The 121,896-nt window shown below is 45.3% G+C and overlaps 1 protein-coding gene across 3 annotated transcripts; it reads left to right on the plus strand.

Moving 5' to 3' along the window:
- The first annotated feature begins 68,694 nt into the window (after positions 1–68,694).
- Positions 68,695–114,233, plus strand: Sptlc1 (serine palmitoyltransferase long chain base subunit 1). 3 transcript variants are annotated; one of them, XR_012910358.1, is made up of 16 exons: positions 68,695–68,802; positions 71,831–71,938; positions 72,751–72,845; positions 77,932–78,025; positions 78,558–78,630; positions 92,323–92,455; positions 97,773–97,902; positions 100,857–100,946; positions 102,992–103,099; positions 104,030–104,125; positions 104,841–104,937; positions 106,293–106,347; positions 107,791–107,908; positions 111,301–111,374; positions 112,962–113,947; positions 113,987–114,233. XR_012910358.1 is itself a non-coding variant. In XM_075969617.1 (15 exons), exons 1-15 carry the CDS (start codon positions 68,746–68,748, stop codon positions 113,053–113,055), a joined length of 1,422 nt encoding a protein of 473 aa, XP_075825732.1. In that variant the 5' UTR covers positions 68,695–68,745; the 3' UTR covers positions 113,056–114,233. The 3 variants fall into 3 exon arrangements, 2 of the variants coding, with proteins under 2 accessions (XP_075825732.1, XP_075825733.1); XM_075969617.1 differs by having other exon boundaries at positions 112,962–114,233; XM_075969618.1 differs by lacking the exon at positions 113,987–114,233 and having other exon boundaries at positions 112,994–113,308.
- Positions 114,234–121,896: the final 7,663 nt, after the last annotated feature.

The raw sequence follows: 121,896 nt of genomic DNA on the forward strand, positions 1-121,896 counted from the left end.
GTTGAGCGCTCCCCAAGGGGCAGGCTCTGATACTCAAGAGACTTACATTCATCTTCTCCTTTCAGGGAATGGGGCTTACGTCGGGTGTTAGTTTTGCCCGAGGTGATCAAGACAAGCAACAGGGGTGAAACCTTGCCACCCATCCCAGCTAAGGCGGCTGGAGGAAAACATGAGACAATAGCGCCTCCCAGAGGCCAGAGATTTGCCTCCTCCTCCCTTCCTCGTGGTAGTGCGCTGACCAGGCACTTCTTCAGTCCTCAGGTGCCTGTCTGTGGCCTGCTGTTTGTGAAGCAAGAACGCTTGGACTCATTTTCAAGATGAGTCCCAGGGAGCCCCAGGCACGAACTGATCAGGGGAGAGCTAGCCACAGACGGAAGCCCTGGGTCCCCTGCCTAATGTTCTAGGACACCTAGCTGCCGTCCATTCCCCTCCAGCCCCTATTCTGTTAACTCACAGAAATCATGGTCCTCTCTCTCCCTCTCCCTACCCCTGTCACTCCACAAAAGTACACTTCCGACTAGGAATTGCACATAGAGGTGGCACAGCGCTACCCAAATCACACAACAGGTGTGAGCTCAGAGCCCAGAAATCCGGTCAGCTCAAGTCCAGCCCAGCCCAGCCCAGCTATTTGCATGCCATTATCCTCCCGCTGAGAATCTTCTTTAAAAAGGCCCGGCATCCTGTCTCTTTTTTTACATGGCTTACCATTCCCAGGGAGGTGATAATTATATATCTACACAAGGCAAAGGCGGTCTATCAAAAGGGAGACTTGACTTTCTTTATTCCACCTCTCCCCCTTTTGTTTGAAGTTGGTTGGTAGCTAAGTAGCTGAGGATGACCCTGAACTCGTGATCCTCCTGCCTTTAGCTGCACCGACAGTTTCCAGCTTCAATATGCTTACCATAATTCCTTATGTGCATCTACATGTACAAAATAAGTCTTGGTGTCTAATGTTCTACATTCATGTGAAATGTTGCCTTTTAAGAGAGTGAGATAGCAGAGCTGGGGGGGGGGGGGCAGGTGTGAGAAGTTAAGTCTTAGCTGGCTTGAGTTATATTTGGTTCGGTTATTTGTTCAGTTGTTTCTCTCTTTCTTTTCCAAGTATACAGGTTCCTCAAAGGGGTTTCTGTATTGCTGGGCGTGCCATTTAAAAAAAGAAAGAGAGAAAGAAAGAAAGAAAGAAAGAAAGAAAGAAAGAAAGAAAGGACAAAGAAAGCTATTTGAGCAAAGCTTTGCCTGTTTTTATTTCAATCCTGAAATTACTCCTGACTTTGTAAGGAAATTCTGTCTGACTGCACAGCGTCTCCCGAGTCCCCTCTCAGAAAATGGCCTGAAAGGTGGTGCTGATGGACGAGGCTGTTGTGGAGGTTGAATTGGTCATTTAGAGCAAGTCCAAAGGCTGCAGCATATCAGCGGGTTAGCCCCACTGGGCTTTGTGGTGGGCGTCTCTTTGTTCAGTTAGCAGTGAGAGCAGAGCGGAGCCCAAAAGACAATGTAGGAAATCCCAGGGGTGAGTACAGGGAAGATGACCTTGGACTTGAGAAGTCCAGGAAAGCTACTATGTCCAGTTAATGGATGTGGGCTGGGGGCAGGGCCATCCCCTGCCCTCTGCCCCATCCCGTTAGTTAGGGTGTGCAGGCCCAGCCTTTGAGAGTTGGCACCCAGCTCTAAATAATCCCTAGTTTAGGGTATTAATGCCTTTCGCGACAACCAGAAAGCTCAGCCCACTCTGATGAAAATGTAAACCTGTTCTTTTGATTTTTTGGTCCCCTAGGCAATAAGCAACAACGGGTACCCAAGAAATCAGGCCCTAGAAGGAAAGATTTCATTGGAGAGAAGGCAGGATATTTCTAAAGCTTGGGGCAGATAAAAACTGAGTCAGGCCTAAGATGTTTCTTTTCTCAGGGTCAACAATGCCCAAATTTTCTCCATACATGATCCCTGCCTGCATCTGGGTCAAGAAAGTACAGTCCTTAGGTTTTTAGAAGAAAATTAAACTGGTAAGTCTTTGGGATCCAAAATGACTGTAATGTCTGGCTACCTGCCAGCCATCTATGTGTGTGCTGGACGTTGAATCCAGGACCACCATGCTCTTGCTAGCCTCTGCCTGCTACGGTGCTCCTGCTCCGCAGACCAGCCACAGAGACGGTGACAGTATATGAGCGTTGCTTTTCATAAGTCAGCTCCAAGTCAAGAATCCTTTATTCTGGATCTTAGCATACACCAGTGGTCCTGACCCTCCAGTGCCCTAAGACTGTCCTGAGATTCTCTAATGAAGAGAATTGAATTCACTACAACTAAGAATGAAAATGTGCATTGTTCATCCTTTCTGATAGTAACTGACTTAAAGTACTTAGCTGGCCTAAATCAGCAAAACTTCATTTTCACCCACATAACCATTATCAGCCCCATTTCACAGATATGGAAAGTGAGTCGTCCCCCCCCCCCAGAAGGCTGTGGTGTTTGGCCATGATCTCACAGCTGAGTGGCAGATGAAGAACAGAGTCCAGAGGAACAAGCTCGTTAGATAACTGATGTCATTCATTCTCTCTCTCTCTCTCTCTCTCTCTCTCTCTCTCTCTCTGTGTGTGTGTGTGTGTGTGTGTGTGTGTGTGTGTGTATGTGTGTGTGTATGCAGGTATCTGAGGAGGCCAGAAGAGGGTGTTGGATCTCCTGGAGTTACAGGTGATCGTGAGTTTAAAATACAGAACCAAATGAAGCCCTCCTAAAGTAGAAAGTTGTTTAGGCAGATGCAGAGAGCCTTGCTAGAGGTGTTTTAAGAGTGTGAGCCAGCCAGTGCATGCTCACCTTCAGGACACAAGAGTGGAGTTCCTATGCTGCTGGCCAACCTGAGCAAGCTTGGGAAGAAAAGAGTATCTACAGAAATCATTCTCTTTTGCCTCTTCCTTTCACTTCCTCCTCCTTCTCCTTGTGTTTTGCTTTGTTTTGGTTTTTCCCCCCAGATTCTCAGCATACTATGCAGGCTGGCCTTAAATCTCTGGGTTCGAGCCATCTTCCTGAGTGTCTACCTGTTGAATCTATTGAGCTTGTGAGTACCCCTTTAGTGTTTTCTCGCTGTCATGTGGGACTGACTGTCTGTTTCTCTAGCTCTCAGTGGGAGGTTCGAAGGTATGAAGCAGGCTTTCTTCCCACTTGGCCTCTGTGAGACTGGTCATGGGGCTCAGAAGTAAATTTCTACTCTTGCAGAAATTAGAAGTCAAAGGCACAATTCCTATATACTAAACTATGTTTAACTAGGGAGCCACAGGACTGTGTCTTTTGAGGACATGATGACACAGGTCACAGGGTAAAAATCTCGAGGACAGTAAACCTTGTGATTGTTACTTCCCCTCTAGGTCATGGTAAAAACCTCAGGTCTCCAACATCACATCCAAGTTAGTAACTCATGGATTCTGCATGTCGCCTCCAAAGACCAGCAGTCTCCTAGCCCTTATCAGAGCCCAGATTTCAAACCCCTGGGGCAGAATGAGGTCTCCTGTTTCTAAGCCTTCATCACTTTCAAAACTATATAACAGGCCATTTGCTGGGAGGTTATGAAACATGATCATAAATTAAAACTAAGTAACTCACGTAAAATAAGTGGACAAAGAACACTCTGTCAGGCCGAGGGCTCTGGTTTGAATGCCTTTGCTCATTTATTTGGGTCCGTAAGAGTTTTCAGAAGCCAGCTAACTCCACGGGCTGTAAATCGAAGGCAAGTGTGTGCTCTGTTCCTGCAAAGCTTTGTCCAAGAGCTGTCTCAGAGCTGATGGCAAGAAGTGCCACTCAGGTCCCCTTACGGTTTGCAGAGTTCTGTCACCTGTGTTATTCATGCCAGGACAGGACTGCATAGAAGTGAGGGGGCCCAAGGCATCCAGAAGAGTGCACACTGTAAGCTGCTCAGAGGATTCTAGCATGCATCGTGTTGGGGGTTCAGCATTTGGGAAGCTGAGACAACAGGATTGCTGTGAGTTTGAGACTAGCCTGGGCCACACAGTGAGTTCCAGGCCAGCCAGGGCTATAGAACAAGTCTCAAATAAAATGTTAACAGCAAGCTTATTTTTTAAAAGAAGTTTGGAGCCCAGCCACCATAGCTGGTGGAAGATGAGTTGATGTAATAATATTCTTTTAGCTGTTTGCACTTAGTTCGGTAGATGGTAGGTAGTAAGTGGTTGCTATTTGTGCTAGAGTGACCTCACACACACCCATTGACCCACATACTCCCTGGACAACTCAGGCTGACTAGACAAGATCAGAGAGGTGTGTTCGTTCTACTATGTTCCAACTAAGGGGAGTCCTAGAGAAATGTGGCAGCCACCACCCACCACTGTAGATCCCAGTTCCTTCCCTTATGAGCCGTCCAGCATTTCTTTCTCCCCGCTCCCTTTCCTTTCTCCCACCTTCCCCTTTCCTTTCCCTCCCTTCCTTCCTTCCTTTCTCCTTCTTCCCTCCCTTCTTTTCTCCCCTCCCTTCCTTCATCCCTTCCCTTCCTCCCCCTCCCTTCCTTTCTCCCTTCCTTCTTCATCTCTTTCAACTGTCATAAAATATAGGTATCAGAAAACTTAGCATTTGCCCCCGTTCTAAAATGTACATTTCCGTGACAGTAGGTGTATTTACATTGTTGTATGCCTTCACCACTGTCATCTCTAGAACCAATTTATTTCTTTATTTGGGGCTAGGGCCTCATGCATGCCTGGCCAAGCATGCAAGTGCTCTACCTCTGAGGGATATCTTCAGCCCCCAAGCTTTTTGTTTTTGTTTTTTAATCTTCCAAACTCTGTATCCAGTAAACAAAAGCTATTACTTCACTGCAGCTCTGATATTCATTGTTTGCTGTTTCAGTGAATTGATTATTTTAGAGACATCACATAAACAGAGCCATGCAACATCTGACCTTCAGTGTCTGGCTTATTTTAATTAACATCACGTATCCACAGTTCATCCATGTGATAGATAGTGTCTAAATTTCCTTCCTTTTCATGGCTGCACGATATTTCATTGCATATACAGAGACATGAAAGTCTATTCCATGTTCAAAGTTATGTCCTAGGGTTCTGAACATGAGTTTTAACACTCACCATACAATGAGAGCCTTCTCTCAATCAAGCATCATGAATATTATTTACCAAATATTACCTTATTGTACTCTCAAAACAGCCCCCAGAGATAAATGCTGCTATCATCCACATGGGTGGATGAAGAAATCAAGTGTGCATGCACGTGTGTGTATGTGCATGTTTGTGTGTAATGATACACTATTCACAAAATGATACAGCTTGAAATTTTAATGCAGTAGGAAAAAAAATCCAAGTTTCTCAGTATTTTTCAATTCCTTGCATCTTGCTCTTTGAAACTCAGTAAATCAGCATTCCCAGGAAGGAGTTTCCAGTATTTTCAACATTTGCCTAGCAGCTTGCATGCTGTAGAATCTGAATAGCTAAGATTCTTGGTTGACAGCTACAATGTACTAAGTGTAGTAGTACTCACAAAGAGCTAAGGCCAACAAGAATAGTCGGTAAACCATCTACTTCAGGTCCAGATCTCCCAGTGAGGTGACAGCTTCTCACGGAGTCACATGTGGGCACAAAGAGCTGAAGCCAACAAGAATAGTCGGTGAACCATCTACTTCAAGTCCAGATCTCCCAGTGAGGTGACAGCCTCTCACGGAGTCACATGTGGGCACAAAGAGCTAAGGCCAACAAGAATAGTCGGTAAACCATCTACTTCAGGTCCAGATCTCCCAGGGAGGTGACAGCTTCTCACGGAGTCACATGTGGGCACAAAGAGCTAAGGCCAACAAGAATAGTCGGTAAACCATCTACTTCAAGTCCAGATCTCCCAGGGAGGTGACAGCTTCTCACGGAGTCACATGTGGGCACAAAGAGCTGAAGCCAACAAGAATAGTCGGTAAACCATCTACTTCAGGTCCAGATCTCCCAGGGAGGTGACAGCCTCTCACGGAGTCACCTGTGGACACAGCCCACTTGAAGACTGACTTACTCTGCATTGAAGATGAGCTATTCTCAGAGAGCAGTCTACATACTTACGCAAACTGGACTACATATGTGCACTGTTAGCAAGTATGCTGCATATGTGTGCTCTTTATTAAGTACGTCATCATTTCGCTTTACTCTGCCCTTTCTCGTGCTCCTTTCTAAATGATATACTGTGTCCACACAATGGCACTCAGCTTCCGTGGCTGCTCTGAGACTGCAGTCAAATGAGACGCCGCAAATGCTTCATGATGCCTGCCTGGCTTGCAGGGAAAGCCCCCGCCACATGGGGAGTTTTGTGCCTGCTAGGACTCCGGGATGCATCCTTGGACATATCTCGGGAACAGACTTGCAAAGCTCTCAAGTGGGCAGGATTGGGGCCTGATGGAGCATGATTACCACCCGGGACTGTGCTGAAGACCAGGAACTAAGCTTGGTCTCTTCTCTGCTTCCTGTTGGGATAGCATGGGAGACAAAATGAGGAACGTCAGGGTGAAGGCACGTGACTGGGCCACACCACCAGTCGCCTCATTTTGCCCAGACCAGCTGAGGAAAGAGGTAATGTTCTAGCAATTCTCTAGTAAAGGTCAACATTTTACATTGTCCTTCCTTCAATCTACCACAGATCTGGGCATATGTTGCATTTATAGAACAAAATATCGTGATATATTTTTAAATAGATGTTTATTTCTCACATTTCTGGAAGTGTGGGATCCAGGCTCTGGTTTGTTTTGGGAGAGAGGTCACTGCCTGCTTCCAAGAGGCTCCTTGTTGCTGCATCTATTAGTGCAGTGTGTGTCCTCGCATGGCAGAAGGGATGGGAAGGCGAAGGGGCTGGACTCCCTCTCTCAAGTCCCTTTACTAAGGTGCTAATCTCATCCATGACGGTAGAGCCTTAAGGCCTAATCACTGTCAAAAGGCTCCACCTTCTAATCCTGTTGTACGGGGATTAAGTTTCAACACGAATCTTGGATAAGACACAGACATTCAAACCGTAGCCAGCCCCAAATAAACATGGCATGAGTTAAGAGTCTCCAGTCTCTCCCTCTCGTCCCTCAGTGTCTGTCTTCAATCCCTTCTTTTGGCCTATGACATGGTGTCTGATGACAGTCTGAAAGGGTGGAAGTGAGCGTGTGCCAGCGGGAATCATAGAAACAGAAATGCTTGTGTTAGGAATCTCGGAGCCCAAAGCCTTTACAAGCTCTGAGAGACAACGAGTGCTCCCATCCCAAAGACTTCCACTCTGTGCCGTGGCTTCAAGAATCTGTCTCATGAAAGCCGCTTCCAACAAGCATTTAAAATCATCCATCCAAAAGATAACTAAATCGTGGCCATTCATCCCTCTGAAGCCATCACACCGCAATGAAAACATGTATTTAGCTGGGGAAACGCTGGCCCTCACTCTCCCTGGCCTCTGCTCCTTTTCTTCTCTCTCCCATTGAGGCCTCAAAATGTTATGATTCATTTCAGCCCTGCACAGCACGGCAGTGAATTGCAGACTCCAGAGTTCCAAACCCGAGGGGTCCCGGGTGAGATCAGCTCCCTCCCCCCCAGCCCATCCTTGGCATTCTGTCTGCAGCCAGCTCTGTTTGTTCTTTGACTCTTTTGATCATTGCTTATAACAGTAGCCAAGCAGAGGAAATTAAGCTTTTGTATTTTGAGCTAATCCATGACCCTGGATAATTTGTAAGAGACATCTATGTGCAGTTAAAAATAAGCCTCCAACTGCTTGGGGGGAATGACAGAATGTCAGCGCTGAATGGGGGATGTCAGAGCATGTGGCATCCTTTGGGAAAATCTGTTTAGTTCAACTCTCCCGGCTTTAATAGAGAAACTGAGGCCCAGATAGGGGAAGGGATCTGCTTACAGCCATATCTGGAGTCTGTGACTATATAAAGCTTTAAGTGCAGGATTTTTCTCTGTGCGAGGATGAGGAAATGTCTATGGGCACCTGGACTCTGCAGTACTGTCGGGGGGGATGTTCCACCTGTCGCACTGAATCCGCCAGTTAAGTGCCATGGTGTGATTTTCTCTTCCCATGATAGAGCACTTCAGAGTCTAACAGAGGGATGGAGGATTTGAGCTCTGAGATCCAAATGTGTGTCTTTGATGTGTCTTGATCGCCTGGTGTACTGGAGGCTGTCCCAGGGCCATTGCAAGCCCTGGGAGACTTAACTTGATAAGGCTCTCTTGATGCCGTTTCGGTCCCCACGACACGGGCACTGTCTTATGTTTTCTGTTTGAGAACAAGTGGAAAGTGCTGTGCATATAAATGCCAGTACCTGTACTTTTCCTCGTAGCTTTCTGTACCAGGTTGAACTCTTCCCCACTCAAGACACCAAACAATGAAGTTCAGAGCCACTGTGATGTGAAAAGAGACCCAGCCAAGGAAACCCATGCCGTCATAGGAACTGTCACTGGCAGATTGGAAATTTCCTCACCAGCAAAATGAGGGCAGAATTCCCTTTCTCTCAGCTACCTAGAAATATCCCACACTTTTTTTTGTCAAAAAACTCTCCCCTCCCCCAGCCATGTGAATGATGAAAAAAAGAAAAGCCAAGAGGAAATGGGGAGGAAAACACACAGTTTGTCATCTTTGCATCTAAAAGCAAAGTGTGTGCAGGAAACACCTTCCCGCTGATGAGGACACTGGCTGGTGAAGCAAGCACTGTTCCCAGGGGAATGGCATGGAGGCCCTTTGCTACCAGTGTCCACGGTTTGCAGGGAGTTGAGGGATGGAGTTGCTCTGAGATGGGGCGTCTCTGCCATGCCTCCTGGGCAGATCTCACTCACCAAAACCCAAGCATAAATTTTCAGCACAGCAAACGAGCCGCTTCCCCCAAAATACAGGAGTTGGCAGTTTTCTGCGGGAAACAACATAGTTCACAAAAGAAGTGAGTGTAATATTAGAGTGACATAGGGCAAGAGTGGGGAAGAAGAGGCAAGGAACAATGAAGGCTACAGTTTCTGTTAACACAGAGCAGATACAGGAAAATGTTGCATCTGCTCACACACTTCATGAGGGTGAGAAACCCTGAGGACTATTTGGGGGAAGAGGTTTGCTGCTCGTGGAAGGCCATGCACTCAGCAGTGTGTGTATAACTCGGAAACTACAATGCTGTGGTTACTTGGGACAATTTTTCAAAATTAAAATACTTATAGTTTTGTAGGGGAAGAAACGAATGTGCGTTAACTGTATTAGAAAGTCACCCATGGACGAAGGGTAGAAAATTGGCTGATGGGAGTGTCTGTTGACTGATGGGCTCTGTCCCACCCTTCCTTTGTTTCTATAAAGGGCAAAACTGAGAGTCACAGGGAACGTGTACTTGTGTTTTCTGAGAAGAGTGTTGCCACCTCAGCCAGACAACTCCCATGTTCACCTCAGACTGTAGAGACTGAAAGAAAAGGGTCTCCCCCAGCTGCGGCTATGGCCATTGTTCCTGCACAGGCTCCTTAGGCTCTCGGGTTTCTTACAGTTATTCCCAGGGCTGCTGGTCCTACCCTACTTCTAGGGCTCTGAAATCTCTTTCATGATCATCTTTATATGCCAAGAAAATATTGTTTCTCCTGAATTGTTTGAATCCTGGGGATGAAACTTGGGTCATCATTCTTAGCAGTAAGAGCCTAAATTTTAATTTTTTAATATTCTGTTTCTGCAATAGAATTTAAAAACTGGAACAAAATGGAAGATTCTTCATGGACAAATGGATAGTTTCAGTATTCAATTTTCAAGGTTTTTCTCAGTGTCAAAGACAAAACGTTGGTTGAAATCCCAAACATGGCCAGCCCCTGGACTCTCAGCCCCTGGACACTCAGCCCCCTGGACACCCGGTCCCCGAGCCCTGCATGGAATTTCCGTTGTCTCCTTTCTGTATAAAACACTAACCACCGCAGGAGTCTCAGGGCACTTCCTGGGTGTCAGTGGTCTGTCCCGTGTCCTCATGATAAATTTGAGTGTTTTTGTGTCTGAAGTTGTTCTGAGTAGGGACCAGCTTTCTGGGCCTCCTCACTGGGCTCAGGCCATTCTTGGCCTCACTCTTTAAAAGTAGGAAATTGAGTTTGAAGGTGCTGAAGGAAGATGAACATGAAGTGGAATGATTCAGAAGAGTTCAAATTCAAAGAAAAGCTTCATTCCCACAATTCAGACCAGATGAAGCCCCACACCTCACACTCTTAAGACCCATCCCTGGGGCCCTAGAAACCAGTGTTCCTGGCATTTGCTTTTTGAGGCTTTTCTTTTCTTAATCCCTTCATGCTCACGGCTACTTTTGAGCAGGTTCCTTGACCACTGAATCTTTATTAAAGTTTAGCTGGCTCAGGAGGCCACTGTTCCCTAGGACACGGTAGCGCCCCTCAGCTAAGCTCGTGTTCTCGTGGGGTATTACCATGAAGAAAAGGCTAGAGCTTTTACAATGAAGATAAAAACATTGAGGGCTGGAGAGACGGCTCAGCAGTTAAGAACACTTGCTGTTCTTGTACAGGACCCGGGTGCAATTCCTTGCACCCACGTGACAGCTCACAACCAGCTGTAACCCCAGTTCCAGGGGATCCATCTCTTTCTTCTGGCCTCAGTAGGCACTGTGCACACACTGTAGGCAAAAACTCATACATGAAATGAAAGCAAATCATCTTTTCAAAGATCTCCGACAACAGTGAACTTTAAGACTTCTCCTCCACGAGGCTCCCTTTTCTCTAGTGCATTAAGTGGACGCTGGTGTCAACTGTGACACCTCAAGCCATCTGAGCATGCTGGATGACACTGGCTAACTCCCTGCCCTCACTTCCTTACCCGGTGATAGTAGGGCTGCTGTGAGCCTTTGTTAGACACACACAAAGCATATGGCACACACCAAGCATTCATTCAACTCCATTTTTTGGGGTGGTTTTTTTTTGGTTTTTTGTTTGTTTGTTTGTTTTTTTGAGACAGGTCTTTTCTGTTTAGCCCTGGTCTATCCTGGAACTCACTCTGTAGACCAGGCTGGCCTTGAACTCACAGAGATCTACCTACCTTTGCCTTTTGAATGCTGGAATTAAAGGCATGAACCACCAGTTCCCAGCACCTTTATTATTTTAATGTATTTTTAAAAATTATTAGACAGGTGGTGGATCACCCCTGTTATCTAATAGGATGAGTGCGGTGGTTTCACCCCTGTTACCTAACAGGCTGGGTCTGATGGATCACCCCTGTTACTTAACAGGCCGGATGTGGTGGATCACACCTGTTACCTAATGACTCAAGGCCGAGGTAGGAAGATTGTGAGTTCCGGTCCTGCTGGACTACAAAGTCAGACCCTGTCTCAAATGAAGAAATAAACAAACCATTAGCAGAAATACTTTTTGTTGGGCTTCATAAGGCCCGGGCAGGAGGCCCAGCAAAACTTCCTGAGCCTAGCTCAAGTTTGGAGACCTTTCTTTGGCCATGACCTCCGTATATGAGTGACTTAGAACAGCCTGACCTAAACCCGCCTCTTCCCATTCACTTCCGTATATGAGTGACTTAGAACAGCCTGACCTAAACCCGCCTCTTCCCATTCACTTCCATATATGAGTGACTTAGAACAGCCTGACCTAAACCTGCCTCTGCCACCGCTAATGTGACAGAATATTATTGTCCCTTTTTCTTTACTCCACCTCAACCCATCCCAAGATTCTCACCTCCCATCTCAGCCTATATAAGCTCCTGCTTAATGCAATAAAACGAGACCCTGCTTCGGCAGACTCCCGACTCAGTGTATGTGTTTCTCCCCGTTGGCCAGGGGGAGGTCTGGGTTGTGGACCTCACCATCCTGCTTGGCCCCAGGGGAAGTCCAGCAGGTCCTGCTCTGCCCCTGCCCTTTCTGCCAGAGAACCTGGCACTTTTAATGTTGAACATGGTGAATATTCTAAAGTATTTTTTCAAGTAATATTCACAAAGATTGTTTCTTTTGTTCTCTATGAAGTACAAAACGAAGACTGTGAGTCCTTTGTGTATTTAAAATTGATAGACAATGTGTCTTGGAAAAGTTATATAATTAGATATGTGAGTACATACACGTGTGCATGTGACTGTGTGTGTGCCCATGTGTGTGTGTGCCCATGTGTGTGTTTGCCCATGTGTGTGTGTACCCATGTGTATGTACCCATGTGTATGTACCCATGTGTGTGTGCCCATGTGTGTGTGTGCCCATGTGTGTGCCCATGTGTGTGTGCCCATGTGTGTGTGCCCATGTGTGTGTGCCCATGTGTGTGCCCATGTGTGTGTGTGTGCCCATGTGTGTGTGCCCATGTGTGTGTGTGCCCATGTGTGTGTTTGCCCATGTGTGTGTGTACCCATGTGTATGTACCCATGTGTGTGTGCCCATGTGTGTGTGCCCATGTGTGTGTGCCCATGTGTGTGTGCCCATGTGTGTGTGTGCCCATGTGTGTGTGCCCATGTGTGTGTGCCCATGTGTGTGCCCATGTGTGTGTGTGTGCCCATGTGTGTGCCCGTGTGTGTGTGCCCATGTGTGTGCCCATGTGTGTGTGTACCCATGTGTGTTTGCCCATGTGTGTGTGCCCATGTGTGTGTGCCCATGTGTGTGCCCATGTGTGTGTGCCCATGTGTGTGTGCCCATGTGTGTGTGCCCATGTGTGTGCCCGTGTGTGTGTGCCCATGTGTGTGTGCCCATGTGTGTGCCCGTGTGTGTGTGCCCATGTGTGTGCCCATGTGTGTGTGCCCATGTGTGTGCCCATGTGTGTGTGTGCCCATGTGTGTGTTTGCCCATGTGTGTGTGCCCATGTGTATGTGCCCATGTGTGTGTGCCCATGTGTGTGTGCCCATGTGTGTGTGCCCATGTGTGTGTGCCCGTGTGTGTGTGCCCATGTGTGTGTGTGCCCATGTGTGTGTGCCCATGTGTGTGTGCCCATGTGTGTGTGCCCATGTGTGTTTGCCCATGTGTGTGTGTGTACCCATGTGTGTGTGTGCCCATGTGTGTGTGCCCATGTGTGTATGCCCATGTGTGTGTGTGCCCATGTGTGTGTGCCCATGTGTGTGTGCCCATGTGTGTGTTTGCCCATATGTGTGTTTGCCCATGTGTGTGTGTGTACCCATGTGTGTGTGTGCCCATGTGTGTGCCCATGTGTGTGTGCCCATGTGTGTGTGTGTGTGTAACTTCTTTACCAGAAGAACTCTTAGTAACAAATCTGAAAGGAATAAAAAAGAAAAACAGGAAGGAGAAGGTATGGGACTTGAGCATAGTGTGGGCCTCCGGGATGATCACGCTGTCCCCTGCCACCCTGGGGCAGAATAGATGACACTGTGCACCTCACTGTGTCTTTGCCATCTCAGGTCTGTCAGTGAGAGTTTGCAGCTCCCCACTATAGGAACACAGGCATGACTTGGTGTGTTTCTGCCCATCCTTTAAGGATTCTAAGTCTGGGGCACGGGGTACACACCCCAAATCTGAATTTTTCATGAGCTTTTTGGGAGTGCTAATTGCAGGTGGATTTTCATACAGAGCTTGCTCCTAAAAATCCCACTAGTTTCATCTCAGGATCTCAAACCAGGCAATAAAAATGGACCACAGATCTCGATGTCAGAATTGAAACTCCTGGAAGAAAGGGTGGGGATGCACGGAGGCTCCAGGCTCAGGTAGGGATTCTCTGAATGGTACTCTGGTCACCCAGGAAATAAACCGTAATGAACAAGTGGGACTTCATGAAATCCAAAAGCTTCTATATGAAAGGAAACAGTCAATCAACTGGAAAATCCACCCATAGAATAGGAAAAAAATCTTCGCCAGGTTCACATCTGACAGTGGATTAGTATCTATGATGTACAAGGAAGTAAAAAACTAAACACAAGAAAACAAGCAACCCAATTAAAAGTGGGTTATGGGATTGAACAGAACTGCAAGTTGCAAAGAAGCATGTTTGCTGCGCTTACCATCCTTGCCATCAGGGAGATGTGGATTAAAACGGCTGTGCAGTTTTCGCTTACTCTAGTCAGAATGCCAGCACGCACTGTTGGGGGGAATGCAAGCCGGGGTGGCCACTAGAAGCAGATCTACCGTATGACATGGCTATGCTATTCCCGGGCATATCCATTCTACACACAGTAGCTAGGATGAGTAAATAGCTCACATGTCTATCCACTAAAGAATGGATAATGAAAGTGTAGTACAATGGAATATTATTCAGCTCTAAAGAAAAATGAAATTTGTAGGTAAATGGACAGAGTTGGAAATTAGACTGAGATAAACCAGAACCAGAAAGACAGATGTCGTCTGTTCTTACTCAAGTGTGGATCTTTGTATCAAGTCTTTAGATTTGTGTGTTGAATTTGGAATACCTATAGAATCCAGGCAACTCAAAAGCGACAGCTGGGAAGTGAGAGAAAAAAGATCTTAAGGCGGAGGGGGGGGGGGGGGACACTAGTAGAACACAGGTGACATGAAGGGGGAAAGGAGGAATAGTGGAGAGGGAGGCTTAGGTGAGGGATGGGTAAGGAATGTGGGGGGAGGGTTGGGAGATGGGTGAGGAACACTAAGAGTGTTTGAAAAAGTCATATGAAAGCCTACTATTTTACAAGCTATATAAGTGTGTGTGCACGTGTGCGCGCGTGTGCATGTGCGTGTGTTTAATTGGACTTACCCTACACGGAACATTATGCACATCCCAGAAGCCCCTAGGTTGCCTGACCAATAGAAACAGGCAGAAGGGAAAATGGAAGTGGCGTCCGATGAGCTGGCCATGTGGAGAGTCCACGTCCTCTCCAGGGTGATTCAGTGGCGTTGGTTGTCTCCTTGTCTAAGTGGGACTCTGAAATGCATCCTAGCTCCCCACTAACCGCAGCGCTCACTGCTCACGAAGGCTGCCAGTGAAACTGCGCCTCAGCTACCTCACCGCTGAGCTGCCGACCTTTCAGGTTGTAAACCTCCTACCACCAAGGATGTGGCTGATAGACGCGATCAACACAGGATCCTCTGCTTTCCCCATTGGATTCACGCACACGGGATTCACCTGCACAAGCGTTCAAGCTCGCCTGTCGTGTTGCAGGACACCAGGGCAGGTCCCAGGGGCCACTCCCATCCACGTCAACGTGGTGTGCCCTAGGCTGCCGGCCGGGTGTGCTTGTAAGCTTATTAGGACCCTTCATACTGAGCTGCGGGAGACACAGACGATCACCAGGGGGCCACACTGAGGCAGTTCTCTCTCTCCCCAGCAAGGTTCATCCCAGTCATTCTCATTCACTGCTCCCCTGGGAAGCTCAAGTTCCCTAGAACAGAGTGAAGTTTTAATCACCTTAAAGCCCGGGACTCTGAACTCTGTGCTCAGGAAACACAAGCTTTTTTTTTTAACCCTGAAAGCGGGGTGGGGGTAGGGTAGGTTGGGGGGGGGGATGAGGAGTGCGCCGGACTGGCCCCTGCCTAGCCCTGGATCTTCCCTGTGATGGCTGTACAAGTGAAGTGTGTGGCCTTCACCTCTTTAGACAGTCAGTCCCTGTTATCTAGTGCTCGCTGATTTTCACAAACAAATTCCGTAACTAGACCTTTGGTTCACTAAGAACAATCTAGTTGTGCACAGTGTATTTTTTTTCTCAACAGTTGAAACTCACAGATCAATAGCTCCTTTTTGCACATTAAAATTTTGTTTTTAAAAGGACGTAAATGCTTGAAAATGATGATTCAAGAAAATAAAAATTAAAAAAAAAAACACATGCATAGAGGATGTTTGTATGATTTGAATACCTCCTGATTCCTGATTCAGTGTGACTTGTTTCCACACTGACTGTTCGGCTGCTTAAGGCACATGATTAGAACCTTCAGATAGCGAATCTCATGAATATTCAGCTCGAGTCCTTTTGTGCAATTGATGTTTAGGTGTTTTTCTATCCAAGGCAGGTCTTGAACTTGCAGCCTTGCCTCTTCCATTGGCGTGCAAGGACCCTACAGGCATGTACTGCCTCATCCAGTTGTCTCAGCATTTGTTACATTTCCCACGGGGTACATACACGTCATCTTGACAGGGAAAAAACAATACAACCCATGGCTGACAGGAGTAAAATGCAGGCTTGGTTCTGCAGGGTTAGCCTGGGATGGGATCTGAGAACCAGACCCAAGGGGAGGGGAAGATTTTGTCCTCTCTAGCAGAGTTAGGTAGCGGTTGGATAAGACTCCCCAAGTCTACTGACTCTAATGGAGCATCATTCTCCTTTTCTTCCTCCTCTTCCTCTTCCTCCTTCTCCTTCTCTTCCCCCCCCCCACCACTATTTCAATATCCAAATAGTTAATAACCCTGGAAATTGATATATAGGATTCTTTTTCTGCCTTTACAGATGAACAAGGATAAAGGAATGTGACCAAGCATCACATAAAAGTTAGATGCCCTTGAGTTAGAAGAACAGCTGTTGCCCTGGGCAACTGATGAACGCAGAAACATTGTGAAAATTTCCCTGTGATGTGCACATATGGGCACCTCCTGTTTACATAGGGGTTTATGGTCACAGGAGTCATTTTGATTGACAGTATCTGGCTCTTTTGGTTTACCCTTAAGAGAGTCACATAAAATCCATCCAGTTGGCAAACAGCTGTGAGCAGCAGGCTTGACAGTCCCGTTATATCTGTTAATTTTCCTCCTTAGAGCTGTCTGGAATTCCCCTTAGATGATGGTTATGATCACACCTGGGTAATCATCCACTGCTGATATTTTGTGGGCGTCGGGATTATCTAAGACACCTTGCTAGGTGTAGCTGGGGTGGCTTCTAAGAATGACACCCGATTTCAAAATGAAAAGCAAAAAACAGAGCTGGGGATATTGCTCAGTGGTAGACCATTTGCCTATTATGCATAGGGCAGCCCCTCCTATCAGACCCATGCTCCCACACCCCACATATCTCCCTACATCCCATACCCCTGTCCCCCCCCACACACACCCACGCATACCAGGACAAAAAAAAAACCAACAAAACAAATCAAAACAAAAAACATCACTCATGCTATGAAACAATCTTTTCATATAATATGAATATGTATTACTCTCATTGGTCAATAAAAAGCTAATTTGGCAATAGCTAAGGGCAGGATTTTTAGGGCAAAGGAATGTGGGAAGAAGAAGGGCAAAGTCTCTGAGGTCTGGATGAGATGCAGAGAGAAGCAAGATGAACATGCCAGGTTGAAAAAAGGTACCACCATATGGCAGAAGGTCGATGAGAAATATGGGTCAGTTTAAGTTATAAGAGATAGTTAGCAACAAGCATAAGCTATTGGCCAAGCTTTTATAATTGGTTGTGTAGTTACTTGGAAGCAACTGGTGGGACAGAGATGATTGGGTTCTAATGAAAACTTCCACCTACAAATGGCAGACAACACGAGGTCCGAATTATCAGGGCATGAGAAAGTTAAAAATCAATCAATCAATCAAACAAACAAAAACTAACCCAGCAAATTAAGTAAGACCATCTGCCTCAGTGCAGGCACTGGCATCCCAGAGCTGACTAAGTTCAGCAAGAATCCTTCTCCCTGCAAATGAACCATGAATTCCTGTTGAAACACTCAGGTTACTAAGCTGGGTATGGAGGCTGAGACAGGAGGATCATGGATTTGAGGCCAGTCTGGGATATGTAGAGAAACCATGTTGTCAAAAATATTCAATTTACCCAAGTCAATAAAGAAAACATGTGTTCATACTTGGATAGACTGCATTTTGTAACAGTTTATGGATCATGACATGGATTTCAATCTGTTCTGAATTTTTAGATTTATCTCACAAAGTATCCTGTCAGGTGACCTCCTAAGAGGTTCACAAGCAGGGATGTGAACTTGCAGAATACGTCCATTTGTTCAATGAAAAGCTTTTCAAAGGAGGCATTAGCATGTGTTGACTTTTCTCAGTTGTCAAGTTGACTACATCTGAAATTAACTTAAACCCAAACAGCTGGATATACCTGTGAGAATTTTTTCTTAATTAAATCATTCAAAATAGGAAGACCCACTTATAGTCCAGATCTTTTGAAGTGGGGAGATATACCTTTAATTCAGATTTATCGAGGTGGCAAGATCCACGTTTAAACCAGGCTACACCTTCTAGCCTGTATAAAGGACATGGAAGAAGGAAACTTGCTCTCTTTGCCTGCTTGCTTTTGTGCTCACTGGCAAATCCATTCCTTCACTGGCATTAGAACCTACTTCCTCAAAATTCCAGTGAATATTGAAGATCAGCTGAGACTTCCAGCCTCAGGGACTGAACAACTATTGGGTTCTTGTACCTTCTATCGGGCTACAGTGACCACAACTGTTGATGTTAGCTCAATTTGTGAAATAACCAGGCTAGCTAAAAGATAAAACAATTATTTTTTATTTATTATAAGGGGCAAACTCACGAAACAGAAACGAGAAGTCCAAGCTCAGCTGTGCTGTGAGGGAAACACACAGAGAGAGCACACCTAGGCTCGTGCCATTTTTCTCTGGGTCCCAAAAGGCCACACCCTAACTTGGTCCCACCTCTTAAAGATAATTGGTTGACAAAGATTCCCCATCACACAACCTGTAAGCCATTCTAATAAATCACACACACACACACATGCACGCACGCATGCACACACACACCACACACACACATTTCCTTTTTATCATTTATGTTTCTCTACAGAACCCTGACTACATCAAGCCCAGAAACAAAATAAAACATATTTACCTTTTTGGCTAAGCCATTCCTTTCAGTCAAAATAAGTTAGTTTGATTAACAAGATATCAACACTGTGTTTAAAACATGAATACACTGTGACCTTCAGTGAACTGATGTTGTGTTTAGCCCTGTTGTATCCAGCATCCTTTAGTGACCTTCCTATGCTCCTGCATGCCTGTGGAACATGTATACATAAACTCATGCAGTCAAATGTACATACCCACAACTAAGGCACATTTAAAAGAAAATTTTAAGCCATTGGTGTTGCTTACTCTCCTTTAATCTCAGCACTCGGGAGGCAGAGGCAGAAGGTTCTCTATGCACTTGAAGCCAGCCTGGTCTACGCAATAAGTTCCAGGCCAATCAGGGCTATGTCGTGAGACCGTGCCTCAATAAAGCCAAACCCAAACACATGGGGCATAAGAGCCACCGCTAGAAGCAGGCCCGGAGAAAACAGGTAGAGTGACTGCATTCCATGTAAGCAAAGCAATGTAAGAAATCATTTGTTTTAGCATGCATGCTTCTAGAGGAAATAACTGAAAGGCATGCAATGCTGGAATCAGAAAATCATGCACCTATTAGGATTTACCAAGTTAAAAATGCTTAAATATAAGCTAAAAATGAACATTAATACTCTGTATTTATCTAAATATCGAATACTTCTGCATAAAATAGACACTTGGAATTCATCTCAATATATGAACTGTCTATCTGACATGTGTACATGCATATAGTGACATTACTTAATATCATGTTTGATAATTATCATGAGTAAATCTCACGGCATTTATATCTAGCTCTGCTAATGCTTTTGAGTTGGCATTTCAGTCCACTCTCTTTCAACACTAACACTAACACAACCGAAATGAACGGCTTTTGCAGTCCTGAATAACAGAGAAAAGCACTGTGAAAATAACACATTTAGATAAGATACTTGGAACCAGGCACAAAGGTTCCCACCTGTAATTCCAGCACTTAGGAGACTGAAGCAGGAGGCTTCCCGAGAGTTCAAAGCTAGTGTAGTCTGCACAGTAAGTTTCTGGCCAGCTTGGGATTTAAATGTTTATATTTTTAATTTTAAAGGCATTTGCTCCTTCTCAGTACTAAGAGTTAAAGTAAACTTGACAAGTCTTGCTGCCTTGGCCACTACTCATTAAAAACCACTGTGTCCATGGCAGGGTTCTGTTTGATACCAATTGATAAAACAGGGCTCTGAAAGCAATCGGGAGCAAGGACAGGCATCGTAAATGCCAATCAATGCAGTGGGCAAACCTGCATGATCTCTTCCCTCGACTGAGCTCTCCAAACGGCCATAGTTTCCTGGCTGTTCACACTGCAAGATGAGCAGTGAGGAGGGAAAGGAAAGACTGGGGGAACCCTCAGTGTTTGTAAGATACATTTGCATAAAGCAACTAGGGTGAGTGATTCTAAATAGAATCTCTGCTAGCCCTTTTCCGGGACTGAGCCAGACCTCCTCAGAAGTTGCCCTGGTTGAAAGGAGCTGACTATCTCTCAGGACCGGTCCTCTTGGGGGACAGCCAACGTGCAGTGATGTAATAATAGCAGGACGCAATGTCTGGACCTCTTCTGCCTGGCTTAGACGTTCCTGGCAAGGCTTCCTCTCCCGGGTAGCCTTGGCCATCACAGCTCAGCACGATCCTCTGTGTTCCCTCGTGACTCACTCAAGCTTCCTGGGTCACCTCCCATAGTTATCCCCACTACGCCACCTAGTGGGAGGTCAGCTTGCTACATAGATGCAGAATAAAAATTACAAGGCATTTCTTACGTGGAGTATTTAATGTTCATATACAAACATAAAAATGTTAGAGCAATTTAAAATGATATTGCTTTTATTCCGAAGACATAAGAATCATGCAAAATGCAAAGTAATGGGAAACAAAGACAAAATAACAGAAAATATTACTTTATATATTATGTTTTATAAAGTTGCTTTATTTATATAATTTACAGAAGAACTTTTTTCTATTTTTTGTCCCTGTAATTTTCAATCATTTAAAATTTATATAATTTTATCGACTTTCTTTATATTATTTTATGACTATTTGACTTTCAAAATCAAACAAAATTTTATGAGGATTTTACAAAACCCATGAGTTAAATGTTTGGTTAATTTCTCTTTGTCCTTTCATCTCCAAACTATGATGTGCTTTTGTAGTTTAAAAAAAATTATTAGTGCGTGCGTGCATGCTGTGTTTACGGGGTGAAGTAAGGGTCAGAAGGCAGCTTTGTGGAGCCCTTTCCTTTCACCCTTGTGTGGGTTTCAAGCATGGAGCTCAGACCTTCAGACTTGAGTCTTTACTTGCTAAGGCACATGTGGCTGACTTCATGTCTTACTGTCCCCCGACACGATTCACAACAAGGCAAGGTGGCTAGTGGGTGCTGTGCTGTTCTTGACACCACCACAGCCTGACTTTGAGGGCTTTGGGTGGGGTTTCCACTCGCTTCTCTCAGCACAGGGCAGGGAAGACATGAAGGGACTCCATTCACCTGCCGAGAACCAGACACCAAGTAGAATGGTCCCAGCGCGCCCTCTTCTGGGCTCTAAGGGCAGTAACAAGACCTGCTATTTAGCTTCAGATCTGGGTGTGACGTTTTCACTTCCACGTTGTTTTTGCTTGCTGAAGGTGTCACCGTAGGGTTTGGTTCCTGTTTTGTTGTTTGAGCCAAGGTCTTCCCATGTTGTGTAGCCACTTCGTGACCTGTGCAGTCCCGCAGCAGCGGTTGCCTTGGTAACCAATTCACAGCCACGGAAACGGAAGAAGCAAAGTAACACAGCAGTAGCCAGGCCTATGGAGCTGAGGGCACCGATGTTCTCCAGGAGGGGTAGAGACGGCCACAGGACCCTTGTCTGGAATTCTGGCCATTACTGGCTCCTACCTCTCAGCTGCATGTAGTCTTGGGGGTTACAGAATATAGGGAAAGTGGAAAGTTACTGAGGATGGCAGTCCAGTCAGGTAGCATATGTGTGTCCCCACACCAGTGCTGGGGTGGGAACGTCCAATGATCGGTGGGTGAGTCACCTCTCACCTGTGCTTCTATAACTGCCCCCCACCCCAAAACTCACAGGGTCACCAAGATAGGCTTAGGTAGGATAATTTCTTTGCTCTGTTAGTGCCCTGTCTGGGGAGAGCAGATATTTCTTCATTTCTCCCCAGGAAAAGTTACTCCAAAGGTATGTACCCTGGGTTAGCCCCAATTCATAAACCTCCTGTCTCAACCTGCTGAATACTGGGACTGCAGAAGGTGTCACTACTCCTGGCTCCTTTAGTCTTTGTTTCTTTTTACTTTTTAGAAAAATGATGGATTTGTCCCAGCCTAAGAGTCAAGTGCACTGTTTGGATTCTTGATTGAAATTGTTCTGTGGGAATTGGCTGGGTGTCCACAGCCACGCAGGCAGAGTCTGCATTCACACAGTTGTTAGGACTAAAGGGCCCTGACTGGCATTCTCGAACTCTGCCGCTAAATCCCGATATACCATCAAACAGGAAGCACAGAGTGAAGAAACATCACCTCCTTCTGAGACACTCTAAACCTGTCATCACCCATCTTCAGGACACAGTTTCTCACAGGAGCCTTTCCATGCAGATCAATACAGTTCTGCAAAAAGATCCAGGCAGTCGGGGACATCTGGGCATCTGTCAGACGTTCCAATACAGTGTCCACCACTAGAGTAGGATGTATTGGGGACCTCTGAGTGCCAGCCTCAGTGTCCCCTCGGGGTCCAGAAGAAGACTCACAGCAAGTGCAGGACCTCGATCTGAGGGCGAAAGAATTCTCCACTACATACTTTTCTGCATCAGTTTCTTTATTCCACCCTCCTGCTAAGCTTTCCACTACACACACACACACACACACACGCACACACACATGCGCGCACGCACGTGCACACACACATGCACGCGAACACACACGCACGTGCACACACACATGCACGCAAACACACACACACGTGCACACACACACACACAGACACACAGGCAATTCTCAGAGCTTGAATCTTCTCAAGGTCAAAAGGCTGATAAGAGCCAACCTGGACACAGTCAGCATCTTTATGGCCCTGGGGAAGTGTGCCCAAGCAGCACCTAGGAGGCTTCTAAATTTTAAAAAGGGGGAGAAGGGGAATTCATATGGTAAACTGCATTCTTCAGTGTGGTTAGTTGAAAGAAAAGTTTGTAATCAAAAAATGTAGGAAAGGGGAGGGAACAGAGCAGCTCTGAGCTCTCTGGGCACTCCCTCTAGCACCTGCAGAAGCTGGGAACAGTGCTTATGGTGGCCTTGGCAACCAATGGAAGCTGCTGTGGTGTTTGATTTACATTAGCATTTTCGTCAGCGCAGCTAGCTAAAGGGGACTTTTCAGATCTGAAAATTATATCTATCACTCCATGTGGTTAGGACAGGGGGATTTATAGTAATATATTACAAAATTCATAATTTAACAAAATCCAGCCACCTAAGCCAACCGGTGCTTGACCTCCATGCAGTCCATATGAAAGGGGTTTAATAGCGGGCGGGGGGGGGGGGGGGGGAGAAAGGGGGAGGGGAGACTGGGGGGGCGTGGAAGTTAACTGAGGTTAGCACTTTTCCTAAGTCAGCTGTAGGAGAATTTAGGGCACCAGTCTCTTTATCGGGAAGGACTAAGACTCAAGCAAGCTGGGACGTGCCACCCCTATCTAGGAGGTCCGGAAAGTGAGCCATAGGAAAGACTCCTCTCCTGACCATATGTCCTGCCAAGAAGAAGATAATTGCAGGGAATTGGCTACTGAGTTTGTCTCAGGGAACGAAGCATAGATTAGACTATGGGAACCAAGGTTACTGACTGCCGGCTGAGTTTCCCACTGGAGGTCCCACAGAGTGGTGGTGGATGACTCCATACACCAGTACATGGGGAAAAGCTGTGCCCACTTGTTCATACTCTGCAGAATCTTGCAGCAACGGAGAGTTCTCATGGCTTCACAAGAGAATCAGGAATCAGTCCATACGCAAAAGGTGGCGGACTTCCGGACTGGGTTCGCCGCTATCAGTATGCGCATGTGCATTCTGGTGGGTCAGCCTTCTGCCTTATCAGCTGCAATCGCGTGGCATGATTCCTGCGGACTGCAGCAATGATGAATGGTTCGAAAGTCTAAAAATGATTTAAAAGTTATAGCCATCAGCCACAATTGCATCGTCCATATTTACCGTGAGAGTTTTCCCTCCTACTTTTTCTAATTTTCTCAGCAACCATGGTCTGACTCACAAGACTCATGGGTCCCTGCGGATGAGAGCCGTGGTACAGAAGCCTCTGGGAGTCTTAAACTGGTTAGATCCCACACTTACTTAGTTGGTATCATCATTTCTAAACTAGTGGGAGTTTGAGATGGTGATATTTGAGTAGCCACCAGACCAAGATAGTCAATGTGATGATCACTGAAATCTAGGCACACAGTGGGACTCATACTGCAGACCAGCAGCGTCGTTCTGGTCCCACGAACCAAATCAACTCCCCAAGATGATAGGAGGACACGAGAAGACTAAACTCTATTTTTAAAAAGATTTATTTTATTTTAAAATTGTGTCTGTGTGTGCATGTGTCTGTGTAGAAGCACGTGCACATGCGTAGAGGTGCCTATGGAGGTCAGAAGAGACCATCAGCTTCCCTGGAGCTAAAGTTTAGGTAGTTATGAACAGCCTGATGCGGGTGAGTACTGGGAACTAAACTTGGGTCTCTGTAACAACAGTAAGCACCCGGAGCCGTTTCTCCAGCTGCCAAGAGTTATTTCTGATAGCTTGTCTATTCCAACGAGTTATTCTTCCTGCGCACCGAACATGACTGTATCCTTGCCAGAACACAGCTAGACAGGTGTGCTATTCCTAACTCCTGGCAGATTTATTCATCTCACACACTCAGAGGTTTATATTCAGTCATCCGCAGTGCAAGAGGAGACTTCCAAGCTGTAAAGGTGTCTTCCAGATCCCCAGATCCAACCGGCACAGGACACTGAGATAGACAGGCCCTTTTAAAATCAAAGGTCGCCTGTGTAACATCTGTGTTGGAACTTTCCGAAAGCCTGAAATAAATTCACAAAATCTGTGTTTTCAAAGTGTTCTCTCGAGGCTGGAGAGGTGGCTCAGCAGTTACGAGCAATGACTGCTCTTCCAGGAGGACCTGGGTCTAATTCTCAGCACCCACATGGGAGCTCACAACTGTCTGTAACGTCGGTTTCAAGGGACCTGACACTGTCACACAGACATGTATGCAGTTAGAACACCAATGTACATAAAATTATGTACATTGTACCGGCTTGACGTCTCTGAAAAGAACTGGTATTGATCCTTACTTCCCTGCCTTCTGTCGCATTGCCTGGAACACGAGGTCCCGCCAACCTCATATCTGTGTTATGCTTCATCCATGGGGCACTGAAAGGGGAGAGTTACAAGGTCCTAACTGTCCAAGGAAGGAGGAGAAGGAGGCGACTGAGACCACAGCCTGGCTAGCTGGAAAGGCTCCAGGCAGCATTGTTGTCGGGCGCTGGGGCGAGGACGGACACAAACTCCTGCCACCCTTTGTAGGCAGCTTTGGAATTCACAAACTGACAGCTCAGCTCCCGGCTTTGCTGCCCTAGGAGAGAGTCACCTCGAGTTCTGAGCAGTGAACCCACTCAGCAGCACCTGAGACTCTTTCACTAGGAGCCTGCTGGCTCCCAACCCAAGAACTTCCAGTCTGAGGTTGGCCTGATACAGGCTGAGCCTGCCTTGCTTTGACTTCCTGAGGGTCCCCGACATATAAAGAAAGCTGTGGTCCACAGCATGAAGCACCCACACATCTTAAAAACGGGCAGCCTCTGCCTGCATTCCCAAAACAGATTTCTCAGTGTGATTTCCTCTGAGCCCCACCACACCTGAGTCGGCGGCAAGAAGAGGTGACTGCAAGTCGCTGGCTCTCTACCTGGCAGGGCAGTGCTCGGGTCGTGGGAGGAGGCTGTGGTCTGACAAACCTAATGGCTGATTTAGAAAGATCTCAGTTACTTATAGTTCCTTAGCAGAGACCCGCCACGACTACAGATAAATCCAAAACAGCTTCGGGAGTCAATTTGTGGATTTAAAATACTGCCCCAGTATGCTTGGGTTCTGTTCAGATTTCCTATTCTAAAGTCAATTGCCACTTACTCTATAGAGTCCCACGAAATGCTCAATTTCTATACCCAAATTCCTACACTAGTCCCCAAAGAAGTCCAGTAATATTTACAATTTTCCTATTCATATATCTGCCCTTATGCATTAGTCAAATTTTGTGACCGCCATTTAGTTATGTTAGAATGTTAGAAAATCAAGGATGTGTGTTTATGTACAGCTACATACAAAGTAGATGTCAAACTAATTATATTGACTATGTGATTATGTAATGGTAATAAATTCCATTGTTTATCTCATCCCTCATTTAATACTGTATCAAGCATCATCAAGCCCTTGTAAATCATACAATTATGCTCTGTCAATTAGAGCAATAGTTTTCAATCATGGCTTTGGTCATCTTTTACTGGAGAAGTGTTGCCTCCACGGACAGCAGAGACAGTCTCTTAGGCCAATAACTCAGGTTGCAGCTTCAAACAGCTTTTTATGCTTCATGTATCTCAGTGATCTCCCGGAAACTGAACTGAAGACAGAAGTACTCTATTTGCCCTAGAACTGGCTGATCATGAATGTGGTGTAGTGATGTCTGTCCCCCATGCCTTTTGTGAGAGACATGTCACCAATACTTGGGGAGCCCCTGAAGGAGAGAGTCAGGGACAGCACAGAAGACCAACAACCAGGGCAGGTAAGTCTTGAGGCAGGCCAGTGAGGTTAGGCAAACTCATACTGTCGTGGCAACCCTGAGAATCAGTCTGGCCTGAGTGAATCCCCATTCGGGGTTTAGCAAGCCTGCCTGAGGGCGATGCGGAGCTGGGGTTCTCCAGCACCCTCACTTGTAATATCTACTTGACAACTGACATTACATCTCATCCAAGGGGTAAGCCTTAGGAGAACAGAGTTGGGACCTGTGATTGGAAACTCAGAGGACAATAAGGTATTCTAGTGAGCTGAGTGCTGCCTGCCTCCAGGTGGCAGAATCCACTTATCTCTTTCATGTCCTAGAGGCTGTCTTCACTTGGGGCTTTAATGCTCCTGGGCACCAGAGTCCTAGCCAAAGCTAGGGTTCAGCAAGAGCAAGCTAGCCCTGTTCTTTCTTGAACACAAATATTCTTGGTTGGGGAATTCTGTTCACTTGCTGCCTGGAAGAGAATGACCAGGAGAAACAGCTGAGACAATGGGTTGCCTTTCATAACCGGAGGACTGCCGCATATGCTTCTATGAAATCCCACTTGCTTCTTCACTCCACCTTCTGGATTTGGAGTAAAATATAAGAATGCAAACTGGACTGGACATTGACATCTTTCAGGTTCCATACCGACTTTGGCCCACTGGTCACATCTCCTCTCGTCCACTCTCATTGATATCAGAGAGCTTATTCCAAAAAGATTCCCACAACACAAGCCAATGCTTGACACCGGATGTTAATCTAATCACCTAAAGAGGTGCTGCACTTTTACTCACGGCCATGGTGAAATGGGCCAAGCACGGGTCAAGAATCAGGTCACATCTACAAACAACTCCTGCATCTCAGACTCAGGGACCATTGAAGAAGGGGGTGCAGAGAAACTGTAAGAGCCAGAGGACCTCCCACAATGTCAGGAGCTACACCCATGAAGAGCCAGTCACCAACATGAGTGCTGAAACATGAGCTGAACAAGGACAATGACAATAGACATGTCAAATGGATGGGGCATGGGGCAGGTGGCTTCAGCCCTACACAAAGTATTGCGAGCCATCAAGGAATGCTGAGCGCAAGAGAAAGAGTCTTCCCCAGGAAGAGCACACCGATTGCTTATCTAATACCAAATGGTCAGCCCTGCAAACTTATATACACAGAGCATTATACAGGCTGAGAAGGGTGGGGTTTGGAGGGAGGAAAGGAAAGGAGGGGAATGATGAAATTATAATCTCGAAAAACAAAAGAAATAACTGAAAAATAGAATCGAGTCACAGACATTTCCTGACCCCTCTGTGGTCAGTTATAAGAGATCGAAACGCCACGAAATGGATATACACAAAAGGAATTGTTGTGTTACGTGCTCTACAAGTCTCGGTGTTTCTCTTCAGGAAAGGCTGCAGTCCAGTGATAAACATACCAGCCCTCTCTCGTCCCCTGTGGGCTAGATGCTTAGTGACCGCTCCACAGTTAGCTGGCTGCCAGTGGCACCTGTCTGTAGACACTTCCCTTTGATTCTGGGGATCACTGACACCTGAGACAACATTAATTCACCTATCACTAATTTACCCATGTTTTGTTCTTTCAAGCTAACCTTCCCCCAGAGCAGGGACTTTACCTCTTGTTTATTTTTCTGTCTCAAGCATAAAGAAGGTTCTAGAAGGCTATATGATCTCAGGATAAATTTGTTGACTTACTAAAACTGTGAATGACTCCTAAAACAGAGCCCTAAAGCTTTAAAAACTTTGTAACTGAATGACTTGTAGTATTATAATTTGAATATTGAAGCTCATATTGAGATCTTGAGTGTCATAGTGGAAGTGTTGGGAGGTGGACCTTTATGAAGTGATTTGGGAATTATTGTGAGAGCGAGAGATGGAATTAAGGGTGGCTATGATCAGTGTGTGTGTGTGTGTGTGTGTTACTACAACTGTCCAAAATAAATAAAAGATTCAAAACAGAAGTGTAAGATCCTATTGCTGAAGACACAACACACTCTGGTTATGGGACCTAGAGAAATCACAATGGAACTTTCTCACTGATGGCCAGCTTCCATAGTGCCAGAGATGTTATGCAGGCTACTGGAGGAGAAAAGTTATCAACAGACTTGCCCATCAAGATGTGCCTACCACAGCAACAGTAGCTTGATTGTTACAGGAGGAAAGGTTATCAACTGGTCTCTGATTAGATTAGAGGCTTATTCCACAAGAAGGATTCGTGCCTGGTGCTATAAAACTCATCAAAAGCTCATGACTGGAAAAGCCAGAGGACCTAGGGAACTTACTGCTGTTGTTTTGATAAATGTACACATTGAACTGCCTTCTAAATGTTTACATGTGTATCCACAGATTAAGTCTGTTTTCAATCTTGATCAGAGAAGCTTCTTTTTGTAGTGGGAAGCAGTTAATGCTAAGATTCATAATTGATCAAAGTGTTGAGAATAAAAAATTATTGTGGGCCTGGTGTGGTGGTGCACTCAGGTGGCCCAAGCTCTCCGGAGGCAGAGGCAGGTGGATCCTGGGAGTTTGAGGCCAGGCTGGTCCACACAGTGAGTTCTAGAACAGCCAAAGCTGCATAACAGAGAAACCCTGTCTCAGCACCCAGCCCCCAAAGAAACTGTTGAGGGTTCATCCCTAAATGGAACATATATATCAACCACCTCTCACAAGGCTCCAGAAGAAGGGTCAGAAAGATTGTGAGATCTGGGATATGGGGATAAGTGACGGAAAATGTCCCTGTCTGTTCAGGAGATAGCTGTCATTCTAACTCATGACAGTTACGACTACCTGCACAACATCAAGCCGCTCACTGTCCCAGCATGGATGACAGAGAGGCTCGTGAAGCTCCACTCTCAGCTGAGGAGCTACTGGAAAATAATGGCTGGTGGAGGAAGGGAAGCCACTTTTCTTCCGTGGTTTGGCAGCTGGTAGGTGGCTCATGTTCCTGTGGATGGACCCACACCCTTGTGCATGTAGGCTCAAGTATGGAATCTCTGGGCCACAAAAGGAAAAAAAAAAGATGCATTCCTGGATTACGGGCACTGATCTGTGGACTGTTTTCATGTTGAAATGTGTACTAACGTAGGGGATGGGATTCCTCTTCTTCTTTCTTACTCACTCTGCATGATACAAGAAAAATCTAGCCCTGATAGGAATCCTGTTGGCATCGGTAACATCGTGAATGTGCCTGTTGCCACTGAATTGTTTGCTTAAAGTGGTTAAAACAGGGACAGGTGAGACGTCCTGACTTCAATCTCTCGAGACTCATGTGGTCTCAGGAGAGAACAGACTTCCCAAGTTGTCCTCTGGTCTCCACATGTGTACTGTGGCACAGATGTGTCTCACACACACACACACACACACACACACACACACACACACGGATAAATAAGTAAATGCCAATTTTAAATGGCTTAAATTGTAAGATTTATGTATATTTCTAATGATGGCCCATTATGACATGATTTAAGGTTCAAGAGAAAGCACTAAATGCCAGCTTGATTACATTTATGAAAGTTTACAGTCATGGAATTTTTTTTCTAAAGTAGCTTCTTTCCTTTATAAAATTGTTAAGTATTAACCTATTTTATGCCCCATCCTTGGACTTATTAATGGAGATTTTCTTCTGCCTCTGGAGAAAATGGGGTTTCATAAAGAAAAATCATGAACAAATTACAAATCAAAGCCTTCAACATAGATTGAAGAGCACCAGTTTTCCGTGTTAGAAACAAGGCCAATATGAGATAATTGGTGGTAGTTCTCTGGGAACTTGGCACCTCTGTATGTTCACCCTGACGACCACTAGACGGCGATCTGCACAAGGAAGAGCAACTGCAATGCACGAAGTGAGACCCCAGCTGAATCCAAACACCCACATGCTGCCTTTTAAGGTTAATCACTTTCCATCTCTTTTGCCTGAAGAAAATTTACATCTGAAGTAAATAAAAGGTTTCCAATCTAAGGGAGTAATAATGATCTTGGATTGTGTGTTATAATCAACCTGGTCAGAGCTCACACTGAGCAGATGTTAAATAAGACGTAGGAGAGCTAAAGCAACTTTTACCATGCATGCAGCCTCTGCCCACAGCACTGGAAGTCAATCATTGCAACAAAGGGAAGGAACTTTGTAGGCAGAGTTTCTAGGCAGCTGCTCCCAATGACCATTCAGAGACTTATTACTAAGATTACAGTCATTGTTGTGGGGACCACATCTTCCTTTTGGATATTCCTACAAAGTTAGGCATGGTCTTGGTTCACTGATCAGAACTTAAACATTTTAAATGTCATATGTAGCCAGTCTCAAAGAGCTTAAAGGACCATACTTTATCATGTTCATCCAGAGTACAAAACCTTAATTCCTAATTACCTGATAGAGACTCAAACCTGAAATCATGAACAGGAAGCTAGATTGCTAAGAGTATACAGCAGGTGACTATTAGTGTTCAGCAAGGCAACCCATCAGATGCATGATTCCCTGGTGGACGTGGGATCACTGGCTGTGGAAACCAGTTGTTCATGAGTCACTTCATTTCTTCCCCAATAGCAGCTTTGTTTGTATTCTCACTGCTGCGTGTTTATCTCGTGTGTGTGTGTGTGTGTGTGTGTGTGTGTGTGTGTGTGTGTGTGTGTGTGTGTGTGTATTCCATCCATTGGGCACACATATAGCTGTGGATGGTCAGAAGATGATTCTGCTTGTTATGTGATTTTGATGACTAGAAAGAATACTAGGATATTTTACATTGCTCAGACTGACATAGGATTCTCAGCCATAAAGACACACCGACAGCTTAATTTCGACTTCAGATCAGATTCAAAGCAGGCTGGTTGCTCCTGGAGACCAATATCTGGTTGCCCCTAGAGACAGATACATGAGGTCATTCTCCCAGGTGTTGTTTTACTGATTCAAGATCAGATTGTGGAGCAACTTTAGTCTGCATGTACTCAAGGTTCAGCCAGTTGTTTACTGTTTGGGAACCCTCACCAATCTGCACTGCCATGGTTGCTCATTGGCCGGTAGTTGTGACATTCCTAGCCTGAGAGAATCTATGTAACTTATCTTGTCTTAACATATAATTGGCCAGAGTTTGGCTAGGAGGGAGCAGAGAAAGAAGAGCAGCAGAAACGCCAGGAGCAGCAGCAACAATGTAGCGGAGAAAGGGACACACGTGAGGGATAGAGAAAAAGAAGAGGAGAGAAGAACTAGGCAGAAGGCAGAGAGGAAGACCTGGGCAGAAGCTGTAGGAACTATACAGGGCTGATTAGGAAGCTGAGAAATCTATGCAGCAATGTGGAAAGAGAGTCTCAGAGAGAATTATTTTAGATGAAGTAAAAGAGAAGCTACCATCAGAAAGCATCTGTTTTTATCCCCCCCCTAGATAAAAAGCTCTAATTATTAGATAGATAAGAACTTTTGCTAAGCTATCACTGCGTTTGTGGATTTTCTCACATTCCCTGATGTTGACTGGGGCTTTACTAGATGAAGCCCTTTCCTAGAGTACTCTATATGACCAGTAATATCATGACAAAAAGTTTAAAATATATGTAATATGTATATTAATCTTATAAATTTTGGGTTAATATTTATACTTTAAGAAAAGGTTTAAAGGGTCAAAATAAAACCAAATAATTATGAGATTTGTGGCAATAAAATGGCCAGTTAATTTTGGTTTTTCTTCTATCCCGTATCAGGTGGTTCTTCTGCCATGAGACAGAGATCTTGGATTTTCCTATAACAGGCATACTTGGGCTCAGAGGACAGTCATACTCCAACTTGGAAGCCAGCTTTAATTTTTAATTGACCTGAAACTACAAAAAGGCTGTTTGCATTATATGTCTATAGAGATTAGCAGAAACGAACATTTGGAAATATTATGAAATACTCATATTTATGAAACATTATGAAATGTGATATACCAATAGGCCAATTTGGTCTTTTTCTTGGGACATTGTCTCTGGATGATTCGTCCCATTTGTTCAGTGGTCTTCATATTCCTTAGCTGGATGTCTTCATTCTCCTGAAAAGATGAAACCAAAACCCTGTCTCAACCTTAGCATTGGGGAAGTTCCCTTTTGGCAAGTTATATCTGATCAAATGAAAAGCATTTGTTAGTTTTATAAGTTAATTTAGATTTAATGGCATTAGGCAGAGAAGATTTCAAGGCAGTTTCCTATTGTCTCTGCTGTGTGGTTATTAGAGATCAGTCATTGCTATGCACATCTACAATAAAAAAGATCAGGCAGGACAAAAGGAAATACAAGTGTACAGTTGGAGGGGACAAAGAGCACAAGTAATGTAATATCGGAGACTTGCTTGGTGCTGAAAGAGGTAAAGAGGGATGGAGTAAAGGGAGGGGTCCCCTCAGGGCAAGACCCCAGCCAGCTAATCTTGCAATTTGAGAGAAGAAAAGGCCTTAAGGAATGTCTTGTCCCTAAAGAGCCAGGACAAATCAAAGCTTATGCCAATACAGTTCAGGAAGGGTCCAGGTTCCAGGTTTCATGCTAAGCAGGCAGCAGAGCTTGGCTGCTTTGGTCATGTGGTTTTGGTGATAGAGTCACGAAGGGAACCTGAGTAAGGGGCTGTGGGATCATCCTTTGTGCTTAAGGAAAGCTGCTGAGACCAGGCATAAGGCAGGGGTGTCCCTGCATGGAGGCCTAGAGAGGCCAATACATGAAGCTATGAAGGTGAAGTCTGGAATCCTTGGATACCCCGGGATGTTGGGGATGCCAGAGCCATGGGTACTGGCCAAGGAAAGCTGCTGACAGGAGTGGACGCAGCCCAAGAGAAGGAGTGTGCTGCAGTCAGCAAGGCTGAGAGGACTGGAGAGTTGAAGAGCCCTTTGGTACCAGACACGGAGATGCAGAGTCTGGAGTTTGCCTTACTGGGATCTTGCTTTGGTTCAGTGTTTCCTCACAACACCCTCCTTCCTCCCTTTTGGAATGGGAATGTGTATTCTGTGACATTGAATGTGGGAACACGGAATTTGAGTTTTGCTTTTACTTGAGCTTACAGTTGCCTTGAGTCTTGGAAGAAATTTTGAACTTTAAAGTAGTGTTGAGACTGAGAGAGCCTGTGGATGCAGGGCCCACGGGTCTACCCCTGCTCCTGGGTTTCATCTTGAGGACAGTTTCTGGCTCACTCCTATTGCCTGCTATGTGATCACCCGTGACCAGGGCATAAGGTTATCCAGGAATAGGCACCCTCTGGGATGGGTGGGATATGAGCACAGCCCTGGAGGTTAGGATAACAAGGTCTTGTAAAGAGCAGAGTGTGGAACAGTGGTTGTGAGGGTCCCTCCCTATTCATCTTGCCCTACCTCCTGGCCGCAGGAGCTGCTGGCTGCAATCACATCTCCTGTCTCTTACAGCATGCAGGAGAGGCTTGTCAACACCATCAGCATTTGTCAGCAATTACAACAAGATGCCTCAGGTGAAGCCTTCAAACCAGATGCTGACAAAGCCCACCTGCCATCTAGGCAACCCATAGAGGAGTCTGTGACCACCAATTCATCCCTAGAGACTTCCTCTGCTCCTTACAATGAACACCTGTTGTTCCAAGATTCTAAACCCTCATCACCTGTCCTGCTGAATTCCTCACCAATTGAGTCACAGTTGTCTGTGAGTCCTTCTTGGCCACCAGAGACTTTGACAAGTGGAAGACGCCATTCACCACCACAACAACAGGCACCTTCCTACCCATCTCTTCCTCTGGATCTTGTGGTTTGTCCTCCACCCATGACAGATCCCAGCATGGCAGCTCCTCAGTTTAGCTGAAAAATACTGGGAACCTCGCAGAGCACACATCGGCCAGGTTTGTCTTCTCCCATGTCAACCACCCCAGGCCTTAACCTCTCAAGAAGGCCTACCTCAACCACTCCAGGCCTTAACTACTCTAAAAGATCAACTTCAACCAGCCTGGACCTTGACCATTTAAGCAGGCCTACTTCAACCACCCCAGGCCTTGACCATTTAAGCAGGCCTACCTCAACCACTCCAGGCCTTGATCACTTAAGTAGGCCTATCTCAATCACTCAAGGCCTTGACCAGTTAAGTATGCCTATCTCAGGCCCTTTCAAGAACCAGCTAGCTGCCAAAACCTTGTGCCACCCAAACTTAACACATGATGTGTCCTTGCAAGAGGATCTTTCACTCACCATCCACAAGGCCATGTTCAGGACAGGCCCCACATATTGGCAGATAGAGGCTAGGGAGCCCTCTTTCATCAACCCTGACATGCAGAAGATGCTGGAAGCTCAAATTAGCAAAAGAGTCAAACTAAAAGTTTGGAAGAAGAAAGAAAAAGAAAGATCTGACCTTTGCTTGCTGCACTCCTGGAGCTGCAAACCGGCCACCATCACCTCATGCTCTCTCTGGAACAAAAACTGCATATCTGAGCAGTTTCCGGGTCAGCAGAAGGTCTTAGGCAACGACTTAAAGGAGCTTTACTGGGGTCTCCCGTTTCTCCACAGTGAGTCCCTTGTGGTCACTGGCAGCATGGCAGGGTCTCCACTAGTTCATCCCTTTATCTTGTTCAATGGGCTCTCTGCTTACAGCCCATTACACGTTCAGACAAAGGACCCTCCACAGCTCTGTTCTCCACAGCCCTTGCTTCAACACTCAGTCAAATCTCAACCTTCATCTCCAAAGTTTTCCTGGTCCCGATCTCCACCAAAGACTAGAATCCAAACCCAGGCCCGTGACCCATCCTCTCTCTCAAAGCTACCATGTGATTCAGCTCTAATTAGGGACGATGGGGCTTCTTGCCCTACACCCTCAAGAACCCAAGTTATTATCCCACCTGCTGTTGGACTCCTAGAGCGCGACCTTTTGAAGAAACATCTAGAAAGTATGAGCGATTTACCAGTCATGGTTAAAAAACCACAGGAAGCATTTCATCAACACACTTCCAACAGATGGGTCTCGCAGGGCCAGGGGTTTTCTGTCCATCTCCAGGGGGAGTTCCTTAGCCCTGAATACCGGGAGCAGACGGAAGAACACTTAAAAAAGAGATTCACACAACACCAAGGACAATGGCCCCACAAAGTCCAGCTATCTCTGGACCTGGGTCAGGCACAAGTTAATCACAGGACTTCATGTCCCTCAGCACAGCCAGATGAAAGCAGTCAGCATACACAGAGTGTCTCCTCAAAGGGGCCAGAGAAATTCCAACCATGGAGGAACCCACCCGAGGATCTGACAAAATGTCTGGGAAGAGCTCTGAAAAAAGATCTCTACAGGAGCCCAGAAGGTTCCCCAAGCAAAGTTCTCGAGGCTGTTCCTGAGATAGAGGTGAAAACTTGTCATAGGAGACACCCAAGAAGTGATGTGCAAAGTGACTCCCCGATGGGACCAGGAAAGAAACAGCTAGAACGCTCCCTGAGAAACAACTCAAATAGGAAGTGGAGGCAAAGCAGCAACAACAAGGTGCCTGGGGGAATCTGCCATGTGAGATGTGCAGACCATGTGTTGGTCCCTCCTGAAATCTCAAAGCCAAATATGGAAACTTGGAAAAAAACATCTTTCAATGATTCAACCACTAGCACTGAAACGACTAATGTGCCTTCCTTCCTAGATCCGGGCACTCAGAAGGTGCTAGAAGCACAGATTACACGGCACCTGGTGAGGCACAGGTGGAGCCAGAGGGACCCAGAAAAGGGAGTGATGGATACCGCTTCCACTGTGGAACCTCAGCCCACACAGATCTGTCCTCCTGCCCTCCACCTAGGATTGCTGAGAGAGGCTCAACCTAGTAACAACTCTGGGCCCTTTGAGGCCCCTACAACTGTCCAGGGGCACAATGTGACTTCTGTGTTCACCCCACAGACCCTCGTGGGCAGAGCCTGGGATAGTGACACAGTTATTAGATCGGAGACAGACAACCCAGAGCTGAATCCAGGCCAAGTGAAGGGCATCTGTGAGTCAGAGGAGCGTGAGGGGGTGACCTCAAGACATAACTACCAAGGGGTGTCAGTTCGTGTTATCAGTGTGGTTTCTCAGTTCTCAAGGAGCAGGGATACCAGGGAGCTGGAGGAGACAGAGGAGGGAGAACCCTGTGAGTTGACACGCTCCGTGGAAGCTGCGAAGATTGGTAACATTCAAATTAATCCACTGCTGAAGACGAGTGGAAGTCTTTCATCCCCTTCTAACACCCTTTCCCAGCATGCAGAAGACTCGGGCCTGAGCACACCTCGCTGCCCAGCTTCTGGTATCGTCCTGCAGGACTGTGGCCCTAGAAAGTTATGCCAAGACAGGGCCCCCAAGGGTCTGCTTGCTGAAGATAACCTGGCCTCCAGGCAGGACATACAAATTAAAGGGACGAAGCCTGTCCTAGACCACAGGTCAAAAAATGAAAATTTTTGTGACAGAATAAAAAGATTTATATTGTCGATTTTAATCCCAGAATGCGAAGTGAAACAGATCTCCAAACAAAACTGCAAGGGTTTACCATCAATGACCCAAGGCCAAGGGTCCATCATGGGTAAAGTGTTCATGCCCCGACAGGTTGCTGAGGGACAAGACCTTACGACGTCTGCTGGACAAATTCTAAAGGGGAAGTTGCGAATTAACCACAGTTGTGTTCCCTCAAATCCAGTGAGTAGGCCTGTCTCCCACAACAGAATTCCTACAAAAGAATCAAAGAAAGACCACAGAAACATTAGCACAGTTCACCATGCAAACCTCAAGGTACACAGCCTACCTGGCCAAGACAAGGGAATGCCCTATAAGAACCAGGCCCAGACATCCAGAGACCCTGTCTCCCGAGCCAGCCCCAGCCCCCATCAGCACCGAGGCCAGGTTCCATATGTCCCAGGAATCCCTGTTCACTGTCCAAGGCACTGCCTTTACAGAAAATGTATTATCTAGAAAGCAAGTGCTTTCCTCAAAATGAAAGTAAACTTTTAGACATTACTTCCTCTGAGTATGTTTTATCTCGCGGTTGTATCTGCAGGCTAGGCCACAGAGAAATGTCTGCATCTGGTCCACCTTAGAGTACCGCTTCAGGAGAGGATATGGCTCCACAAGGAGGGACCTGAACCAGCTCCTAGCTCCACCACTATAGTCAGAGTTATACTGTGATTATGGAAATAAAGGTTTTTAGGGGGTGTGTGTGTGTGTGTGTGTGTGTGTGTGTGTGTAGGGGAGAAGTCTAAATCAACACTACAAAACCCAAACAAGTATTCTTTAGGACTGGGGCGAGTGCTAAATCAACCACATAAGACCCCACCCTAAGGGTCAGCTCACCATGTCTTTCTCCTGATTGGCTCTAACCTGATCTTTGTGTAGCTGTGTACAGAGGCACCAGAGAGCCAGCCCAGTGTCTACCCAAGTCACAAAGTAGGCACAAACATTAGGACGGTAATATACCTTTATTATATATCTTTAGATTCCTGGGCATCTCTCAGCTACCTTTCCAGGTTTCCTTACCCCAGACTCTGTTTCTTAGGAAACACGTGGAGGTAACTGCACACAGGAGCAGCCAATACCCAGGGAGGCCTGCACTGTTCCTCACAGAAGGCAGCCAATAAACCGTTCCAGCAGTGTCACGATTCCCTGGTAGAAAGCCTTGTTCTAGAAGGTTCCACCAAGTTAGAGGTCATGGACATGAGGCCTGTCCAGCACATTTCCCAAGACTCTACCTGTGATACTTAGCAGGCTTTTAGGAGTGGATATGAGAAACCCAGGCTTCTCCGGAGGCAACCCTCTATCTATGATAGCAGCCTACAGTTGTCACAGAGGACAGAGTGAAGCCAGGACCCTGAGACTGGCATTAATGGGTCCTCTCTGGAACCCAGGAGGCACATTTGGGTCCAGCAAAGTCTTGGAAGTGGATCCCAGGAGTCCTCCTGGTACAAGTACCAGACATGATGATGCCGAGAGACCAGGCAGCAAGAATGGGGCTGCCACTCTCAGTCCTGTCAACTCTAATGGATATGCTTTGGGCTTGGCGAATCTCACAGAGACCTCGACAGGAATTCTGACTGATAGATCCCAAAGAGACCTCTACAGAGTCCCAGATATAGGCCCACACCGAGAAACATCCCAGGGCTCCAGAAAGCTACCCCCAGAGACCTTCATGGTTCAAAACACAGAGATCCCCAAACATCTCAATTGTAGATGGAAGTTTCTGGCCTGCCCAGTTCTGCAGCTGTTCAGTCCCAAAGAAAAACAGAGACTGATATTATAAACTGTATGGTCTATTACCTCAGGCTTATTACTTACCAGGTCTTAAAATTAAATTAACCCATAATTCTTTTCTGAGTTTAGCCATGTGGCTTGGTACCTTTTCTCAGTAAGGCATTCTCATCTTGCTTCCTCTGATTCTAAAGGATGACTATGTCTCTACCTTCATCTTCCCAGAATTCTTACTCTGGCTACTTCACCTATACTTCCTGCCTGGCTACTGGCCAATCAACATTTTATTAAACCAGTATACAAGTGGCAAATGTTTACACAGTACATGAGCATTATCCCACGCACTCCTTAGAGACTTCCACAGAGAACCCCACAAAAGGAGGTTGCTAGAGTCCCTGGCAGAAATCCACATATTGAGACCCCCAAAGCTGTAAACAGACACTTTCACAGACTTCCCCAGCACAGAAACCACACACATCCTTCAAGTCCCTGACTGTATCCCACACTGACAGTCTACAGTTCCGGTCACCTTCACAGACCCACCTGCAATCCACACAGATTTCAGGAGATGTTCACAGACACCGCAGAGTGGGAGACAGCAGTGACTAATGAGATCTGCGCTGGCCCTGGGAGAAGTCCACAGAGATGCATCAAGTTCCCTCCAGGGAGATTGTCGTTGGCATCTACATACAGATCCCCAGAATCCCACCCAGCCCTCCGCAGGCATGCACACAGAAACCCACACGCAGACCTCCCGATTGCTGGGTTTTCGCAGCTCCACCCTTGGTCTTCATAATCCTGTCCATGTGACTCCCTCCCTTCTGTCAAGACTCCATTTCTTCCTGCTCTCTGTTGCTGGTCTTATCAAGAGTTGTGCAAGCTCTCTCCACACGACCGTGTTGACCTTCCTCTAGCAACTGAGAGCTGATTGTTCCTGTTACCCTGGATCAGACTGTGGGTTACCAGTGACATCAGGGGTGCAGAATCGACAGGACCCACTTGAGAACTCACGTGACCATCCGTGTCTCACTGTTTTCAGCTCAAGGACCATTCATTCTGCCTTCTTTGCGTTATGCTGCAACGAACTTGTGGAATACCTTTAAGACTCTAAATTTCTTCATCTTAGTCTCCTTTGAAGGCCTTTTTCAACACCCTGCTCTCTAGGGTGTAGCCTCAAATTAGTTCCTACATCTGGTGTGTGAACAACTCACAGATGTCTGTGCCTCCTCTGTATTCCACGTCAAGCTGTGCACTCATTAGCTCCACTAGGAAGACCCTTGCAGGAACTCGACAGGCATTGCCGGCAGGCAGCATGGAAGGGAAATGCAAACAAAATAGAGAGGAGGGAAGAGGTGAGGAAACCTAGTTGGTGAGGAATGGGTTGAATGAAGATGCAGCCTGGAACTATTGTGCTCAAATGTTAACAATACTGGTCCTGTGTGGTTTGACATAATATACTGTCTGATGAAAAGAGCAGAGCCCAGAGTGCCATTTTGGAGATGCATACAGACAGATGGTGGCTGACCAACTTTGTAATTGCAGAGAAAAGTGTGCAGACCCTCGATATAATGCTGGGAGAGTCAGCAGACTCTGCCGGAAGTGTCTGCTGGATGAGTTAGTCAGAAGCATTGCTGATCTAAAGCTTTAGTCTGAGGGACTGGATGAAGCAACAACCTGGGGATGGGCTAGGACCATGGAAGAAGAACTCAGTGGGGAGGCTCAGTACAAGGCATATGTCAAGATTCACCTGCCCATCAGCCATGCACTGGAGAGCAGCCATGGATTCCTAAGTTTATGTTTGGAAGTCACGGCCTGGGAGATGTTTTGAGTCATGAGCACATGGGTAGCATCGAAAGCCTTTCCATGTATAGAGGGTGGAACCAGCTGAGGAGCAGAGTGGCCAGTGAGGAAGAGGCTCCTCCTCTGTCTCTGAGGTTGGGTTCGGGGAGTCATCTGCATGGTGTTTGCCTCCAGCAGAGCCTGCAGGTTCACACTGTGTGGAGACAGTGTTTGTAGTGAACTCTCTTCCTCAACTACAGTGGAGGCCACGGCACCCTCGTCGATGGCCCTGAGCCTAGGACTTAACCCAGGCCTTGGTATTTACTGGTCTGGTTAAGGGGATGTGTTTGCCAAGTGTGTAATAGGCTCAGAAGAAAAGCACCTCAGTTTGTAACTTCAGCTACAACCCTGTCCATCCCATCTCAGCACAGACACAGGCATTCTGTTTCGTTTCTTCCTCCACCAGCCTGCTCTCCCCATCCATGCTCAGAGGACATGCTGGACCAGGCCCTGCTACCCTGTGGATACTGAAGGAAGGCTGGGGCACTTGAGATGATGTTGAAAAGTATAATTTCTAAGGCTCTTCTCGGGGGGACATAACCTGAGACATTGGCAGGTCTAGGCAGTGTGTTGTATAGTTGCTGTGTTGGTGAAACCTAACGTGGCTCTCGCCACACTGCAGATGCCCTCAGTTCTCAGGGTCCAAACTCAGACCTGTGCCTTGCTCTGATGAGAAAACCGAATGTGTTGAATTACATTCAACTACAGAAGACACCAATGAGTGACCTGTGGGCGTGGCTTATAAACCAGGTAAGATGAGCTGCCAGCTCCGCACAGTGTCTGTCACAAGCTTCCATCACTGTATAAAATGCTTAAGGCAACTAACTGAGGAATTGGAATGTTGTTTTCTTCATGATTTTGGTGGTTCTAGTCCAGGATTCCTTGGGCATTCTGAACAGAGCCAAGGGACAGAAAGAGGCAGTTAGCATCCACATTCCCACTAGGGAGGTACACTTAGGAGACCTCAGGTGCATGACACCTGCCAGGAGTGCTCCCTGAGACCTGCGCAGTGGAGACATTCTTCTAGGCCATAGAGGAAGTCACTAAATCTTATTGAGTTCTTAGTTGAGAGCGTTCTAAGTGCTGTCCAGGGCTTTCTTTCATCCTGAGGGGAAACGTGGGTCTAAGAACAAGGTGCTGAACAAAGCAGCCAAACTGAAACAGGGAGCCCAGTTTCACAGGCCTGCATCCCAGCTGTGCCCAGGAGCTGGATAGCACGGGTGAAAGGGAACCTGACTGAGGACCACTCAGAGCTGCCCTGCAGCTCATTCCAAAAGACAAGATTTACCAGAAGGGAATCTGTCCTCTTCCCCGACAGCAGGTTTCTGTGTGTTACTCTAAGAAGAAAATCTTAAAGTGCAGAAGATGTAAAACAAATCACACAGATAAGACAATCATGCCCCCTAAACCTATTGTTGATAGTCAAATATAATGTTCTCACTTCAAGTCTCTGACATTCTGAAGCCTATATAATAGGCAAGGCAGTGTGACAGTACACAGACCTGCAGGAAACCAACAGGACAATTCATAGGAAATGGTGGTATACGTCCTGCTGGAAGTAGGTCCCAAGAGAGGTCCCTCCAGAAAGGCAATGTGATCTGGGTGTCAGTATGGACAGCGTTCTTGGGAACAAGAGAGCAGCGTATATCTGGTGAAGAGATTGGGGGACCAACCCCAGGGCTGAGGGGCTCTGAGAAGAGGGACCTTGTAGGGCGAGCAGTAATGATGCCCAGACTCACAGGAGACTGAGAAGGCCACAACATCCATGGATAGGAGCTTTCAACCACAGGCCTTTCCTGGACTGGGAGGCACTGCCCAACACACGGCTTCTCAAGATGGAATCCTCCAGGCAGTGTAGCTCCTTTCCACATCCCCAGTTCTGCTGTTAGTCCAGGGGCCTTGACAGGGCTGGATGTTTATCTATTTATTATGTTTTCTGTGTGGCATTGGGGACTGAACCCAGAAGAACTAAAAAAAAAAAAAAAACAACAACAACAAAAACCAAACTAAATTAACATGAACAAGGAAATGAGCACACCAATTGAAGGTTGCAGGCTAAATTCATAGTGAAACATTCTGCTGCTAGAACAAGACAAAATGTTCACATGTTTTAGACCAAAACATTCTGTAGGCAAACACCTCCCTGGATGGAATCCATTGTTATCTCCTTAAGGGAGTGGACCTTAGTTGGACCCTTAAACTTTTTTGGGGTAGAAACATACCTACTGGTTAATTCCTGATATCCAAAGTCTGAATATTAGACACACTTGTTTACAACAACCTCGAGAGAAAAGAACTCTCTGATCTAAATCTAGGTGGGACCTTTGTTTGAGCTTGAAATAGACAATAATCTTGAAGGAATAAAAGTAGTTCCAACTCTCTTACCTTTGGTCAAGGTGGAAATAGGCTCACATTTTTGGGCCTCCTCAGCCAGGCGAGAAGTCCAGAGGCCAGCACGCTTCCAGTTTCTCTCCCTGGATCTGAAGTGAGTGCACGGCTCTGGTGGTATTCCATCTCTCCCTGGATCTGAAGTGAGTGCACGGCTCTGGTGGTATTCCATCTTTCCTCGAAGCTTGTGGCTAATATATTCTCACTTTTACAAGAGTGTGTGGTTTGTGGCAGTTCCCCAAATATTACCTGTTCCTGTATGAGAGGTGAAGAAACACAGGCAGACAGGAAACACAAAGGCTTTATTTTTTTTGTATTCTTCCCTTTTCTTCGACATACAGTCCCATAAACCCTTCATCTTTTCTGCATGTGAGGTGCTGGTGGGATGGTTTATTTGCTGCCCAGTTCACTGCATCCTGGATAGAGATGGCAAGCCTGGCTGTGCCAGGAACTCCCCAGCCTTAAGTCTCTCTTGGTTGGAGTTCACTGTGGAGCTTGTCACCAGGTGGCTTGCAGGGATGAGAACCACTGTGGTGGTTTGAATAAGAAGTAACCCCCCACCCGTCCGGAAGGCTCATGTATTTAAATGCTTAGTGTGTGGGGGACAGGAGTGGAACCCTTTGATAGTGGTAGAAAAATTAGGAGGTGTGGCCTTTTTAGAGGAAGTGTGTCCCTGGGGGCAGGCTTTCAATTTCCAAAAGCCCACACCAGGCGCCCTACTTTCTGTCTCTCCTCTCTGCTCAAGATAGCTCTTAGCTACTTCTCTGGCCAGATCCCTACCTACCTGCCTCCTGCTGTGCTGTCTGCCCTGATGATAATGGAATAAGCCTCTCAACCTGTAAACAAGTCCCCAGTTCTTTATTTTACAAGTGTTGCCTTAGTTGTGGTGTCTCCTTACAGCAATAGAAGAGTGACAATGACAGACACTCCGCAGCATATGCTGGCTCTCACTGTGAATGTGTACGGGTGATTTGTAGAATTCTCAGGAACATGTTACAGGGGCTTGTGAGCAGCCATGTGGTTGCTGGGCACTAAACATAGGATCTTCACAAGTGCAGCAAGTGCTCTTAACTGCTGAGCCATCTCTCCAGCCCCACCGGCTAGTGCTCAGCCTTCACCACCATCATCCACCAACTGCTGAGCTGCCTCTGAGACCTGACCCTTCTGTGGATTTGCTGGAACTGCCTCAAGGTGGCTTCTGTGAAAAAACTGTTCTTTCTACACTGTATCATCTACTCGTCACTTCAAAGATTAAATATATATTCACTAGTGTTTATTCTTCCCGGAAAGCAATTGATTTTAGAATGGCACTTTTGTTCAAGTTCCTTTTCAATTTAAACATCTGTATCCCACTGTCCCTGTCTGGTGAAGGGCCTCTGAACAACAAAAGGGTAATATCCAGGAATGTTTGGCTAAGCTGACACTGTGGGATCACGAAGTCTGTCTGGAGGGCAGCAGATCATTGTTTCCTGGCAGAAAAGGGGTCACTGCCCACACCCACACCCACGTTTTCTGTCAGGCCCTCAAGACTGAAAAGATGATCAGCCTGAGGCTAATAAATTCTAATTTGTTTGCCTGTACCTTTATCCACTTTTTGGTTGATAAAGTTTGTATTCACGTGACCACCACACAGAGTCAACTGTAAACCCGACTCACTGTGTAACCTGTAGTTTAATATTACAGGATAATCTTGTAACCATCGATTCAGCCAATCACAGCAATGATGCTTCAGCCAATCACAAGCTACCAATGAGTCACATGGTGGACCTACTGCCTGCAGTCAATCAGGCTGTTGCTAAACTGTTGCTCTGGTGGCAGTTTAACTGCCAGGTCTGTCATGCTGCTGGATGAAGAAGAGGTCAGCCTTGTTCATCTAACTGCTGCCAGCATTCCTGTAAGGATCCCCACCCAGACACCAGCAGAGAACCTGTCTAATGAAAACTACTAATGGGCCTTCCTTCCTAGATCCCGGCACTCAGAAGATGCTGGAAACACATCTTCTGAGATACCTGGCAAAGCACAGATGGAGCCTGCCCCTCAGAGGCCTCACACCATACTTGTTTTCAACGTGAACAAGGCTACAGCTCTGCCCTTGCCGCAGTCCTGCAATGCCTCTTTGCCCTTCTGGAACTCTAGGGACAACTCCATTATCCAAATGCCCAGTGTCCTCAGAGAATCTTTTAAGGACGCCTCAGAGAGAGTGAAGAAATGTCCACACAGGACTGTCCTGGCCAACAGCCCGAATTCCTGGGAGAGACTCCACCTAGTGACGACTCTGGGCCCTCTGAAGCCCCTACACCTAACCAGGAAGATAATACGACATTGGTACCCATCCCACAGAGCCTCATGGGCAGAGACTGGAAGAGTGAAATGGTTCTTGGATCTTGGACAGGCAACCCCAGGGCCGAATCGAGGCCTAATCAAGGAGGCCTATGAGTCACAGGAGAGTGAGGGTGTGGTAGATACCAAGAGGTGTGACTTAAGGGATGTCAGTTTGGGAAATCAGTGTGGCGTCCCAACCACCAAGTAGCGGGGATCCCAGGGAGCTAGAGAAGGAAGAGTCCTGTGAGTGGGAACTCCCCATGGAAGCTGGGGAGATGGCTACCTAACTCTCACATCAATAGTGAATCACTGAAGACCATTGGAAGTCTATCTCCTTTAAGAGCTAGTTCCTAGGATCCAGAAGACCAGGGCCTGAGCCCACCTCACTGCTCGGCCACTGGTGTTGTCCTGCAGGACTATAGCGCAGAACATTCTTCCGAGGTTCTGCTTGCTGCAGATATCCTGGCCTCCAGGGCCTCCCAGTCCAGCTTCAAGACTGTGCCCTCTACAACCAAGTCACCCTTCCAGAACAGGTATCCTTTCTTCTCAAGAAAAGGGAATGTCCCCAAGATTTCAAGACCCCAGGAAGCATGGCATAGCCATATCTTTGGTCCAAATAATGAAAAGATTGAATATAGAAGTCACAGGCAGAAAATATAGCTTATAGGGATGAACCCTCTCCAAGTCTACAAATCAAATAATGATGAAAAGAATTTTGGAGACAGGATAAAAGGCCTTTTATCAGTTTTGACCCCGAAAGTCAGTGCAGCAAAACTCCCCACAAAAAGTCAAGGGCTTATCAGCCACGACACAAAACTGAGGGTCTGTCCTGAGCAGATTCTTCGTGCTCCCACAGGTCGCTGAAGAAAAGGACTTCATGACCTCTGTTTGATGGATTCTAGAGGAGAAACTGGGGGTTCACCATAGGTGTGCTCCCTCAACAAAAAACTTGCACCACAACCCATCCCAGTCTCCAGTGAGTAGGCCTGCCTATCTGTCACCACAGCGTCCCTACAGCCCAGTCCAAGAACACTAGCTGTGATCTCCAAGCCAGCCGCAAGGTACACGGCCAACCTTCAGCAGACATGAGTGTCCTGTGGTAACAACCAGTCCCAGGTGTCCAGAGAACCTGTGTCCCAAACCAGCCCTTATCACCACAGTGTAAGGCTGCACGTGTCTCAGGATCCCTGTCCACTGTCCTCAGCACTGCCTCTGCAGAAGTGTGCTATCTGGAAAAGCAACTCCTTTTCCAAACTTCCCTGATAAAAATTAATCCCGTTCAAAAAGAAACTTCCCCCACCAACACAAAAAAAAAAGGCGCTGTCTTCATTTTCCAAGCTAGGTGTTACTACCTGTGTCTCAGCCCTGCAGACACTACCTCCACATAAAATAGTGAACAGGGACATGCCTGTGTAGGGATAAGTCCCGCCCCGTGTTCGTCTCGGGCTAATGTTTTGCCTATAAATTTGGTGAGCATGCTCTCAACCACTGCTTCTGCTGCTTTCCTGGTCTCCGCGGGAATGGTGGTTCTGTAAGTCTATTTCTCCATTAAAGATATATATATATATATATATATATATATATATATATATATATATACAATCTGTCTGCATTCATTTACGCTGTTACATTTTGGCATTCAATGTCGGGCTATTTTGCCCCCGACTCAAGCACATAGCCCGCTAGCTAACACAGCACGCTCCCAGGTGCTGTTTTTTAGTTCGTGACTCGGGCCCTAGTGCTGAGTCCAAGACACAGGCCCATTCTGCCTGCCTTGGCTACGTTTGCAGCTGAACCCCACTGCCTGAATTAGCAGAAGCTCAAGTACCTGCGGTTTTGCAACAAAAGCCGCCACAGCGGCAGATTTGGTATGATACAAAGTGACTTGACCAGGCGGTGGTGGTGCACGCCTTTGATCCCAGCACTTGGGAGGCAGAGGCAGGCAGATCTCTGTGAGTTCGAGGCCAGCCAGGAGGTGGTGGTGCACGCCTTGAATCCCAGCAGATCTCTGTGAGTTCGAGGCCAGCCTGGTCTACAAGAGCTAGTTCTAGGACAGGCTCCAAAAACACAGAGACCACCACTGGCAGGAACAGATCATTGCAGATAAAAAATTTTTCTTTTATAAATAAAATGTCTGAAGACGTTACTATTCAAGAATTTAACAGTTTTTTAAATTGTACCATGTGGGAGATTTTACAAGCGGTGTCTATCACCCCACATCTATGGATCCTTCTGGGATTCGTAGTTTTCATTGGCACTAAATGGTTTGATAATAGAAATATGATAAAGTCTTTACGAGACGAATCCAGGATTCTTAAGGCAGAGATTGAACGCTTAAAAACAATTGAGAATGACAACAATCTTCTCAAGGATCAGTTTGAAGTTCTCCAGGCTGATGTTAAGGAGAAATTCATTACTATGGAAGAGGGAATAGCTGATTTAGATCATAAGCTTCAGTCCCTTTCTGTAGGAACTGAAACATTAATGGCTGATATTAATGAGAAATTCATTACTATGGAAGAGGGAACAGCTGATTTGGATCGTAAGCTTCAGTCCCTTTCTGTAGGAGCTGAAACATTAGTGGCTGATATTAAGGAGAAATTCATTACTATGGAAGAGGGAACAGCTGATTTGGATCGTAAGCTTCAGTCCCTTACTGTAGGAAATGAAACATTAACTGAGAGAATCAAAACTGCTGAATGTGACAATCGGATTTTGTCTAAAGCTTACGACAGATTGGCGGAAAGATTGTCAATACAAGAAGGCACGGTTTATGCCATAAAAATTATGTCCAAAGATGAGATGTTATCTCTAATGGACAAACTTCTTACTTTAGAATCCTCAATAAAGGCTTTGGAACATAATTCTGGACAGGAGATTCAGACATTGCAGAAGGCAATGGTGAATAGAATTGAAAAGATTGAGGAATTTCTAAATTCTGATGAAGAAGAGCAAAGAGTAGAAAGGCAAATTTTAACTACATCTGTGGGTAAATCTCTCCAGGACAATTTCCACAAAGCTCTACCTGCCTTTCCAGTAATAACAACAGAGAAGACGATTGGTTCCAGAAACCCTAGGGTCATCAAGGAGGATACATGGGAGCCTGTCCATATGAATGACCTCAAGGAAATTAAACAGGCTGTCATGACTTTTTGGGATGCAAGCCTCTTTTGTTAAAGAGATGCTAAGAGCTGGGTGATGGTGGCTCACGCCTTTAATCCCAGCACTCGGGAGGCAGAGGCAGGCAGATCTCTGTGAGTTCAAGACCAGCCTGGTCTACAGAGCTAGCTCCAGGACAGGCTCCAAAGCTACAAAGAAATCCTGTCTCGAAAAACCAAAAAAAAAAAAAGAAGAGAGAGAGAGATGCTAAGATCTTGGGCCACGACAAGCAGAGCAACCCCCTCAGACTGGCTCCAGCTGAGCTCTATGGTACTTGAGAGTGGATCGCAATTGAAATGGAAATGCTTATTCAGGCAAGAGGCTAGACTTTTAGAACAGCAGGAAAAAGTGAAGGGAATTGACATTTCCCTAGATAAAATTCTAGGTGAAGGGCTCTTTTCCGACCCTCAGGAACAAGCTAATTTGGATGAAAACACATTCTCCATGTGTACTACAGCAGCCTTAAGGGCTTGGGACAGGGTACAGGACCCAGGACAGAGAATGGAATCATTTGTCAGAGTTAAACAGGGTCAGAGAGAACCCTTTAGTGACTTTTTACAAAGATTAACTAAGGCTGTACAAATAGGGATATCTGACCCAGAAGCAAGATGTATAATGATTGAGTCTTTGGCTTATGAAAATGCAAATGTGGAATGCAAAAGGATTTGGGGGCCTTTAAAGCTCAGATCAGTGCCCTTGGTCTTGCATACATTCAATGTTGATACATTTGATTATGGCACTGAAACATGGGTAGAAGAAGCAATTTCCAATGGTAAAAGGAGACACCAGAATACCAAATGTTTTAATTGTGGCAAAATGGGTCATATGAAAAGGAATTGTAGACAACAGATTTTCAGAAATAATAATAATTCATCTTTCAGAAATAATAAGAATAATAATGCATCTTCTAGAAATAACAGAAATAGGAGGACTCAGCCTTCAGGTTTATGTAGAAGATATCGAAAAGGCAGACATTGGACGAATGAATGCAGGTCTACAAGAGATAGACAAGGCAACCTGATACAGTCGGGAAACGTGAGAGGGGGGGCCTCACAGGTCCCCATGGCAAACATGGTTCAGTCATTTCCAGTTTCTGCAGAGAATGTGCCTCGTCAGGACAATTAGGAAGCCCCAGGCCTACTGTTACAAGCAATAATGATCAGAAAGATAAGTTATGTGTGTTTTGGCAAACTTCTATAAATGATCAAAGATCTAAACTGAGAGTGTATGTAAATGGAATTTTTATTACTGGCCTACTGGACACAGGTGCTGATGTAAGTATCATTACCCCAGAATCTTGGCATCCGTATTGGCCTCTTCAGAATGTAAATGTTCAGCTCCTGGGAATTGGAACCCTATCTCGAGTAAGGCAGAGCACGAGATGGGTTGAATGTATAGGGCCAGAGAGACAAATAGGAAAATTAAGGCCATACGTAGCCAATATCGCAATGAATTTATGGGGTCGTGACCTATTACAACAATGGAATACCGAAATTAACATTCCTGCTACTTCTAGAGCCTATATTTCTGAGAATAATATTAAAAGATATTACAAATGGAGAAAACCGACCATTTGGGCTGTACAAGAACAAGCAATTGATGTCCCTTCAGAGATAACAACAGCCTTGCCTCTAAAATGGTTGACTGAGAAACCAATATGGACAAAGCAATGGCCTTTAGCTGAGGAAAAGTTACAGACTTTAGAACAGCTGGTACAAGAACAATTAGATGCTGGACATACAGAAGAATCTACCAGCCCTTGGAATTCTCCTGTATTTGTGGTTAAGAAAAAATCAGGTAAATGGAGAATGGTGACAGATCTCAGGGCCATCAACAAGGTTATTAACCTATGGGCCCTCTGTAATCTGGAATTCCTTTGCCCTCTTTATTACCAAAAGGATGGCCTCTCATAGTTATTGATTTAAAGGATTGTTTTTTCACTATACCTTTGCAAAAAGAAGATAGAGAAAAATTTGCTTTCACAGTGCCTACTTATAACAATTCTCAACCTTCGAGGAAGTACCACTGGGCTGTCCTCCCCCAGGGTATGTTAAATAGCCCCTCCCTGTGCCAATATTTTGTGAACCAACCATTGCAAATAATACGCAAGAAATTTCCCAAATCTTACCATTACATGGACAACATTTCGTTATCCGATTCAAACATGGATACCTTGAACAGGCTGTTTGAAGAAATACAGATACTTTTACCTAAATGGGGATTGCAAATCGCTCCTGAAAAGATTCAGAAGGGAGATTCTGTTAATTATTTAGGTTATAAAATAGGTTTGCAAAAACTTAAGACACAAAAAGCACAAATTAGGAGAGATCACCTACGGACTCTTAATGACTTTCAGACTGTTAGGAGACATTTCCAGTCTATGACCAGCTATTGGGATAACACCTGATCTAATAATTCATTTGAACAAAACCTTGGATGGTGATAAAGATTTAAACAGTCCCAGAGAATTAACAGCTGAAGCAGAAAAGGAACTGACAATGATTGAGGAAAAATTACAACAGGCACATGTGGACAAGGTGAATCCAGAACTCTATTGTATTCTTGTCATACTACCATCAAAAATTTCTCCTACAGGAATTTTAATGCAGAGAGATGATATTATTTTGGAATGGATCTTTTTACCACATAAACCAAGTAAGAAACTGAAAACTTATGTGGAAAAAGTCTCTGAGTTATTTATAAAAGGCAAGCTGAGACTTCGTCAACTAGCAGGCATAGACCCAGCAGAAATTATAGTGCCTTTCACTGCTGATGAACTAAAGAAATTATGGGAAGATAATGAACCATGGCAAAAAGCTTGTGCTAATTTTTTGGGAGGCATTAATAACAACTATCCAAAAAGCAAGAGGTTTAACTTCATAAAGAGAACTTCTTGGATTCTTCCTCGAATCGTCCATGATGCTCCAATAACTGGAGCCCGTACATTCTATACTGATGCCAATAAATCAGGGAAGGCAGGTTACAAATCAGAAGACTTGGGTAAGGTGGAACAAAGTCCTTATAATTCTGTCCAGAAGGCGGAATTATATGCCATTCTTATGGTGCTAAGGGATTGTAAAGAACCTATTAATATAGTCACTGATTCACAATACGTAGAAAGAGTTATTTTACATATTGAAACTGCTGAATTTATACCTGATGCTACAGAATTAACCTCATTGTTTCTCCAGGTTCAAGATTTGAGCAAGAACAGGCTTTGCCCTAATGTATATAACACACATCCGATCCCATACGGGCCTGCCAGGTCCTTTAGCACAACGTAATGCAGAAATTGATCAATTATTGATTGGTAGTGTGCTACAAGCCTCTGAATTTCATAAAAAACATCATGTTAATAGCAAAAGTTTGAAGAAAGAGTTTTCAATTACATGGCAACAAGCTAAGGAGATTGGAAAGAAATGCCCTACTTGCTCTTTCTATAACCAAATGCCACTGCCTTCAGGGGCTAATCCAAAGGGCACCCAAAGGAATGAAATCTGGCAGATGGATGTGTTCCACTTTGCAGAATTTGGCAAATTAAAATATGTTCATCACACCATTAATACTTATTCAGGCTTTCAGTGGGCAACTGCTTTAAGTTCAGATAAAGCTGATTCAGTAATCACTCATTTATTAGAAGTCATGGCTATCATGGGTATACCTACACAAATAAAAACGAATAATGGTCCTGCTTATGTCTCCAGGAAAATGAAATGGTTTTTCGATTATTACAATATCAAGCATGTTACAGGTATACCATACAATCCTACAGGTCAAGCAGTCATAGAAAGATCAAATCGAATTATAAAGGATATGTTGAACAAACAGAAAGGGGTGGAAAACACACCCAGAAATAGGTTACATAATGCTTTGTTAACCTTGAATTTTCTCAACGCTAATGAGAACGGAACAACGGCTGCAGAAAAACACTGGATAATGGAAAAGTCTACTGAACTAAATCAACCAGTTTATTTCAAGGATGTGCTGACCTCACAATGGAAACCAGGAGATGTGCTGCGTTGGGGAAGGGGTTTTGCTCTTATCTCCACAGGTGAGGAAAAATTGTGGATACCGTCAAAATTAATAAAGGTTCAGTTTGAAGAAGAGAAGCCACTTGGTAAAGATAAATAACAATTCTTTCATAAGGATGGCGAGCATACTGATGGTAAGAAATACAGATAGGTTGGAGGCAGGGTTCTTTTCTTATCTCCACAGGAAAATACTCATCCTTAAAGAAATTAAGGGACCCTGAATATTTAATTACTGATGGATGGACACATTTTGTAAGTATTAATTTATATATATATATACATATATGTCTTACTAAACATTTCTTTATAAATATGTAGAGCTGGTTTTGAAATTGGACTCTGGTTCAGTCCCTCTCCAATTCCAAGCCTGTTAGTAAGAGAAAAACCCAGAGTTTTTGGAGTTTCTGTCTCATATCAAGAGCCATGATATGGGACAGAAAGAAATATGAGTTTAGAAAACATCTTTGCTTTTCTTCATATCTATCATACTTTTCATTGAATATATCTATCATGCCTTTCATTGGATATATATATGTATGTCTATATATGTCTATATGATGTTTAAGTTTTTCACAATGAACAATGAGTTTTTCCTGAAGTGACATTTGAAGTTTCCAGGAAGAAGATGGGGCCCCACAACAACAACTCTACCTAGTTGATATGATGTCATGATAATGATAGCGCTACTACAAGACCTGTTTTGGGTACCAGCTGCACAAGATGATCCCAACTTGGTTAGCTGAAATGGTGCACATCTTGTACAACATTCTGGCCAGACCTCCACAAAATACTCAGAGACTATTTGCAATTTTAAAAGACATTGATCTTGAAATTTAACCATCATTTTACTTTCACAGAATCCCCCAGAAAGAACGTCGCCCCCATGACAGCTGGAAGTAATTCTAGAGGACAACGTCCCCTCTCCCAGTAAAGTTTGCCCCTGGGTTTAGGGACATCATTTAGGGGCTGGGAGGTTGGGGGAGGAATTTTATAAGCTCAGGGATCATTTTGAAAAAAAAAAAAAAGGAATGATGGGATAATAGATTTATAATTGTGAGTTACTGTCTTTAGACAAATATATTGGTATCGATTCTTGTATATTGATACAAAGTTAAATTATATTGATTATTGTATGCATGCATGTTTCTATCTCTGTTTAAAACATTTTTTATGTATTGACATATATTGTATTGATATATATTGTGTATATTTACCATATTGCAGTGTACATTTCTACCTCTGATTAAGATACTTATATAATGTTTGTGTATTTATATATATTTACCATATTGCAATGTATATTTGTACAGTGTTTATATTTGGAGGTCATTATCCTCATTTGTTACACAGTTGTTTATTGTCTTAGTCTTTAAGTTAGATACATATTGAGAATTATATAGATAAATAGTCATCTAAGTTTGTCATTTATAATTAGACTAATCAGGTTCTCTAGATGTATAGAGATTATACTCAGTAAAGATAGATAATCTTCAACCTCTTCAAAGAGCTGTAGAAAATGGCCTTTAATCTAACTCAGAGTTTCGTGATAGTGAGACGCAATTGCTCCTGGCAACACCGCTCTATTCCCGAGAGAATGTTGAGCACCAAAGACACTCCACCTGGAGCCTTTCTATTTGGCAGAACTGGCCTTTGGGCAAAGAAATGCCAATACCTCAACCACTAACAGAGATACAGAGCGTGCATCAATTGATAAAACAGGACTATCATATCCTGCCAAGACAGGGTAAGATAGTTTTGAAAAGTTCCTTGCCTTTAATAATGGTATGTCAGTTATGTTAGGTCTTAACCAAAGTTGGTTGACTCAGCATTGCAAACGAGACTTTGGGTGATTGCTCAGGTAGTCAGTTGTCTCTGTCAATTGTTGCACATTTTGGATATATCTCGTTTGTTAAGTAATATTTATTCCCTTCTCAGATCTTTGACGGAGTTGAAGATTATATAATTGTAGTTACTCTCTACATTATTTAGACTCCTTGAGATAGAATGTTTAGCAAAACTTTTGTTCTCAATATTGTTTGTTATATTTATTATTTATTATTATTGTATCTAGTTGTATTTGGTTTAGTTCTGTCTTATTTAGACAAAAAGGGGAGATGTAGGGATAAGTCCCGCCCCTTAGGGGGCGTGTTCGCCTCGGGCTAATGTTTTGCCTATAAATTTGACGAGCATGCTCCCAGCCACTGTTTCTGCTTTCCTGGTCTCCACGGGAACGGTGGTTCTATAAGTCTATTTCTCCATTAAAGCTATATATATATATATATATATATATTTTTTTTTTTTTTTTTTTTTACAATCTGTCTGCATTCCTTTACGCCGTTTCATGCCTGCATCTGGTCCGCCATGGAATCCTGCTTGGGAGGGGTGATGGCTTCACAAAGACATGACAATGGTATTTAAGGTGTCACCATTTTCCTGCCCCATCCTTGTAGTCGGTGTCAATCATGTTATTACAGAAATAAAAGGGTCCTGAGTTCAATTCCCAGCAACCACATGGTAGCTAACAACTATCTGTAATGAGATCTGGTGCCCTCTTCTGCTCTGCAGGCATGCGTGCAGACAGACTGCTGTATACATAATAAATAAATCTTAAAAAAACAAACCATACACTATCATTGCAAAAGGGAGTAAAGGGGGCAAAGTGAAGAAACATGGGCCAGAGCAAGCCTGAAACCCATAGACTGGGAAACTCCGGGCTTAGATGGCTCTGTCCTTGTAGCTTTTCTAACTGCAACACCCTTCTCTCTCTCGGCCTGTTTCTAGGCCCAGTTCGCAGCTCTTCTTAGCAGGTATCCGAAGGCTCTGGCATCTTCAACATCTTGGAGTCTCCAGCACAGTTTAGTCTTCACTTTCATGGCTTCATGTGGTGGCCTCTTTAGGCCTTCAAGCAGGAGCTCGACTGGCCGCAGCAGCTTTCCTTAAGCCCAGAGGGAGGTTTTACAAACCACTTACTCCTGTGTCCTTCTCTAAAGCCAGAACTGCAAGGCTGAAGCTGCCAAGTTTTGCTGCCTGCCTGGGATGGGCTCTGAACCCTCCAAAGGCTTTCCTTCTTACAAACTGCAGTGCTAGCTGGGTGAAGTCTTGCCCTGAGGGCAGCATGCCCTTTATTCTAATTCTCATTGGCCTGTTATCCGTTTCAGCACAAGCCTTGACTACAGAGTTTTCCCCCTCCAACTGTCCATTCCTTTGCCCTGCTTGCTCTTTTTCTTGAAGATGTGCATATCAGTGATTGATCTCTAATGACCATAAGAGAGCCAATAGTAAACTATCTTGAAATCTTCTCTTCCTATTAAAATCTATGGAATTAGTCCAAAGCTTTTCAATTCAGCTTCAGGAAGATTCTTAGGACAAGGACAGAAAGCATTCATGTTTTTTGCCAAAATATCACAAGACCTGTCTCTAGCCCAGTTGTTAATATTGTTCCACCCTGGAGTCTCTTGATCTGGGCCTCTATAGTCACATTGGTCTCAGCACTTCTGTCTTCCAAGTGCCTGCTAGGACTTCCCTTAAAGCCTTGTTTACAGCATTCAGCCACTTTCCTAGTCCAAAGTCCCAAAGTCTTCCACAGTCCTCAAAAAACCCAGCGTGGTCAGGCCTGTGGCAGCAATTCCCCTCTTTAGTACCAACTTCTCAGTTATTTCTTATTGCTGTGAAGAGACACCATGACCAAGGCAACTAACAAAAGAGTTTATTGAGGCTACAATTTCAGAGGGTGGGTCCATGACCATCGTAGTGGGTAGCAGGGCAACAGATGTGCTGTTGCAGAGTTCGAGATCCCCGGGGGAACCTCACCAAACAAGACTTCAATTGAAAAGTTAAAAAACAACTTCATCCTATTTATAGCAATATTGCGCCAACAGCCTCCTTTGCAAACCTGACAGCTGCTGCAAAGAGGGAGATGGGTTGGAGTTTAAAAGACTTAGACCACAACTGTCTCAATTCCAGGGATTTTTCTGCTATGTGAGACATTATCATTTTCTTTTTGTTTGGTTGGTTTGGGCTTTAGGTTTTTATTTTCCTGAGCAAGCAGTGGTTATGTGAGATTACAGAAGCAGAATGTGTGTCTGGCTGATATTTCTGCATAACAATTACACAATAAGGGGAAGATGAGCCAAGTGGATCTGAGATTGGTCTCCTCTTTAGATTGCTGTCAAGACTCCACTGCTGATGAGGCTGACCTTAGGATCATGGTCTAGACATCATGTGGTTAAAAATCCTTAGGCTAAGAATAAGATTCTGCTGACTCCCAGATCTTTCCTTTTTATACAGTAACTTAGTTTGAAACTCATTTTTTTACCATTACCTTGCTGGAGCAGTAGCTGAGAGTTTACATCTCGAAAGAAAGCTACCAGGAGGCAGAGGGAGCTAACTGGGAATGATGTGGGGTTTTGAAACATCCAAGCCCAAGCCCAGAGATGCACCTCCCCCAGCACGGCCACACCTTCTAAGCCTTCCTAAACAGCTGCACTTACTGGGGAACAAGCATGCAAATTCCTGAGGCTCTGGGGGTCATCCTCACTCAAACCACCATGCCTTTCCAGGACCCTTTTCCCTAAGTACACCCACTCTCTGAAGGTCTAATTTTGGGTCTGCTCCCAGCTTCTAGTTCTCCGGGTTTAGTGAAAGGGAATGAGTTGTGCAATCAGTTCACACTCACCATTCACTTACTGCATGTCAGATCTTTCCTGGCCAGATGATAGCTCCAGGAATGAGCAGGCTGAAATAGTCCTAACTCTAGGAGCTGGCATCTTAAAGAAGTGGCTATCTTGAGAGGCGGAGTTCTCATCCAGCTAGCTGGAATGGATGAATGAGAGAAAGAGTGGCCCATGGGGAGAACAGGCGGGCAGAAGGTTGCAGGGTCCTTTTGGAGCCTGAAGGCTAAGTGTGTGCATCGCTGCAGTGCCACTGTCTCAAGTTCTTACCTTATATTTCTCCTCGAGTTTCATATTTAATCAAGGCAAAACAAATCCCTTCACCTTGGGCTCAACATCTGGCATTGGTGCACACCCTTCCCCCAGTCCCTTTTACCCTTCTTTCCTGTGTTTGGGGGTTTTCTGAACGCCCTATGCAGGCTGCATTTGGGGGTTTTCTAAACCCCTCTCCAGGCTGCCCTTCTAGGCATCTCGGTTCTCCTTGAGACCCGCTTGGGGCTTGGACCTTTATGGCTGCTATTACAAAGCCGCTGGCAGTAGGCAGGAAAGTTAATTCCCAAACAGCTATAGTTGCCTCCAGCTAGGCCCGTGCAACACAGATGCCCCCCACCCTCTTCCAGCCAATTCTGCCTAGTGCTCACAAGTGCCAGGGCAGAGGCTATCCCAGCGGCCTGACCAACCCTCCCCAGTTCATACTTTTTGGCCTCATCCTGCCCCATGATCTCTGCCTGTGTACATGCCACTTCCTGTCTGGACTGCCCTTTTCTCTCCTCCTCCCTGCCACCTGCCAGAGCTAAATTCTTACAAACATCTGAGTAAATCATGATTCAGGTCTGTCTTTCTTGAATCTGACATTTGTGCCTTTTGAGCATTCTCACAGTCCCAGTCAAATAGTTCTAAGTGAATAAATACAACTTTAAAACTGTGGAATGTAACATTAATGTCTCTGTAAAAGACATAGGAATGTACTCATGAATATGAGCAGATACGTTCTGAAAAAGATCTCAGAATGTGCACACTAGAGTGTGTGAATTCCCTGCTGGGAGAGAGAGTGAGGAGAACGTGTGGGTTAGGACACACTAGAGTTTTTTCTGTCCCTTGTTCTATAGCCTTTCTTTCCCATTAAGGATGCACGTGGCACACAAGACCGTGGAGGCAGAGCCCAGAAACAAAGATGGAGCCTTTGCCATCACTGTTTTACCATGGTTACAGGGTCATTTTCCTCTCCATGAAGTGAGGTGTATTAGAATAACTCCTAGTCCCCTGCTCATTCTCTTGTCAGTTCCAGAAGGCTTAGAATGCCTGTCACCTTAACAATGGCTTAGATTGAGAAAACCCTTACTCTAACATAAATTCTGTTCCAAGATTTAAATACTCACTTAATTCCAAGAACAAATGGAACATTGATGTGCTAATAAAAGCAACACATATACAGAAGGACATGCCACATCAGAACACATTAAGACATAAACCTTAGGAGCTGTTGTGCAAGCCTACTCTTAGGAAATCTAGGTCAAAAAACTGCAGCAAAAACAAGATGTGGCCAAACACAGCCTGCTCCTGTGGACCCCACATGATCTTACTGAAGCCCGCACCGGATTCTGGAGGAGACACTTGAGAAGGCCTGATCCTGGTTTTCCCTGTTTCCTTCATTTTCTTCCCTAAGGCTGATGCTTTAGAGACTATCCTTCCCACACATCTAAATGCGTGGAATAAAGAAAGAGTGGTAATTACCACAACCCACTAACTGTGACATTAAAACAAGTTAATATGAGATCCTGGGTTTTCAAACACAGAGATTGATGAGCATTTCAGGTTAAAAATCTAACTAGGGGCCATGGAGATGGCTCACTGGGTAAAGTGTTCGTTGAAAAAGCATGAATGGCTGGGTTTACATCACTAGCAACCATGTAAAAACCTAGATGTGGTGGAGCAGGGGTTCATAACCCCAGTGCTGAAGGGCAGAGATGGGCAGATCCTGGGAGCTCACTGGCCAGCCAGTCTAGCCAAACTGGCAAAGGTCCAGGTTCAGCGAGAGACTCTGTCAAAGCATATGGTGGGAAGCAATCGAGAAAGACATTCTGAAATCAGTCTGTGGTCACCACACGTCCCCACCAGGGGGAGTGCTCTTACACACACACACACACACACACACACACACACACACACACACACACATACACACACACACACACACACACACACACACACACACACACACACACTCATGCATATACCAAACATAAAAACTCCAGTTTACCACAGCTCAGTCTAGACTCCATCTGGAAAAGGTTAGAACATGTGCACACTGCACCGGGTGAGGACTGGAGGTGGGGTGAGGAGCTTAGCTCAGTGGACAGTCTCTCGCTCAGGCCCGTCCCCTCCTCTTTAAACCTTCTGGTCTCTGCCCACTGAGCCAGCAATATGGCAGCTTATGATACACTCTTATTTGTCCTCTTCCTTTGGTGTGTCTGACTGCCTGTTCTGTGTTTCTCCACGCAGGTTCATTTTTTTGTCTGGTTGGTTTTGGTGTTGTTGTTGTTGTTTTGTTTGTTTGTTGGGGGACAGGGTTTCTGTGTGTAGCCCTGGTTGTCCTGGAACTCACTCTGTAGACCAGGCTGGCCTTGAACTCACAGAGATCTATGTGCCTCTGTGTCCCAAGTGCTGGGATTAAAGGCGTGCACCACCACTACCCAGCAGGTTCATTTCTGTTTAACCAATCCTAAGCCTCACCAGTGGCAAGAGATGGTATTACCTGAAAGGCGAGCCAGAAATAACCTGTCTTACGAAACACCTGGCAGAGTCCCTAGGCGCACACTCTAGGGAATTCAGGCCAAGAAAGGTCACCTGACTCACCTGGGAACACCAAGGGCAGGAAAGCAGATAAGGAGGTCGGGTCCACAGAGTTCAACCTTGGGACACTCATTGAGTCAAAGAGAACTACACCAATGTTTGCCAGGCTTGACACTGAACACTCGCTGTTGTGGTGGAGGAAGAAGGGAGCTGAAATCCGCAGCTTATTTTGGGTGCCTTTTGTCTTATCAGTGGTGCTCAGGTCTGCTCAAGTGTGAATGCTTCCTCATCTTGAATGACCCAAATGAAGTCATCGAAGGCAAGCCGTGCATCCCTGCTGGGGATCCTGTTGTGTCACCAGGAGGGAGTCTCCCCAGAACCAGGTCTGGGCTCGTCCTCTGAGGTGCTTTAAATGCTCCCAGCCCTCTCTCCATTCATCCTGAGATTTTTCTACTGATAACAGCTGCTGTTGGTTACTACTGCCTGCTGCTGGCTGCTTCCTAGAGGTTAAAGAGTTTCATTTCACAGTTCTCCAACTGTGTTGCACAAAAGAGAAAAATAAAACCCACCAGGCTCTCTGTTGAATGTGCAAAGGGATTTAAAGTAAGGATTGAAGCCAGAACCGTGGAGCTGGCGCTACCTAGTTTAATTGTCCCCTGTCCTGTGGCCATCTTCCCGGCCCAGGACCCTGACAAAGAGCACACCAATGCACTCGCCACAACTCATCCTAGGCTGCGTCCAGGGCCCAGCGGTTTTTGTCAGCCTGTCCGAGGGTTGACTCAGTTATTTTCTGTGTCTACTCTAGACAAGCACCGAAGTAGAGAAAAAAGGCATAAAGAGAGATAAAGGGAGAGGGTTAAGACAAATCTACATCAAGATTCTTCGCTACCTGGAGACACTCATAGCAGACTACCAGTAGACTATGGAGAGAGGGAAACACAAAGCTGTGTGTGTGTGTGTATGTAGATATACACATAATATTTAACACACAGAGTCTGGCCTGGATTCCTGTAGGTTTCACATCTGTGAATTCAACCAATCTCAGAGCAAAAATATTAGTAAAACAATTTGCCTCTGTATTGAATACATACAAACTTCTTTCCCGATAAATAACCCTTAAATAATACAGTCTAGCATTTGTGCGCATGGCACTTACTCTGTCTTAGAAGCAATCTGAAGTGGTTTGACGTGTAGGTCATGTGTGCATAGGTTATCTAGAAATCCTCTGTCATTCTTTATGAAGGATTTACTTACATGCTTAGATTTGAGTCTGCATAGGATATAACTCATTCCTGTAGATGCTCAAGTCCCATGAAGAAAATGGAGTGCATGCAATGACCAGGACGTTCTTTCCCTGCCCTATGATAATCTTTTTGTTGCTCTCATTGGTTTAATAAAAACCTAAATGGCCAGGAGCTAGACAGGAAGCCAGACAGAACTCTGGGAAAAAGAAGGGTGGGGCCATCAGTCATGTGGAAATGGAACAAGACATGCAAGAGGACAGGTAAATGTCATAAGTCATGTGGCAACAGGAAGAGTGATAAAAAATGGGTTCATTTGAATTGCAATAGCTAGTCAGTAACAAGCCTAAGCTATCAGCCAAGCTTTTATAATTAAGAAGTCTCCATGTGGTTATTTGGGAGCTGAATGATGGGCAGAGTCCACCACATACATCTCACATAAGTCTTAAACCCTCTCTAGATCATTTCAACTCCTAAGGCCGTGTTCACATTGTGTGGACAGCTGTCCCATTCTATTGCATAAGAACAGGAAACATTTTACACACACTGAATACAGAAACATCTTTTTTCTGACTATTTTTTCCAGTCTCTGTATGTATGTGCATTCACGTGTGTGGTGTATGTCTGTGTATATGTTCATGTTTAGGTGCATTTCTTGTGGAGGCAACGTTGGCCATCATCTGTTGCTCTTTACTTTGCTTTTTAAGGCGATGTCTCTTATTGAACCTAGAGATCACCTATTCCGCTAGACTAATTGACCAATAAACCCCTCAGATCATCTTATCTTTGCCCCCAGTAGCAAGGAGATTAGAGTCATGCTCTGTTATGACAGGCTTTCATGGGTCACCAGGGATCCAAACTCAGGTCTTCATTCTTCCACAGCAGGCACTGTATTGACTGAGTCATCTCTCTGGCCATGGTTCTGAGCATCTTCATCTTGTGGCTGTTTGAATGCACTGGTGTGGTACCCCAGAATGCACAGAGAGGCTGGGCAAATGGTGTAAAACACAGGCTCCTGTGAGAGCTTTCTTCTTCAGCCAGGGCTCTGCTTGTCCGTCTCCAACCAGTTAGATGTCTTCCATCAGTCACTTTGTTCCTACTCCGCCAGCCATGACTTTGCTCTGAAATATGACTGAACTTGAAGGTTCCCACGTTCCCTCCTGCACTATAGACCCAGCACTTGTGGACACCTCATTTTTATATTTTAAAAAGCCAGAAATACACACCAGGAAAATGACAGCATCTTCAATAAATGATACTGCTTAAACTGGGTGGCTGCAGGTAGAAGAATGCAAACAGATTCACAACAATCACCCTTCACAAAACTCAACTCAAAAGGGATCAAAGACAGCAACATAGGGCCAGGTACACTGAATCTGACAGAAGAAAACGTCTTGAACTCATTGGCACAGGAAAAGACATTTTGAACAGAACACTCTTAGCACAGGCTCTAAGAACAACAATTAACAAAGGGGACCTCATAAAACTGAAAATGTATATTTCAAAGGACACTGTTATTCGAACAAAGAAGCATGCTACAGAATGGGAAAAGATTTTTTACTGATACACACCCAATAGAGGGCTTATATCCAAACTATATAAATAACAAAAAAGAGACATCAAGAAAACTAATGGCCCAATTAAAAAACAGGGTACAGAACACAAACAAGGAAACAAATAGCTCAGAATTACTTAAAGCTCAACATCTCTAGTCATTGGAGAAATGCAAATCAAAATTGCTTTGAGATTCCATCTTATACCAGTCATAATAGCTAAGATCAATAAAACAAGACAGCTCATGTCACTGAAGATGTGGAATAAGAGAAACACTGATCTATTGTTGGTGAGAGTACAAACTTGTACAACTACTATGTAAATCAGTGTGGTGGTTCCTCAGGAAGTTAGTAATAGATCTCTCTCGTGATCCAGCAATACCACTCTTGGGCATAAACCCAAAAGACTCTACATCCTACCACAGAGATACTTCAACATCCATGTTCATTGTTGCTCCAGTCATAAAGGCCAGATTAGAAACAGCCTAGATGTTTGTCAACCATATAATGGCAATGAAAATGTGATACAATTACATAGTGGAATATTATTCAGTCATTAAAATTTTTAGTCATGAAATTTGCAGGTAAATGGATGGAGCTAAAAAAATCATCCTGAATGAGATAACACAGACTCAGAAAAACAAATATAGTACATTTTTGGGAGAATAGTCAATATTAAATCATTGATAAGCAAGCTATGATCCATAAAACCACAGAGGTTAGAGACAGAGTAAGGGTCTAGAGTGGAGGGATGAATCTCCCTAGGAAAGAATAGACAGATATGGATGGATGGATAGGTGGATGGATGGAGAGAGAGAGAAGCAGAAATGAGAGGATCAAATGGGGTGGGGAAAAGAGAGGGTCAGGAGGGAATATAGAAAGGGACAGCTAAAACTTGAGGCCATGAAGGGTTATATGGAAACCTAATACAGTAGACACTTCCTAAAACATTTGCATATATGAAGGCAATCTATTTGAATCGCCAAATAACAGGAGAGATGGAGTCCCAAGTGGACAGCTATAGTCACCAAATGAAGCTTCCAGTACTGGGAATGGGTGACATCTAATTGAAGTGTTGGCCAAAGTGGCCCCATGGGAACCCCCAAATAAACTAGGCTATGCCAAGGTTAATGGATATTCTCCACAAACTGTTGGGAAGGTCCTGTTGCTGAGGACAACACCTACACAACCCGGTGAGCACTGAGACGTCAAGCTGTTGCCTACCTAGAGCCTTAACCCATACCGACTAGAGCTAGAGGTTCTGGAAGGTACTCTGCCTGTCACCAAAGGAGAAAGGTTAACATCAACCCAGCTGCAAATCCTTCCATCTACAATGATGAGGTACACTGGTGCAATTGTGACACATAGCTTGTGGGAGTAACCACCCAATATCTGACTGGATTAACTGGGTTACTGGATCTAACCCATACTTGCCACTGCTTAGGTGGCCAAGAACCTGAGTCTAGATAAGCTGGGAACCTGGGGGAAACCAAATACTGGTTCTGCAAAACAAACATAGCAATAAAATGCTTCCCAGTGACATGCTGCTATATTCGTATGTAGATCAACGCCTTCCTCAGCCTTCATCAGAGAAGCTTCCCCCTGCAGCCGATGGGAACAAATACAGAGGCCCACAGCTGAGCAATGTGAAGCTGAAGTCCCGTGTGGATGTGCACTGTTGACACTGGCACCACCACGTGTCTCACTCATGGGAACATCACCGCCTTCCTCTGGCTGGGAGGACAGATATTGACACGTGGGTGACCTGCAGCAAACTCAGCACGTGCAGAAAGTACTGGCTGCCGCTTCTTCAGTCTCTGTGCTACCCTGAGACTGCTCCAGTACAGAGACCCCCTCTTGAGATTAGCCAACTCACTTCCTAGTTCATGCTGTGTATGATTACAGTTGTGTCCAGAGCCTAACTACTATTTATCTGGGCTGTCTTTAGCCCTCTTTAATAGCCATTCCTTGCCCACTTCTGTGTCTGATCCACTCCTTGTAACAAAATCTTATGTAATGCACTAACTTAAGTGACCAAAAACATCCAACAGTCAACCATGACACACCATTTCTGGTTCACCAGGATGCCTGCCACTAGTAGGAAATTTAGTACAGTGTCAGAAAACAGTGTCTGTTAGCACGTGGGTGTGTTTCATAGATGCATATTCTGAAATAGTCTAAGAACTTCTTAGTAGATGTCAGTGAATTCAAATATCTAACAAACTACTGTCTATTTGATGAGTGTTTAAACATACTGTTTTATACTTATTTCTGACCATGTGAATTGAATGTTTAGTTGTAAAGAACAGTATTTTAATAAGGGGAACAAATATATACCATAGATCTGTGGTGAAACACATGACATATTTAACATATGTCCACCTCAAGTACTGCCTTTGAGGATACAAGGTGGCTCAGTCACTTTTTTAAAAAAAGTTTTCATTTCCTGAAGGGCTAATACAGAGTTAGGGCATAAGCCAGAGATTTCATTCCTAGTGAAAGACCCTACAAACCCCCTCCTCAAAACCCGCAGCTAGCGTGCTCCCGGGGGAACGTCCTGTTTGCTTTAAAAAAAAAAATCTCTCCGGATCAGCAGCCAGTCTGCTCCCGTAAGAACATCCCATGTGCCTGAGAGAGCAGGAGATAGAGATAGGAAGACTACAAGGCAAGATGTCAATAAGATAGGACATCAACAAAGCAGGTTAACTATAAGATAGGAACAGGATGACTGTTGCCAGGCATCCATGCTGAGAGAGGAAACCATTCATGCCCCCCCCATTCCGGTCGACCGATAACCACGCTTTTGCTTCTGTAAGCTTGCTTTTGCTCTCCCCTATAAGAAGCCGCCCTCCAGTTGACAGGTGCGCAAGTCCTCCGAAAGACTTGCTGCCCGCAGGTACCTGTGTTTACTCAATAAACCTCTTGCTAATTGCATCCTGTGGCCTGGTCTCGGAGTGTCCTGGTTCTGGGGTCTTCATCAGAGAGGAAAGGTCCTCTCTGAGGGTCTTTCACTAGAAAGTTTGTAATGAATGGACTATGCCTTATTAGATGGAAATGGGTCTTTGAGGAAGGGTAGGATGCTATCTATGATTTTAAAGAGACATGCTGGGATGTCAAGATGACAAGGAGTGAACTTGTGGTGGTTAATATGCATTGTCAACCTGATTGGACTTAGAATCACATAGGACACACACCAGTGGGCATGGCTAAGAGGGCATTTCCAGAGAGGTTTAAGTGAGGCAGCCACCATGAGTGTGGACAACACCTGGACTGAATAGAAAGGACAAAGGAGAAAACAAGCTGAGCACCAGCTTTCATCCCTGCATCCTGACTGTGGATACAGTGTTACCAGTCACTTCACACTCCTGCTGTCAAGCTCTCCCTTCCATGATGGACTGTATCCCTCCAAACAGTATAGTATAGTTGAAATTGAGGACATAATTCTAAGATAAATAAGAGAAAGATACTAGATGGCTCTGTGTATGAGATTTCTCACTAAATTCTTAAAATGAAGTAGGGTGGTGGTTGTCTGGGGCTGGGAAGAGCTAGGAGAACTCTTTGGGGACTCTTTTGTAAAAGCTTTGGTCCCAAGGGTGAGTCCTCCACCCTCATGATCTGATCACTTCCCAAAAGCCCAAGCTCCTAGTAGTACCTGTCTTCCTCTGTCCTCTCCCCACAGACTAATTTATAAAGGTAGGAAATTGAACTTCCATTGTTCAAGAAACTAGAAGTCCAGTATGTAGGTGCTAGAATTTGATGAGAGCCTTCCTACTGCAACACAACCTGCCAGAAGCCAAGTGAAAACAAAGGAGAAGTGGTTTACATAACAAAGCTGCTACTGTGAAACTAATCTGCTTTCATGGTAATAATATAAACCCATTTGTGAGGATGGAGCCTTCCTGCATAATCCTGCCCTAAAGGCCCTACCTCTTAATGACTTAAATGTCAACTCAATGTCAGCATGAGTTTTGGAGGAGATTTAAACTGTAACACCACTGCACTAAAATCAGGTTTGGAAATATAAATACTCATTTTAGTACATACCCAGTCTATAGCGTAGTGCCTAGAATTATACAAGGAACTCTCAAAATGAAAATAATCCAGCTGTAAAATGGAGAAAGGACATGAACAGTCATTTCCGCGAAGAGCAGATTTAGTTGGGCGATGGAGTGACAGCTCAAGCCGTTAAGAGCACTTGTTCCTGCAGAGGACAGGTTCGGCTCCCAGCACCCACATAGCAGAACCACATGGGACTCCAGTTCCAGGGAATTCAGCACCCTCCTCTGGTCAACAGGTACCAGGAACATGAGGGGCACATACAGTCGTGCAGGCGAACCATACACATAAATCAACATAAAAAAAAAAGAAGAAAAAGCAATGTCATTTGATGTCAAATAAACATATAAAGAAGTTTCAGCGTCACGGTCTAGTTAAAAACTAACAAATTAAACTAAAATGAGATATAAGCACAGCCTTGTAAGAATGGTCAGAGTTTTAAAGAGAGACAAATGGTACTGAGGGTGGAGCAGAACCGAACAGTGTTACTAGCAGAAATGCAAGCCTGCTACAGTTGTGGAAAATGCAAGCCTGCTCCAGTTGTGGAAAACAGTGTGGATATTTGTGTAGTTGTGTGTGTGTGTGTGTGTGTTCTTCCTCAGGAGTCATGCACCTTGTTTTTGAGACAGGGGCTGTCTCTCGCCTGGACCTCACCAAATGGGCTAGGGTAGCTGACCCAGAGATGAAGGGACACTGGCCCACTCGAGCACGTGGCTGTGGCAGGCCTTGCCCTTCTCCCCCATTCCCTCTGCCTTGCTAAAAATTGTTAGATTACATTCCTAAAGCTAGTCACCAAGGTCTATTACCTTATTTGACTACTTCCTCCTCCTGAGGCTGTCAAACTCCAGCAATCAAAAGTCCCTTTTGGTACACCTAATTAACATGCCCAATTAAAAACACCTCATCCTAACACGGAGCTTCCCTCTTGACCTTTATAAACCGCCTTCACTGTGTGCCACATTTGACTCCTCTCTATCCTGAGGCAGTCCTTTGTCCCTCTGGAACAAAAGTCCCTTCCCCCTTTTCCCTATTTTCTTACCACCACATCCCAGCCCAATTTAACACAATCCTCCCCTTTTCCTCCTCTTAAAAATAACACCTGTGAGGTCAGTAGCTGCTGTTTTCTGCCCCAGTCAGAAAGCAGCCACTTTAACTTCTCTTCCCTGCTAAATAAAGGATCTCCCGGTGAAAACAGGTGTTTGGGTGTGGTTTGTACCTAATCTGGTGTTGGGAGGAAGCCCCTCCCAACAAGATAATTGTTTGCTCCACCTCCCCATACTAGAATCGCTCTTTTTTTTTTTTTCTTTTCCTTATAAGGTGCTGGGGATTGAACTCTGGTCCTCTTTACTGACTGAGCTATCTCTCCAGGCCCAATTTAGTTCTCTCCCACTTTAAAAAAAAATAATAAAACTGCTATACCAATGGCACGTCTGGACAAGTATCACGAAGTGTAAATCGGTGTGAATATCAAACGTGGCATCTAAACCTTCACGGCAGCATTTTGACCGTATTTCACCATGACAACAACCAGACATACCCACACTATGAAATAACGACTCCTCATCTTGCCCTGAGGAACAAACTACGTAGATTTCTATGGGTTAATTTTAATAATGCTGAATGACTGGGTTCCTTGTTTCTAAAAAGGGGAAGGGTGTATTTTCCTCTTGTTGTTTTAATTTTTTCTTTTTTGTGTGTTTTTATTTTGAGACAAGGTCTCACTGTGTATCCTAGTCTGGCTTGGAACTGGCCATGTAGAGCAGGCTAGCCTAGAATTCAGAAGATGAGCTCCTCTGCCTCTCAGATGGGATTAAAATAGGAGGTGTCACCCACCTCCCCAGGCCTAATTTCGTTCATCTCAATAACCCTGTGCACAGCCGACCATCAAGAACAAAGGCCAAGAACTAATTCTCTCAACACAAAGTCTACTGAGCGAAGGTGTTCGAGTCTCAGGGCTCTGAGCCTCCGACTTCACGTCCTGGTTCAGGAACAACGCACACCGTGGTGGAGGCGACGCACAACTTCCCGCGGCCCCGCCCCGCGGTGGCGTGACGTCACTAGTCCGCGCCGCCGCACTATTTGACGCGACTGTGACCCGCCTGCCGGAAGCCGGGTGACTGACCATGGCGACGGTGGCGGAGCAGTGGGTGCTGGTGGAGATGGTGCAGGCGCTGTACGAGGTGCGTCGGTAGCCAGAACTACCCGTGAACCCGCGGCCCGGGTCTAGCGACCCGCGGCCCGGATCCACGGTGCTTCCTGCTCCCGGGGAGCGCAGGGGAGAGAGCCTCGGCTGCCCTCGCCTCCTGGAGTCACGCAGGAAAGCAGCTCTTGGGAGGGGTGCCGAGGACACACGAGTCCTCAGAACCACAGTTGGAACTGATGGCCAGACGGGGTTTGTGGGAGTGGGCGATCTAGGTGGGAGGAATGCCCTATCATAAATTACAAACTTTGCCCAGGGCGGGGGATAGTGGTTTACAAGGCGGAGTAATTGGGAATTTATGAGCATGGAGTAGACATTCTTTTGCCTACAGTTTCTATATTATGAATATATAACGTTTTGAAGGATATTTAAAAGAATAGTTAAAGGGTTATGGTGGTTTCATTCAGCTACGTAAAAAAAATGGATAATACAAATGCCAGCCTTGGGAGGACGCTGGTTTCTTGAACAACTGAGCTTCCCTGCTATGTCCTATAGAACTTGTATATTTTCTGTCTCAGGGCCTCTTCAACACGGCCTTCTCTAACTTCACGTGATAATAGGCACTGGCAATGCGTTTGTAATACCACTTTAATGTGAATGTCGGTGACCATGTATGTATTAGACCAGACGAATCTGAAGCCCGGAGACCAAGCTGTTTGAGTGAGCAGATAAATCCCGGTGCATAGAGAGCTCACATTAGTTGGAAGTGAATTTCACTTTATTTGATAATGTTATCCAAAGTTGCTTCTTCTGAGGAATGACCATGTTCCATTGCAAGAACTCTCTGGAATTTCTCTTCCTTCCTTCCCGTCCTCCACTCCCATCTCTCTGTGCCGCCTTCCCTCCCTTCTTCCTTTCATTTCTTTGTTTCTTTTGCTATTTCTAGACAGGGTTTTTCTGTATAGCCCTGGCTGCCCTGGAACTCACTTTGTAGACCAGGCTGCCCTGGCCTCCCAAGTGCTGGGATTAAGTACACGGCACCAAACTCAGATTACCGGGAATTTCTTCATGAAAATTATTTGAGACAGAGGGTACTTGATTTTCCTAATCTATACTGAGGTCCAATATTAGGCTAGTTATAGTTACTGAGTCACTATAATTGTTATTTTTTTTTTAAGAAATGAGTAATTTTCTGTTGTACAGTGTGACTTCTTACTCCCCAAAAGGGACCAACACAGACTTTGGAAAATTCTTTGTGTGTCACATTTCCTAGGTAGAGAGGAAAAAAATAAAACTGGTATTTATGATTATTTGAATAATTTTTTAGACTATTAGTTTTTCATCTTAGGGTAATTTCTCTATGGGGTTTGTTAGCTGAAGAGATGTTTGCCTGCTATCATCCAGTTATTGAGAAAATCAAGGTTATCTGGACTCACTCTTAAGTTAATTATGTTTAAGAAGGGTCAGTAAAAGTTTTAGGTCATCTTAAGTAGAGATTTCTGTTCTTTTTCTCAGTTTCTATGTATTTTGTAGAATTTGAGGCTTGTAAAGTATATCTGAAAAATAAAGATCCATGTGCACATGTGTATGTGCGTGTCATCTATGTAGTTTTAAAGGTACTTTCACATTGACAGGAAAGTTCACATGAGAACTGTCAGCAGCTTTCCAGTCTGTGGTCTGGTGTGGCTTTTGTTTGCTCCTTTGTTTTTAGCTATGGTGAAATGTCATCCCGTATTTCTGCCTCAGTGCTGATCTATTCTGTATTTAAGTTTGTAAGTACATGGCTGTATTTTGAGATAATGTCTCACTCTGTAGCCTGGGTTCTCCTTGAACTTCAGATGCTCCTAGTATTTCAAGCACACATATGCCTAACTTTTAAAGGCCTGGGTTTACCAGGTATGGTGGCTCATACTTTTACTCCCTGCATTCCTGGTCTATATAACAAGTTCCAGGCCAGCTATGGCTCCGTAGTGAGACCTCTCTCCAAAACAAAACAAAGGGCTTGTTTTGTTTCTTTTTTGTGTGGTGGTTTATTTGAAATAGGGTGCAGCTATGTAGACCATCCTGGCCTTAAAGTCAAAAGATCTGCCTGCTTGTGCTTCCCATGTACTGGGATTACAGGTGTGCACCATCACACCCAGATTAACATGCCTGTTTTAAATGATTTTTCTGGTGGTAACCCACTGGAATAGAGAATCCAGCCAGTAACTGAAGGGTTATAGGTGTCTAGATTCTTCTACATAAACTCATCCATGCCTTTATTCTGAAACCATGTAGAGGACAAGATAGTAGACTAGCCAAGATTCCATCTTACTATGCTGGCTCCACACTCTGGGCGAGGGTCTGGATTCAATTCCCAGCGTCTACATGGTGGCTCACAGCCATTTGTAACCAGTTCTAGGGGAATCTTCTGATCTCTGCAGGTGCCAGGAGCACATATGGTAAACAGACATGTGCAGACAGAATACCTATACACATAAAATAATAAAATATTTTAATAAAAATAAAGATATCTTTGTGTCTATCATCATGAAACAGGTTGAAATCCTTTGGGTCCCATGATAGAAAAGAGAGCCACTTTCCTTTAAGCATTTATTACTGCCACTCCCACCCATCCACGCTGCATTGTCTAAGGTCTAAGGAGATTTAGCAGCAGGGTAGGGAAAATACAGTAAGATGTGCAAAACTTTAAGAGTTATGGAAGCTGGTTTGCATGTAGTTTTATTAGCTTTTCCATGGTGGGTACAGGTGTGTTTAGGTGTGTACAGTTTCCTTATACACATTTCTTGCCAGTAAAAGTGTAAATTATCTGAAAGACATGAGAGTTGTTTCAACTGTTGGGGTTGTCAGGTCTTACTTCTTTCTCTTTTTCACTACTGAAAGGTTTTAAAGCTGAAGTACTGGGGGTTGTTAAGGTGGGAAAGGCATCAAGAGCCCTTAAGGAAGCCCTGGCAGTGAGGTGTATACAGTAATAGTGCAACCCTCAGGAGAGGCAGCACTGTGGTGGACTGAGTTTCCCTACAGCTTTTGAAGTGACTACTTTCCTTCTTTGCTTTTCTCCCTCGTAGGCTCCAGCATACCATCTCATTCTGGAAGGAATTCTAATACTTTGGATAATCAGACTGGTTTTCTCTAAAACCTACAAGTTGCAGGAGCGTTCTGACCTTACAGCTAAGGTAAGAAATGAAGCCTGGGGGCTGGAGAGATGGCTCAGTGATTAAGAGCATTGCCTGCTCTTCCAAAGGTCCTGAGTTCAATTCCCAGCAACCACATGGTGGCTCACAACCATCTGTAATGAGATCTGATGCCCTCTTCTGGCCAGCAGGCATACACACAGACAGAATATTGTATACATAATAAATAAATATTTAAAAAAAAAGAAATGAAGCTTGTTTTATTCAAGGTATGTGGGAGCTACATCTTTTTAAAGCAAAATGAAACTTGACTCTGTAGTGGATGTTAAAATGTTGACTATAAGAAGAGCAGGCAGTAAGGAACATCGGAGTAGATGAAGCTTGAGGAAAGAGGCATAAAGCCTCACTGGAGGAGACTGCAGCCTGCTGGGAGATGGCTTGAGGGGCGCATGTGTGTCTCACACAGGTTATGTGAGCTGCCCTTGAGGCCAAGAGGAGAGTCCTCCATGTGGTCTTCAGAAAGGGGATTCAGAGTTGGAAATACCCACATCCCAATTAGGATTTTTTTGTGTTATGTGTGGTAAGATGGAAGAAATCCTAAACAGAAATGAGATTTTTAAGTTGTCAGGTTACCCAAAAACTGCATGAGAAAGGGGATGAGCTGTAATAAGGAAAGAAGTAAGAGTGGGAAGTACCCTGAACACAACAAGGATGGCCTACGCTCTCCACAACAGCTGGCAGGAGTGTTTTTGTGGCACGCTGTTCATTGTTGCAATGTTGCAGTTTGGCATCACCAGAGCCAGTGTGAGGTGACTCGTGCTGAGCCACTCACTCTAACGCCTCTTTTTCTGTAGGAAAAGGAAGAACTGATTGAAGAGTGGCAGCCAGAACCTCTCGTCCCTCCTGTCTCAAAAAACCATCCGGCTCTCAACTACAACATCGTTTCCGGGTGACTTGCTTGGCCTTGCTGCTTGGAGTGATTGACCTGGCTTTAGTTCTGTTGCCAAGCGTGTGAAGGGTGGTCTTCACCCTTATTAGATGAAGACAATTTTCTTCAAGGGGTGGCCTGGGAATCTTTTAAATATTTATTTATTTATTATGTATACAATATTTTGTCTGTGTATGCCTGCAGGCCAGAAGAGGGCACCAGACCCCATTACAGATGGTTGTGAGCCACCATGTGGTTGCCGGGAATTGAACTCAGGACCTTTGGAAGAGCAGGCAATGCTCTTAACCTCTGAGCCATCTCTCCAGCCCCCTGGGAATCTTTTAAACTCTAATTTGGGAATTGAAGATTATCTTTTTGTTTTCCTTAAAACACATTCTCTTTCTCCCCTAACTCATACTCTGTTGTTTCTTGATTCCCCCTTGTTCCTCTGAGGTTTTGTTTTGTTTTTTTTATTTTGATTGGTGGTGGAACTAAAGACTGACTATAAACACAGCAGATCTCAATGTCCCCAGGACTCCAGCATTCACTGTCTAGTCTCTGCATAGATTAGGAAAAGGTGGTCTAGAGCAAGTACAGTGGCCTGCTGTGGTCCTCTACTGTCTCAGCACCTGGGGTACCTGCAGGAAGAGCCTGAAGCTTAGCCGTACACATCTCAGCTGTGTGCACTGTCCTGTTCCTCCATTCCCTGTTAACTGCAGCATGGCGTGTCTAGATTGTGCTCTGCTTCAGTTTTCTGTCTCTGGCCATATTGCCACTAAAGAAACCCATGCTGAATGACTACTTTATCATACACTTCTCTTTGTTTTCCTAGCGTTGACGTCATCCTTGGTTTACTTTTGAGCTTGACAGTCTGCATTCCATCTGTGTCTTCCTCCAGAACTGTACATCTCCATTGTTCAGTCATGCCATCCGTTAGGTTTCTTTTCTTTTTTCTTCTAGAACTCCCTGTCCTGCTCCTGCTGCTCAGAGAAGCCTTATAATTTTGTCTGTTGGCTTGAAAACATTGGCCCCTTCTTTTCCCCTTCCTCCACCCGTTCCTCTCCCTCTGTCTGTCTCTCTCCCAGAGTGGGTAAGCAGGTAAGGTACACACATCCAGTGCTGACATATGTGGGTATTTGGAGGTCAGCGGTCGAGTGTCTTTTCCTGCTGTTCTTGCCTTACTCCCTTGAGACAAGTCTCCTGCCTGAAAAGCTGTCACTGATGTTTGGCTAGGCTACCTGACCCAGAAATCTTCCTGTCTGAACAGCCCAGCACCGCACTGGGATTATAGGCACTTGACTGTTCCAGGCCTTTCTTTAATTTTTTCCTTCATGCCATTGGAGTACAGACAGACTCCTGAGAGTCTGGACTATGTCTTGTGCTTATCTTCAGTTTGTGTTTATTTCACACTCATGTTCTCTACTGATCTTCACTATCCATCATTTTTTTTCCAACCGTTTTTATCAAAATCAAGTGCATTATGTAGATTGCTTATAAAAGCTATAAGAGGCCAGGCCTCTTGGCATAGGAATTCCAGCAATACAAGAGACTTGAGTTGGGTTCAAGCCCTGCCTGGAGTACAGAGTGACTTTAAAGCCTGTCTCCATAAATTACTTTTTTAAAAAATAATAATAACAAATAAACTGAGATTGTAGCTCAGTGGTAGAGAACTAGGAAGAGGCAACACAGTAGTTAGTTTTTAATTTTTTCAGTTTGATTAGTTGTCTCTCTGTGTGTACATGTTTGTGTGTCCATGTGTGTGATAAAGAGAAAGAGAGAGAGAATATACAGAAGTGTTTGTATGTGTGGGGGCCTGAGGTGGCCAGAAAAGGTTGTTGGGTCCCTTGGGGCTAAAGTGGCAGGCATTTGTAAGCTGCTCAATATGGATGCTGGGATCTGGACTCTGGTCTACACAATGGAGCATCAGGCTCTTCACCACTGAGCCATCTCCCCAACCAAACACACTGGTGATTTTACCAGTTTTTGTGGTGGTAGGAATGGAACCTGGACCTTGTATGCTAGACAGCATTGTACACTGAACTATGACCCTGTCATGAGGCTGTTTCTCATGATGTTGAGAAACTATGTTTTACTGCTGTTGATGTAATGCCTGTTTGCTTACATACTAATTTGGCATGAAAGTGTTTAGTTTTATTCTTTAAAATCAAGCTTTACTGAACATCCACATAGCACAAAATTCATTGTTTTAAACTATTCAGCTAAAATAAGTAAGTGTTATTGTATTTACAGAGGTGTGCCACTATCACCATTTTCTAAATTCTAGAACATTTTCTTTCCTCCTCAAGTCAATCCCAAGCTTTTCCTTCCTGCTCCACTTGTTGCCCAGGCCCTGACAGTATTTCTCTACTCTGTGAGCAGACCGGACTTTGTAGGTATTTCATAGGAATGAAAGTGTGCAAAGTGTGATGCTTTGTGTGTAGCTCATCTGCTGAGCTTAGTGACTTCAGTGACTTACATTCATGCTATAGCAGCTGGCAGTATGCGTCTCCTTCCCTTAGATGACTGAGACTCTTCTTTATTTGCTTTTGTCTGTTTTAGAGTATCTTTTAAGTTCCCTGGCATCTGGAATTCTGTGGCGCATGCCTTTAATTCCAGCATTCAGGAGGCAGAGACAGGTGGATCTCTGTGAGTTTGAGGACAACCTGGTCTATAGAACGAATTTCAGGGCAGCTAGGACTACACAAACGCTGTCTCGAAAAACTAAAAATTAAAAGAAAAAGAATCTGGAATTCACCTTTACATATCATGTATCAGCTTTGTCACTAGGAAATACTGGTACATGCCCTAATTACTATGGGTCACATATTCTACTTTGAGGTTGTCAGCATGTCAGGTTCTCATCAGTGTTTCTGCCTGCCTGTATTTACACATTGTATGTCATTTCCCCCAACAGTTCCAGTAGTTTCATGAGTAGGGAGTCTACAGGTGATGTGATCCAGGGCCTTGTAGGTGATAGTGTGACTGATTTTGTTAATGTAAGTGAAGTCATTGCACACACTGTTGTCTTTTGTGATAAGCTGGGCAGTAAGAAAGTATGATGCAACTTTGGTTTCTGTTCTCAAAGACAATGCCTTCATTGTCCTCTGTGTTATCTACATAATTTAGATAGTCTTATCAATTTGTATATCCTTCTTATCTTAAGAGTTTAAATACCCACACTGAACTTTATCCAGGGTCATTTCTTCAATGGTGTTTTTTAAATTGAGTTCTACCAGGGATTTGCCTTCTTTTTGCATTTTTGAGATTGACCAACTTAGTTGAACTCAGTTTTAAGCGTTTACTTTTTCTAGTGAGGATTCAGTCTTTTTTCTGATACCTTAGGAGCAGACATTCAGATTTGTAGATTTTGAAAAACACTGTATCTACTTCTCACATAAATGAGCATTGTCCTGTGGCCTGGGAAAGGTGCAAGCACTGCCACCTCCTCTCTGCTTGGGATGGGTTTGCACCTGAAGAGTTTTGTTACTTTAAAGCTTTAGAAAGTAATGATCTCTGCAGAGGGGTGTAAGTTCTTCCTAAGATCTGTCCAGCTATAGCCCCTACTTTTACTATGTGCTGTTAGAAGAGTTTGACACTTTAAACAATATTTCCATATGAAGTGTGCATGCATCCATGTGCGTGCCACAGCATGCCTGCGGAGCTGAGAGGACAGCTTTCAGAAGTCGGTCTCGGGGATCTACTCGGGCTGTCGGGCTTTGTGGTGAGCACCTCGACCACTGAGCAGTCACCAGCTCTTAGCACTTGTCTTTGATACCTGAATGCTCTCAATTTTTTATTTTGATTTCTAAAAAGCTTTCTCTTCCCTTTTAAACCAAGAACATTGCTTTCTTTGGACTGTCTGTCTTTAGTGCTTTGTGATTGATTGCTTTCTTTTTGGAAAGTGTGTTCCTTTCTGAACAATTCCTGTGTCCTTGCTGAGATTTGCTTTGTGTCTTTTAGGTTTTGCCCATATTATATATTAGAGTACACAGTGTTGCTGGGTGTGGTGGCTCACAGCTGTAGACAGTCATACCACTTGGAAGGCAGAGACAGGAGGAGTTCAGGAACTGAAGGGCAGCCTGGGCCACATAGTAAGTTTGAGGCCATCATGAGAAAGTGAGGCCCAGTGAAAATACCAGTGTTTTATAATACTAAATATCATGACATGTATTTTTAGTATTTTTTAATAAAGCAACGTTTTATTTATTTCAGGGTGTCTTACATCCATTGCATCATGCATTTTATTGTTGCTAAGACATTGCATCTCAGACATTTTTCTGTCTGCCGGATGAGTGACAGAGGGCAGAGATGACTACCTCCCTGCCACCTGCTACATGTGTCTTATTTTGTTTTGGTTTTTTTCTCCACTCTTTTTTTCTGGATTGTCTGCTCACGGGACTTGTAACTTTTCCGCTACTCTCCACGTCCTTATGTGCTCTTTCATCTTTCTGTAGGCTCTTTTTTTGCTTTGCTTTGTTTTCTTTAGACAGGGTCTCTCTGTATAGTGCTGAAAGACCTGGAAATCACTATGTAGACCAGGCTAACCTCGGATTCACTACACTCCTCCTGCCTCTGCCTCCCTGAGTCTTCTCTCATTTTGTATGTTAGTACTGTGAGTTGATTTCAGGTAGTCTCTTCTGTGGCTTTCTAGAATTCTGTACCTCTTTTCTCATGAGTTATCAGTTCTGTTACAAATAAATAAGTAGTGTCTGAGAGCAGTGTGCAGTCCTTTCTGGCTCACCACAGACAGGCGTCAGCAGTGTCACTGAAGCCACAGTTCCGGGCACAATCCCTCTCCTCGCTTGGCCCATGTTTTGATGGCCTCTGTCTGTTCTGTCATGTTGTGCTGTCTCCTTACATCAGCAAAGAGCTGGCTTTCCCACAACTCCCTACCATCTTACTCTTTTTTAAGTACAGGGAGCTTATTAAAGAACAGAGCTAATAGGAAGATGTTTGACTTTAAATTTACCATTCCCTAATTTATGAAAAAGTACAAAGGAAAGGGATAGAGGGCAGATAGAGTGGTCTGACTGCATAGCTGTGCTGTGCCTGCCCTCCTGTGCTCAGGTGGGTGCTGAAGTAAACCCCTCTCTGTCTCTTTCCCCAGCCCTCCAACCCACAACATCGTGGTCAATGGAAAAGAATGTGTAAACTTTGCATCCTTTAATTTTCTTGGGTTGCTGGCCAACCCTCGGGTTAAGGTGAGTAGCGCTTGATACTGAAGTGGGATAGGACCTTGCTAGCTGCAGAAATGACATAAAAGTCAGGTGGGGTCATCTGAGAGGGACAGTTTTACACTACGGGGTCTGACAGAATCAAAATCTGGACTTGAACTATTCAGGGCAGATGTGTTGAGTGGGCTCAGTGTGGGTGACACCCAGAGAACCTAGGAAGCCCGACCCGGGCAGTGAGAGAGCATCCACAAGTTTCCCAGCTCCTGTTAGGACTGGGACTTGCAGATCCTCAGGAGAAACTAGTGGTCTTTGGGCTTTTAGAGGTAGGCGATGTCACCTCTCCATGCTTCAGTCCTGTGTCTTCCTAGTCTGTTTCCTAAACCCCATTAGAACTGCTGTAGTTACAAGAAAGGGGGGAAGGTAGGAGAGGGCCCAAGAGTGGGAAGTATTGCCTGGGCTTGTCGGAATTATAGATAAAGGGAAGAAGGGAAAGTTGGGGGCGGGGGAGGGTCGTCAGGACCACACAGAAGAAATCATTAGCACATTTGCTTCCATAAAGGCCGCAGCTTTAGCGTCTTTAAAGAAGTATGGCGTGGGTACCTGTGGACCACGAGGATTTTATGGCACGTTTGGTAAGTCACATTCTTTTTCAGACCCCATTGAAAGGTCAGTTTGCATTTGCAGCTCCTTAGGAAGCATTCTTAACCCTCAAGCTGAGTGCTTGTGTTTTCTTGCTTTTCAGTTAGTTGTGTTTGGGAACTTGGTAGAAGCTATAGGGGAAGAGCTGTCGGGCCTGAGGAAGTGCCCTGAGGGTGTGCTGCCGGAGTCCTGATGCCTGGGGCTAGGGGAGACTGAGTTGTGCGTCCCAGTTGTTGGGTGAAAGGTCCAGCTTCTGGGGCCTGCTCTTTGTAGTCCTGTGGCGATCCGTGTCTAGTGTCACTATGTTGTGGAATGAAAGGGCAGGCAACAGTGCCGTTCCCACAGGACAGGTGGCCTTGTACCTGACTTTCCCACTGTCTACTGGCAAGCACTAACAGCAGGATGTACCTGGTCTATAGCCAGGGCTGATAAAAAGCCCTGGGCAGTCAGGACCACAGAGAAAGGCGAGAACACATTTACTGGATTGAGGTTGTAGCTTTTTTTTATCTTTCTGCGATGGAGGTGAAGAGTCACTCGTGTCTTTGTGTGTGAGACTCTGGCACAGGCTCCCTGAGTCCTTAGGTGGCACAAGATAGCAAGTACCAGAAGCTTCCCAACTCAGCCTTCAGAGACTTCACTATGTACATTGCCCTCTGCTTCTGGAATGCCAGTCAGTGTTCTGGTGGCTAAATCCTGGAACTAGCCTTCTGGTTTAGGAGGCCAGGCCATGTCATTTCCACTTATGGAGTTTCTGTGTCTTAATCCCAGTGGGTAACATGTTTTTATGAAAGAGACCCTTCCTTTGTTTCTTTGTTTGATGGTTGCCTTTTTCGTGCTGGAACAGATGAGGACAGCTGGTGCCCAGAATCCGAGAGCTAGAACTCAGAGATTCTTCCCCCCATCATCCGACTGTTTAGAAGAGAAAGGATGCCCAGGTAGTTACATTTTCTCTGCAGTCACACAGTTCGCAGATTTCTACCCTAAGCTTGGGCCTAGTGTCCCAGCTGCCAGCTCAGACTCAAGTGGCAGGATCAGAGGACTGAGCTCAGACCCAAGACTCCCACTACCCTAGAGTCTAGTCTAAGGCAAGCAGGGCAGTTTCCTGTTTTTACTGGTAGGACTTGTTTACTTTCATAGGACTAGAAAACAGGAAAAGCTGCTTTTTAGGGACTTGGTGGCTGTCATCTGATTCAAGAGGCTTGCTCTCTGTGAGTTTGTCTGAGTACAAAAACTGCTTTCTTCAGAGTCTGTGGTAGCTTTCATTTGTGGACCCTCACTGCTCCTTAGGAGTTAACCTGGGAAGGAATTGAGATATATTGCTCTCAGAGGAGGGGTCAAATCTTTAAGCCTAATTTTCCCAGAGCTGTGAAAACATAGTTTAAACGGCCCAGTTCTCCCTCTCTGTCACTTCTCAGGCGTGGAACAAAGACTGTTCAATTAGCGCTCCTCACCAAGTAATCTGGTCCAGATGCAGATTTCAGGGCAGGTCCTCCAGCTGCTATCTGCCCCACAGTCAGCAGCTGTCAGTCACTTTTGTTTGCCATGCACAGGCTCCTCTTAAGCATATATGGATGATTTCTTTATGTGCATGTTTCACCCATTTTTGTAAAAATAGAACTGTTTTACACATTGTTCTGTGCTCTAATTTTTGTTTGCTTTTTTCAATTTTTTTAGTTAAAAATTTTTATGCAGTATATTTGATCATGTTCCGTTCCCCAACTCCTCCCAGATCCTACCCAAGTTTATGTTTATTTTCTCTCTCAAAAGGGGGGAAAGGAAAGACAAAAAGAAATGCCCAAACAAAGCAAAACAAAATAACAAAGCCCACCGCTCCCCTGACCCCCTCAAAAAAAAAAAAACCCAGAGTTTGTTTTTACGCGCCAGTTATGCCTGAGTATGGGACCTGTCCCAGAGTGTAGTCTACAGAATCAGTGACTGTCCAATGCACTTTCCCTTTGCCAAGCAGGCGTCGGTCGCCAATAGCTTCATAGTTGGTGTGGGCTGTGCTTTCATGTGGATGTGAATGTGTCTGGGTTTCTGTGATGCTTGGAACAAACTACAGCCTTGTGCTCTGAGCACACACTTCTCCCCTGAGCTGTACCCCATCCCCCAAATGAGTGTATTTTAGATTTAAATTGGATTTGATTGTTTGGGTTTCTGAATGGCCACCCGCAGCAGATAGTGAATATACAGTTTATAAATATTTGCAAGCAAGCAACTCCCATCTGTCCTAAAACCACAACTGAAGGCTCATGTGACGCAGGGCAGCTATGTAATGGTACTGGTTGGCTCATTCCTTGTTCAGTTGTTTCCTCTGTGTGTGCACATGCAGTCTTTGTTCTTTCTTTGTCTGTTTTCTAGCAACTTTTTTTTCCTGGTTCATTGGTTGGTTTCTCTCACCTCATTCTGTTGTGTTTTTTTTTAACTTTCTTTTTGAATTATTCTTTGTCTTTCTCATCATGCGTCTCCATCTCATTCATTTCCCTGTTTCTTTGTCTCTGCCCTCTAGCCTTGAAACCTTCCCCCACCCCAAAATAAAATTTAAGAGGAAAAAAAAAGAAAAAAAGAAAGAAAACAGCCTCATCATGGAAGCTGCAGTGTGACACAGTGAGTCACACAGTAAACACTTTTGTCCATACATCTTTACTTGCATGTATTTGCTGCAGAGTCGTTGGTCTGGTTCAAGGCCCCTGATTTCTGTTACACTATCCATGTTGGCCCTCACTGGAACTCCTCTTGGTTATCCTGTTGTTGCCCTGTGTTGTGGAGGTCCTGCAGCTTTGGGTCTGCAGGACTGGTCCCTTCACATGCTCCAGCAGATCACAGATGGGGTGAATGTTGAGATGGGCCAACTCGTAACCCTGGTTCTGGGCCTTGGTAGTTGCAGAGTTGGGTCAGCCAGCCAGCTCTCCTCGTACTCCCCACCAGGATGAGCCCTCCTGGCTAGTTAACTTCTTACAGCAAAGAGAAAGGGGCGTGGCCAGTTCTGCTTTCACATCCTCAAGGTCAGTTCTCTCACACCTGTACCTTCAAGGCCAGCTCTGCTGTGTGTCCAGGTTTGCATAGGGGCCACTCTCCCCAGTGCTGCAGCTGATGAGAGGCGGGACCAGCTCTTCTGCTCTTGTGAACTCAGGGCCAGCTTTTCCACCTACCTCAGGTTTTATGTGTAGGGAAGGGCGACTCTTTCCCACCCGTGCTGCCACGTGGCAGACAAGTGATTTCTTCCCTTATTCTGAAAGAATTATATGAATAGTTATCGTGACCTGCTTTAGAATTTTAGCATTTAGTAAAATCAGAGAAAACTACTTGGGTCATCTCAGACTGAATTTCAGACCTCTGCAATAGCCCTGCAGTGAATCACCCTAGGGTGCAAGCACATGGCTGGCCCCCTTTGCACTGAGCCCTGTAGCAGATGTGGGGAGCCTCCTCTTCTCTAGACTTTCTCTATAGCAGATGTGGGGAGCCTCCTCTTCTCTGGACTTTCCCTATGCCCACAAAGGTTGCTCTTAATTTGATACTTTCCCCTCCTTGGTGATCATTTGGGCATCTGTTTTCAACGATCTCTGCCTTGTAGATCGTCTCTTAACTTGTAGATAATGAACAAATTACTGTGGGCAGAGTCTTCTGTCCCACCAACCCACTCCAAAGTAGCTACACAGAGAGTGATTGTTAATTATAAATGCTCAGTCTATAGCTTAGGATTGTTACCAACTAGCTCTTTCAACTTAAATTAACCCATATTTCTTATCTATGCTCCGTCATGCAGTGGTACCTTTTTTCACCGGGACATGTTCATTTCCTGCTTCCTCTGTGTCTCTGGCTGGTGACTCCTCATGACTCCACTCTTTTTCTTCCCTGTCCTCTCATTTGGTTGCCAAATCCCACCTAACCTGTACCTGCCTAGGTATTGCCCTGTCACCTCTTTCATTAAACCAATCAGAAAGCATCTTGGCAAAGACACGTCTTCTCGGTATACAAAATGATTATCCCATAACATTTCCCCCTGTTATCTAATTAAAAAGGAAGGTTTTTAACTTTAACATAGTCAAATTATGTACAACGAAAACAGTTACCAAGTGAGAATTACAGTTACAATATCCAGTTCTTTTTGTATTTGGCAAAATTATCTATCTTATCTTAGAGTCTAAAGTTTTATACCTAATTTACCTTTTACCATAATTAAGGAAAACTTTAATTACTTAGTTTTTAACTCTATCTAAGACCCCAGAAGGCTGTAATGTTACTTAATAACAAGTACATCTGGCGACTGGATGGTCACCCAAAGTTCATCTGTAATGTTGGCTTAACCAACTTTGACCTACAGGCCTAATGTATTTGACAGACATTTCTGAGAAGCAGGGAATTTTGAAGGACTTTCTGCCTTGTCTTGGCAATGTTGGCAGTCACTTTCTTTTGCGTCCTTCTGGTCCAGTTTGGACAGTATACTCTTAGCGCTTGAGGCTAGAGCAGTTTTGTTGCCTAAATGGCTAACTTTTTGCCATAAAGAAAGCAAACTCCATATGGAGTTTCTTCAGTGCCCTTCATCTTTTCTGAAGTAAATTTGTGCTATGAGGAGCAGATGTGTCTCACTGTCAAAAAAACCTTGTTATTAAAACATTTTAAATGCCATATTCTATAAGTCTTTGTCGTGTTTGAAGACCATCTGCCTAAGTATATCTCTTTAACCTTTAAAACATACCTAATATAAGTTTGATTATTATAGGTAGCTAACTACTAACTTGTATTTCTTAATTATACATTTTTAAGTGAGCTACAGAAGCAGCTTGCCTCAAAAAAGAGTAGAAATATACATACAGTAAGCAAAATAACTTTAAATTTATGCCAATAAACCAAAATTCATACCAATGTAAAAGATTTTGAGATTAATATTTATTTTTTGAATTAAAGTAGATTCAATAATCTACCCTTTTATCCCATCATTTCTATACCATATCCCCTTTTTTCTTTCATTAAGTGATCCTTGTATCTAACTTTTCTGTTTAGGTGTTTTGTGGTTTTTTTGCTCCATGATCAATAACAATTTGTAAACACCCTCCCCCCCCATGACAACAAACAGCCGTAACCCATCTTTTGGGAATGTGAGCATTATTTTTCTCTAGACTGCTTCCTGTTGTTTGGTGGTGCTGGAGTTTTTGGGGAACCCTGAGAAAAAAATCAGGATTATGGTCTGGCTAGAGTAGTCTGTGAGGCTGGATCATATCGCCTAGCAGTCTTGAAGCTGTTCTGGATATAGAACATTGAGGAAACTGCAGCAAAGGTGATTTTGAGATGTTGGATTACCTGCGCCTTCTGATTTTATTGATGTCTGCTGCCCTTGCTCTGAAAATACATAAACTTTTAAAGGTAACATACATATCTGCATTAATACAAGTATGACTGTATATTGTACACAAGTTAGCCAAAGATGATTTGTTGTTGTTGTTGTTTTATGAGTAGGTTACATGTCTTGTAGTTTTTCTAGATTTCTTTATGTCTGTAGCCAGGGTTTTTCAGGGGGTCTTCCTCTATCAAACCTGATCATCTTTAACCTTGAATGAATCCACAGTCTTTTGTTTTCTGTGGGAACAGAAGCACTACCTCTTTCTCAAAGCAACACATCTTTTGACTTCCATTTTGAAGTCAAGACATTTTTAAATTTTGGTTTAAACCAGAACCATTCACAATCGTTGTCTCTCAGCAGCTGTTGTTTGTTATCAGCAATCAAAAACTCCAAAGACAACACAACAACACATGGTGTCCAGACTCCTGTGCAGTTTCCATTTTTATCTGGCTTTTTTTTCTCTGTAATTACTTTACTCCTTTCTTAAGGAGTTTTTTTTCTATGACTGTCTATGTCTTTTTTCTCTGCAAAGCCCCTGTACCTTTTTAAACACACTGTGACCGTTTAGAGGTTTCTTTTGTCTGGATCTGTCTTTTTTGAGCATCTGTATTGTTTTCTGATCATGAGATGAATCTTGAACTGCTGTGTCAGCCACCGGTGGGACTAGGCTTAGTACATGGTGCCAGTGCAAGGGGGCCAATGGCTGACTCCATCCCACAGGCAGCTGCTGGGAAAGTCATCTCTGTACTGCAGCTGCCTTGACACTGTGAGACTAGAAAGCCACATTTGGCTCTATTTTTGTGTGTTTGGAACCTTTTTTTAAGCTTTCTTTGGTTTAATGTGGAAATTTGTGTTCTACTTGTAGGCCAAGTTTTTTGTTGGGACTGCCAGCTCCCCCCAATAACCCACACAGAGACTTATTATTACTTATAAATGCCCGGTTGATGGCTTAGAGTTGTTGCTAACTAGCTCTTTCAGTTTAAACTAACCCATATTTCTTATGTACACTCTGCCATGTGGCAGTTCCGCTTTTCAGCACAGCATGTGCATCTCCTGCCTCCTCTGTCTCTGACTGCTGACTGCTCATGACTGCACCCTTCTTCCCTGTGATCTCTTTAAATCCACAGGTCCCAACTAACTTCTAACTGCCGAGCTATTGGCCAGTCAGATCTTTTATTGAACCAATCAGAAGGTGCTTTGGCAAAGACACTTCTTAACAGTGTATAGAAGATTAATCCATAACAAGCTACTGTACTTTTACTAGAAGTAACTTTGCTTGCTCAAATATCTTCCCAGGCCTGCAAGATGGCTCAGTGGGTAAGGGCATGGGCTGCCCAGCCCCAAGGCCTGAGGTAGAGCCCTAGAACATACATGGTAGGAAGAGAGAGCTTACTCTTTTAAGTCATCTTCTGACCATGAACATGCACCATGGTACACCTGTACCCCCCCCACACACATGCAAAATAACTTTGTTTGCTTTTTAATGCTCTTTTTTTTTATCATTTGTCATAACATATTTGTTAGATGATTAAGACAGACAGTGGAGCAGTGATTAAGCTAAAGTTTGTCTGTTTTTAGAATAAATGTGGCCTTCCTCCCAGAAGACAGGCAGAGGGAACTGAACACTGAGTTCTTACAGTGGCCAGCTCACAACACATATATGTTTATAGATCATACAAGATATCTGCTACTTTGTACAGCTATGTATGTTGTTAATTGTGGTTTACAAGTAAATAGAAAGTCATGACTGGACTCTTTCCCTCCCGCTTACTTATGGTTTAGAGCTCAGAACCTCATCTCCCTCTGGGGTAGTCAGGTCCTGTGTGTTCAGGAGGGTGGGCTGTGACTATTTGTTCCAGTGCTTTCCTGTTTGGGTACATAGAAGCTGTAACTTACACGTAATCCACACTGGCTTCTTGGTCTTGCCCTGACCAAAAGGCATCGTTATGTGGCGTGCTCAGCAGTGAACATTCTGTGCCTTCCTTCATCCATTCCTTTCTTTGTGTGAGGCTAGTCAACTGGGCTGCGGCTGGGGCCTGGAAGATCACACACTCTTCTGACTCCTAGATCGGCTGCTGCTTTACTTCATTCATACGACAGTGGTTTTGTAGGTGTGGGGAGCAGTCCTCAGGCTTGTAGCTTAGAGCATCTCAGTAAGAATCCCACGGTGTCCTGGATATGAAACATTCTTCATGACATTTGAATACAGAAGAGCTGCTGTTTTTACTTTTAGAAAAATTGTGCATGCGTTCATGTGTGCACATGTGTGTTGCTGTGACTTAAACTCCAGGACCTTGCACATACCGGGCATGTGCTGTACCAGTGAACACTATAGCCACCCTTTTCTGTAGTTTTATTTTGAGGCAGGTCTTACTAAGTTGTTCAAGTTGGCCTTAATTTGAGGTTTCTTGCCTCTGTCTGCTAAGTGAACAAGCTAATATCTTCTCCTTCTCAGGAGTTTTCACTTGTTTGTTTATGTTTGGGCATGGGTGTGTGCCACACCCTATAGGAGGTCAGGAAGCACCTGCAGGAGTCAGTTCTGCCCTGCCACCATGTGCATCCTGGGGCTCAGACTCAGGCCATCCAGCTGGCAGCGGGTGGGTGGCACCGTTACCCGCGGAGCTTTCTCGGGTGCCCTGGAGCGCTTTTTAAGAATAGTAGTTATTAGGATGGATGGTGGTGGTGCACACCTTTAATTGCAGCACTCAGGAGGCAGAGGCAGGCGGATCTCTGTGAGTTCAAAGTGAACCTGCTCTACAGAGCTAGTTCCCGGATAGCTAGGGGGGAAAAAAACCAGGGAAAAGAATAGTATTTACACAAAAATACAAAGTTCTTAACAGAAAATATGGCAAATTGAATTTGAACTATTGTGAAGTTGGTTGCTTTCTAGTCTTTCCTTTGGAAAACAACCACGGGGGTTGCTGTTTCCTCACTGTAAATGAGGCTGGACAAGTGACCCTACAGAAGATAAACTTTAACTGCTATTAATTCACGTGACTTTGTTGGAAAATAAGGGATAACCAGACTTTCCTTTTCTGTAGGAAAAGCTTTTTCCTAGACTTTGGTGCTCAGCACTATTCTGAGTGTTTCATTCATGCTAAATGATTGTCCTCCCAGAAGTCCCTTGAGGAAGGCGTGGCTCTTACTCATGTTTGTCAGCGGAGACATTGCAGGTGTGGAACAGTCTCAGAGTTGTCTGAATGTACACCCAATGATGAGTGCCCAGCCTGAACCTCCCAGGGTCCTGGTTGCATCATGAGCTCTTTGGATAGCTCAGTAGTTGGACCTTCTGTCCCAGTTTCTCGGAGGGCTGGAGTACCTTGAAGCATCAGAATCTTTAGGGATTGGGGGCACAGACCTCCCAGTGCTGGTCTCTTCTCTGCTGATATGAGTTAGAAACTGTAGTGCTTGGGTTTTACTCCATGCATAGTTGGGGCCTCACTGGCCTGGGTGGATCTGCACTCAGTGCCATCAGTAGTACAGAAATGCCCTTGGTGGTTTTTCCTGCTGCCTCCCTCCTTTGGGTGGGGAGGAGTTCACCCACAGGCTCACATCAAGAGAAACAAGTTCTGCACTTACCCCTGTTGACCCATCACAGAACCTGCTCTGCTGGACTGACACCAGCCAAAATCTATATTGTCAGATAGAAGGAAAGACTGCGGTTTCTGAAACTTTGGGAACTAAACAAGTCATCAATTTATTACTCGGGTTCTCTATCCCAGAGTGTATATGTGTGTGGCCTTCAGTGTACAACAGTGATGAGGTTGCTGACACACTTTCCAGTAGCTGAGGTGCTTCTTCTAAAGCCCTGGTAAGTCCAGCTTTTCAGTCTTATCCCTCACCGGTACAAGAGTCTGGAGAGCTAAGAAGCCTACATAATAATCAATAGTAATTCCTTTCAGAGTCAGTAAAAATATTGCATCTGCCTCCAAAGCATGGTGTGATGTTGGCGGAGTTCGCTCAGATTTGAAATAATCACACAGAAACTGTATTATTTGCAATACTGTTTGGCTAATAGCTTAAGCATGTTTTTAGCTAGCTCTTATATCTTAAACTAACCCATCTCCATTAATCTGTGCATCACCAAAAGGTTGTGGCCTACCTGTAAAGTTTCAGCCAGCAGCCTCCAGTGGAGGTGTCTGTCTCCTGCGGGCAGCTGCATGGCTTCTTCTGACTCCACCTTCTTTCTTCCAGCATTCAGTTTAGTTTTCCTGCCTGGCTTTACTCTGTTAAGCCATTGCCTGAAAGCAGTTTCTTTATTAACCAATGGCAATAAAATGTATTCACAACATACAGAGGGGAATCACACATCAGTGTGACAGCCTGCATTGTGTTCTGAAATGGAGATCAGAAATGAGAGCTGTCAACCCTGGCCTGGTGGCCTGGACTGTCCACCTACCAGCTAAACCCTGAAGGTCATGGTAGACTCCCAGCCAGAAGCAGGGCTGTAGTTACAGGGGTCTTTTTCCTGGACTTGAGAGGCACAGGCCATGATGCTGAGGACCCTAGAGAAGGGAAGGAAGATGTCTCAGACTCATCTGTGCTCAGTAGCTTGGGGGTGATCGGCTATTAAGTCCTCATAGCTTTCTTCTTTCTGGCCATTGTTTTCCTGAAGCCTTTTCCCAGTGACATTTCTCTAGAAGCTGGGCAGCCCCCTGCCTTAGGCTCTGCATGGGGTTAATATCCTGAGTCTATGACTTGCTGATGAGCTTAGGCAGAGTCCTGTGAAGCCACATTTATTTACAGTTGATGTAAGGAACTGATAGTTGTGATTTGACTGTGTCAGTTGGCAGTGCATTCCTGTTCCTTACAGTGCTATTGTGACCAGAAGCATGCTGCCTCACCTCTTGCTTGAAATGGGAGCTGCTGTTTATTTTCACAAGTCTAGCACCTTTTAAGGAATCTAGCTGATCTGGGATCTGCCATTGGCACTCCCTGCCATCCTTCACTTGGAGGAGTCTTGTTCTGGCCATTACCCAAAGTATTCTCCGTGGACACACCCTGATTCCTTCCTCCACTGCTTTGGGATCTTCCTGTACTCCCCTCCATGTCCCTGAGTCTTCCCTTAGTGTTCAGGAGCCAGAACCAGCTTCCTTCCCTGAGCTGAGTGCATCTTGCACATAGCATGTGGTGAAGCCGATCTGGTCCTTCAGGTGTGAGCCCACTGTGGTGAGATGGGAAAGGGTGCTCACATTGCCAGTTCTCTCCTCAGAATGCCTCATTTTAAAGTGACCTTGAAGCTCTAAGACTGAGCCAGTTGGTGGCAGGCTGTCTCCGAAGGCTGTTGTCCTTCTCCTTAGCACATGTTAAGGGCTCCAACTATGATTTGAAAGCCCTTAAGGAGCCATGATTGACTAAATATGTCAGTGAATAAATATGTCAGTTCAGTATTACATTTTATGCTCTTATACCAACATTCTTTTCCCCCTTTTTATTTACTCATGTAATACATTTGATTACGGTTTCCCATCCCATGTGGATCCCCACTCCCTTTCTGTCTCTCATAGGAAAACAAACAGACTCCAGACAATATGACACTTTAACCGTAATATTCAGGAGGCAAAGACAGGTAGATCTGTGAGTATGAGGCCAGCCTGGTTACAGAATAAATTCCAGGACAGCCAGGGCTATGCAGTGAAACCCTGTCTCCAAAAACAAACCAAAACTTTTTTTTTTTTAAAGACTTTTATTATTTAATAGTAAAATAAAATAGAGTAAGATAAAGCAAAACTAACACATTAGAGTTGGAGAAGACAAACAAACAGAAGGAAAAGATCCCAAGAGAAGGCACAAAAATCAGAGAAACACTAAACTGGAAGTCGTAATTTATATGTAGATGACCTGGTGCAGACCCATGCAGGCCTTGTGTTTGCTGCTTCAGTCTCTGAGTTCATATGAACTTTGTTCAGGTTGATTTAGAAGCCTTGTTTTATTGGTGTTCTCTGTCCCCTCTGGTTCTTAGATTCTTTCTGTCTCCTCTTCCCTGGGGTTCGCTGAGCCCTGAGGGGACTGATTTTCTAGAGACACCTCATTTAGGGCTGAGTGTTCTAACTCCGCATGATGCCTGCTTGTGGATTCTATTAGTCAGGGTTGTCTAGAGTAATGGAACTTACAGAATGCATATAGAAATTGGAACGACTTAGGTCTGTTGTCTAGCTAATCCAACAATGGCTGGCTGTGAACAGTCTAACTGTTGGTCAGTCCACGAGGCTGGGTGCCTTGTCTGGTCTTCATTTCAGTATATGCTGGAATCCCAAAGAAGTGGGCTCTGATGCCAGTGATGGAATAGCTATACAAGCAAGGCCAGGGCAAGGACGCAGCAAGTAAATGCTTCCCTTTTCCATGTCCTCTTAAAGGTTTCTGGCAGAAGGTGTGGCCCTGGTTAAAAGGGTGGCAAAGGGCAATATTAGAAGTGCATTCACCTGCTTCAAACCAAACAGAAACAATCAGTCTCTCACAGGTGTTCCCTCCCATGGAACGAATAATTGTAGTTCATTCCAGATGTAGTCAAGTTGACAACCTAGAATGGCCATCATGTGGGTCTCTGTATGCATTCCCATCTGCTGTAGGAGAAAGCTTCTCTAATGATGGCTGAGCAAGGTACTGATCTATGGGTATAGCAGAATGTCTGGTTTTTGATCCCTCAAGTGGTGTTGGATATGGGTCCCATCTCGTGGAGTGGGCCTTCAGTCCAGTCAGGTATTGGCTGGTTTATTCCCACAAGCTTTGTGCTAGCAATGCCCTAGCACATCTTTTTTTTTTGGGGGGTTTTTTTTTTTTTTTTTTTTTTTTTTTGGTTTTTCGAGACAGGGTTTCTCTGTGGCTTTGGAGCCTGTCCTGGAACTAGCTCTGTAGACCAGGCTGGTCTCGAACTCACAGAGATCCGCCTACCTCTGCCTCCCGAGTGCTGGGATTAAAGGCGTGCGCCACCATCGCCCGGCGCCCTAGCACATCTTATAGGCAGGACAGGGCTGTAGATCAGAGGTTTGTGGCTGGCTTGATGTTTAAGATTCTCCTTTGGTGGTGTGCAGAGTACCTTCTTATACCAAGGATGCTGGAAGATGGGGGTCGAGGCTCTCTATGTAGGCACCAGTTAGACGTCTTTGTGTTCATTGAGTTGTGTAGGTGGTATCTTCAGCAGTGGGCCTTGCAGTCAGTTTGTCTTGGCAACAGCCTGGATTGTTTGAGGATTCTTATGGGATCCCTTTTGCCAACAACTCAATTAGATGTAACCCAATCCTGGTACTGGAAGCTTATTTTGGTGATAAGAGATAGCCAGTTGGGACTCTGTCTTCCCCATTATTTGGCAGCTTCATTTGGATCACCTTCATATATGTATATATTTTAGGAAGCTTCTATTGTCTTAGGTTTCCATACAAGTGACCCTTCATCTTTGCTGTCTCTCCCTGTATTCCCTCCCTCAACCTCCTGTCCCAGCACTCCCCACCCACCCATAGCGATCTCCTCTACTTCCCTTTCCTGTGCCCACTGGTCCTTTGTACATACCCTCTGTGGTTCTGTGAACTTAGACCAGCATTCTTAAGCTGCTGCTACACAAGAGCCCTATTTCTGTCAGTACTGTGAACGTGAATTCCCTGGTGTACTTGGGGGTGGCATTTCTACACCTGAGCGCTAGCCTGGACTGTGAGAGAAGAGGCCACTTGAATGTGTCTTGGTGTAGAGTGTGTAAAGGTCTTTTTGTTAAAGTGTGAGAGCCGCTTTGTGTAAGTGGCAAAGCCTCAGCAAAGTGGCCAAAGGAAGCTAAAGTGGGTAAGGTAGGTAAAGTCGGGTGTGGGATTCCCACCACAGAGGGTAAGGAGGCAAAGGCCCTGCTTCGTGGTCTGTCACTGCTCCAGGGCAGTGCGATCAGCTCTTAACTCCCGGGCTTCTGGAACACTAAAAAAGCCTATAGCTAAACTGAGGTCTCCATTTGCCATGCTTAGAGACAGGGAACTGCTTTCAGCTCACATGTCTCAGAAGAACTCTGGATCCAGAATTATTATAATCTAGAGGTTTTTGGATTTGTTGTCGTTGCTTCTAATTCCATTTTAGGAACTGGTGAAATGGGTCAGTAGGTGAGACACTTTCTGTCAATCCTGAAGACCGAGTTTGACCCCCAGAACTAAACTGTTGGAAGGAGACAGTGAAGTCTCAAAAGTTGCCCTCTGACCTCCACACGTGGGCTGTGACAAAAACACAGACATAAATAATAAATATTTTTTAAATTGCATTTTATCTATAAGGTGAAAGAGGCAGTAATTAAACTATTAAAGTGCTTCTTTTCTCTTGTTAGTAAAGGAAAAAGAATTATAAGAGTAACTGTTTTACTTTTTCCGTAAAATAGATGTCCATCTGGATTTGGAAGAGCGCCTTGCAAAATTTATGAGGACCGAAGAAGCCATCATTTACTCATATGGATTTTCAACCATAGCCAGTGCCATTCCTGCGTACTCTAAAAGAGGGGACATTGTTTTCGTGTAAGTGCCTTCACCCACCCTTCTATCCAGATTCCTTCTGAAGCGGCACTGTGCTGCAGGGCTCAGCAGGTCCTGCACTGCATTGGAAATTACCTCCTAAGGGGAGAAGGAATCTTCTGGGGTTCTTTGTTTTGGTTTGATTTTTAACTGTTTGGTTTCCCAGGCCCAAAGCTACAAGACCCTCACCAAAAGGTGCTTGACAGTGATTTAGCCACTCTCCTGGCACCATGATTGTTTCTGTTGGTATCCAGATGAGGCTTGCTGTCTCCTTCCCTGTCAGCTCTGTGGCCCTGTCATGCCCTGCGTCATGATCACAGCCTCACATTGCTTACTGTGCCTGGCAAAGTCACCTGCCCCTCATCACTCACCCTTCTTACTCTCCAGGTCTCTACTGATCCTGTCTCACTGCTTATTAAGGATGTAGGAGCTGAGGCAGGGGCAATGGCTCAGTGCTTGAGAGCACTGGCTACTGTTGCAGGGGACCCAGGTTGGTTCTCAGCATCCACATACCAGCTTACAACTCTCTGTAACTCCAGCTCCAAGGTATATGATACTCTCTACTGACGTCCTTGGATACCAGGCACACATGTTATATATCTGATCAGACAAACACGCATGCACATAAAATAAAATAGAATAAAGAACCTAGAAACCATGAGTGGGGATCAAGTGCACAAACTCGGGTGAATTCCCAGACGCGTGGTGTGGCTGTTCACTGCGAGGGGAAAGCGCCGACCATGCAGATTATGTCAACAATTTCAAGCATCTTTGCATTTACCATGAGGTTTACAAAAACATCTCTTCATTAATATAAGCTGTTTTCAAATGATTTCAACTTAAGTATCATAAACATAAGACCAAAACAAAAATAAACTAGTAAGGAAACTGCCCTTGTATTCCTTCCTCCTGTTTAAATGTTTTTTCCATTTTTGTGTATGCTTGTATTTGAAGTTCCTAGGTTGATGTTTGCAATTACCCTGGGTTGTTCTTCTACTTCTTCAAAGAGGCAGGGCCTCTCAGTCAAACCCAAATGTCACTGATACAACTAGTCTCGCTAGCCAGCCTGGTCTGGGACACTCTCTTTACAGGTGGCATTTACATGTGTTCTGGAAATCCAAACTTCAGTCCAAAAGCAAGCACTTTAACACTGGACCGTCTCTCCAATCCTCATTTACATTTTTGGGGTATCATATTTGCATCTTTCTGTGTTGACTATCTCAGCCTACTAAAATAGTTATTATTTCAGGGTTTTTTGTTCTGGATTAAAATTATTCTGAAAATATGAATGGTTTGTACTCATTGTTTACAATGTTAGCATCTCTGTCCCTGTGCAGAGCTCAGGAGATCTGGGCGACATAGATTCTTCCTGCTCTGGCTTGTCTGGGATCATCTACATCCCCTTCACCTTCTCATCCCTTCTTTACTCTTCTTTTTCTTTTGGTATTTTGAGGCAAGAGTTTCTCTATATAGCTCTGCCTGTCCTAGAACTTGCTCTGCAAACTAGGCTGTCCTCAAACTCACAGAGATCTGCCTGCCTCTGCCTCCTCAATGGTTAAAGGTGTGCGCCACCACCACCTGGCAAAAGAAAGATCTGTCCTGAGAAGTTCGGTCTTTTTGTTTGTTTTTGTTTTTGTTTTTTGAGATTTCACCTTCATTTCCTTTTTTTAAATTAATTTATTTTTGTTTCATGTGTATTTGTGTTTTGCCTACATTCATGTCTGTGTGAAGGTGCCAGATGCCCTGGAACTGGAGTTACAGACAGTTGTGAACAGCCATGTGGGTGATGGGAATCAAACCCAGGTCCTCTGGAAGAGCATCCAGTGCTCTTAGCTACTGAGCCACCTCTCCAGCCCCACCCCTTCATTTCTAAATGATAGCTTTGCTGTATAGAGAATTCTTTATTGGAAGTTTCTGGAAGTTTAGTTTCTCCTTCTAATTGAAGACCTGCACTGCTTTGTCCTGGCAGTAAAGTTTCTGTAGCAAATTCTGCCCGAGACTGAGAGACCTTGGGAATCTCACTTTTACCTCTTTGCTATGTGCTTCCAGCAAGTCTTGACTCCAGCCATCTGTTTCGCCATGACTGTTGGCTTTCCTAGACCTGTACTTTGGTGGCCATCTCTTTGGGAAGTCCTCTATCCTGATGGCATTCTCGGGTCCTTTTTGCCGCCAACCTCCCCCCACCCCCATTGGCGTAGCTATTTGCTTTTTAAGGCTATTCCAAAGCTCCTGTGAGCTACCTTCATCACACCTCACTTTTCTCTGCAGATAACTGTTTGCAAATAGTCTGTCCTTGAACTCAGTAATTCCTTCCTGTATTTGACCATTCATGATGTTGATACCTTCTACCGATTTTTTTTTTCACTTTGTGTGTGGGATTTTGTTTTGTTTTGTTGCTCAAAGAGTTCTGTGTTTTTGTTTCCTCTTCTCAGGTGCCCATATTAGAGTGCAGAGTGGTTTATCTGTGCTTCCTCTGAGCTCCTTGGCTTTCCTTAGAACAGTTGTTCTGAGTCTTCCCGTGATTCCTCCTGTGAGTCCTCTTGTGTGTCCTCCTGTGAATCTTCCTGTGAGTCCTCCTATGAGTCCTCCTGTGACTCTTCCCCTGAGTTTTCTTGTAGTTTCTTCAATACTGATTACAGTGTGGTCAGTTTCTGGCACCTTGTTATGATGTAGTGAGTTCGGGGGGGGGGGGGGGGTGACGTTGAGGTTTTTGTTGTCGTTTGTTTTTAATGATTTATTTATTATGCATACAGTTTTCTGTCTGCATGTCTGCCTACAGACTAGAAGAGGGCACCAGATCTTATAACAGATGGTTGTGAGCCTCCAGGTAGTTGCTGGGAATTGAACTCAGGAGCTCTGGAAAAACAGACAGTGCTCTTAACCTCTGAGACATTTCTCCAGCCCCTTGTTTGTTTTTTTTAAGATTTCTATTTAATGTGTATATGTGCATGTATATATGTGCACAGCATGTGTGTGCAGTGTCCACAGAGGTCAGAAAAGGACATCATATCCCTTGGAACTGGAGTTAAGGGTGGTCACTAGGCACCATGTGCTATTAAGAATTGAACTCAGCTCCTCGCAGAGCCGCAGTGCTCTTAATGGCTGAGGCAGTATTCCCACCCCAAGGTCTTAGTTTATTGAAGGCTCTTGATGCTGTTGGTGTGAAACTTCACCTGGGCACTCCTGACTCATCTTTTCAAACTGACTTCGCTGGTGCCTCTCTTTCTAGAATGAGAATTATGATCCACAAGACCAGGCTTACCTGAAGTGGACTGATGTAGCACTACTCTTTGAACACTAGAGGGCGATCCAAGCCCAAGTTCGTCACAAATTCATAGTTGGTAGGTTGCTTAGGGATGAATCAGGAGTCTCTAGGCCCAGGTGTCTTGTCCTCATAGTGACTGGCATACCTACAGGATTCTGTCCACCATGGCAGAGTTATTGTAGATAGATGTACTCTGCCTCCTGTGCTACACTTGTGCCATCAGCAGTGCCAAGCTATGTGATACCATAAGGCCCCAAACCTGCACGTCTCTGGGGCACACAAGAACACAACTGCTCTAGACTAAAGGTGATGTGGGCTCCTGGCCTGTGGTCAGTGCAACTGGCGTGGGTGATCCTGACTCTTACAGAGGTCTCTTACACACTGAGATATCCTGCTACCAGGGAAATCTCTGTCCTTAGACCTGAAGGTGGGCAGGGGATGGGGGGAGTTAGTGACTTCCCTGCATTATATGTGTCCCATTTGACACTTCCAAGTCGTGTCTCTCCTTTTCTTGTTGTTCCTCCATGAATGGAGTCTTGTACCATGCTGTATGGGTGAAGGCTACCTTTGGCCATCTAGACATATGCTGAGTGGCTGGAACCAAGTTGGATTGTGCATGCATTTGACAGCCTTGAGAGCCTGCAGAGACTCGGGGTTTCACTGTACCCCCTGTGACTCTTCATTTGGCCTTATCTGTTTGAGTTTTGCTCACTGTCTTTAACCTGTAGATTTAAAGTTTTTCTTTTTCATTTTGTATTAGTATTAGGGGTTTTAGCCAGCTTGTTTGTGTCATCTAGTGGTTCTAACGTCTTTCTCCTATGACTCCACTGACATGAATGTTAAGTTGCTTTATACCTCTACCCCCAAGTCCTTGGAGCTCTGCTTTCTTCTTTCCTGTCTGTTTTTCTGTCTCTCTGACACACACTGACTCGTTCACCAGTCCTTTCCCTCTGGTCCGCTGTGCATCTCGCTGATGTTTCAGAACGCTTTTCTCCACAGGAGAGGATTCTCTCTGTAGCTTCTGTTTTGCTCAGCTTTCTGTTTTAGTCCCTTGTTTTAGGTGTGTTGGTGACTGCTCATTTTTATCCTGGCTGCTTTGAGTTCACTGCTAGGTCATCTTTGGCCCTGTTTTCACAGTAGTAACACTTGATGGCGTGATCCTCAGCTGGACCCCGGCTTTATGTTATATGCCTTCAGTCCATACTGGCTGTGCAGCCTGCTGGCCACAGGCCACATGTACCCCAAGGTAGATAAAGGTGGCCCACCACAGAATTCTTAACTTAAAATGTTGTGAGATTTTTCCCTCTTCTAACTTGGTTGTGTTTCTGGAACATGGCCTTTGCAGATGACAGTGTTGCGGAACCATCTGTTGGGGTCAGCTTTCTCTGACACATGGGAAGTGGGAAGTAGGAGACAACTATGTCATTCCAAATGCCAGGCACCCAAGGGTGTCAGAGTTTCTTCATTGCTGCTGGGTGACAGTCTTGATTTCCCTTGGGTTTCCTCATCCAAGTGGAGAATGTGGGGGTGCCTCATTGTTACCCTGTTGATAAGAAGTTTGTGTACCTAGGAGGGATGCAGCGTTCCATTACAACAGCCTTTCAAAGGCCGACAGCTTAGTTCTTCACTCGGCCTCAGCTGGTGTGAGTGAGCTTAGACCTTTCCTTGTGCTCGTGTCTGTAGTTACGTGCTTCCAGCTGACTGCCAGTGATGCAGCAGTCGGGTAAACAAGATGCCACTGACGGTGAGGTCACCAGCGTTCTGCAGAGTTCTTAGAAAGAGGAGCATGTGAGTAAGCTCGGATGCCAGCCACAGCGTGCATCCTGGTTTCAGAGGTCATGATGTGGCTAGCTGTTTTAAGTAGCCATGTGGAAAGGACTTGCAGGGTGAAGAGCAAACAGTGGGTGTGAGTGCTCAAACACACTCTATGTGCTGTGTTTCAGGTAACGATTGGAAGCTGGTCGAAGGCAGGTCGATGTACAAAAGCAGGCATTCTTCTTCTGAGAACGTTGACAAGGCCCTTTAACCCCAATTTGGTGCCTCTCCCCCTTGCAGGGACAGTGCGGCCTGCTTTGCTATCCAGAAAGGATTACAGGCGTCACGCAGTGACATTAAGTTGTTTAAGCATAATGATGTAGCTGACCTGGAGCGACTGCTAAAAGAACAAGAGATTGAAGATCAAAAGGTATGATCTTGTTGAAGAGCATTGTGCAGCTCTTTGTGCTTCCTAAGCAGCTAAATTATAGATGAAATGGTAATTTGTCACCGAAAACTGGCCTGCAGATCACATTTGGATACTAAGTAAGGGAGTTCCTGCTTATTAATGTATTTCAGGTTGGAGAGCCTTGTCGTATTTGGGGGAGGTGTTTGAGGTGACTTTCTTTGGGGGCCTAGGGGAGAGAAGCAGCTTGCCCTTGAGGAGACACAGTACTCTGAGTTCTGTGTAGGAGCTCTGGAACACACCAAGGCTGTAAGGAGGTGCATAGATTAAATTCAGAATGTTCTTACTTATTCTATCAAATTTTAAGCCCTCCTGAAGCTCCAGACAGCTGCTGCCTGTGGGGAACAGCCTCTCTGAAGAGGGGGTGCCTGGAAGCCTTGACTACGCCTAGTGGTAGTGATTAGGCAGTGTCTCCCTGACATGATTGGAGAGCTGCACAGAGGACATGTGTTTAAAGCATCATGGGAGGATCCTGACTTACCTTCCGGGCAGTGTGGGTAGGAAAGGCCGTGATGGTGGTGCTGTGTGGCTCTGCAGCAGGACCTTGTGATGTGTGGCCTGTCCTGGGAGCCCAGTTGTCACATCTCAAGCCCCCCTTTCAAGTGGACTTTACCCCAACAGCTCATTCATAACTAGAGTAACTGATGAAAATGCTTACGGCCTTCTTTGATTTTTGTATTTAGATTTTTCTAAACATTTGGATTATTCACTCAGAATTCTGTCGTCTTTGTTTAGGAGTCAGCCTGCGTGATAGATACTTGGCGAATATGCACATTATCATATTGAATATGATGAACTCACCTTTGAGTGCTCAGAATAGTATCAGCCAGTGTTCCATATTTACATGATTAAGAAAAAGCTAAAGAAATTCTGAAATTGAGATTGTTTCACAGATTTAATTCTTTCAGCAAACGAGAAAGATGACCTTAGTCTGATTAAACACTCGATCCCAACCACCAGAATAAACACTGGTTCGGAAAGTGTGACTACAGAGTCAGTGTGCTGAATCTAGGCGCTGTCATGCTCACATTTCATGTGTGTTTTCCGTAAGATAATCTATGGAGCTCCCGTGGGTAACAATCAGAAAGCTAGTTATGTATCTTAGAAATTTAATTTCACATTTTCACTAATTAATTTACACCTCATTTTTCTGCCAGGAGTATGCTATTAAATAACTTTACATTTAATATTAGAAAGTTCTTCTTACTTGAGATGCTGCCTTTAGAATATGAGTAGAAGTTATATCAAAGATTGGCTCGTACTAACAATGTGATGTAAAAAGCAAAATGAAGGCAGCAGCTTGCTTCCAGCACTGAGCATGGTGAGGAGGCAGTATGCTCTCAGAGGGGATGTCTCCAGCAAAGGCGTGTTGTCACAAGCTGGAGAGATGCCTCCATGGTTAAGATTACTTACTGCTGTTTCAGAAGATCCAAGCTCATTTTCCAGCATTGTGACTCCAGTTCTAGGTGTCTCATGCCACCTTCTGACCTGTGGACATTGCAATGCATATATGCAGGCAAAACATTCATATGCAAAAAATAAACATAAATCTTTTAAAGGAACAAAGTAAAACTGTTTTAAGTAAAACTGAGAAATGATCATAATGTAATATTTTTTAAAATACGATTCTAAAATTACTACAGTAAAATCCTGATTTTGAAAAAGTGATGCGCACATAAATATTCAAAAGAAAGACGAGCTATCATTGCACAGCACGACTAACCTTTAGTAGCTTCCATATATACTTTTGCTCATCCTAAGTCTCTTCCATTGAATATTTGGAAATCCTAAGCAGGTACTTGAATTGATAGAACACTTAACTAGTGTGTGTATAAAGAAGCCCTGCCCAAACTAAGGGAACAGGATATCTTTTCAGAGGGAGAAGTCAGGATGTTGTGTGTTGGCATGCAGGTGTCCTCTTTCCACCAGTGATTCTGACAGGTCCATGATGCCATCTAGAAATGCTGTGAACCGCAGCATTCAGTGGCGAGTTATGCGAGACCGGCAACCTCTGTGATGTATATCTCTGCAGAGCAGAAATGCTTCTGTGCAGACAGCAGCTGCTGGTCCTGAAAGGCCCCATAGCATTGTTGTAATTAGTGATTGGAGCACAAGGAAGAAATCTTTGAGTAGGAATGTGGGGATGAGTTCTAACTCTGGTTTTTCAGCCTGTCACACCTGCAGCATCTTCAGGTTCGTGGGTGTGATAGACTCATGGCCTTCTGGACACGAGGCAGAGGAGGACACACACTGTCTGAATTAGGCTGCTCTAGTCTACCACCTTGTATTTGATCAGACAAGGTCACATTTGGATTTTACGTGACTCACTGAGCAGGCAAAGCAAACGAGGAGTTGGTTATATTTTGATGGGAAGGAAGGCTAGAGATTACCAGCACACAGAGGAAAATACAGTAGTATAATTCACACACACACACACACACACACACTATGCCCCTCCCATACTGTTAATCATCAACCTCCCAGGACACTTGCACCACCCATGCCTCTCCCTGCTCCTCAGGCCACACCTGTGGTAGTGGTAACAATGGTTTTCATTCATTTGTAATTTTTTCCCCTTTTACACTGAAATGTGTAAATCCTAGCTGTGTAGTTTTTAATGTTTTCACTCTGGAGTCTGTGCTTCATCATTAATTTCCCTGGGCTTTCTCCCAACCGTCCCCAACTGGGACATTGTTTAACATTGTTCGGGCACCTCCAGTGGTGTGTGAGGTCATCAGCTAGAATCTGCCTGAGGAAGGAAAGCTGCTTTTTCTCACAGTGTTTCTGTCAAAATAATAGGATCTGAATTCATTATGACCTTCTCCCCCTTTTAAATAAATCCTTTATGAGGTACATGCTCTTGGGAGTAACAATTTCTATTTGGAGTTATGACAGCTAAGATGTCTCGTTTCTTAAAGAATCCTCGGAAGGCGCGTGTGACGCGGCGTTTCATCGTCGTGGAAGGATTGTATATGAACACTGGAACCATCTGTCCTCTTCCAGAACTGGTGAGCAGCCCCGTCAGTCCTAATTTTAGTGTGCTTATTATCTGCCAGTTAGACCTTTCATCTATAATCATATTTAAAGCATGATACCTGGGACACAAGGTTGTGCAGCAAAGGAAGGTGCTTGCATTTTGCCTGACCTGAGTTCGATCCCCAGAACCCACAGGGTGGAATGAGGGAATTGATCCATGAGAGCTGTGCTTCAATTCCACACACAAACTATGGCATGCACACACATGCACAAATAAATAAGAAATATTTATAAAAAATAATAAAAGTATGATGTGCTGTTGTCAGACTTTCCTTTTGGGTCGCCAGCCCCCTAAATAAGGACATGGGACTTGTTATTAATTATGAAAGCTTGGCCTTTAGCATAGGCTTGTCCCCAACTAGTTCTTATAACTTAAGTTAACCATTTGCTTCTATTAGTCTACATTCTGCCAAGTGGCTTTTTACCTCTCCTCCATTTTGTATGTCCAGCTTACTTCGTGTCTCGCTGGTATTTGCTGCACACCTAGATTCATCCTGAATTCCTCTCTCTGCCCGAAAGTCCTACCTCCTCTCTCCTGCCTAGCTGTTGGCCATTCACCTCTATTAAACCAATCAGGTGCCTTAAGAGGTGAGGCAAAACACAGACACAGCTTCACGAAGTATAAACAAATCTCCTGCAACAGTGTGCACAGTTGTGCATACCTTTAATCCCAGCAGTCAGGAGGCAGAGGCAGAGGCAGGCGGAACTTTGAGTTTGAGGCCAGCCTGGAGTACAGAGTGACTTCCAGGACAGCCAGAGCTACAAAGAGAAACCCTGTCTGGAACAACCAAATTATTGTTATTATTATTATTAATTTTATACATGTCTACAATGTGTCTTGATCATATCCACCTCCGACTTCTTCTGTTTTTTTTAAAAAAAAAGATTCTTAGAACAAAATACAGATATGTACACATCTAAAACACTAGAAGCTAAAAGATTTTCTTCTATGCCCAATGACAGAGAAGAACAAGCCATCCATGCCTCTGCCCGCCTGCAATGCCTGTGTCCTAGCACTGAGCAGACTCAGACGGGAGGATCAAGTCTTTAGGCCACCTTGTTCAGCATGAAAGTTTTAGGCTAGCCTGTGTTACTGAGTGAGATCCCTCTCTTATAAAGTAAATTAATAAATAAAAGTAAGAGGAAAACAGAAGAATGAACCATAATAATAAATATAATAGAACTTTTTACATTCAAACATTTCTGCAAATCCAAAGTAAAATAACTACTGAAAAAAAATCACTATACTTCCCAGGAATTTTTATATGTAGTTGGACAAGTGTTTAACCGAGAAGTTGTACATCTGCACACATAAATGTCTTAACTTTTCCCTTCTGAAAACTAGGTCTTGTGCTGTCTGTTTCTAATCTGGGCCATTTCAGAGATTGAAAAGGGACAGTTGGTTCTCATTATTCAGTGTACTTACATTCTGTAAAGGTAGCACACACAACGACAAAGGGACATAATGGTGAGCCATTGCTACTGGGCTCCTGTGAGCTGTGGTCAGAACACAGCTGGTTTGTGTGTGGTTCTAGTACAGGCTGTTGATTGATTCACACTGGACTCCTGCCCACAGCTCTCTAACTCACGCTGAAGGAAGTTTCTCCAATGTCCGTCCGTTTTCTGAATGCATTTCTCATCCTTTCTGCATCTGAGAATACTTGAAAGCTCATTAGCAGGGACATTGAGAACATCAGAATCTCTAGTGATGGCACAGTGCTGTGAAATGCAGGCTTCTTCAGAGGACAGTGGCCTCTCTCCTCAGCTGCAAGCACCCACTGGCAGGTAGCTCACTCATTTCTTGACCACTGCACGCATGAGCCTTCTGAAGGATGGATGAGTGGATATTGATTTTAGAGCCATAGATTTTAACAAGTAGGTAAATTTGCAAATGCAGAATCCATAGATATTGAGAGTCAACTGTCAGTACTTTTACAAGTTTAATTTTTTTCTGCAAAAGACCTTCTATATGTTGTTAATGGTGGTGGTATTAAGTCCAGTTTTATTTATCATCTAGGTTAAGTTAAAATACAAATATAAAGCAAGAATCTTTCTGGAGGAAAGCCTTTCATTTGGAGTCCTTGGGGAGCACGGGCGCGGAGTCACGGAGCACTATGGGATCAGCGTGAGTTCTCACTGCGGAGTGGGGAAGCTCTCCCCTGTAGGAAGCCTGTCAGAGGCATGAGAAACAACCTTTAATGAATCAGAGGCTCCTGGGGCTTTGATGTCTGGGTGGATCTAGGCAGCCCGGTCAAGGACCATATCCTCCCTCTGAGATTTTTGTTTACCTGGGATGGGGATAAGTGTTGAACTTGACTCTTCATGTTTTGTGTTGTATTATTAAGGTCACTAAGAATTTCCTTAGGAGCTGGACATGGTGGCACATGCCTGTAATCGCAGCAGTTGGGAAACTGAGGCCTTCATGAACTATATAAAAAGATGCCCCACACAAAAAGCAACAACAAAAAGGGTTCCCGTAGTCCTTTAGAAGACAGTTTAGTATTTAAAATTCTCCATATAATCTGTGGAAGTACATATGTACAGTTGCACCATATATATATCATTTGTGTAGGTGACAGTATGTGTGTACGTATATATGCTGTCAAAAATACTGCCAAAAATGGCAACTAAAGCTTAAACAGTTGGGATAGCATTGGCCCCTTTCCTTTCACTGAAGGGAAATGGAGCCACAGAGACCAAGTGCCCTGGCCTGTGCTCCTGGTGCCTCAGGCTGGTGATAGGCACCTTGCTGGCCACTATAGGGTACAGTTACAGGGTGCCTTTTCTCCAAATGTGGGTGGTGAGTTTTGCTACATGTATGACCCAGTTGATGGTAAAATGCAAAGTCCCCTTAGTTATCTGCACCCCAGCACTGCACTGCCCCAGAGAAAAAGGTACAGACAGATTAAAGCTACATGAAGTTAGCTGACAGCTGACATCAGCAGATGGGTGTGGGTAGGGGCGTAGTGAATGTAAGGATGGCGTGGAATTTACTGAGGGAAACCTCCATCCCCAGAGGGCTTGACGGGGAATTGCTCTCTGTTTTTTCTGGCAGATTGACGACATTGACCTGATCAGCGCTAACATGGAAAATGCTCTCGCATCTGTTGGGGGCTTCTGCTGCGGCAGGTCTTTCGTGGTTGACCATCAGGTGATGCTTCGATGTCAGGGTTTTTGTCTTGCCCAGTTCCTGCAGTCATTAAGTCCCAAAGAAATCACACAGAGTTCTACATTAACTATAAACTGATTGGCCCATTAGCTCAGGCTTCTTATTAACTCTTATAATTTATATAGCCCATTATTAGCCCATTATTCTTATCTGTGTTAGCCATGTGGCTCAGTACCTTATTCAGTGGGGCAGTTACATATTCTTCTGTGGTCAAGTCAGGACTGTGTCCTCTTCCCAGAATTCTCCTGTTCTCATTGACCCACCTCTACTTCCTGTCTGATTGCCCCGCCTATACTTCATGCCTGGCTACTGACCAATCAGCGTCTGTTTAAAATATAATTGACAGAATACAGACCATGGTCCCACACCACTTCTAGAGATGAAGCATAGTCACAGACAATTGTCCCCATTGTCACTGCAGAATGATGTTTCCAGTACAAGCTTTATATACACTTTCACTCATAATTTACCACACTGTTTTTACTTAAAAGCCTGTTTTTTTTAAAAGCATAGCTCAAAGTGTTTACAGATACATAAGGACCCTATCTCTAAGACAGCATCTTGGGTTTGTTACACTGTCCCTCAGGTGCCCTCCTGGTGCACTCAGTGTGTTTGCTGTTCAGATGCCTGTGGCTATGTAGTAGCTTCCAAATGTCTCTCCAGAGAGAGATTATCTATTTATTTTGTTTCTCCTTAGCGGCTCTCTGGCCAAGGATACTGCTTTTCAGCGTCATTGCCTCCCCTACTAGCTTCTGCCGCCATCGAGGCTCTCAACATCATGGAGGAGAATCCAGGTACAACCTTGTAATGTCTGGTTCTGTTAACTGTGGTGCCAACTTGCTTTCTGGAAGAATTAGCATTAGGGAACTGTTTATCAGACAAAACTCTAAATTACTTTCAAAATCATGTTCCCTAATACAAAAACCAATATCCAAACTTGTTGAGCACAGGTGCTTCAAATTCAACCAATAGTCTTTGAAAATGTTCCAAAGTCTGAAACATCAAGATCCGAACCATGCCTCACCCCAGAATTTAAGTGGGTGTTCTTACCAGTGCCTGACATTGTGGGAAGATGGCGGCAGAGAAGCCACCCCTGCCTCAGGACTGTGCACGGAGCTTTAGCTCTGAGTGTGGCGCTGTAGCCAGTGACTGGCTGCTGCTCCAGGTGGCAGTGCCAGAAAAGTGAGGACCTGGGTCATTGCCAGTCCTGGGTGCTTACCCAAGTGTGGTGGCTGTCGTTGTTTGGTGTATAGTGTTTGGAGAAGCTGGCTGAAGAGTTCTGAGGCCTCGTGGATGTTGTTTTCTTTCTTGTTTTCCCCTTTAGCCTTTGAATCATTGATTAATTCAATGCTAGCCTGTTTTGTTACCAACAACTCAGTGGGCAAAATAAAAGTCAACTAAGGTTTTTGTGAATGGCCTTTGACTGTAATAGTGCAGCCTTTAAGATGAAAAGTGGGTCGCCAAGATGTCTCAGCAGGCAAAGGTGTGTGCTCTGTGACCCTGGCAGCCTGAGTTATGCCCCCCAGAACCCAGATAAAGATGGTAGGAGAGAACTAACTCCATAAAATTGTCCTCTGACCTCCATACATGCCCAATGATGCATGGCCACCCAAGCCCCCCACGCACACCAATAATGAGTCACTTCAAGAAGTAGGAAAGAAGAGGCCTTCCCTAGCCGTCAGTTCTGAATCTCCAGCAGAGATGTCTGCTCCCAGGGTCAGATATGACTCATGCACTTACGCACACACCAGGAGGGTGTCAGGCCCCAACTCCCAGTCACATGGCTTTCACTTTGAGCTTTTCCTGAGTAGAGGAAAACATTCCCCAAATTACTTTGCTGCCCACTTGTTTTCAGTTGAGACTGAGTAAATGGCACCCTGAGAACTTAGCGGGACTGTGCAGATCCTGGTAAGGACAAGAGCCTGAGTTGGGTTCAGAAGCCATCGTCCCTGGTCTGGCCAGTTGGCAGCACCAGTGAGGAGGAGCCGTTGATGATGTCAGAAGCCCAGACCCTCAAGGTGTGGTTGCCGAATGTCTGCTCACGTCAGGAGCATTCACAGTGTTTCAGACTACAGATGGGGCGTGTAGAGGAAGTTACGAGCTGGTCCCACCAAATGTCCTAAGTAGCTATCACCCTTTTTCTATGCAGGCATTTTTGCAGTTTTAAAGAAGAAATGCCAACACATCCATGAATCTCTACAAGGGTGAGCATTAACACGCGTCCTCCCCCCACTCAGCAGCACTGCAGTTCTGAGTTTTATGGGCTCTGGAAGTTTCATCCACACTGCAGCCAGAGAAGCAAAATCTCAGTCCAGGCCGCTTCAATATAACTGGACCAGCCATTTGCTGCTGCCGTAAAGACAAGGCCTTGTTCTAGAATTCCATGGCGTGTAGTGGGCACTGTACCAACCAGGAGGAGAATAAGCCGCAGCTGCTCTCAGGGGTGACCCAGGGGCACGTGGTCCGTCTCCCCAGAGCGAGGGCGGCACTGTGCTGTGTACTGGACAGTCCTGAGTCCTACTGTCCATGCTACCCTTAGTAAGTTAGAGTTAGTCATGGGTGGTCTTTTTTTAGAAAAGAAAATGAAATATTCAGGCTGATTTTTGTTCCACAGGAAATGATCTCTCATTGTTTTCGATCTTTTCTGGGGATTCATTTCATCCTGAGAGGAAACCTGGGCCTAAAAACAAGGTGCTGAGCAAAAGCAGCCAAACTGAAACAGGGAGCCCAGTTTCACACAGGCCTGCATCCCAGCTGTGCCCAGGAGCTGGATAGCACGGGTGAAAGGAAACCTGACTGAGGACCACTCAGAGCTGCCCTGCAGCTCATTCCAAAAGACAAGATTTACCAGAAGGGAATCTGTCCTCTTCCCCAACAGCAGGTTTCTGTGTGTTACTCTAAGAAGAAAATCTTAAAGTGCAGAAGATGTAAAACAAATCACACAGATAAGACAATCATGCCCCCTAAACCTATTGTTGATAGTCAAATATAATGTTCTCACTTCAAGTCTCTATGACATTCTGAAGCCTATATAATAGGCAAGGCAGCGTGACAGTACACAGACCTGCAGGAAACCAACAGGACAATTCATAGGAAATGGTGGTATACGTCCTGCTGGAAGTAGGTCCCAAGAGAGGTCCCTCCAGAAAGGCAATGTGATCTGGAAGTCAGTATGGACAGCGTTCTTGGGAACAAGAGAGTATATCTGGTGAAGAGATTGGGGGACCAACCCCAGGGCTGAGGGGCTCTGAGAAGAGGGACCTTGTAGGGCGAGCAGTAATGATGCCCAGACTCACAGGAGACTGAGAAGGCCACAACATCCATGGATAGGAGCTTTCAACCACAGGCCTTTCCTGGACTGGGAGGCACTGCCCAACACACGGCTTCTCAAGATGGAATCCTGCCAGGCAGTGTAGCTCCTTTCCACATCCCCAGTTCTGCTGTTAGTCCAGGGGCCTTGACAGGGCTGGGTGTTTATCTATTTATTATGTTTTCTGTGTGGTATTGGGGACTGAACCCAGGGCCTCACCCATCTAGGCAAGCATGACGCCCTGAGCCCCGACCCCTGCTCTGACAGTTACACTGTGTGTGGGGGGGATCTCTGTGAGCCTGCAGGGTCCCGATATCATGTTTGTTTGTTTCTGCAGCATTTCTGGTTTAAAAGTGGTGGGAGAGCCCCTGTCCCCAGCACTTCACCTCCAGCTGGAAGAGAGCACTGGGTCTCGGGAGAAGGACGTGAAGCTGCTTCAGGAAATCATAGTTCAAGTAAGTGTGCCCTTGTGTAGTGAGCACCACTACTCACCTCGTTTCCAGGAATACCTCCCTACCGCAAATGGTGGGGTGTGCCAGGAGGAGGTGGTCACCAGGTCACCATGACCCTCCAGACAGCCCTGCTGAGCTCAAGTGGTGTCTGAAGTGCTGGCTAACGGTCTTCTCTCCCCTGCATCACTCACTCCTGAAGTTGTGAACCTGCTGCCTCCTGTGTATGTCTGTGCTCAGCTTCTCTCCTGAACAGTCCTGCAGAACACTCTTCCACTCAGTGTCTGCATTTTCTGAGCTAAGGTGCCTCTCTTGTCATCCCCAGGCTGACCTGATATTCACTGTGTAGTTAGGCTGGACTTCGCACTCATAGGTCATCCTGCCTCAACTTCCTGAGTGCTGGGGTTGCGGTGTGAGCCACTGCTCCTGACCAAACTCTTTACTAAGTTTACCAGTGTTTCACTTTTTGTTTTTATAAATTACTGCTAAGGAGTTGGTTCTATGTGCTCACTGCACAGTCACTTGGCCCCTCCTCCCATCAGTAGCAGCCTTCCTGGCACCTTCTTGCTTTTTTTTCAGGCTCCTGCTCCAGTGTGCTACAGAACTCCAGTGTGCTACGGCTCTGGGGATGTTCACATCTGGAGTCATGCAACCTCCCTGTGGAACCTGTCACGGGCCCTTTATGTCTTTGAGGAAGAATAAAGGTTTCATTCTACCCTGTTACTGCCCTGAGACAATACCACTGGCTGGTCACATGATATTCAGTGTGCAGCTGGTATGTCAAGACCTCTAGTGGTTGCTTAAGCTTCCTGGGCCATCCTTCGTTCTACCATGTTTTAATTGTATGATCTGGAGTGAGTCTGTGCAGGGCTGCACATGGTAAACAACCTCTTGGCCTCCACTGTATTAAAAACAAAAAAGCAGAATCTAAAATTCATAATGAAGGACACACGTCAGAGCATGATGATCAGGCCGGCAGTACTTGCCTGACTGAAAAAGGGCATATCACACACAGGCTCAGCTCTGCAGGCCTGAGCAAAGACAGACTTCCTTAGAGGGACAGAGCATCCCTCTAGCCTTTCACTACCTCAGTACTTTACCCTAGGTATATATAGATGTGAAAATAAACTTGTGCTTGGAGTTTTTACACAAAGGTGAAAGCAGGTGCACACACTTAGAAGAACTAAACAGACAAGCCAGGGCAGCTCGAGTGAACTCCATTGCATCCATGTGGCTGTTGGGTCTGCTGTTTTCAACAGGATTGCTCGCATTGGAGGACCACGTCAGTGGACACAGAGCAGAGGCCCTATAAAAGCTGTGTGCCTCTGTTGGGGCCCACGAAAGGAGCCCATTGTTTCCTGTCTCCCCTGGCCTGTGGCCTGTGCACTGTCCGTGGTTGGAGTGACCCTCATGGCATCAAATCTGCTCTCTATTAGCCCCACCCTGCTCTCTTCCCCAGCACAGGGAAGCTGCCTTTCAGAGACCCGGGCTCATGTGCACGTAGTGGGCATGAGCAGACTGCCTGCACCAACCTTCTCAGAAGAAAACCTAAAGATGGGCCCTGAGAGAGGACTCAGTGTGTTAGTTACTTTTCTATAGTTGTGGTAAACCCCCACGACTACGACAGCTTATGAGGAAGTGTTTAATTTGCGCTTGCCATTTCAGAGAGTTAAGAGTCCATAATGGTGGAGAAAAGGCACAGTGGCAGCAACAACTGAGAACTCACATCTTAATCCACAAGTGGAGGCAGAGATTACACTGTGAATAGCAGAAATGACCACACCCAGTGACACGCCTCCTCCAGGAAGCCCACACCTCCTAATCCTTCCCAAATAGTTCCACCACCTGGGAGCCAATGGGTCTGTTCTCATCCAAACCACAACACTTCGGGCCGTATGGATCTGATTTCAATAGCTCTGGTTTTAAGCCGGTCATAGCAGCACACACTTGTGGTCTCAGCATTGGAAAGCTGGGCCTACCTGGTAAGCATCAGGCCACTGAGAGACCCTGTCTCAAAAAGCTGGATGGTATGTGCAAAGGAACAGCCAGGCTGTCCTCTCACCTCCAGATGCACACACACACATGTGTGCACACACAGGAGTCAAATAATACTAAGGATGCAAGGCCTTGAACAGTTCCCAAGCTCATGTGTGGGCTGCAGGCTCTTACTTACATCACTGGCTATCTTGGGAAATCATCCTGTGAAATCCAGCCTGGAAGGAGAGCCTCATAGCTTCTTCACAGCCTCCACTCTAAGTCTTCCCAGTTCCTGCCCCTGCCCCCCCCCCCCCCCGTATTTAGAGAAGGAGTTGGGGTATAGTAACCTGCATTACCCTTTGCAGACCTGAGAACTTTTCGCCAGGTTTATGTTGAGTTGTTGGTCAGGACATTGTTTTCACAACAGCTCCGGTTTATGATGTCTCTTAACCAGCCAGGCTAGACGCACAGCCAGGCCAGATGTCCAGATGATGGCACACTTCCAATTTCTCTCCCTGGATCTGAAGTGAACGCACGGCTCTGATGCCATCTGCATGGTATTCCATCTTTCCTTGCAGCTTGTGGCCACCTTTCTTTGGGATGATGCTTTTACTGATGGGCAGTTGAGGGACTCAGCCTTCCCTTGTGCACCATGTGTGCACTTAAGTGTGCGCGTGCACCCACAGGGAACACAGCCAGTAGAACCCTGGGAAGTCTGCCTTTCAGGGGCCTAGGCTGTATTCATGGGTTCTGCAGCTCTCACTGTCTCATTCCAGAACTTGCCATCACCCAAAAGGAACTCTGTCTGTACATACTGCCGCCTCGCTCGAGAGTCTGGGCTTCCTGTGTACAGTGGAGGTCTTTTCAGTTAGACAGGTAATCAGTGGGTGCCTAATGCACAGGACAGCTCAGAACAGTCGTTTTCAGTGCCAAACTCTTGGGACCTGGGAGCGCTTTGCCAAGATGGAACTATGGACGGTCTCAATGTGGCTGTCCTCCTGCAGTTGCTCACTGAGGCAGTCCTGCCAACACTGTCTGCACATGGGCCTTTGCTCCTGGCCTCCCCGGGTCCTCACTCTATGTTGTGTGAAATGTTGTCTCTAGCTTCTATGTCTGTGTAACTGAAAAATGGGTCAAAGTGTGTAGAATCAGATTTGCAGTTCTAGGGAGCCAAGTCTTTTCTCCCAAGTGTTCAGACATCACACAGGGTCTGTAGCTACCAGACTCCATAGCCCAGCACATCACCATCACAGAAGGTCTGAGTCCAAAGGAAGGATTCACCTTGAGAGTCCAGTGGGGGCATATGTGCTTTATCTCCTAGAACTCTGCGTGGAACTATGAACAGCCTGTACTTTGAAGGCAGCGTAGATCTCTGCACTGTGGTCTAAGTCTGGATTGTTAATACCCCTTTCTCCCTGCAGTGCATGAACGAGGGCATTGCATTGACTCAGGCACGCTACTTGGACAAGGACGAGAAATGCCTTCCTCCTCCAAGGTTGGTTAACGTTAAAGCACAGATGTATTGGAAAACATTACAGACTGTTGCAGGATAAGAATGTCCTTATAGTACAGCACATTCATGGGTTTGCTCTCAACTAGATGGTTTTCATTTTCCCTGAAGAGCATCTCAGGACCGAGTGTCCTCCTAGGTGACTGGAAGGGTCGTCTGGAGACCCAAGAGTGAACTGACGACAGACTCTTGGCGACTAATAACAGCTGGAGTCCAACCCTAACTTGTGCTATAAAGACACTCTCGAGGCAGGGAGCAACCTGGATGTGGTCACCTTCCTAGCTGTCCTGGTGGGAGTCTGGATGCATCATGCTGTGGACCCCAAAGCTACTTCAGGACTGCAAAGCAAGGGGGAGATGGGGATTTGCACATAGGCTGTTGAGACACAAGTCTGCCCTCAAAATGCCTATGCTGTTCAGAGGAAGTGCACACCCTGACACCAAAGTCCTAGGTCAGAGGTCACAGAGGAGACTGGCACGATGGAGACTTCCTAGAACAGGTGACACCCTGACCTCGGAGAGTCAGTGCAGACAGTCCCTAGCTTCTGATGGTTTTCCCTCAGACTTGCTCTCCCATAAGCATTTGATTGCTCATGTTAGTAGGAGTCTCATATCATGACATATAAAGTCGAGTTGTTGTATGTAACGTTTCCACGCTGTGGGCTAATGCCGAGCTCATAGGCCTTACACTGCTCTAGCTGAGTGTGTTAGCTGGATGAGATTTGTAGAGGGTTTGTTGGCCCTGGGCCAAGAAGTATCTGCTCAAGAGGACCCTGGTGGGCACCATGGTCTTCAGCAGATGAGACACTAATTGTCTTGGGTGTGCAGTGGTTGAAAACCTCCAGGTATAGCCTGGAGCACAGAGAATAAGATGCCATGGACCTGGGCACAGACTCCCTACTGGGTGGAGGGGTCTCACATGCAGAAGGCTTCGTCAGGACTGAGCTCACTCAAGAACTGCTCAAAAAGAGTTAAAGTTCCAACTCTGTCCTGTCTGTGTCCACCGTCCCTGTGCTTCTTTGCTTCCTTGTAAGTGCACAGGGCTAAGACAGGAGACACACTTGTTCTGTGTCCTTGGTGGCCATGCCTGGTGCTTAAAGCCAGTGTTGGCAGAGGACAGGAGGAGCGTTGCCTCATCAGCTTCTGTTTCCTAAGGAACTTGAACATGTCTGCTTTTCTCTCTGATGTGGGCATTCATGTTTCCAGCTGAATTATTAAACAAGAACAACCAGGCAGTCACTGATGTGAGAAATGCTGACTTCTTGCTTTGGGGCAGGACTGCAGAAGTGGTAGGTTGTTCCGAGGACTTTCCCACTGAGACTGGGAAGCACAGTACAAACCCTCGGAGTAGTTGCCGATGAGGAGGACGGCCAGGAGGCATAGCTTCTGCCCATGGCCATCTCAGAGATGGTGTTAGGCCGCAGATAACCTCTCACAGCTACTCGCTGCTGCTGCTGCTGCACGGTAGGAAAGCAGCGGCAGGTGGAAGGACCACGGGTGGGCTTCCAGAAGAACCGTAACAGTCTCCAGCACTGGCGTGTGACCCCACCTCACTGTGTTTTGTCTTTCTCAGCATCAGGGTTGTGGTCACAGTGGAACAGACAGAGGAAGAGCTGGAGAGGGCTGCGTCCACCATCAGGGAGGCTGCCCAGGCTGTGCTGCTGTAGGCTGCAGCCCCATGCTTCCTGCCACATCGCCTGCAGGCCGAACTACTTGGAGACCTCCAGTTTGCCAGGGAGTGGATTGCTGCCCCGTGGTGCAGCTGTGGCTTGAGTACACAGCCTTAATCAATGGATGGATTTGTTTGTAATGCAGGAGCTGACTGTAGAGGAAGACAGAAGACAACGTGTAACTGTACAGTGTGCCATTTGGTCCGTTTGGATGCTTTACTCTCTGTCATGTATATTTGTTTAAACTGGAGCTTCAGTTTTCCTCCTCCCGCCTGTGGTAATGATTTGATAAACACTCCTCCTCAGCTAAGAGGAACTCAGCGGGTATCACAGTTACTGTGGGAGAGGGAGTCCACTGAATCTTCCCAAGTCCCTCAGTGGTGACTGCTTGCGGAGAACACTTTCTGTGAGTTAGAAATTTCATATAATGTATTTGAATTCCAGAACCTTCTATGCACTAGTTATTGATGTTATCATTTCTGAGCTTCACTAACTGAAAATATTCATAGTGCTTCCTAAGCAATAATCTGAATTGAACATTTGTTTATTTTTGTGTAACTGACTTTATATTTTAATATTCTCTCGTCAGTTTTGGGAAGAGGATTATTCTGGTCCCCAAATATGAATCATGCCCTGGGCATTTTTGAATATATCAGATTTCTGTTTCATGGTGATTTTGTCCAGGAGCACAGAACCGTGGGCTTTTCCTAAGCTGAGGAAAATAAGAACTTCTTTCATCCTATTAAAGTCCAGATGCCTCAGAAAAACAGGGATGCTCTGAAGGTGACTTCCGAGCTGCACACTGGCAGCTGTTCTCCTTGGCGAACATGCTGAGTGGTGTAAAGGCTTGTGGTATGTGCCACGGAGCGTGTGTGTGGAAGGCCGGAGCGTGTGTGTGGAAGGCCGGAACGTGTGCGTGGAAGGCCAGAGCGTGTGCGTGGAAGGCCGTCATTCATTCTCTTGTTGCACAGGCAGAGGAATCAGGTCGTTTAAATGTCATTTTATGATGTGCATCCATGTTAACGGTGGATTAGCATCTGTTTAAGTGATCTGTGACATTTTGAATGTTTCTATTTCATACGTGCCTTGTGATTGCTGCTGCTGTGAGGGTACGGTCCTGTCGGGGATGGGTCTGCTCTGTTTGGTTTTTAGTGAAATAAACCTCCAAGAGCCTATTCCTGAAAATGAGTCTGTTTGTATAGCTACATGCTCAGCTCAACCTTTCTGCAAGTCGGAGGCACTATTCATTTTCCCTGTGTGGTTTCCTTCTGTTTTAGAAAATAATTTAGTTTCTTAGTCGCATTTCCCTGCTCAACCAAAGAGTGTATACTATTTTAAAGTTCTTAGGTTGCTACTAACTTAAACATTGGTTAAGGAGGACTCTTAAAATGCTAGAGCAAGGGTTGGACACTTAGTTCAGTGGGAGAGTACTAGCAAGCATAAGGCCCTGGGTTTGGTCCTCAGGTAGGGAAGGAAGCCTGGATGAGAGAGAGGACACAAGCTTTCAAAGACGTTTACAAACAGCAGTTACTTCTGTTGTTGAGAAGAAGAGGTCCAGAAACAATGGGTCAACTTAACTCCTGGCTACCTCTTCCAGTCGGTGCACTCCCTCCAGCTTCAGAGGGCCCATGTAGTACGAACAGGAAGTTCAAAGTTCAGGATCACTGTCACCCCCAGATCAGGCCCAGCTAGTGTGTGAGCTTCAGGCAAGACTTGAACAGACATCTGTTCACTTCAGACTAGACACCAGCAGAAGACCGAAGAAGCTAAGCTGTGGTGCACAGGTCTCTAATCCCAGCACTCAGGAGGCAAACACGGATGGATCTCTGCATTTGAGGCCAACCTGGTATACACAGGTAGTTCTGGGATAGCCAGGGCTACACAGAGAAATCCTCTCTCTCTAAAATAAAATAAAATAAATAAATAGAAATTAAAAAAAAAAGGTGGGGGCTGGAGTAATGGCTCAGAGAAGTTAAGAGCATTGCCTGCTCTTCCAAAGGTCCTGAGTTCAGTTCGCATACAGTGCTCTTAACAACTGAGCCATCTCTCCGGCCCCCAGTCTTTTTTTTTTTTAATCACTTGAAAACCTTGCCTCTAACTTGTGTTGTTTCTGACTGCAGATCTTCTGTCACTCAGTGAGTCTTCCTCTATAGGTACTGCATTCATCTCGGGCTGTTTAGAGATGTTTGTTTAGGTTGGTTGGGTTTTGGTTTTGTTTTATTTCATTTTGGTTTTGGCAGTTGCATCACTCTTGTGTTTTTGGTGTCCATTGGTTTTGGTTTATTCTATTCGGCTTTGTTTACCCTTAGAACTCTGAGGTTTTCCGTCTCTGGCCAACTTTGAGAGACTGACAGACACCATTCCTTTGGGGACTTTTGAGCCCCAGCTTCTTCCCACTTTCTTCTGGAACTCTCTACATGTGCGGCTGTGAGGTAGTCTAGGTGTGGGGGGGTGAGACTCCTCCAGGCAGCTTAGGCTCTCCGTGTCTGGTTTATTTTCCCTGTTTTTCTCTGGTTTCCAGATGCATCCTGCAGAGGTCTTCATGTGTTTCGGTTTCATCTCCTGCCATCCCTGCTGAACACCATGTCTGTCCAACACGTTTTTTCGCTTCAGTTGCGTTTCTCTGTCCGATGATTTCCATATTTTACAGTGTCTGTTTGCTGAGAGCTGGGCTGAGACTGGTTTTCATTTGTCTCAAGGGAATCTGTTGAAGCTTTCTTACTGCGACCCTTTCAGTCCTTGGAAGTGATGTCAACGTGATTCATTTCAGGGCTTGCATGGGGAGGTTTTGGTGGTTGTTTTCCTCGTTAAACGTGTGGTTTCCCCGGGTGCTCATAGGACCAGTGGCTTTCATTGTATCCCGGACATGTCGGCTCTTCTGCTCTGGGACTCTTGCTGGGACTTGAGTCTCCTGTATAAGCAGAGGCTCAGCTTTCTGGAGTAGAGACTGGCTTCTGGCCTGCATCTGCGTCCCGTGCTTCTAACACCAGTTGTGCCTTCCCACTCTCGTGATGTTGCTCACTGGCCTACTTTCTCTGGCGTTTCTATGGCTCTTCCTGGGCCTCTGGTGTTGCTTTCTGGCAGAACAGAAGTTGCTTCTCTGTCCCAGCTGCTATGTGGCAAGGCCACCTTCTGCCATGGCAGATGGGAGGAAATGAAGCCATGGGCCTGCATCCCCTCAGGCAATTAGACTCAAAGCAAGGCAACAGCCCACTTTGCTAATGCTGTCTCAATGGCTGTCTGGCCCAACAGCCAGTTACCCAGTTCTAGAAAAGGGATGGTCAGCCCAGTAGGGATTCGAAGACTACTTGTGCCCTGTTGTGGGGTTGGAGAGAGCTCTCCATGTGATTTTTGCCTTCTCCTCCTCTGTGTCTATCAGGTTTTGGGCATCTTTGCCCTCTAGTCTGGAGTCCTCTGGGAGACAAAAGGAAAATGCGGGCATTTGAGACCTTGTTTCACCTAGATTCTAAGCACGCTCATGGGTCTGCCTTCTCTAGGTGCCCAGAGTCTTGTACCATTGCCCAGGGATTCTTCCCAGGGTGTTCATTTCTTTCTTTTCATTCTGCTTTTTTAGATGAGGTCCAATCTGTAGTCCAGGGGACCCTAAATTGTGATCCTCCTGCCTTAGCATCCCAAGTAATAAATAGTATGACTGTAGGCAGTCATAGGCCACCATACTTGGTGTGCAGGTTTGTCGTGATATTTCATTTGTATTTTAATAAATAAAGCTTGCCTGAAGTTCAGAGATTAGAAGAGCCCCATTGGTTAGCCTTACAGACCAGGCAGCGGTGACACACACCTTTAATCCCACTAGCCACACTAGTTTGCCATAGAAACTGAGCAGTAAGGTACATGCCTTTAATCCTGGCACTGGAGAGGAATATAAGACAGGAGGAGACAGCTCTCAGACACAGTCTCATTCTGAGATTCCTGGAGGCAAAATCTTCATTTCAGACTGAGGTAAAGGTAGGAGACAGTGGCTGGCTGTTTTGCTTTTCAGATCTTCAGGTTGAACCCCAATTTCTGTTTTTATTAATTCTGCTACACGGGTTAGTTATATAAATGTCAACTTGCCATAATCTAGAATTATCTGAGAAAAGAATCTCAATTGAGTTACTGCCTAGATCAACCTGCCTAGCAGGAGGCAGACTTAATTGTTAATTGTTAATTGCCCACTGAGGGCATCTCCCTTCCTTAGGCAGATTGTCCTGAATTACCTAAGCAAGCTAGCTGAGCGTAAGCCAGCAAACATCACCCTCCGTAGTTCTTCCGTCATTTCATTGGCTGTGAAGTGGGTTCCTTGGTCAGAAGTAATGGTGTGTGTCATAGCAAGCTGGCCTGCCCTCAGGTGCAGCCAGGCTTGCGTCCCGGAACCCCGACTAGGGGTAGCAAGGGAATCAAGAAAGTACAGATACACAGGCAATACAGAAAAGGGGGATCAGCTGGGGTGTGCACTCTAATGGAGAAGTAGTTCTCAGGCCACAACCCAGAACAGTTGTGGGGGACCCACCAGAAAAGACCACTCAGACAGGGTTTCAAGCCAATAGAAAGTCTTTATTAGCCCGCTGGCGGCTACACTGGGTGTTCTAGACCTGAGTGAAGTCCCCAGCCTTTCTCAGGATGGGTTTTTAAGAACAAAAACCACATCCTGAGTTTACACACCTAAGTCAGCAAGAACAGTTAGCCAGAAGCTGAATACAGAAGCAAGGTCAGTACGTTCAGGCATTTTGCCAGAACTATGGACTTTGGTGGATTAGGTCTTTGTCCTCATCTTGGCTAGTGGTTCTGCCTTTGTGCTAGTTTCCAGGGCTTGAATGGTCCTTACATCATGGCATCAGTTGGGCTAAGGTCTGGGGGCCAGTTACAGAACTTCAGTGTGTTTATTAGGTTCCGCACATGGGGAGGGGTTCAGTAGTCTTGGGAGGAGATCTCTGTGAGTGAACAGCCTCCCTCTGAAGACACCCCCTAGCAGAAAGCTGCACTTGCTAAATTTTGCACACCCTGGTCAAATATTTGCATTCAGAGCCCTGAGGGAAGCTTTGCCATCCCTCTGAGTCTCACCCAGGGAAGGCTTTGCCGCTACCAAGAGGCTGAGGCATTGGTGTCCTTGATGTGGCGTGTGAACAATACACGTCCACTCGGGGCTTCACACACTCACAGTTGCCTCCGCTCCTTCATTCGGGTTCCTGCCTTGACTTCCCTCAAGGATGGGATGTGGCCTGGATTTGTGGGCCAAATAAACCCTTCCTCCCCCAAAATTGTTTCTGGCCAGGGTGTTTGTCATAGCTGTGGAAATGAAACGGGAACACTCAGCTTAGGCTGTCTTCCTAACTGTGCATGGTTCTGTAAGTGGGACTGGACAGGAACCAGCCATCCATGTTTCCTGAACCAAGTTCCTCCTGTCCTCAGTGCAGACTGGACTCTGATATCTGCGAACTGAATGAACGAACAGGGTGGTTTTCATTTTCGAGAACGTCAAGACCTTAAAGTTTCCGTCCGGCAGATGTCCCTAAACTCTTGAGTGAGTGCCTCCCAAACACGTAAGGTTACATGAAATCGTCATGTTGAACAGGTGACCTGAAGGCGGGAAGCTTCTGTTGTCAAAGGGTTAATGGCATTACTTTCAACTTAAGCCCTCTCCAGACACCCCAACATCCATCCCGCTATGCACCCCATCTCACAGTCCATCCTCCCATCTGTCTGTCCATCTCTCTGCCTGTCTCTCTGTGCCTTGCTGATCAACTTGAAGAATTCTTTTCTGTTCTTTGAAAGGATTAACCCTTGTTACCAACTATCCTGATATTTTTATCTGCATAGACCAGCCAGTCCCCCTAGCTGGCCTGCCCCCAGGAAAGACACCAGGATTTAACGTGAGACGTGATAGAGTAATCTCACTCTTCATGGCACTGGGGTACAGTGACAGAACCTTGGTGGGGTTTTAATATGCCTAAATGCCCAGATTCCTACTAACTTCACCCCGACTCTCATTCCCTTTCCTCTGTAAATGTTACAATGACTCTGAGATGTGACTCTTTCATGGCAAACGTTTAAGTGAGGTGGTAAATAACCTTACGGTGCACAGCCGACCCCTTGGTGTGAGTTTCACAAAGGATCATACCAGCTAGGGTTTGTGTTCCTAAGTCTGAATTCTACTCCCCAAAGGACACCCCACTTTTGTGTTCAGATGTGAAAGGCATAAGGAAGTCATTAAGAACTGGGCTTTTGCGGGGCAACTTTGATTTGACACTTTTGAAATATGATCCAGGTCATGGCTGTGGATGGTGCCAAGCTCTTTTTGGGCAACGCGTCTGGACTTGATTATTTGAAGCCAGGTTGTGGGCTCTGTTGCCCACCCCTCTGCGACGGTGCTGCTGCAGCAGGCCTTGTGTCCTGAAATGATTGGGGACTTTGTATGGGTTCTAAATATTAATAAGTAAGTGTCATATGAGTTCTTGACTTTGCTGTCTAGCTTTTACCTTGCTTCTGTAGTGGTGGCCTTCCTGGTCCAGAAATTACACTGCCAGCTTCTTGTCAATATTTAGTTTCTTCCCCGAGGAGGACAAAGGACACAAAACAGACTATTCAATAAATACTTACCAAATGAGTGAAAAGGAACCGGAAGTAACCTACCTCGGTGGGCCTTGGTGGTGCCAACACATCCGTGTCTAGGGACTTCCCTTGTCCCTTTCCTCTTGTGGTCAAGAGATTAACCCAGAGTCTTTCCGTCCATCTCACCCCAGCAGCAGACAGACAGGAGGGTATAAGGCTGGCCCCTCCACACCGTGCAGACAGACAGGAGGGTATAAGGCTGGCCCCTCCACACCGTGCAGACAGACAGGAGGGTATAAGGTTGGCCCCTCCACACCGTGCAGACAGACAGGAGGGTATAAGGTTGGCCCCTCCACACCGTGCAGCAGCAGCTACATAACTGCGGCCTGGTTACAGAGGTGTTTATTTTTCAGGTGACCCTGTCCCAGCTCAGGCGTTCACAGCTTTCTCTCACAGTGTTCCAGAAATGGCCTTTTCTGGCTGTTTCTTGATGATCACTAGAAACGCTATTCCAGGCATGTTGTCTTTTGGGAGACTGATGGGGGTTTGCAAGGGTCTTCCTGTTTATGAGGATGCTGTGAAGTCTCTCAGGAGAGAGCTAGTCAAAGACAGGAGCTTGTGTAGATTCTCATCCATACTTGTTAGGGGACCAGTGAGTCCTCTGCACTCCCAGAGTTGTCTCAAAATCACCCATGGTTATTTATATAGAGTATATACCCACAGGGTAATGTCTCAGACTGTCTAATAAATAACATCTCAATTAAACACCACCAAATCCTATTAAAGGTAGGAAAACAGACAGAGAAAGGAACTTCCCTCAACGACAACAGCCAGACCCAGTTGGATCTCCTTTTGTTCTACTTCCTGTCTTTTCCTCATCTACCCATCAATCCAAAGGGGGGACAGAAGGCAGAAGGAAGAAGTAGTGGAAAATAAAATCCCGGAGAAACAGCACTGCCTACAAGGACCCACTAATCTGCCTGGCTTCTCTCCTCTTCCTGGCACTATTAGTGACTCACAGAGTGACAGCCAGGAAGCTCTCCACCCAAATGGTGGACTCCTTCCCCCCCCCCCCCCCCCCAGTCCCTGCAGCATAAGACAAGACAGCAAGAGCACTCCTGCAGGGGCATCTAGCTGAATTTGAGCCAACTGACTTGTGTCTTGGCTTAAGCTTCCTTGTAAGCAGAGTTTAGAAAAGTTTTGCAGGAAACCAATCTGGAAAACTCCTTTGCGGGAAGTCAGGAAGGCAGGCACACTTAGGGAGCAGTTGGTGGCAAGGCTCCACAGTGGGCTGCTGGGGCCCCGTGCTGTAGGGACCTAGGTTCATCATTCTGCCTAAGGCAGTCGCCGTGGGAATGCGTTAGATTTACTCCAGCACCCACTTTGGGCCCCTCACAAACACAGAACTACAGCTTCAGAGGATCTGATGCCCTCTTCTGGCCTCCGTGGGCACCAGCACATACGTGGTGGCACAAACACAGAGAGAAACATAAATTAAAAATAAAAACACTTCTTTAAAGTGTTAGTTAAAATAAACCGAAATTCCCTGGGGACTGGGAACGGTAGTACAGTGGTGGTGGAGAGCCTATGTGGCCTATTGCAAAGCCCTGGGTTCAGCTCTACAGAAATCACATAAATGAATCAATAGATAAGCAGCCCTCAAGAGGCCTGAGACTTTTAAGAGGAAACAAACCCTTTCCTCCCCAAGTTGCTTCTGGCCGTGGTGGTCTATCACAGCAGTAGAAACACTTAGACACAAGGCTTTGTTGTTGCTTTGAATTGGTTTCATTTTTCCTTTGGATTGGTGTATTTTTCTTCTGTTAGCTGAGTCAGGAGGTGGTGAGTCTGCACCCCTATGTCCCTTGCCCACCACCCCACAGGGCAAGATCACCTACCTCCCTTGATCTGCGGCACAGACACCTGAACAAGATTCTCTGCTGATGCGCGCTTTGAACTTCATTATTCTGTAATCACAGTTTTTGTCAGGGAACAGATGTCATCCACCCAAACACCCTCCTCCTCTCCCCCTCAAGCCCCGCCTTTCCGGGAAATGCTCTTCTTACTTTGTTAACTCTGCTCTCCCCGAATAGCAACCCCTGAACCCCGGCTGTGCCTGCTCACTTCCGAGATCATCCCAAGTCTTTGGATGACAGTGGCTCCCTGGTGCTGATTTTCTGGAGAGTCTCGAGTAACACGGGCCTGGGCCTATCGTAGCATGGAGTAAAGGGTTGGGCCTGGCGGCCTGGCCCTGAGCTTCTCAGCCTCGGAAGGTCACAGTCAGGGGCACTA

The sequence above is a fragment of the Microtus pennsylvanicus genome, chromosome 4, assembly GCF_037038515.1.
Source record: "Microtus pennsylvanicus isolate mMicPen1 chromosome 4, mMicPen1.hap1, whole genome shotgun sequence".
NCBI lineage: Eukaryota > Metazoa > Chordata > Mammalia > Rodentia > Cricetidae > Microtus > Microtus pennsylvanicus.

What these genes read in the sequence shown, in the direction of transcription:
- Sptlc1 (XM_075969618.1), top strand. Translation starts at nt 68,746, where the DNA reads ATGGCGACGGTGGCGGAGCAGTGGGTGCTGGTGGAGATGGTGCAGGCG. An exon ending in CTTTCGTGGTTGACCATCAG is followed by an intron (nt 104,126 to 104,840) that starts GTGATGCTTCGA and finishes GTTTCTCCTTAG; the next exon opens with CGGCTCTCTGGCCAAGGATA. An exon ending in CATCATGGAGGAGAATCCAG is followed by an intron (nt 104,938 to 106,292) that starts GTACAACCTTGT and finishes TTTTCTATGCAG; the next exon opens with GCATTTTTGCAGTTTTAAAG.